Source organism: Diospyros lotus, chromosome 1 (genome assembly GCF_014633365.1).
Source record: "Diospyros lotus cultivar Yz01 chromosome 1, ASM1463336v1, whole genome shotgun sequence".
Taxonomy (NCBI): Eukaryota; Viridiplantae; Streptophyta; class Magnoliopsida; order Ericales; family Ebenaceae; genus Diospyros; species Diospyros lotus.
In genome coordinates this window covers 50,536,666-50,674,863 of record NC_068338.1, presented here as the reverse complement: position 1 = coordinate 50,674,863, position 138,198 = coordinate 50,536,666, and the positions used below count along the sequence as shown (strand labels likewise).

Below are 138,198 nucleotides of genomic sequence, written 5' to 3'. Positions count from 1 at the left end.
CAATTTCAAGCCGTAGGAAATCTATTCAACTCAATTACACGTATTTGCTGATTGCATCATGGGTACGCTTGTTTCTCTTTTAATATTTTTTGTGCCTCCTACGATTTTTATTTTTCAATTATTGTTTTATGTAAAAATAATTGAAAGAGAAGGCCGAAAGATTCATATATATATATGGATATATATATTCAATCACATAAAAGAAGCGTAATTCTGCCATTATTGTGGATCACACGCACATACATACATGATACACATTTACATTCATGTTATATATATATATATATGTTGGAGAAAAGCTCCTCATAGAAGCCTAGCAGAGTAAGTAAGAAAATAGGTGTTATATTATAATATTAAAGGGGAAGGCTTTCTGGAAAAAGGGTATATACCCAGAAGCCGCCATGGATGAGCCAGGAGATGGCCGCAGCAAGCAGCGATAATGACGGCGACGGAAGCTCCGTTAATGTTGCTTTGGTTAAAACTTATTTCTCTTATTTTATCATTCTAGTGTTTTAACTACTATCTATTGGAGAATTGCTAGTTATATAGGTAGAGGCAAAAGCTTTTAATTTGAATTGCTTGATATATATGCTCCAATGACTTGAATTTTAATTGATTCTGTTAAAATGTTCGGGATTAATAACGTTAACAGACAAAAGGCTTGCCTCGAACACCTGCGGATGTAGGCGTTATGCCGAACCGCAAAAATAAAATACTCTATTTAATTGCGGACGTAGGCATTACGCCGAACCGCGAAAACAAAATATTTGTTATTCTTTAATTGCGGATGTAGACGTTACGCCGAACCGCGAAAACAAAATATTTGTTATTCTTTAATTGCGGATGTAGGCGTTACGCCGAACCGCGAAGACAAAATATTATTATTCTTTAATTGCGGACGTAGGCATTTCACCGAACCGCGAAAATAAAATAAGGATATTATTTGAAATCCCGTCATCAACTATAATCCAAGCCATTATGTGCGCATGAAAACCGAAGGTCCGAAAGGCCTCGACAACGTAAGAGTAAAGGATCCGATATGATCCCCGGGGGGCCTCGAACCCCCGAACACTCAAAAGCAAAGGATCAGATGTGATCCTCGGGGGGCCCCGAACCCCCGAACACTAAAAAACAAAGGATCAGATGTGATCCTCGGGGGGCCCCGAACCCCCGAACACTAAAAAACAAAGGATCAGATATGATCCTCGGGGGGCCTCGAACCCCCAAACACTCATGATGAAAGGATTAAATATGATCCTCGCAGGGCCCCGAACCCCCAAACACACATTATCTCTGACTGCGGATGTAGGCATCAAGACCGAACCGCGGAGACAAAATATGAACATTATTTCTAATTGCGGACGTAGGCATTTCGCCGAACCGCGAAAATAAAATATGGATATTCTTTAAAATCTTGTCATCAACTACAAATCCAAGCCAGCATGTGCAAACGAAGACCAAAGGGGACCACCCCTACTAATTAAGGCACCAGTTCGGAGGCTACGAACCTCCGCCAAATGAAGACCAAAAGGCATCAGTTCGGAGGCTACGAACCTCCGTCAAATGAAGACCAAAGGGGACCACCCCTACTAATTAAGGCACCAGTTCGAAGATTACGAACCTCCGCCAAACGAAGACCAAAGGGGACCATAGCCTCGGCCAATGGCCCCGAAGGCAAGGCACGCGGCCTCGACCAACACAGCTTCGGCCAATGGCCCCGAAGGCAAGGCACGCAGCCTCGAACAACACAGCTTCGGCCAAACGGCCCCGAAGATAAGGCAAGCGGCCTCGGCCCCCACAGCCTTAGCCAGCGGCCCCCGAAGATGAGGAATGCGGCCTCGACTAGCATAGCCTCGGTCCTAGGCCAAAAATAACAATAAAAATATATATATGTACTAATTTAAGAGCTGGCCCCTTTTCTACTACAGGAAAATTCTCGAACGTCACTATCACCTCGAGCGACCTAATCACCCTTTGCATGGGAAGACTGAAAAGGCATCGGGAGACTTAAGAAGCGAATTCAACATCCAAGACTGCTAACCCAAATTTTTAGCAGAATTTTTTTACAGAGGCTCAGAAAAACAATGATGACTACTCCTTCAGCTACTCAAACTCCTCGCTCGATCAGCTCAAGGAGTGAGGGGCAAGTGATGAGGGAATATTTATAGGGGGACAATTTTACTGTGCTACCCCTAGAGGTTACTATTAACTTGGAGCCATGTGTGCTAGTAAAGGCCAATGGGCGATCGCCACGTGTCAAGACTTAGGAACTCCGCTTATCTTTATAATCCTTATTATGATTTTGAACTGGAAAGAGATAAAGAGGAAGATTAAGTCAACCAATGATATCTTTAAATATCTCAAGAATTATCTCTATTAGGGAAGATTATCTTTTCTCCCCATGGAAAGGGGATCGACATCTCTTTTTGAAATATATCTTATCTCCTAAGGGAAAGGCTAACGGACATCTATAAATAGAGGACAACCTCTACAGGTATGGGATCTGATCGGACTCCTAAGGGACTCTTTGATTATCCTTCATTACTGTTATTATACTCCTCAAAAACCCTATGAACTGACTTGAGCGTCGGAGGGATCACGGGGAGCAAGTCCCCACCCTTTTTGCAGGTACTTGGTTCAAGACAGAAGAAGGTGATCGGCTCCGCATCATCAAAATCAATACTATATATTGTCTATTAATTAATTTTGCAGCAAGGATTAGTAAGTATACAGCAATCTTAAATGTATGTAATCCCCATTGTAATGAAGTTAAGTGTATCAATCCATATATGTTCTCAACACTTCCATTTGCCACTCCATATTTACTCCCTTCTTTTCCATAACTCTCTCTCTCTATCCTTCTCTCGCTCCTAACACTCGTAAACCCCTCCCCTCCCTGTCTCTAGCGTTAATCTAACTACATTAACAACAACCACCGCTTATTACATGTATTTCCTATTATTGGAATTATCACTTTTGTGTGATACTCGTGTTTTTAATTTTAATAAAAAAATAAATTAATTACAAGTAGAGAATTTATCTTACTATACAGAGTAAAAAATTAAAATTAGGATTTATAAATACGAATGTTAACTTATTATGACTCAATCACTTGATTTATGCCATAAAAGAAGATATATTCTGTTCTTTCCGCTTATAAAAATCCATTATTGTTGGGTTTATTTTTAAACTTTAATTTGTAAATGAAATTAATTTTAAACTTTAATTTATAAATAAAATTTAAGTTTAATAAAATTAATTCTTCACACATCTTCTTTACTGTTAAATTTAATTTCCATTTCTGTATCCCAAAGATACCCGTTGTCGTTCCCTTGTCGATTGCTTCTTGCTTGCCTAATCTTGTGATTGTCGTTCTCTCTCATCGTTTTTCCCTCTCGTATCCGTCGTCAATTGCTTATTGTTACTCAATGCTCGTGTTGTCATTGATCAAGTCTCAATCTTGCAATTATTGTTCTCTTTTTCGATCGTTCCCTCTCGCACTCGCTATCAATTGCTTCTTATTGTTCGATGTTTGTGTCGCCGGTTACTTCTTGTTTCTTGTTTGTATTACATTTAAATTATTTTTTATATTAAAAATATTTTTTACAAAAAATCTCTTATATTTTTTTAATTTACATTTCATTCGGCATCTTCGTTTCTTTTTTTTTTTTTAAATAATACAATTTCCCTATTTTTGTTTCCATAACTGCTGCACATCTCCCTCTCTGTCTCGCTGCCACTGTCTACTGCACAGCCCCCCTCCGAGAAGCTTGTCGAGCTCGAGGCTAGAAGTTGGTTCGCTGAGGCTCGACTTAGCTCAGTTTGAATGCAACCCTCTAAGTTAGAGAATAATTTATTCAATGTTATACTTAGTTGTATTGGAGACAAAGAGGACCCCGGCCATCCCCATCCGCATCATTTTCACCGATTTTCGGGACCACGTGAATCTTAAACGTGTTTTCAAACAGACTTTTGTTTGTGAAGAGAAAAACCGACTTGTTTCAGCCAATGCTTTCTCATTTCTAATTTAATGAATGAATGAATACTGTTAAAATCTTAGCTTCGCATATATATTATATTATATATAGCATTATTATAAAAAGACATTGTGAAAGCAGGAAGATAAAATGGAAATGTGTGCTTTTGACCTTCACTTTTTCTCCAAAGGCCCAATTGCAACTTTGATCTTTTGCTCCCGCCTTATCTCAAGGGCTTCTTCCATAACAAATGGGTCCCATCATAGATTTTTTAATATTTAAATTATTAGTTATTATATTTGGAGAAAAAACGTAGTAATATTACCATAAATGTATAATAATAAATATTACATTTGAATGCTATGCCTTTATATAGTAGATGGAGAGATCAACACGAGGTACGATGAAGCAGTGTGAACGAACGGTTAGATTTGGTCCTCTGAATAAGTCAGCTATGAGCATCGGCTTGGGCTTGAGTCTGCCTTTGATGCTTGTTTGAATTATCTTGGGCTAGGCTTTTGGATAGACAGACCCTACCCTTCTCACCTCTTTTAATTTGAGCCTCAATTGGAGATTTGGATTGGTGTTTGGTGTGCTTAACGATGAAGGAACAAAATCATTCTGCCCGTTTAAAATATTGGTGGGAGGCCCGCCAAGCCTATTGGGCCAGCCCTGAATGGGATTTGTCCCAGCCCGGCCCATGCATTACGGAATGACCCAATTGATTACTCTAATCGAAGAACATTTCTTCTCCAGGGAAAAAGCTTAATTGAGTGAACAGAACACAACTAATGCTGGATTTGGAGGCAATTAATCGCCTATTTTCACACATGGCCATTCCATAATCGAGGTCTCCACCAGTGGCAGCTCTATAAAATAGGCAATGACAGATTAATTAATTAATGTATATGTCTGTATCCTAAACATGTTTTCTTTCTTTTCTCTCTTTGTCATTCATTTTCACACACACATATCATTCAGAAATTTTCCTTTCGAGCCTAGAAATATACGAATAATATTATACATTCAACGCAATTATTTTAGTTGTAAATTTATTTTTTAAAGTATAATAGTTTAATTATTTTTATTGGATTATATTAATCCATAACGAAATTGTTAAATGTAATAATCTTAATTGTTGCAATAGGATGATCCAACTTACACTTTTATTTTGTTAGTGAAAAATTTCCTTTTAAATTGAAAAAAATAAAAATAGCGACATCTCTATAAAAAAATATGAGTTTTAATAAGAATTTTGTGACATCATTTAAAGAATATTGTAATATATATATGTGGCACTAAATTCAAAGGAGAGAAAGGTTAGCATTTTATTGAAACTTTTGACTGGTCTTCGCAATTAGATAGGAATGCATTTTAATTTCTATACATGCCCTTTACCTAATCCACAGAACATATATAATTTAATAGGATTAGCTAGCTAGCTAGCTAGCTAGGATATAACAATAACATGTCCCCAAATTGATGCTAATTTGTTTGGTGCATTCCCAACTCACTCCCTCCATGTTGCCTTTTTGCCAAACTCTACACAAATTAACCATCGCATGAGCATTAAGCAAGCACGTTAATCCAAACCAATTAACTATCCAAAGGGCTCGTTATAAATTCACATTCGACTCTCGCTACCCAACAATCCCAATCATCTGATTACATCAAGATCATGGCACGTGCCAACTTTACGCTCCTAGCACTAATCCTCCCTCTCTTCTACACCGCCGGCGAGGCCGCCAACTCGGCTGCCTCCACGAGGTTCATCAAGGCCTCATGCAGCGCCACCAGGTACCCAACGCTGTGCGTGGAGTCCCTTTCCCCCTACGCCGCCACCATCAAGCAAAGCCCCCGCCAAATGGCTCAAACCGCCTTGTCGGTGACCCTAGCCCGGGCTGTTTCCGCCAAGACATTTGTGAAGAAGCTGAATAAGCTCAAGGGGTTGAAGCCTCGAGAGTACAGAGCTCTCAAGGACTGCTCCCAAGGGATGGCTGACGGCGCCGACCGGCTCAGCAAATCGGTCCTGGAACTCCGGCGGGTGGCCGGAAAGGACTCGTCTTGGCTCGTCAGCAATGTGCAGACTTGGGTCAGTGCCGCTTTAACCGATGCCAGTACTTGCTTGGATGGCTTCGCAGGCCGGCCGTTGCCTTCGGTTACTGCAGAGGTTACCAACGTTATGAAGCTTACTAGTAATGCACTGGCACTGGTTAACCAGTTTGCTGCTAAGCTTTAGTCGACGGTGCACCGGCCGGCAGCCGGTGATTGATTTGACAATCTGGGTTTCTGGTGTTTGATAAGCGCATCTCTTCTTCATTATAACGCTTCGGATGTTTGTTCACATCAATCGCTTGATGGTTTAGTTAAGTTCTGTAATTTTGTTCATGTTTCTTTATTCTCTTTTACACATAGCCAATTGTATGATTCATCATTAATGTTTCAATAAGACCGAAATATATGCAAAATTATATGCTTGAGTGACATTAGACCAAAATTATTTGTTTATTATTTATAAACATCACGACATTGAATAAATGTTTTGCTATAGGTCAATTGCACACCAATGTTGTTATTAGGGAGAGACCAAAACTAGCTAGCTGTATCTTGGATCAATGAAGTGCTTTATTAATTAATAAGTAATTTTTTTGATAATCAATTAGTAAATAATTGAATTAATATAAAGAAAAACAGGTGGACAGAAATGAATGAGATTTTAGTCAATTCAGGATATTAATCATTTTGGCACATATAGGGGAAAAGTCAAAGTTTGATCTAATTAATTATAGTGTATATTTAATTAAATAGTAAACTTTCCTTATATTCTTTTTAATTATACTATAAGGAAGCAATATTCTTAATTATAGATCATATTACCATGAAAAATATCATCATATATATGGTATATTACTTTTGAATTTTTGTGCTTCGTTAGGCGCATTTCTCAATTCTCAATGTGCTCATTTGCCGAACTAACACACACTTTCTGCATAGCACTAGATTCTCACGAGAATTATTTGATTAAAATTGAAATTTTGAATTAAATTAATTCAATTTGGTTAATTATTCAATTCTTTATTGAATTAGGTTTGGTACGTATATGTATGAAAAATATTAATATATTGTTATTTTCTGTTCTCTTTTAACACTAAAATTTAATTTTTAATTAACCTAATAAACCGAATTATCCAAATATATGATTATTTTTTTAAAAAAAAAATACGTTTAAAGTTTAGGACCAATTAATTTACAAAATTGTCTCTGTTAAAACTTAAATGATGATATCTTATGTAATAATTACAGTTAATAAAATGTGTTATGTTGTTACTAAACTTTAACATTGGCGCCCATTTTGATTAAAACTGCATTATTATTTTGATTAAAACTGCATTATTATTTTGATTAAAACTGCATTATTTGGAGGGAGGGGAACATATGTACGTAGATATGTGGAGCATTCTTAATAACTGAGCTGGTTGAGGAGAGACAAAGCATTACTTGCCACTCCGATGAACATGGAAATGCGGCGATTTATCTTCTTCTTCACATTGCCACTCACTTCGCTGTCAACAAATCCATCCGTACAAGTATCCTGGTCGGTTATGGCGGCGCTGATCCATGTCTTGATGTTCGCCATCTCAAACCGCTTATCTTCACTGCCGCCAATGCCTCTCATGGCGTTGGCCGATTGCTTGAGCTCTTCAATGCTGTCCTGGATGTTCTCTATGCAGTCCCAGATCACTGCAGCCTCTCTGGCCTTCAAACGCTTCTTCTTGGCTAGCTTCAATACCGTGGAGGACGATTTCTGGGCGGCCGTGACGGCGGCTGAGAGGGCGGCGTTGCAGAGACTCCAGGGGTCTAATTTGATGGTGGTGGCGTAGGGCGAGAGGGTCTTGTAGCAAAGGGCCGGGTAGGTTGTGACGTTGCAGGAGGTTCTTATGAAGGTTTTGTAGTGCTGAGACTGGGAGGCGGCGGAGACTGGCGGAGAGACCAATAGGAGAGCCGTGAAGATCAGGAATGCGAGCAGAAGATGGCAAGAAGAAATGTAACCTTCCATGTTTGATTCAAGCAGATTAATTGCGTTGGGGAGCTGGAGGCCAGCCTCCTTTTATAGGGCAACTTTCAGGTGTACGTAATCATGCATAATTAAGATCTTAATTAAGATCATAATTTTTTTTTCTAAATAATAATAATAATAAACGTATAATGTACCTTAATTCCCCATTAATTAATCTTTTATGTTGATATATATATATAGATATAGAAATGTGCACGCAGCCTCCTCCACATTAGGGATTAAGAAACAATTTTGGATTCTCATTGTCGCATTGCTTGGAAAACGTACACGTCCCTAAATTAAACTATTTGCCAAGAATAATAATTTAGAATGATAAGATAACAACATTAATTAATTATGTAAACTATAATCCACTTCCATACGAACTTCAACTTCAAGTGATCATATTTATATATATAAATAAATATTAGTATTAAAAAATAAAGCTCCGATTAAAAGAGTTGTATAACGTACGGGTCATGTTCCTCGCTGAGTCCGGCAACAAAATCGGAAACCCGCATAAGATAAAGAGTCAGAGATATGACCAATGAAGAAAAGTCAACGCATCCCATGTGGGTCATGATGCATGGATCCGCAAGCCTATTCGTGCAGGGACATCTAGATCTATACATATGGAGACGTTATTTTACCATACATGTATATGCGTATTTTGCATGTATATGTCGACTATGCATATTTATGAGTTAGCTTAAAGTATAAAAATGTCTACGGATATTTGGCCATATTATTAAGTCTAAATGTATATATACACATAATAAAAAATTTCGAATCAAACTCAACTTATCAATTAGTTAAACTAATTTATGAAAATTTTATAATTAGCATATATATATATATATATATATATGGCATATCAAGAACAGGCACATGCTACCACCTAATTGACAATAAAAAAGTTTCAAATATTCTCTGTAGAAGCGTCCACATTAAATTCAAATCTTTGTCAAATAAGCTGGGTTGTTCTTGGGCCGCCCGCCTGGCCCAGCCCGTGTACTGTAACAGTCTGGCACAAGGGATAGATAATTTCAGCATTAGTTAGTTCTTTTAGTTTGAATCAATTAATGTACGTAGTGGCCGGCGGTTGTTTTAAATCTCTTTCTGTACAAGTGGATTCAGGCGCTTTCAACCTTTATTTATGGCATTCTGGATATTAGGAAATTAAGGTAATAAAAATTAATAAACAAAACTTATTTAAGTGTTCATTACCCGTGACGTGAACTCTTCGTTAGCTAGTTTTCATAAGAAGTCAAACATTGTTACTTATTTTATATCCTAAATTTAGAAAAAAAAAAAAAAAAAAGACAACTCGATCTGTTTATGAAAATTTAATTAGTGGTTTACGTACTACGTACCACGGTGTGGTAGCCTAGTTATTGGGGAGGCACCCTTTGTTGGTAGTGGTTAATTAGATGATTGAATTTTAGAATTATCAAACGTGGACGTGCATTGAGGCAGTAGACTTGAACTTATACAGTGAGCGTAATAGCCCATAATGTATATATATTGAAGAGGGCTTTCATGGTTTATGTCCAGAAAGGGTTGTTATGCTAGTTGCCCTCGTTACCTTTCCCTCTTTATGAAACAAGAAGAGTATAAAAAGAAATTTTTTAGTAATTTATTTAACAAATTTTAAAATTTAGTAGCCACTTTGCCCTTTTCAAAATAATTTTTCCTTAAGCTAAATTGGCCGCTATAATTTTGGTTTACAGGCCAAATTGATTATTGAACTTTAAAATATATCAATAAGTCATTGAACTTTCATAATTAAGGCCATGTTAGCCAACTATATATCAATTATTGACAACATTATTATAGACTTAAACCACCATCTAATAGTGTTAAAATGAAAATTCGATGGTTAATTAAGGTGACTCCATTTATGGATGATTAATGGCTTATTTGAATTTTTCTCTAAAATATCGGTATAGAATGGTATTGGTATTGTTTTGGATATATTTAAAATAAATATTATAAAGAAATACATATATATATATAGTTATATTAAAATTTCTATATAACATGTAAAATGATTAATATTATTGAAAAATGTCACAAATAAATAATTTAACATATAAAAATACTCTAAACAAAAACATGCATAATATTACACAAATAGATAAATTATAAAATTGATGATAACAGAGAATAAATAATTAATGACATAATGTATATCAATAACACTAATAAGAAATTAATTTGTGCATAAAAATGCATAAGAAGACAAATTAAATTTCAAATAAATGCTCGAAGTTAAATAGCTATAATTATTTCTTGTTAAGTTTATGTATAGTCCATAGAATTTATTTATAGTTTTTGTAGTTGTGAAAAATTTATAATATATTATACAAATAAATTGTAATTAGGAAAAAATATATAAAATCATAAAAATAAAATTATGATAAATTTTTCTTGGCATTTGATAAAGCACACATTGGCATTAAAATGCGACATTATGTTGTATATAAATTTATCTTTCCCAACCCAAAAATTGTTTGAAAATTGGGCACATCTTAGGTGCCCATTTTTGGTTAATGTTCTTATAATGGGAGAACCTTGGCGGCCGGGGCCATGCCCTCGACTGGCGCTACCTAATAATTGGGGCTGTCAACTGCAAGGCATTATTGGTGATCGATTGCATATATAGACATGGCTGTCTTGTGGGGGCCGGCAGTACTTTTTGGAATATATGGGCCGGGGTATCAGGCGCAAGTTATTTGTCATTTCCTTTGTATTTTCAAATTGAATAAAACGTTGGGAATTTCATGTGAGTGAGTGTGTTTGTGTGTGTGTTTTATTTTATTTACCCATTAATGCTTGCTTTGTGAATTAACACACAAATTGGATTCGATTACATTAATTAATTAATTAAAAAGACCAAAGGTGTGAAACTATATATATATATATATATATTCGCCAAATGGAAGAGACACATCATTTACTTACACCTGTTCATTAATTATAAACAGTAGCCTGTAGGCGAATGCAAGCAGCTATATATAGTCACCCACTGAAGAGTACGTGACTTCTTTAAACTCAAAATTTCTAAATTATTAGTACAAACATCTACGTACCACTCGCCCGGTGGTATATATTTCGACCATATATAGCTATCAGCTCTCTAGCCGTGGAAGGTAGAAGCATAGCCGTTGATGAGGGCCAAGGCATTGCTCGTCAGCTGGGCAACCTTCACAATCCGACCCCTTACGGTGCTCTTCAGCTTCCCGGCCATGGCCGAGCCGGAAAACCCGTCTGTGCAGGTGTCGTCGTCGGTCAAGGCGGCGCTCACCCACGTCTGGATATCGCCCATCATCAGGTCGAAGTTGGTGCCATTGATTTGGGTCATCTCTGCCATGGAATTCCTGAGCTCGTCCACGGAGTCGGCGACCTCTTCGACGCAGTCGCGCATGGCGTCGGCCTCTCTGGGGCTGAGGCCGTGGGAATGGGAGAGCCGGGCCATCACGGCGGAGGTGAAACGGGTGTTGTTGAGGGCGACGGAGAGGGCGGCGTGGGCGAGCAGCTTGGGGCTGGTTTGGATGAAGTTGGCGTGGGTTGAGAGGGAGGTGTAGCAGAGTTTGGGGTAAGTGGTGGCGCTGCAAGATGTGCTGATGAACTCTTCGCTGTTGCTCTTTTGGGGCCTGCCGGCTCCGGTTCCGGAGGAGATGGAAGAGAGAAAAATCACGAGGGTTGTGAAAAAATAGATAGGATTTGGGCCATCCATCTCTCTCTCTCTCTCTGTCTCTCTTTCTTCTGTGTGTGAGTAGTGGTGAAGAAGAGATGGGAGGGAGAGTTTAGAATTTATGGGGTTATACAAAGGTACAGTTGGTGGAGAATTCATGTCCAAGTTGGATATTATTGACATAGAGAATTCGTATGCAAATTGCATCAAGTGACATGAAATAATTAATTGAGGCTGCTAATTAATGGCTCCACGAAATCCCTTAATTACAAGTTACAATCAACTCTAACTACAATATAACATGCACGGTTTGTTTCGTTTACTTTGAGGGTAACATTGACATTAATTAGCTCAAATTTATTTACCAAATTGTTTTATTTTAGCAAAGGTAGTAATTAACATGATCAAGTACTTTTTCCGCATGTGAGAAGTGGGCCAAATGACACTGCATCATCCATCTTCAATTGTTTTGTTGATACCGATGGCCGATCCTTTGGAATCTTTACGTACACTCCCTCTCGTTTGGCCCCATTACTAACAAAATCATTAACGGAGAAAGAAAGGAAGAATATAGTACTTTTTTTATCTTCTTAAATATATTAATCAAATTACATTTTAATGTGTTAATTAATATATATATATATATCAAAATTATTTATTTATATGAGATTAACATGTATAGTAATAGTACAAGGTACACATGGATCATCACTACCCCCCATCTATATAAAGAAAAAGTAGGTGGGGAAGCGATCATCAGTTTGCCCTGCTGATTTTAAGCAAGAAATCGTGGGAGGGACATCAATCAGCCCCACAAATCACATGCACACCGTAACTGCATGCCCGCCCGCGCATGCCCAATATATATAACCAATTTTATCATACTGCCCTTTGTACAATGATCATCGATCACAGGTACTGTTCCACTCCATTTCATTTCAGATTCAATGGCGGCTTATATCATTTCAGTTGCTTGCATGAATCTCTACGTACTAATTAATATGGCGAAAAGGATATTTTGTTCCTAAATTTTTGTAAAATATATTAAAATTTTCATAATTTTAAATGCGTTTTTGAACTTAGGTAAAAAGCATATTTGTACCCCTAATTTTTTTTTATTTTTTTTAAAATATTAAATTTTTCATAATTTCAAATGTGTTCTTGAAATATGTAAAATAATTTATTTAAACACTTGTCCAATAGGTGATACGCATGTGCATTAACGTAACAGTTTTTTAACGTCTTCTCAACTCTCTATTTCTCTCTCTAATATCTCCTCTCACTTTCGTGTTTCTTCAACTCTCTCTTTCTCTTTCTTTGCCTCTGACGTCTCTCATTCGACTACGTCTCTTGTGAGGAATGCTATTCCTGGCTCAAATTGACCTTATCTTCAATCTCCCCAACAATGGGGTGATTATTGACTCAAGTAGGACAGTGATGCGTCTAACCCAACCGGCCTAGCCCAATTGAAGGAAATGTAGGAGATGTTGGAGGGAGAGGAGAGGCAGCCCAAGAGAGAGAAGGGGGGAGGGAGTTGAGAAGACACAAAAAAAAAAAAAACTGTTATATCAGTGTGTGTGAACATCATTTGCTGGCTATATGTTTAAATGGATGATTTTGCATAATTTAAGGATATATATTTGAAACTATGAAAAGTTTAGAGGCAAAAATATACTTTTTGATCTAAGTTCAAGAATACAATTAAAACCATGCAAAAATTTATGGTTTCACAAGAAAAAAAAATGTAGAACTTTAAGGGCATAAATATGCTAGCTTTTGGCCCCTAATATATTGTGCACATGTCACCATCTATCCAGCAGATCAATTCATACTTTTGCTTCAAATTTTATAAGAAATTTAAGTTGGGCACGGTACTGCTGTATTAATTGGATGATTGTGGCCTCATTCTAGCTGCTTGCAAAAATATCATTGGTCAATGAGAAGAATAAAATGTCTGATTGATCCAAGTTTGCAATACCAATCCTCTGCTTAATTGCTAGATATTTGGACATGCATGATTGATTGCCTTATTTCGGGCCCATAACTTTCAAACCTGGACTTGAATTCCATAACACACTCACCTAAGCTCACCATTGTCAACATTTTAAGCCTTTGCTAGAAACAATCTCTTTAGCTATAATTGTCTTAAATTATTGTTAAAAGAAGAGTTAATTTATCTCTTTATTCTAGGTGCTTATCCATGTAACCATTTCATAGTTTCTTGCATGCCACCAAAGTCCATATATATCTTCCCACTAGAGATTTTTAATACCCATTTGACTGTGATTACTCCCCAATAGAGTGAATTGTTAACAGTAAGATATCACAAATTTATTGATGAGAGCTACATACAAAAGGGCTACAATATTTGATGCATTGAACCCTCGACACATTTTATTTTAAATGAGAAGCAATAGAAGAATGCCAATAAGGTATATTTCATCCTCTTATTCCTCCTAAAGTTTCATATGTTAATTTGTTGGTTTTGTGTTTCCTAATGAGGCTCAAAATTGTGACAATTTTTCGGGTGGATTTTATTTTCATAGGGTTCGACCCGGGATTAAAGAACCCAACTCGGTCACCACTTTTACGCAGTTCATTTTAGAAGTCAGGCCACAACCCCACTCTCCACTTTAGAGGAGAAATGAGCCTTAACCAATTTGCTCAAGTGGGGGGAAGCCCACTCTTTTGAGCCTAAAAGCTCATTATCTCTTAAGTCCTAAACCCACATATAAAAGGCCTATTTTGTGCGGCCCATTCCCAGTTGTTTCTTTCTTTCGGCCGAACCCTAGCCTCTCTTTCTCTCTCGTTTCCTTACTTGGTTGATTGCTTCCTTCGTGGTTTCCTTTTGCGGTTGATCTTCGATGGCTCTGTTTTTCATGTCGGTCCGATGCTTCTTTCCATGTTGAGAGACAGCATTTGTCCTTGTTGATCTTGGTCGATTTGTTGGTGTCGCATGCCCTATTTAGGGGGTTTCGATTATCCATTCTCGATAAGCATTTCTCTTTGGCTTTGTGCTTTCTACTCTCTGTCTTTGTGACCGATCTACCTTATGTGGTAACCTACTGTGTGTGGCTTTGATCGATTGTGTGAGAGAGGGCTTCGCTTATGTTCGATCGAGAGGTGTTGGGGCTTTCGAGGTTTTTTGATTTGAGGGCTGGTTTGAGGGTTTCATTGTGGCTTGTGGTTCCTATTCGTTGGTGTTACCGAAGTGGTGAATGGACTCACAGATCTGAGCCTTGAATCGATCTTATATAGGGACTTTTACTTCGTGTTCATCTTTTTGTTGTTGTTATCGATACTTTGTGTTTTGTTCTTTACATTCGATTAGATCTGGTTTGATGTTATTGTACTAATTCTACTGTTTTGAAGAGATTTTCCGCAACATAATTAATTAGAGCCAAAACCCTAAAAAATATAGATCAAACTTAATTAGGCTTCTGAATAAAAAATTAATTAGTTCATTCTTTTCACGCCAAATGATTCATAAAATTAAATGTAAATAAAGTAATGTTCCACACCCTCTTTTCGAATTCATTCATCTGCCTTAAAAATTATGTTCCAAGTTCTAATAGAAATGGAAATAATAATTAATAATAAACAGTTAATGTGAATGCTATGAAAGCTTTTGTTACAATTGCGTGTGAAGCATGCACGTGCTTCGATCTTTTTCATGTTTCATCATTATCCCTAGCTAGCCCAACAATCTCTCTAAGGCTTCGCCATCATATCATTAAGTAGGGCAATTAATGCATTACTTGTATGCTTTTGGCCTTTTCTTTGATTCAAAATATCATTGCTAATTAATTACATATGCATGCATAATAAAATGTATCATCGAAGTTTGCAATACCAATCCCTTGCTTAATTGCTAGATATTCTTGGACACACCTTCGTCCATTAAATTTGAAACCAAACAAACCATGTTATATTAGTTAGAGTTTGATTGTAACTTGTAATTAAGGGATTTCGTGGAGCCATTAATTAGCAGCCTTAATTTATTATTTCATGTCACTTGATGCAATTTGCATACGAATTCTATGTCAATAATATCCAACTTGGACATGAATTCCCTATCAACTGTACCTTTGTATACCCCATAAATTCTAAACTCTCCCTCCCATCTCTTCTTCACCACTACTCACACACACATACACAGAGAAGAAAGAGAGAGAGAGAGAGATGGAAGGCCCAAATCCTATCTATTTTTTCACAGCCCTCGTGATTCTTCTCTCTTCCATCTCCTCCGGCGCCGGCGCCGCCAGGCCCCAAAAGGGCAACAGCGAAGAGTTCATCAGAACATCTTGCAGCAACACCACTTACCCCAAACTCTGCTACACCTCCCTCTCAACCCACGCCAACTTCATCCAAACCAGCCCCAAGCTGCTCGCCCGCGCCGCCCTCTCCGTCGCCCTCAACAACACCCGTTTCACCTCCGCCGTGATGATCCGGCTCTCCCATTCCCACGGCCTCAGCCCCAGAGAGGCCGCCGCCATGCGCGACTGCGTCGAGGAGGTCGCCGACTCCGTGGACGAGCTCAGGAATTCCATGGCAGAGATGACCCAAATCAAGGGCACCAACTTCGACCTGATGATGGGCGATATCCAGACGTGGGTGAGCGCCGCCTTGACCGACGACGACACCTGCACAGACGGGTTTTCCGGCTCGGCCATGGCCGGGAAGCTGAAGAGCACCGTAAGGGGTCGGATTGTGAAGGTTGCCCAGCTGACGAGCAATGCCTTGGCCCTCATCAACGGCTATGCTTCTACCTTCCGCGGCTAGATAGCTATATATGGTCGAAATATATACCACCGCGCGAGTGGTACGTAGATGTTTGTACTAATAATTTAGAAAGTTTGACTTTAAAGTCACGTACTCTTCAGGGGGTGACTATAGCCGTTTGCTTTGCCTACAGGTTACAGTTTATATTTAATGAACAAGTGTAAGTAAATGTGTCTATTCCATTTGGCTAATATATATATATACATATATAGTTTCACACCTTTGGTCTTTTTAATTAATTAATGTAATCGAATCCAATTTCTGGGTTCACAAAGCAAGCATTAATGGGTAAATAAAATAAAACACACACACACAGACACAAGAAATTCCCAACTTTTTATTCAGTTTGAAAATACAAAGGAAATGACAAGTGACTTGCGCCTCATACCCCCATATATTCCAAAAAGTACTGCCCCCACAAGACAGCCATGTCTATATATCCGATCGATCACCAATAATGCCTTGCAGTTGACAGCCCCAGTTAATAGGTAACGCTAGTCAATTAAAGATTGTCTGCATCATGTGCACAACTTACAACGACTACCCATGCTTGGCGCGCAGAGAGAGACAAAAAATGACATTTATTATTAAGAGAGAGAGAGAGAGAGAGAGAGAGAGAGAGTTTACGTATATATATAAATAAAAAATGAGTTGTGGACCATCAAATTTGAATCTTCTTTTTACAAATTTATCACCCTTCGGCTCTTAAAACGTTTAATTTTTTCCTTCTTGATATCAAATATGGGAAGGCTTAAGGTCACTTTTACAAAAATTATAAATAAATTTTATATACAAAATCATTGAAAGTAGTCGAGGACCATGGCCGCTGCCGCGCGTCAGGGTTCTCCCATAAGGACATTAACAAAAAATGGGCAACTAATTAAGATGTGCCCAGTTTTCAAACAATTTTTGGGTTGCTAAAGAAAAATATATACGCAATATCGCATCTTAATGCCAATGCGTTCTTAAGTTAAAGTCACTAATTAATATATAAAATGTATATGTATTAACGGGTACATATATATATACAATTTTTGGGTTATGAAAAAAATATATATATACAAAAGGAAACAAGAGGACCCAAACATCAAGGGCGTTAAAACATTTAAATATGTTAGGTTCGAGTCGAATTACTAGCAGATCGTGAGATTCAATTGGGTTGGAATCTGATCTATTAAGACTCAACTCAACAATTTTTAGGTGACATTTGATAATAACCGTTAAAATTTTATTTTTTTATGATAGTTTTAAGTAAAATAAATTTTGATATAGTATAAAAATTACTTTAAAAATTAATTATATTTAGAGGTCAATCATGAGTTTAAATCTTATTAATATTGTTCATTTTTATTTTTAAGTAAAATAAATAAATGATGTTTTAAAAAATATTTTATTAATTTAATTTTATAATACTAAAATTTGATATTGATTTATATAACTATATATATATATATATCGATAGATATAGCACCATTGATGCTAAGGTACTTGCCATTAGTCGATTGTCCAGCTGCTGGTCTGCTTTAACTATATTTTAGTTAAAAGGGTAGGGGAAAATAATCAGAAGTTGATGAAATTAATTAATTAATTGTAATATCATATAAATGTGTATATATTAGAGTGGTGACTCATGCATATACATATAAAATATAATTTTTTTAAATAAATAGTCATTTGTGGTGCTTGCAATTACATTTTATTTTTTAATTTATTTAGATAAAATCTAAATGCAAATAAGTTTTGGTATAGTGATAAAAGTGATTCTATATTTATTTTAATTATAAAAGTCATAAATTCAAATAAAAGAAATAATTTTTTTTTTAAATTTAACTAGACTGCAATTTTATTTTTAATGCCTTATGAAATTTCTATTTTAGGAATTTTAAATAATTAATTATAACATTTTTAATAGTACCCCTACCTTGTATTTTGTGTTTATTAATATGAATATATATAATATATCGATGCATGAATATTATTAAAAATGTCACAACTGAACGTTAAAATAGCATTTTGGTAAATGAAGCATTTTTTTTTTTAATTTTGAAAAAACACTATAAAACATTTTTTTTAAACTTTTGATCGGCAAAAGAGACTTGTGTAGCTTTCATCGATAATACTTAATCAAATTAAAGGTGTTGAATGTTAAAAGACAATGCATGCATGCACGCATATATAACTGATACACTAGTTAGTTTAAGAGTGGGGTGAATTAAGATTTATTACTTTTTAAAAAATTAAACTTAAATAAAAACAATCAATGTAATAGAGTTAGAAAAGAAATAAAAAAAATAGAACACAATATATATAGTGGTTCAACCTCTGCTTAGTCCATTATCTTGATCTACGATCAAGAATTTTGCAATCACACCCAATACTGTATTATATTACTTTGTAATTTTGGCAAGCTCAACTATTAACCTTTACACTTGATTTTTTTAGATGGGATCAAGCACAAACATGACATTTTCTCGGGATAAGGTATAACCTTTACTATTTGACTTTCTAAGTAGGCTAAGCCACAACCACATTATCTTTTAAAGGCTAAGACACAACCTTCTTTGTTCACAAAAGATTGTGAAAAGATATCTCAAGAGAATGATGAATAAAATATAAGCATAAATGTTTTTCTCTTAACAGAGAAAGTTATAAGATTTTTGAATGAAACACACTTTAAGAATTCTCACTAAAAGATTTTAAATAAAAGCACGTGAGAAGCAAGCATAGAACGTAATAATATTTTTGAAGCTCTTAAAAATTGGTATGAATTGTGCGCGTAGTTCGATAACCTTTTTCAAACTGTTTTCACTCCTATTTATAGATTTCCTACATTGAATATTAACTCGCATGGTAGAATTTGAATTGAAAAGTATAAATTGCCACTTTTTGTCTCTAACAGTATTAAATAATTTGAAAAGTATAAACTGTCAAACATTGAATGCGCTTAACGACTATAATTTTAAAAAATAGATGACAGTTACTTGACTAAGTTAAAGAGATACTTGACTAATACAAAACTCCAATCGATTGGATAATTCAGATAATCGATTATATATAGAGCTTACTCATGTATGATCAAGCATTACTCGATTAACTCATAAGTCACAGACTATGCATTAAGCACTCGACTACCAGACCAGATTTACTCAACTAACAAAAATATATACTCGAAAACAAACAATTGATACTCGATTAACTTTGAAGTTTAGAAACTTACACTACAAGAAATATTAGTTTTTGCTACAAAAATTTTCATAGCCAAAAGTTCAAGAAACATCACTAGAAACGTAACAAAAGCCCCATCGCAAAAAGTCATTAGCAACGTTTATCGTAAAACGGCGCCTTACATAATCTTTTCGCTACGATTTTGAAAACATAGCTATAACTTTTAGTTACGATTTTGGAAATGTAGCTATAACTTTTAGCTATGATTTTGAAAACGTAGCTATAACTTTTAGGAAACATAGCTAGAACTTTTAGTTACGATTTTTTGAAACGTAGATAGAACTTTTAGTTACGATTTTTTGAAACGTAGCTAGAACTTTTAGTTACGAATTTTTGAAACGTAGCTAGAACTTTTAGCTACGATTTTGGAAACGTAGCTGGAACTTTTAGCTACAATTTTTCGGAATGTAGCAAAAAGTTTAGCTACGTTTTCAGAATTGTCACGAACTTTTAGCTACGTTTTTTAAATGTCACAAAAAATGTAGCAAAAACCCAGTCGCATTACATTAATATTTAGCTACTTTTTTTTTTTTTTTTTTCCGTTTGTCCATAGCTAGAGAAAATTGCAGCCAAAATTGGCTAAAACTTTTAGTTACGTTTTCAAAATCGTCATGAAAAATATGTTTACCTACCTTCTAGTAAAAAACATAGCAAATGTCGCTAATAAATTTTTTTGCTACATTTCCCCTTTTTGTGGCATGAAAGACCTTTTAATTAGTTATGTTCTAATTGAATGAAAGACCTGTTTTGCAACGATTCTATATTTTCGTCATTATATTTAGCCTGTAATAATATAAACATGAATTTCATTGAAATTTAAACAAAATGCACAAAATAAGAAAAATATAAACACATTAATATTTACAAATGTTCAAGTCATTAAAAGACACCAATGACCATTTTAACGTCTCAATGTTCAAGTCGTCAACAAAGATAACAACGTCAACACAAATACATAACATCATTTGCCAAAAGTATACCCACTTGATACACGAATTCCATTCAACTCTTATGAAATACTTGCATCTTAATCAACCCTATGCAAAAAAAGAAAAAAAAAATTGTTCGAAATAAGTGACTTTAAATTTCTAAATGGGAAAACACAACACAAACTTTAAGAATCTTACCCTTCATCCTCATTGAAGTCATCATACTTGTCTCCAAGTAGTTTTCTAAACAATAAATCATGTTTTGCCAATTGTGCACGCGTTTTTTCACTTTTGGCAATTTCTACTTCTAATACAGTCTTTAAATTGTTATTCTCCTCTTGCAATCTTCTAATAACTGTTTGATTTGTGGATGTAGATGCACTTGGCTTGGGACCATAGCCTAGTCCATTAACATAACCTAATCGAGTGCCAGGGACTTGATCACATATCTCATCCGCACTAAGCTCTTTACCTTCTTCTTTTGATTTCTCCATTATCGCTTGCATATTATTCTTGTACAATTGTAAGCACAAATAACAAATGAATTTAACTAGCACAAATCTCAAAATATAAGAAAATAAGTAAGACTTCTCAACTTACATAATTTTCTTCTGCTTTTTGAGAAGACCATCCTTTACCCACCTTAAAATGAGTGATTTTATATAGCATGATCCTATCATACTGTTCCCCATTTAATTCCTTTTGACACTGTTGATTAAAAATTTTTTGAAGTTATAATGAAAAGGTAATATGGTTCAATATTAATAAAATTGAGAAAACACTATAATAAATCTTACATATTTATTTCGAACGACAACAAATGATTTTGAACCTTAGAAATGCAGTGTTTTCATATGTGATCTACTTTGTTTTACCATTTCACACCGTTCCTAAATTAAGAAAGAAAGAAAGAAAATTGGTTAGTTGAATACTTGTTAATAACACTTGTTTATTCATATAACTTTAAGCATTTAATCTCAAAATATTCAAACTTGCACTTCTGGTTTAGACCAATAATCATACAAACTTTTCCAATTATCATCAGTCAATGTTGAAGGCTTGTGTTTTCTTGCTTCCTCATCAGAAGGAAAAGATTTGTAGTACTTGTGCAACTTGTAACGTCGATCTCTTGTCCTCATTTTAAATAATGAAGTAACATGTTTTGTAACTTGTGAGTCAACTTTGAGATCCACAATATTGAGTTTCATCTATAATAAAGAAAATATATTGACTTATGCACAACTAATTGAAAAGAAAAAGAAAATAATTCTTAAGGATAATAAAACTTACATCAAATTTATCAAATCCAGAATCCAATTCATTATCTTTCTCTTGAATTCCTTTACATGGATAGGACATGGAAAATCATTTCGAACAATAATTCCTAATTCACTTGATAACTTTGTAGATTAGACTTTGTCTAATGGAGGCCTTGATCCGGATCAATATGTATATCTAACTTTCAATTCATTGCTGCATTCATTCTTTGTAAATCATGACCTCATGTCTTACCTCTACTTCATTTGTTAGTAACATTAGATGCTTGATTTAAAAAAAAAAGAGACATATATTAGATGAAAGATAAAAAATAATAATACTTCTTTATAGGTTAAAAAAAAAGAACTATTGATTAGGAAAAACTTAAATAAAAGGCAAAAATTACTAACCTTTACTGCTTGCTTCAATGGATTGTTCTTACTACAACTATGTTGATGTCCCCACATGTCTAGTTGGTTCAGTATTTTCAAGTTGCAGATTGTTTGGTTGTGTAACCTCAGCTTGAGCCTTACTCATACTAGTTCGTCTTGGAGCCATTAAATTTCATGTACCTATTACAATAAATCAAGAATAGATTAGTACATGGATATATTGTAAAATAACTTATATGTGATTGCAAATGAAGTGTATTACAATTAGAAATTATCTCATAAAAAAAATTTCATTGACAAAAAATATAAGTACAAAAGACTATTAAAAACCTTTAAATTATGTAGTCCTTTAAACATTTAATCATCATCATCAACGTCAATATAGTTGTCCTCTTCATCACTACAATTTTCAACTAATGTTTTGTCTTCTTCAATAAATTCATCTTCAAAATAGTCTTCCTCTCATTTATCTTTCTCAATGTTGCATTGCACTTCATTTTCTTCCACTATGTCAGGAATAATATCATGTCTATGCAATGATGATATATCTTCAATCTCCATGGATACTTCATTTCCATTTGATTCATTCTCTTGATATACTACATTATTGACATTTGACCATTCATCAACATTTGTTATATCATTTTCATCATCTTGGATGTCAAATAGGTGCTGATGCTGAAACTTTTGCACCATTTGCCAATTTTTTTCGAAAGTGGTTTCATTGAGATAAAATACTTGTTTTGCTTGATTTGGTATCACGAAAGGGTCATTTTCATACCAAGTGCCACTAACATTAATACTTGTGATCTTTCCATCAACCTTTATACCCGTCCATTTTTCACCAAAATTAAACCATTTACACTTAAATAGAACACGCTTCCTTTGCTTAATGTAATCTAACTCAATAATTTTAGAAACTACACCATAAAAGTCAATAAAGTCATCCTTATGGTTTCCTTCAACAATGACCCCACTATTTTGACTTCTAAGGTGGTTGTCTCTGTCTTTTGTATGAAATCTAACTTCATTAACAATGCATCATGTATACTTTTTTCCAGAAATGTGAGGCCCACGTGCTAAGGAATACAATGCTTCAGTTGCTTCAGGGGATTTACGATTATACAATTGAACTATCTGCAACATAAAAAATGCAAAAAAAAAAAAAGAAAAAAGAAGAAAAAAAACCAATCAACCATGAACTTCAGACATTCTTATAACATTGAGAATGTGAGTCACTTACTCGTCTTCTAAACCATAGAGGAAAAGTTTCCTTATGCCTTTGTTCCAAGTTTGTTACACCTTTTCTTTTAAGTTCCTCTTTGTGCTCACTAAATAAGAAAAACATGATTATTGTTGACTATTAGTTGGAGGCTAAAGCAAACTAGAACATATGGATATACACTTACTCAACATATGGGTCTACTTCCTTGCAATTGTTCAAAATGTACCAATGCCCCATCTCACGCTTCTCATGAATTAACTCCATATATGCAAAAGAGTTTGCAAATTTCTGCAATAAGGCTAGATAAGCTTACAGATCACCAACCTGTTGTTGGAGGGTAAGAATATGGGATACACAGCCATAAACAGGATCTTGAAGCTGAGCTTGAACTTCAATAGTGAGTGTAACGGCAACCCCAAGCCAGTCATTTACGGAAAGATGGGCCACGAGGATAGAGGCATTTCTGGCACAAAAAATGCTGTGGATGGCAGCAAAATAAGTAGATACTTCCTCATGATTGAAGTAAGGAACAAAAATGCACAGTGGGGTATATTGTCTTCTCAAAACTCTGCAAGCACCGCATGGAGACCGATTTCTTGTCATGATGGATCTGTAGAAAATGAGTTTTAGCTTGTGCTAATTTTATGTAGGTGATTTTTTTTTTTTTTTTTTTGGGGGGGGGGGGTGGGGCACATAGGAAATAATAAGAAATGTCCACACTAAGAGGTGTGGAAAGGTTTTTCCATGACCTCGTGCTTTCCATGAGGGGTGGATCATCACATGAGCCACCATTGGGGACACCTAGGTGATTTTTTGTTAGTTGCTATACTAGCATTCATACTAAATCCAACAACTTGATGGTCTCTTTAAAAGATAAGTACTTTATGAATCACTAGATTTAGTGTTTTTCACAATAGGCATAAATGTGTCTTTCAAAATGTGAATGTAGGCTTTTAAACCAATTATTGGTGTTGCAACTTCTCACAATAATTAAAAATTACTTATAGAAAGCCATCTTCTTTTGTTTCAACAAGTTTGTTCCTTAATTTAAATACCAAAAGCATTGTTTTCCACATCATCTTTATTATGATCATGCATGTGTTGTGATCTTTTTCTCACGTGAATGAGGCTTCCAGCGCCTAACCTTCTCACTTTTCAAAGTAATAATTATAATCTACAATCACTCGTTAGATGATAAGCAAGCATTAATATGATAGAAAAAAAGCTCCAATCTAGATAATTCCATCTCTGCCTAAACTGTAAGAAGAATTAAACACAAGTATCAATCAAAGTAATAATTATTTTTGGCAATTCACATTGTTGTAAATATAGAAACATCTTGGATAGACTGAGAGTATTTACAAGACAGGAAAAAGAAAATGATTTTGGATCTTTCTTAGCAATTTGGACTTTTGACAAAAATACTTTCGAGAACATGAACACCTGTCAAAAAAACATGCTGATACAATTAATTAAGCTATTATCTTAATAGTTTCTTAAAAAAGTATCAAATCTTAGTATATAAATTATACATGTTGGTTTATTACAAATTGCTTTAAAACCATTTGGGCAAAAAACAGATCAAATGATGCTATCTTTTTAGCCTTGTGAAAAGCAAGGACAATAGATTTCAATGAATCCATTATAGGATTTGCTAAGACAAGTCTGAGTAATGGACTAATTTTTTTTAATTGTTCCTTAATTTCACAATAGCCTTAATACACAAGCATACGTCAGTGAGTATAGTTAATACCTACCATGAGATTCTAAGTGAAAGAAGTTCAAGTGAAAGTAGCTTAGTAGACTATCAAGCACCTAGCAATGCTCCTTTAAGACCTCTTATTTAGTATTCCTTAGCTCAAATTGCTCAAGCTTCTCCAATAGGCATGCCCAAGCCACCACTAAGTGAACCATCATATTTTTAAAGTTGAGATGATAAATGTGACGTCATAATCTCAAAGTTCTAAATTTGATCTCCTATAATTTCCTATGGATAACTAGACTCCTTTGCAAACCCAGTGACGAAGTGACTTGATAGGTGTAGGTATCTCTTCCATTATATTCCCATAATTATAAATTTGATCACTTATGATTCCATATGCTTTCAAGGTTGTATGACAAAGTGACTTGATATATGCAGGTATCTCCTTCTTGCATGCCACATGACATTAGCTTTCTAATCAAGGTACAAATATTTTCATTCACATGTGAACCCTATTGGCTGCACTCTCACCCTGCAATTAAAACATAATAAAAACAAATCATAATAAAACTTTTATATTTTTTTTATTTTAGTGAGAGGTTTATACTCGCCAGTGTACGAGTGCAGTTGTAGTCCAAATTTATATTTATATTTTCTGGATGAATCCAGGTCGTCCACTGAGAGATTTATTTATGGCAAAAGAAAAAGAATATCACACACACGCACACGCATTTGGACAAATTGACAACAAGATTTTTTATGGTTTTGTTTTTAGACAACAGATACTAGAAAATAAAGTAAGGCAAAAATTGAAATAAACATTAAACGTAAAAATATGAATTTGGATAGTGCTTGAGTTAAGACAATTTTAGTACCAACCCGTTGATTCCCAAATTTTAGCATAAAAGATTAGCAACATTAATTTAATTTCAGATATGAGGATTTGTTATTAAATGCAATTAGAGATGATGATAGTTCTAGGTTAAGCAATCCCCATACATGATATGCGGGATTCTAATTTAAGCAACTACCATAAATTCAATTACAATTAATATACAAAACAACTAAATTAATCATCCAGATTTGGGTATGATAGCGTTTCCAGTTCTAGTAACTCTCATACATGGCATGAAAGCTCTAAGTTAGGCTTACGCTTGACTGCACTCTCACCCTGCAATTAAAACACAAAACAAAACACAATAAAAAATTTATATTTTATTTATTTATTTAGGCGAGAGGTTTATACTCGTCAGTGTACGAGTGCAGTTGTAGTTCAAATTTAAATTTATACTTTCTGGATAAGTCCAGGTCGTCCACTGAGAGATTTATTTATGGCAAAAGAAAAAAAGAATGTCACACACACGCACACGCATTTAGATGGATTGATAACATGATTTTTTTATGATTTTTTTAGATAACAAATACTAGAAAATAAAGCAAGACAGAAGTTGAAATAAATACTAAACGTGAGAATATGAAATTGGAAAGTACTTGAGTTAAGACAATTTCAGTGCCAACCCGTTGATTCCCAAATATTAGCATAAAAGATTAGCAACATTAATTTAATTTCAGATATGAGGATTTGTTATTAAATGCAATTAAAGATAATGATAGCTCTAGTTTAAGCAATCCCCATACATGATATGCGGGATTCTAATTTAAGAAACTACCATAAATTCAATTACAATTAATATACAAAACAACTAAATTAATCATCCGGGTTTGGGTATGATAGCGTTTCCAGTTCTAGTAACTCTCATGCGTGACATGAAAGCTCTTAGGCTTACGCTCCAATCCAAACCTAGTGATTTTTTCAATAATCAAAACACACTCATATTGAAGTTTAAACCAATGTTACTCATTTAAAGCGTAGCTTTCTTTGGGAATCATTGGCGTTAGACACTGTCCTTGCCTTAACCCAAGATTAGATTTAGCTACTCATCTCTATTAAATTAATTGACAACAATTTAAATGACATAATTTAAATAACAGAATTTAAATGACAGGAATTAAAATAGAAGAAACTAACCGGCCATTTAGGCGGTAGATAATTAAAATACAAGAATTAAAATTGCAAGAATTTAAAGGCAAGAAACTAACCGTCCATTTAGGCGGTGAACAATTAAAATACAAGAATTAAAATTGCAAGAATTTAAAGGCATAAACTAACCGTCCATTTAGGCGGTGAATAATAAAGTAATAATAAATGACATAAGAATTTAAAAGAAGAAAGGAAGAAAGGAAGAAAGGAAGAAAGGAAGATCACAAGAGAAAATACTAAAGAAAATGAGAGAGAACAAAAGCAATTCTCAAAGAGAGAATTCTAAGGAAATAACTAAACTTTGATTCAAGAATAATAATCACACTTACAAATGCAATCAAGTGATCTATTTATAGGCCACAAGATGCAATACAAACCACACAATTTCAATTATTCAACTAGACATAATTATATCTAATGGGCACTCACACACTTAAAGTTAAATGGATTTTAGCTATAATACACACCTAATATTAAATGGATTTTAGCTAAAATACATACCTAATAAAGCATTCATAAAGTTAAATGGATTTTAGCTATAATATCCACCTAATAGTTAAGTGGATTTTAGCTAAAAACACACACCTAATAAAGCTCTCACATAAAAAATAAAAATAGATTTCTATAAATTGATTTTTAATCTTCATTAGGATTAAAAATAATCCTTGGGCCTTCTCCAAATAATATCTTCCATGGGTTGCTCAAATTGGGCCTTAATTCTTCATGGGCTTAAATTCTTCATGGACTTTAATTTTTCATGTGCTTGATTTCTTCATGGACTTGAATTCTTCATGGGCTTGATTTCTCCATGGGTTTGATTTCTTCATGGACTTTAAGTCTTCATGGGCTTTAATTCTTCATGCCTAAAAAAATAAAAATAATTTAATATTATTAATAAATTATATATTATATATATGTATTAGACATGGCACATATATATATATTATATTATATTATATATATTACATGAATGCATATAATGATGTATATGTATTATATATAATTTTATATATTATTATTATTATTATTAAATTTTACTTTAAAATTTCATTTCATTCATTTTTCAATTTAAACTTGCATATAACCATAAAATATATATTAATATCTAATTTAAACTATTTTTAAGATCAAAAGAAGGGTATAATTATAACAAAATTTTTATAAAATTAACCACTAATCAACGCTCCAATCCAAACCTAGTGATTTTTTAATAATTAATACACACTCATACTGAAATTTAAATTAATGTTACTTATTTAAAGCGCAGCTTTCTTTGGGAATCATTAGCGTTGGACACTGTCCTTGCCTTAACCCAAGATTAGATTTAACTACTCATTTTTATTTGAAAGTTAATTGACATAAATTTAAATGACGTAATTTAAATAACAGAATTTAAATGACAAGAAATTTAAAGGCATAAACTAACCGGCCATTTAGGTGGTGAATAATTAAATAACAAGAATTAAAATGACAAGAAATTTAAAGGCATAAACTAACCGACCATTTAGGCGGTGAATAATTAAATGACAAGAATTAAAATTGCAGAAATTTAAAGGCACAAATTAACCGGCCATTTAGGCGGTGAATAATAAAGTAATAATAAATGACATAAGAATTTAAAAGAAGAAAGAAAAAAAAGTAAGATTATAAGAGAAAGTACTAAAGAAAATGAGAAAGAACAAGAACAATTCTCAAAGAGAGAATTATAAGGAAACAACTAAACTTTTATTCAAGAATAATAATCACACTTACAAATGCAATCAAGTGAGCTATTTATAGGCCACAAGATGCAATACAAACCACACAATTTCAATTATTCAATTAGACATAATTATATCTAATGGGCACTCACACACTTAAAGTTAAATGGATTTTAGCTATAATACACACCTAATATTAAATGGATTTTAGCTAAAATACATACCTAATAAAGCATTCATAAAGTTAAATGGATTTTAGCTATAATATCCACCTAATAGTTAAATGGATTTTAGCTAAAAAACACACCTAATAAAGCTCTCACATAAAAAATAAAAATAGATTTCTATAAATTGGTTTTTAATCTTCATTAGGATTAAAAATAATCCTTGGGCCTTCTCCAAATAATATCTTCCATGGGTTGCTCAAATTGGGCCTTAATTCTTCATGGGCTTGAATTCTTCATGGACTTTAATTTTTCATGGGTTTGATTTCTTCATGGACTTGATTTCTCCATGGCTTTGATTTCTTCATGGACTTGAATTCTTCATGGACTTTAAGTCTTCATGGGCTTTAAGTCTTCATGGGCTTGAATTCTTCATGCCTAAAAAAAATAAAAATAATTTAATGTTATTAATAAATTATATATTATATATATGTATTACACATGGCATATATATATATTAGATTATATTATATATATATTACATGCATGCATATAATGATATATATGTATTATATATAATTTTATATATTATTATTATTTACTTTAGAACTTCATTTCATTCATCTTTCAATTTAAATTTACATATAACCATAAAATATATATTAATATCTAATTTAAACCATATTTAAGATCGAAAGAAGGGTATAATTATAACAAAATTTTTACAAAATTAACCACTAATCACCTATAAGAAGGGATACGCATCCGTTGACAATCTGAGATAACATAATGATCGGGGCTGTCGAACACCGATAGATTAGATGAATGATGATTCGGATTTGCAATAAGGGTGCAACCCAAAGTCGTCTCCCAACGAACCTCAAACGGAACTGTCAAAACAAGGCTAAACAGGGGGGAAAGTTTTTGATGAAAAACAGAAAACAAAATAAGCAAGAACATAATAAATCGAGATGCAATCAGTTGCAAACCAACCTTCTATCCCAGTTTTCATCGCCTTCTCAATAAACAATTTGTTTAGTTTTAATCCTCAAATCGAAAATCAGAAAAATCCTTCAACAACCGCCAAAGATTGGAAAGAAAACCAATAAACAGATTTTAGAAACCTCTTAGTTCAATCTATCAGTTTTGATTCCCCTTATTACACAGATTCGAGACTGATTGAAATACCATCCAAACAGGTTGTTCTTGCTTCTAGTTAAAGCCTCAACCGAGCACAAAAACCTTGGATTCTCAAACAAAGACAATGCATGCATTCATCCAACCGGTATCAACACATACACAGATTTAAGAGAGAACAGAAACAAGAGAACAATAAAGTTAAAACTAAAAAATAGATTTCCATTAAAACCAAAGACTCAAACCGGGAACAAGGATGGTATTGCAACTGATTACAGAATCCTTAGCCTTCCATCTTGACAAGAACAATGGAGAGAAGGAAAGTTGGCTACTGTTCACGCCCTTCAAAAGAATGCTCTTTTTTTAATGGCCTCTTAAGGTGCTTAAGTAGAGCTTAAGGAGGAAACCCTAGGTTACTGCAACTTCACATCCGATTTCGGATAGGTTAACGTGCGTTCTGGGCTTCGGCCTCTTCATAAGAATTGTAGATCAGGAAGATTAGATGAATTTGGGCTTTTGAATCACTTGATTTGGATATCGGACACCCAAGATATGGCCTTTTAAAGAATCAGCATCTGTGCAGCTTTCCTAATTTGACCCAACTTCATAGCCCCGACTTTGAAGTGCTGTTTGAAGGCCCAAACGAACTTGGATTTGGACAAACCATACTATTCCAGAAATCCCAAGAAGTCCTCTACAGTATCTCTGAAGACATCATCTTCATTCTGGAATTTTATCTTGGCCAAAATACTGAAGGAATTGCAGGAGGTTAAATATGCTAAAATTGCCCTTACTTCTCTATCTCCAATTTCCAAGATATCTCATTGCCATCAAGACGTCTCATGCCCCATCTCATGCTCCCATAGCCCTAAACCTGGAAAAATAAAGTAAAATAGTGTGAAGCCCAATTCCTATAAAATAAAATGAAATAAAATCAAGATGAATAAAATGACACAACTAATGTGTAAAAAGACTAAATATGAGGGCTAAATAATATGAAAATATGTGCACTATCACATAACACACTAATATTGTCTTGTATATAACTATGATTTCAGTGAGTGTGATGTAGCTTTAGCCACATATTTTAGTTTCAATTTATATATTCTCATTTATGAACTATCATATCTGAAGTCATGATGGCCAAATCTGTTATCATGACTCCGGACGAAGAAGATGACTACCATCATTATACTGTTATGGTAGATTCCAACAGTAGCCTTAGAACTTAGACCACACTGGCTTAAGCAGACTAATTGTCATTCTGGACAAGTTAAGTTCCCTTTCAATTTGGAGAATTTGGGTATTGATTTGGGAGGATCTATAGACAGAGAGTTTGGGGGATCTAGGCGATGGGTTTGAGGGATTTGGGCGCTAATTTGGGCCGATCTAGAGACATAGAGTTTGGGGGATCTGGCCAAATCCCACACAAAGATTCCCATTGACATGTGAACCTTATAAGAAGGGATACGCATCCGTTGACAATCTGAGATAACATAACAAACTAATATTGTCTTGTATATAATTGTGATTTGAGTGAGTGTGATGTAGCTTTAGCCATATCTTTTAGTTTCAGCTCATATATTCTCATTGTGGACTATCATATCTAAAGTCACGATGACCAAATCCGTCATCATGAATCCGGACAAAGAAAGTGACTCCCATTATTATACTGTCATGGTAGATTCCAACAGTAGTCTTAGAATTTAGACCACATTGATTTAAGCAGACTAATTATCACTATGGACAAGTTAAGTTCCCTTTCAGTTTGGGGGATTTGGGCGCTAATCTGGGCGGATCTTAAGACAGAGAGTTTGGGGGATTTGGGCGATGCATTTGAGGGATTTAGGCGATGCGTTTGAGGGATTTGGGCGCTGATTTAGGCGGATATAGAGACAAAGAGTTTGGGGGATCTAAGCAATGGGTTTGGGGAATTTGGGTGGATCTAGAGACAGAGAGTTTGGAGGATCTAGGCGATGGGTTTGGGGGATTAGGCGCTGATTTGGGCGGATTTAGAGACAGAGAGTTTAGGGAATATAGGCGATGGGTTTGGGGGATTTGGGCTCTAATTTGGGCGGATCTAGAGAGAGAGTTTGGGGGCACTGATATAGACGGATCTAGAGAGAGAGTTTGGGGGCACTGATATAGGCGGATCTAGAGATAGAGAGTTTGGGGGATCTAGGCGATGGGTTTGAAGGATTTTGACATGAATATGGGTGGATCGAGAGATAAATAGTTTGGGGGATCTAGGCAATGAGTTTGAGAGATTTGGGCGTTGATTTGGGCATATCTACAGACAAAGAGTTTGGGGGATCTAGGTGATAGGTTTGGGGGATTTGGACGCTAATCTTGGCGGATCTAGAGACAGAGAGTTTGGGGGATCTGGGCGAAACCTACACAAAGATTGTCATTAACATGTGAACCTTATAAGAAGGGATACACATCCATTGACATTCTAAGATAACATAACACACTAATATTGTCTTGACACCTTTAGCTACATCTTTTAGTTTCAGCTCATATATCCCCATTGTGGACTATCATATCTGAAGTCATGATGACCAAATCCTTCATCATGAATCTGGACAAAGAAGGTGACTCCTATCATTATATTGTCATGGAAGATTCCAATAGTAACCTTAGAATTTAGATCACATCGGCTTAAACAGACTAATTGTCACTATGGACAAGTTAAGTTCCCTTTCAGTTTGGGGGATCTAGGTGATGGGTTTGGGGTGTTGATCTGGATGGATTTAGAAACAGAGTGTTTGGGGTATCTAGGTGATGGGTTTGGGGGATTTGGACGGATTTAGAGGCAAAGAATTTGGGGGATCTAGGCGATGGGTTTAGGGGATTTGGGCACTAATCTGGGCGAATCTAGAGACAAAGAGTTTGGGGGATCTAGGAGATGGGTTTGGGGGATTTGAGCACTAATCTGGGCGGATCTAGAGAAAAAGAGTTTTGGGGATCTAGGCGATGGGTGTAGTGACCCGTAAGAGGGCATAAGAAATTTTGAGTGAATTAAATATTTTGAGGGCTTGGAAATGTTGAGAATTTAAATTTTTAGCAAATTAATATGATTTTAGCCAAGGGAAATATTTATGGGTATTTTAAATTTTTAAAGAAAGCATGAATATCATTATTTGGAATTTTAGGATTTTAGTAGAATAAAGATTTTATTTTATTTAGGGAGAGATTGGAATAAATAAGTGAGGGTAATTTTGGAAGAATTTAATTGGAGTTAATTAAGTGAATTAAGGTATTTAAATTAAAGAGAAATTAAAGTTGTTGTTAAAGAGGGATTTGAAGGACGTAGGGTTTAAAGCCTTTAAATAGTCATAATAGAGCATGAAGCTTTGGGGATGCTTCTTGTGCCGTCGAGGAAGTTTTGGGAAATCAGAGAAGGGGGGATCAAAGTGATTAAGAAAATCAGAGGCTAGTGCGTCATAGCAATCTCAAGAGGCAAGCATCCTAACCCTATTGATTTATGCAAGATCTTCTCCCTGTTTTTGTATGCAATAGTCTTTTTCTGGTTATATGCAAACTGATATCTCTTGTCCGTTGCAAACCATAAGCCTTCTTTTTACAAGTTTAAATCCCTCTTGTTCCAATGCAAGTTCTAATTTCTTATTCTTTGTGCAAAATAATTCCTCTTGGCTAGTCTTGAGTGAGGGGATCATCTTCTTCTTCATGTAATAGTCTAACTATATATATATATACATATACAAAGAAAAGTTATTAGCAGTTCTTGATATTTTCTTCAACCGTTCATTGAATCCTTTAAGAAGTTGCTTCTCTTCCATTGGGTATTGATCTACCCAAATCTCTTTTTCGGAATGGTGTAGCGTTTAGAGTTTGATTGGCATTGATATATATTTATATATGTTGGGATAGAATTGCTGCAACGTAAGTATACATATATGTATATATATATATATCATTCAATGGTTGCAGAGATCTTGGAGCTTGAGATTATATATGTATATCTTTTTCAATTGAGTTTTATCATTATTCCAATTATTCTTCCATTGAGCAACCACTTTAGTAGATATTATAAAATTATATACATATATATAGGCATATGGTGTAGTTGCAGAGAGTTGCGGATGATATTTTGATTAAAGTGGCAAGATTTTTTTTATCCAATCAACCCTTGTTTGATCTTCTAAATCATCATTTTAATTGAGTTTTAATCATCCCCAAGTGTTATTTTAATTTGTGTGGCTAATTTTTGGGATTAAAGTTGTATATACTCATGCTTGCATACACTCTGTTTTGCTGTTTCACGTAGCAAAATCTGGAAGATGACACTGTAGCAACTGCATAGCAGCGGGTTACTGTAGCAATCCGGGTTACTGTAGCACCGAGAGAAGAAAATTCATTTTCATCCTAATTTGATTTTAATGCAAGTAAAAATCTCTGTAATTAAGTTCTAAATTAAATTTAAATTATTATAAATAAAGATTAATAAGATTTAAAGAAATCTTATGCCTTAAAAATAATATTAAGCAAGTCTTATTCATCTAACATATCCTTGAATTCATGAGACTTGAGATCTAATATGTAACTTTTTGATTGAAGTTTAATTAAGATACATGCATTGTAGGAGATTGTGATGAGATTTATTATGAAATATGAGCATTCATGTTGTGTGAGCATTGAGCATTTTTGTTTATTGTGAAGCACTACATAATGTGTGCTAGCATATTATTTGTGCATTGTTGCATTGAGGCGGCCTAGTCCGCGATGGGACCCCTTGAGCTCATTTTGAGATCTTTGATTACCGGTAATTAGGGGCATCGTACGGCCCTAGCGAGATAATTATTTACGCTCCTTATTATGGAGTAGGGGTTTTAAACCCTAGTGAGTATATGTGCTTATTTCTTTTGGTTGCAGGTTCAACCACAGGCAGGTATGAGTTTATATTTACGCCTTTGTGCCTTGAGTTGCATTTAAGGTGCATTGAGATTTATGTGGGCCGTCAGGCCAGTATGTGCATACCTGCATGAGATATATTCATTCTGAGCATCATCATATGAGAACCTGTGCAACCATAACAGTTTATTCAAATATATCAAACTTTCATTAAAGAGTTCGATTATAAGAAGAGTTGAGATATCCCTCAGTTAGGAGATTAGTTTTCCCTCAGTTTATATCGAGTTACCTGGTGGTATTGAGATGAGTTATTTATGATGAGTTCGAGATTTCTTTGACTCAGCCTAATATTTCTTTCATACTTATTGCTTGCTGAGTCTTGTGACTCACCTTGTATTCTTCACCATTCCAGGTAGCGGCGAGAGAGTTCCTGAGGTGGGTTCTAGCAGTGGGATGCATTAGATTGTGTACGTGGAGGCCACTCAAACCTGAAGGATGTCTGGATCATTTGTTTGTTTTTGGTCATTTGACATTTAGTTATTTATTTCCGCAATTGTCTTTTATTTTATGAGGGATATTTATATTTGACGTTGTCCAGTTGGGGACTAGTACGTTGAGTACAGTTTGAGTTTGCGTTTAGCATGTTGAGATTTATATTTTTAGTATCTATGAGAGTATTATTATTTGTTTATCATTCGTTTATTCTTTATTTCATGTAGCACCTCCCTTGGTCTGAAAATGGGTGTCTACAATGGGTTTGGGGTATTTGGGCACTAATCTGGGCGGATGTAGAGACAGAGAGTTTGGGGATCTAAGCGATGGGTTTGGGAGATTTGGGTGTTGATCTGTGCGAATCTAGAGATAGAGAGTTTGGGAGATCTAGGCAATGGGTTTGGGAGATTTGGGCGCTGATCTGGGCGGATCTAGAGATAGAGAGTTTGGGTGATCTGGGCGAAGCCCACACAAAAATTGTCATTCACATGTGAACCTTTTAAGTAGGGATACACATCCGTTGACAATCTGAGCTAACATAACACACTAATATTTTCTTGAATATAACTGTGATTTGAGTGAGTGTGATGTAGCTTTAGCCACATCTTTTAGTTTCAGCGCATATATTCTCACTGTGGACTATCATATTTGAAATCATAATGACCAAATCTGTCATCATGAATCCAGACAAAGAAGGTGACTCCCATCATTATAGTGTCATGGTAGATTCCAACAGTAGCCTTAGAACTTAGACCACACTGGCTTAAGCAGACTAATTGTCACTTTGGAAGAGTTAAGTTCTCTTTCAGTTTGGGGGATTTGGGGGCTAATCTGGGTGGATCTAGAGACAGAGAGTTTAGAGGATCTAGGTGATGGATTTGGAAGATTTGGGCATTGATCTAGGCGGATCTACAAACAGAGAGTTTAGATGATCTAGGCGATGGGTTTGGGGGATTTGGGCGCTGATTTTAGCAGATCTAGAGACAGAGAGTTTGGGGGATCTGGGCCAAGCCCACACAAAGATTACCATTCACATGTGAACCTTATAAGAAGGGATACGCGTCTGTTGACATTATGAGATAACATAACACACTAATATTGTCTTGTATATAACTGTGATTTGAGTGAGTGTGATGTACCTTTAGCCACATCTTTTAGTTTCAGCTCATATATTCTTATTGTGGATGATCATATCTGAAGTCATGATGACCAAATCTACCATCATGAATGTGGACAAAGAAGGTGACTCATATCATTATATTGTCATGGAAGATTCCAACAGTAGCCTTAGAATTTAGACCACACCGGCTTAAACAGACTAATTGTCATTATGGATAAGTTAAGTTCACTTTCAGTTTGGGGGATTTGGGCGCTAATTTGGGTGGATCTAGAGACAGAGAATTTCGGGAATTTGGGCGATGGGTTTGGGGGATTTGGCGCTGATTTGTGCAAATCTAGAGATAGAGAGTTTGGGGGATCTAGGTGATGGATTTGGGCGGATCTAGAGACAAAGAGTTTGGGGGATCTAAGCGATGGGTTTAGGGGATTTGGGCACTAATCTAGGCGGATCTAGAGATAGAGAGTTTGGGGGTTCTAGGCAATGTGTTTAGGAGATTTAGGCGTTGATTTGTGCAGATCTAGAGACAAAGAGTTTGGGGGATCTAGGCGATGGGTTTGGGAGATTTGGGCTCTGATCTGGGCGGATCTAGAGACATAAATTTTGGGTGATCTAGGCGAATTTAGAGACAAAGAGTTTGGGGGATCTGGGCAAAGCCCACACAATGATTGCCTTTCAGATGTGAACCTTATAAGTAGGGATACGCATCCGTTGACAATCTAAGATAACATAACACACTAATAATTTCTTGTATATAACTGTGATTTGAGTGAGTGTGATGTAGCTTTAGCCACATCTTTTAGTTTCAACTCATATATTCTCATTGTGGATTATCATATCTGAAGTCATGATGACCAAATTCGTCATCATGAATCCGGACAAAGAAGGTGACTACAATCATTATATTGGCATGGTAGATTCCAACAGTAGCCTTAGAACTTAGACCACACTTGCTTAAGCAGACTAATTGTCACTCTAGAAAATTTGAGTTCCTTTTCAGTTTGGGGGATTTGAGCACTGATCTGGGAAAATCTGGAGACAGAGAGTTTGGGGGATGTAGGCGATAAGTTTTGGGGATTTGCGCGCTGATCTAGGCGGATCTAGAGACAAAGAGTTTGGGGGATCTAGGCGATAGGTTTGGGGGATTTGGGCGTTGATCTGGTCGGATCTAGAGACAGAGAGTTTGGGGGATCTAGGCGAAGCCCACACAAAGATTACCATTCACATGTGAACCTCTTAAGTAGGGATACACATCCGTTGACAATCTGAGCTAACATAACACACTAATATTGTCTTGTATAAAACTGTGATTTGAGTGAGTGTGATGTGGCTTTAGACATATCTTTTAGTTTCAGCTTATATATTCTCATTGTGGACTATCATATCTGAAGTCATGATGACCAAATCCGTCATCATGATACAGGACAAAAAAGGTGACTCCTATCATTATACTGTTATGGTAGATTCCAATAGTAGTCTTAGAATTTAGACCATATCGGCTTAAAGAGACTAATTGTCATTATGGACAAATTACGTTCCCTTTCAGTTTGGGGGATTTGGTCGCTGATCTGGGCGGATCTAGAGACAGAGAGTTTGGGGGATCTAGACGATGGGTTTAGGGGATTTAGGCGGATGTAAAGACAAAAAGTTTGGGGGATCTTGGCGATGGATTTTGGGGATTTGGGCACTGATCTGGACGGATCTAGAGAGACAAAGTGTTTGGGGGATCTAGGCGATTGGTTTGGAGGATTTGGGTACTATTCTGGGCTGATTTAGAGATAAAGAGTTTAGGGTATCTAGGCGATGGGTTTGGGAGATTTGGGCGTTGATTTGAGCGGATCTACAGATAGAGAGTTTGGGGGATTTGGGCGAAGCCCACACAAAGATTGCCATTCACATGTGAACCTTATAAGTAGGGATACGTATCCGTTGATAATCTGAGATAACATAACACACTAATATTGTCTTGTATATGATTGTGATTTGAGTGAGTGTGATGTAGCTTTAGCCACATCTTTTAGTTTCAACTCATACATTCTCATTGTGGACTATCATATCTGAAGTCATAGTGACCAAATTCGTTAACATGAATCCGAACAAAGAAGTTGACTACCATCATTATACTGTCATGGTAGATTCCAACAGTAGCCTTAGAAGTTAGACCACACTGGCTTAAGCAGACTAATTATCACTATGGATAAGTTAAGTTCCCTTTTAATTTGGGGGATTTGGGCCCTGATCTGAGCGGATTTAGAGACAGAGAGTTTGGGGGATTTAGGCGATGGGTTTGGGAGATTTGGGCAAATCTACAGACAGAGAGTTTGGGTGATTTAGGCGATGGGTTTGGGGGATTTGGGCGGATCTAGAGACAGAGAATTTTGGGGATCGACTACGAAAGAAATGACCTTTAGCGACAAAAATATCCATCGCTAAAATATCAAAATCCGTAGTTAAAAAATTTAGTGACGGGCATCTTGCCGTCACTAAAAATGGTGTCGCTAAATTTTAGTGACGAATTTTGTGACGACATAAAGTAGCGACGAAAATTTTCGTTGTTGATTAAAAAAAATAATAATAAAAAATAAAAAATTATCTTAGTGACGGAAAATTTCGTCTTTATTCTGCAACGGAAAGTTTCCGTCACTAATACATAATAAAAAAATTAAACATTAAAAAAATTAAAATAAATTTGAATTAGCGACGAAAAAAGTTTCGTCGCCGACTTTTATTTTTTTAAAAAATAAATAATTAATTCGATTGGCGGACACGTGCGCGCGCCTTTACGCGACAAGCAGCACACCCTTAAGCGGCCACGTGTACGCTGGAATTAATCCCTCAGCGTAACCTCTTTTCCTGCCTCCTTAGTTTTGATCGCAGGTCCCTTGCATGAGTGAGCTAGCGCGCGTGACCGTCCGAGGTGCAAGTCTTCTTTTTACATATACTGCACATATTAATTATATACTAAATTTATCCACCAACCACAATAACCTCCATCTCTAAAAAATAAAAATAAAATTCAATGACGGGGCCACACCCGTCGCTAAAAATAAAAAAATAATTTTTTTAATTATTTAGCGATGGAATATTTCGTCGTTAAATTTAAAATTTTAATAAAAAATATTAAAAATATTTAGTGTCAGAATATTTCGTCGCTAATTCCGTCGTTAATTTTTTTTAAAAATAAAAAATTTGGTTACAGAATATTCCATTGCTTAAATTTAGTGACGGAATAACTGTCATTGAGACGTCTCTAATTAGCAATGAAAGATTTTCGTCTCTAAATCCGTCACTAAATTATGAATTTTTTGTAGTGATCTAGGCGATGAGTTTGGGGGATTTAAGCGCTGATTTGGGCAGATATAGAGATAGAGAGTTTTGGGGATTTAGGCGATGAGTTTGGGGGTGCTGATCTGAGCGGATCTAGAGACAGAGAGTTTATGGGGGATCTAGGCGATGGGTTCGAGGGATTTGGGCATTAATCTGGGCAGATCTAGAGGTAGAGATTTTGGGGGATGTAGGCGATGGGTTTGGGGGATTTGGGTGTTGATTTGGGTAGATTTAGAGACAGAGTTTGGGGGATCTGGGCGGATCTAGAGATAGAGAATAGGAATGGGAAATTTGGGAGCTGATCTAGGCGAATCTAGAGACAGAAAGTTTGGGGGATTTGGGCGAAACCCACACAAAATACATATATATATATATATAGTTTTTTGTTCATAAACTTACCAACAGAGGTGGCGATGAGGTGGTGAAGGCGATTCAATAAAGGTGGCGAGGAAGCGGCAATCGAGCACAGCAAGGATACGGCGGAGGATGCAACACATGTGGTAATGAGGCTGCAATCGAGCTAATATGGGAGGCAGCAGATGAGATTCAACTGAGGGAAAGAGGAAGATGAAGGAAATATGGCAAGGGAAAGAGGAAAAGAGGCAGGGCATCTACCACTTCTTTAATTATTTTTTAATTAATTAATAATATTTTTAAATATTATTTTCTATTAAAAATATATTTTTTAAATTAATTTATTAAATATTTTTAATAGTGTATTTATTTTTAATAGTATTATTTTTCATTAAAATAATTTAAATAATTTTCTACAAATCTATATTGAAGGTGATCGGTATTTGGTCTTATGGGCATAAAATTCGTATATGGTGTCCGTTTTCAGCCCATAATATATGCTTTTAGTGTAGCTCGATGAGCCGAATTGAACTAGCATTTTGTCGCTACTATTATCGTGTTTTAGCCATTTGAAATTGTCTTTTATGTGTTTTTACTATTTCTCGATTTCTTTATTTTACGTTTGGGTTATGCTTTTATTTTGGGCCTATTCTGTAAGGCCCAGCCTATTTAGAGTCTGTAACCTATTAGTGTATCATATTTAAACACTTTTTCATTCATTGTTTACCCCTAACATTGATGATTATGTTATTTCTTTGTTATCTCTTTGTTAGAAAGATGATAGCTGAATGTTGTTGATAAAATGTATGATGAATTTGTCATTTCTTTCTTATGTTATTTATTTTTATAGATAGGTACTATTTTCCTTCACTATATATAGTGCTCTTGGTTCTCTTCATTGGAAATTTTTACTTTTAATTACCTACGATTTTTTAAATGTTACCTTATCATTTAGGTATTGTCGACATTTTAAAATGTAGATAGTAAAAACTTTTCATCACATAAAGTTGTCTCTAATATTTAAAAGATTTAGCTACGTTAACTTAAAAACGTAACAAAATCTGAACTATTAGTTATGAAAGTATAAATTATGTTTCAAGAATTGCATCTAATAGTAATATTAATAATTTTTATCTATGTTTTAAAAAACGTAGCTAACATTTTAATTTCAACTATCTCGCCCATCTTCTCTAAAAAAAAAAAAAGAAAAAATAATAGAACTATTCGCTACATTATGCAAAAAAACGTAGCTACATGTAGACTGTTAGCCACGTTCTAAAAAATATATAGCTAAAAAAAGGAGCGAAGTTTGCATCTATTTTCAATACCCCTATCCATCTTTTCTCTAAAAAAAAAAAAAATTGATTATTAGCTACGTTTTCGAAAACGTAGAAAAAAAAAAGAAAGAAAACCAATCGACGTGACTATAGCTACGTTTTCTAAAATGTAGCTAAAAGAAAAATCAAACCGCAAATAATTCATATGAAAGTATAGGTTACGTTTCAAAAATCCTAGCTAATACTAATGATAGAATTAGCTACGTTTTTTGTTGGTTGTTTTAGAATTACCTACGATTTTCCAAACGTAGCCAATAAATTTTTTTTATCACATAAAGTTTTGCATCCAATATTTAAAAAAATTAGTTACGTTAACTTAAAAACATAGCAAAATGTGAACTATTAATTACGTTTTCATAAATGTAGCAAAAAAAAAACGTAGCCAAATGTCATATTTCTTGTAGTGAATTAGATAGAGACAGTTCAAACTATTGGTTCCTTAGGGTATGGCCACTCAAGAAGGGGGTGAATTGAGTGATTAAAATTTTTCTCAATTTTAATAAATATTCTTGATTAATGATTTTATTGAAAAATATATATTTGATAAATATAATAAATTATATTTAAGATTAATAATAAATGTAAGCAACAAGATATAACAAAAATAAATATAATAAGGCACAAGATAATTTATAGTGGTTTGATGTCTTCACATACACCTAATCCATTCTCCCAAGGTCTAACCACCCTTGGGGTTCCAGTAAATCAAAATCACCAAGATTTTCACACTAATTCACCTTGAAAACTAGATACACACCTAGATTACAATGGGTTCTAGGCAACCACTATATACACCAAGGTTTTCTCCCTAGTTTATCTTGGAAACTAGATTCACCTAGATTTTAATAGATCTAAAAAACCTATACAATACTCAATAATAATTTAAATGTTACAAATAATTTGTTCACGCTTGGACACAAATAAACAATTAAGAACAAATTATACAAGGTAATAATATTTAAATAAATAAATAAATTTGTAATCTCAAATAGAAAAGTTCGGATTTATTGTAGAAGACTTGAAGAACTTTTCTCCTTTTACCTTATGGTTCTTCGGTGGATAAATAATGAATCTTTGAGAGCCTTGAAATGCTTGGAAATTAGCTTGAGAGCTTTGGATGTACAATAGATATTAAAAAAATGAGTTTGAGGGTATTTATAAGCATTTTATGTTGGTTCTTAATGATGGAAAATATATCCCAAGAGAGGGGGTGAATTGGGATTTGTATAGATTTTTGATAATTTAAAACTTTGATTGTTGGTAGAATACTAGGTTTTGAAATATAGGCTATATGTTTCGAAATAAACCTTTCTGTTAAGTAGGTTTTGAAACCTATTATATATATTTCGAAATATAGCTCACTGTTTTACAAGTTTCGAAATATGAAATGTATATTTTGAAATCTACTTCACTGTTTTGCTTGATTCGAAATCCTTTACCTTGTATTTCAAAATAATGATTTTTGGAAAAGATGATTTATATATTTAAGAGTATACCAAAGATGTTTGTATATCAAAGATATGTTTTCTATGTATATGTATAAACTTATGCTTATGAAAACCTTGTTTTACACTTTGATAACAAAGCATATGAAAGCATATGCAATAGGCAATAATGATACATGAAAGCTAAAGAACACTTTGCACACAAGATATACAGTGGTTCGGCACCTGCCTACTCCACTATCTTCAAGATTACCCACTTGAAGGATTTTGCAATCCCAATCACTTTTACTAGTGATCACCACAACAAGGGTTTTACCACAGTTCACCTCAAAACCTTACAAAGTGAGTTTTTATGGGCTCAACTCAAACCTAACACTAAGTGAGTTTTAAGACTAAACTCGAACCTTTGACATAATGTGTTTTAGGCTCAACTCAAATCTTTACACCAGAATGAGTTTTAGGCTAAATTCAAACCTTACAACAATCAAGATAAATAAACTTTATTGTAACACCCCGTCTCGCCAAGCGTGTCACTATAAGGGTATTCCCAGGATTTCTTTTTTTTTTCTTTCTTCAAGTTCAACACGCACGGTATATCAAGAACAATCTTCACATGCAGATACAAAACCCCGCGAACCCCAGCCTTGCCCGTTTAACTATCAAGATCAATAATCTTAAACTAAACGAGTCTTAATACAACGCAGCGGATACATTAATACCAAAACACCATAGTTCTTACATTGTATTTCCATAGCAAAATACGTAATACAGATCAAATGATAAAATTGCTATTATACAACTGTTCATTTACAACCTGAAATGCATATTAAATCCTCCAAACGTTACAACGACTTAACAAACTAAGCACCATTGGCCCTCAAACCGGCCACATCCTTGCCCTCGCAGCAGTTCCTGGCTGGAACATTAAACGTTCCAGGGGCATAGCCTAGGTTAGATGATAAAACATCTAAGTGACGGTATGGAATAGTTAATACAATGCATGAGACACACACGAGCATGGCATACTCAGACAAACGAAAATATGCAAGACACGTCTAACTTGAGAAATCCCCTTGACATACTTAATCCCCGGGTGCCCTACCGTGTCACTCGGTTACCAGTCCCGGATGCCCTACCGTGTCACCCGATCACCAGTACCGGCCCCGGATGCCCTACTGTGTCACCCGATCGCCAGGACTAATCGTGTCCCATTCTCAAGTAGACCCCATCCCGTCCCACACAGAAATCAACATTGACACGAATATCAATACCCCGATAATATAAAAATCACACGCCATGCACCGATTCTTTTATAAGTAAAAATAGTTGATGCAATACATCACATGATCAATATGCAAATGATGTCATATATACATAAATAAAACGTATAAGCATAGCATCCCGAGTCCTGGTGAGACCGCTCACCTGAACTAAAGGTAAAAACTAGAGACAAACCACTCACCTCGAACGTAATCAGATCGCCTTGTTCCTTGTGCAACACCTCAATTTGCGTGCCAAACCCCAAATACTTGAGCTTATACTCAACCCCGAGCCACAACACTTTTTAAACACCATATTTAATTAAGAAAGCATTAAAATCCATCTTCCTCAATTTTTTCATAATTTTCTCTATTTTCTCCCATTTTTCACTTCAATAATTCCAAAATAATTATTTCCTCAAACATTTTCCAAAATGTTTCAACATGATAAATCCTCAAATAAATTAACAAAAATACTGGCAGAGGAAATACCCAAAATGCCCATTTCACGCGCCCTTACGCACCTGGCGCGTGGGTGCGTGTGGAGACTGGCGCGTGACTGCACGCGCCACCTTCTTCCTCGTTGAACCAGTCTCCGGCGGTTGCTCCGATGGCCGAAATAAGGGCACCCCCTTGAAGCCCTTTGCAAGTCGATCCCAACAGCACCAATTTCAGGCCGAAAGGCCACCGGAAAATGCCCCTAACGGGCAGTTGTAGGCGGCGGAAGGTGGTCCGCCACCCATTCTCGGCCAAGCTTCGTTTGGCCTCTAAACTGATCCAAAATGCTTCAAAACACTCCCATTTTCTTCTCCTTGACATAAGGATCAGAAACCCCTTAATCACTTTCCCAAAATCATTCAAAAACAAGGTTGATTTCACGCCCCAAAATCTGAAACCCTCGGCCCCTTTTATACCCAAAAACCGATCGAATTCCGGCCAATCAACGGCCTTAACTTGGACCCCAAGCATCCCATCGCCGTATACGACCTCCCCCGAACCTCCCTCGACCGGCCAATCTCCAGATTTGGCCTCCATGTGCGTGGATTTGCGGCGGCCACCTTCCTTCGCGTTCACACCATCATTTTCCATTTATTACACTTTAGCCCCCAATTTTCTTTAAACGACACTTCTGCCCTTTTCACAACACCCCTGATAAATCCAAATGTACCACTAAGTCCCTCAAGCTTAGCACATCTCGTTTGACCCTCGAAATTCCTAAAAAATTACCGTTTTGACCTCCCTCTGGCAGATTTAGAAAATTGCACTTAAGCTCGACTAGTCGTTTTGATCTTAAATCCATTTGATTTAACCCGAAATTACTTAAGGGTTGTTTTACACGTTAAATACTAGTCATTGACACGCTCTGTTGACCTTCTAGATGTTTCCTACGTCGATTCAGTTTTCTCAGCCCGGTCGACAACTGTACCAAAAACTATTCCCGATCCCACTTCTTTCATCACTAAAAATCATACTTCGAATCACTTGTTGATACTGTACAATTATCTTTAGCTATCTAAGGTCCGGGTTACTCCCTCCGACTGATTTGATCGTCTAAAACTGCGTTAATGTGTCATATAGCCTTATTCTTTCGATAATTCCAGTTATACCCTTCATTAAATATCATTTATACTCTAATAATTTCCTGGGTATTACATTTATCTTTACAGCCCAACAAATGTATAGCAATAGAATGCCTTATCAAATGGCTGTACAAACCTCTTAACTTGAGGTGAGGAGGGCTGGAAGGATGATACTTTGGATTTTAGCTTGCTTCTCCTTTTCACACCACAATGCATATCTAGGAATGGATGAATGGATCTTCTTTGAAAGTTTTGTCAAGAAGGATTTAGATCACTTGTGCTTGTGTGTGTGTTCTCTTTTTCTTACTTATTGTCTCTCAATTAATCTCATCTTGTCTTCAAATACCTACTATTTATAGCAAGAGATAAAAATCTGCCCGTTTATAGCCGTTAGAGACAAGACAAAAAAGTAGGTTTCAAAACATACTTAATAGATTTCGAAACATCACATTTTTACACATAGGTTTCGAAACATATTTCTCATGTTTCAAAACATACAGCCTTTATAGCTAAATATACACTAAGAGACAACAATAAGTGGGAGACACAATCTATTCCCCACTAACACATAATAATAATCTCCACGTCAAATTTGAATTTGAATTTTGCAAGCCATGGAGAATGCATTAAAAAATGTTTTGAGAAGCTTTTAGATAAATATTAAAAATGCAAAGCAAAAAGCATCTCGGATCTCTGCTGACAAAGACATAGGTTTTGAAACATACTATCATAGGTTTCGAAACATACCTCTCTGGAAATGAGATTTCGAAATATACCATCATAGGTTTCGAAACATAGTTCAAAACCTGAAACAAATGCTAATACATAGATGTTTCGAAATAGCATATGCACTTGAAAACATTAAAAACCTTTTCAAAGGGGTTTCGAAACATGCATAGAAACATGACAGATATTCAGAATGATTTGCTTGAAAGCACAATCCATAGTATATATACATCACAACTTATTTACATTTCTTTAGTTGAAGTAAATGTTCTCATTTTATTTTATTTATATTTTACCTCCATTTACTTTAATGCATAAATGTAAATAACAAAGTACCCCCTATTTGGATTCAATAAAAATATCTAGAAAATCAAAATGCAAAACAATAAGAAAGTAGATTTTGGGTTTTAGTATAAACTTACGATTTTGCGATTTAACCACCTCCAAAATATATACTTTCTATTTAATAAAAAAATTATTAAAAATCGTTTTAGCACTAATGAATGTTAGATATCAAATTACTGGGAGATAGTTTTCTAAAAAGAAAACATTTTCATATATGTCTCCTTATAAGGTGCTAACCTTCCAGACTTAATCAAAAATAGGGTTTTCATTTTTACAAAGTAATACTTGATATTGAAATTGATATATGTTGAAAACCACACACTTGACACATAACTTAGCGATTAAACTAATTAATAGATGTTTTTCATCATTAAAATTAATGTACAAAAAGTATTATCAATCAATAAAAAAAATATGTCTCACATTTAATTCAAAGTAAATTTACTTTTTGCATAAGAAATCAAGATTTAAAAATTTAAATATAAGCTTTTGAGATATAAATGATTAAAACAAGAAAACATGTCTAAAAACAATCTCATTTAATTCAAAATAAATTTACTTTTTGCATGAGTAAGAGAAAACATGTCTAAAACTAATTTTCTTTAATTCAAAATAAATTTACTTTTTGTATGAGAAAGAGAAAACATATCTAGAAGTAATTCTCTTTTAATTCAAAATAAATATACTTTTTGCATAAGTAATAAAAATATTTATTAATAAATAAAAATTCAAATATAAACATGTCTAAAGATAATTCCCCTTTAATTCAAAATAGATTTACTCTTTGTACACACTTTTAGTTCAAAATAAATTTATTTTTTATATGAGAAAGAAATACATTTATATTATAAAAATATTTTTGTTAATCATCAAAACTTAATTAATATGAGCAATTTGGTTCAACACAAACCTTACTCGACTAATTCAAAAAAATACTCAACTTTTAGAAACACATATAGTTGATTGACAACAAATTTTGTTCAATTAATTTTTGAGAAACAAAAAACATGCATAAGTTACTTAACTAAGAGAACTTTAATGGTCAAATGAAAGAATTTGCTAAAAGCACATAATTGACTAACTTGCAAGGCATACAAAATATTACTCGATTGATATTTTCAAATGAAAAATAGGAGATGTGTAACGGACTCGACTAACAGATATAGATACTTGATTAATTCAAGTAAATTAGTTGATTGAAATATAGGATTTACTTGATTCAATATATGCTCAGATTTTAATGTTATAGAGATACTCAATTAATCTCCAAAACATACTTGAGTGTAGATTTAAAAGATATAGGTTTTGAATAACATATACTCAAGTAGGTACTTATAATAATTGATTAAATAACATCAATACTCGATTAACATGAAAGCAATGTTGAGCAAAAAAACTCGATTAATTTTGTAAAGGAGTTTTTATACTTAGTCGATTTTTAAAAATATTTTCTCAAAAACTTAAGATCATGCTTGATTGATACAAAACTATATTTGACTCTTTTAAAGGATATATATTTTTATATATATATATATGCATATAAGCATGAGGGGCTAAAAAAAATGTTTTGAAAATCATCCATAAATCAAATTTATCAAAAGAGATTTTTTAAATTATTTTTTTATAAATTAAAATACAAATTTCTCAACAATAATTAATTCATAGCATTATAAACAAAAGTGATTTTTATTGTATTTATTAAATTTATTTGATAATCCTTGAAAAAAAGTCACTTAACTTTTTATTTGAAATTGTCTAGATAAATTTATCTGATTTATCTCTCTCCCTTTAAATAAATTTATCTTGAACCTTACATATAAAAAAAAAATGATCTATATATCCTTTAATGCATTCTAAAAATTTTAACAAACAGTTTGATAAAAATCTTGCAATATTTTTTATCATTATCTAAATAGTTATATATTTTGGTACGGAAAACATTCTAATTTTATTTTAATACAATCTTATATTACTTATTTTAACAACGCTACCTAAATTTATTAATTATATATATGTACTTATTTTATTAACATGTAAAATAATTAAACCTTATGCTTATATATTTCGTGCTAACAGGGTACTTGATAATCTAGGCTACTTATAAATTCAGGGTTATAATGAGAATATATATATCAAAGACATTGAATAAAACAAAAAAGAAATGGCATGGCAAGATTTAAATTGATGCTTGCACATGTAGGCACGTGGCAAATTAAGCATCCGGTGGGTGAAATGCAGACGAGTGCTGGTCAACACTCCTTGTTGGTGGCGAGAAAGAAGAGCTACAAATTTCATTATTAAGGTTATTAATTTATGGATAATGCTATTGGTACATCTTTGTGTACACTTTGGGCTACATAAAGATGTATCAATGACAAAAAAACCCCTTATGAGGCGCATAGAAGCGCATGAGGCGCATGTGAGGCGCAGGGTATTTTAGTCTTTATACCCCTTGATGTAGCTCAAGATGTACAAATTTGTTGTACATCTAGCATGATCCTTAATTTATATATAATCAAGCATATATTATATCACCATTCCCAATGCCAGTTTCAGATAAAAATTATATTTGGTAAAAGGCATTAAATGCTAAATTCTGACGATTAAATTAATTAATGGTTGGTTTAGCTAGGGTTGTGATGCGTAACGTTAAATCGTGAAGGGACAGAAGCTGAAAATCTCTCTAGCTAACGATGTTATTCTGAAACCCCATGTTACCTCCAGCTCTATTTAGCTATTACCAATTAATGTGGCTTTGAATCTGGCCAACTTAATTAATTACAGCTTCATTAATTATTGTTTCTTCAGACTTTGGATGATTTTCAATATCCACTCGCTTAATACGACTTCATCTCTGTCTAGATCTCTCATCTCTCAGCCAATCTGGGAATTATGATTCCCCTTTCACTATAATTAATTACCTATTAAACCCTAACTCATGCACAGAGATTGAGGACGACTCCATGGCAAGAAAGCTGCTGCAGCTACTACTACTAGCACTTTTCTTGTCCTGCACCGCCATTCTGATCACCCCAGCTCTCTCAGATGATGGCACCGCCGACGACGACATTCACCGCTGGTGCCACCGAACCCCATTTCCAGAACCCTGCAAGTACTACATAACCAACAGTCCCGCCCACTCTGTTCCCAGAAACAGCACAGAGTTTGAAAGATTAATGGTGGAAATCTCGCTGGCGCAGGCTGTCGATGCATGGACGGAAGCGAGGAAGATGAAGCCTAGCTGCCGGAGCGAGCAAGAGATGGCGGCGGTGGGCGATTGCTTGAGGCTTTACGATCACATTGTTCTCCAGCTTAACCAAACCCTTAAGCCTGAAACTGAGTGTACTCAGTTCGACGCTCAGACTTGGCTAAGCACCGCGCTCACAGATCTCGAAACTTGCCGCGCTAGCGCGGTGGAGCAAGGCGTCTTGGATTTCTTGTCGCCGTTGATGTCGAAGAACGTCTCCGAGTTGATCAGCGACGCTTTGGCCGTTAATTACGAGGGGAAGCCGGAGCCTAAAAGGTGGTGATAACAATCCAAATTCATTGGAATTTATTATTTTAAGTTACCTTAAATGATTTAAAATTGAATCAATTCTAAGTTTTTTCTATTTAATTTGGATTTAAGAAGGGTTGTTAGCGTTGACAATTTCTACATAAAAATTCAGAGAATATTTTTTAATTTAATTTCTTATACTTTGTTCCTACACAGAAAGTACGCTGATGGGTTTCCGAGTTGGGTTTCCGGCCACGATAGGGAGTTGTTGCAGACATTGGCGTCGCCGAAGCGAGCCAATCTTGTGGTGGCGCAAGACGGGAGTGGCCATTTTCGGACCATTCGACAGGCTGTTGCTGCGGCGGCGAGAAGGAGCGGCGGCCGGAGGTTTGTTGTTTACGTGAAAAGTGGGATTTACGGGGAGAATATTGAGATTGGAGCGGAGATGAGTAACATAATGTTGGTCGGAGATGGGATTAGGAAGACGATTATCACCGGCAGCCGGAGTGTAGGCGCCGGCACTACTTCTTTCAATTCAGCAACCGTTGGTGAGTTAAATAAGCTCATGCATATATGCTTCAAAATCAATAATTAAGTTGAAATTTGTTTCTGCTTTGCTTTTCTCATTTTTTATTTTATTATTGGTAAAAAAACACACACAAAAGAGAGTATATATTTTGCAAAAAGTACTAATAAGATAATTATAATGCAGTGATTTTTTAAGTATGCTCTCAAATCATATATATAAATAATTTCTAGGGATTATGGGCAACGGATTCATAGCCCGGGACATCACATTCCGAAACACCGCCGGCCCAAATAAATACCAAGCGGTGGCGCTCCGGTCCGGCTCCGACCAATCCGTCTTCTACCGCTGCGGCATCATGGGCTACCAAGACACCCTCTTCGTCCACTCACAGCGCCAATTCTACAAGCAATGCTACATCTACGGCACCATCGACATCATCTTTGGCAACGCCGCCGTTGTCTTCCAAAACTGCATGATCTACGTAAGGCGGCCGATGCCCGGCCAGGTCAACGTGATCACAGCTCAAGGCCGGAGCGATCCAAACCAAAATACCGGCATTTCAATACACAACTCGCGGGTCATGGCGGCACGGGACCTGAAACCGGTGCTCCCCTCATTCAGAACTTACTTGGGTCGACCGTGGCGGCAGTATTCGAGAACCGTGTATATCAAGACTTTTCTTGATAGTTTGGTGCATCCCGCGGGATGGTTGGAGTGGGAAAACACGAATTTTGCGATTGGGACAGTGTATTATGGCGAGTATGGAAACTTTGGTCCTGGATCGTCGGCTCGTTGGAGGGTGAAATGGCCCGGTTATCACCGGATAGCAAATCCGAGAGAGGCGGCAAGGTTTACCGTCGGGAATTTTATTGCCGGCCGGACGTGGCTGCCGGCCACCGGCGTGCCTTTCACTGTTGGCCTATGATGACGTACGGTGCAATTATAAGTATTGTTCTTGATGCCTTGGTTTTGTTAACGTAATTAGTATTTCATCATAAGCTTTTAATTTTCCTCTTTTATATATTGTTGTATATATATTCTGTTGTTTTATTACTAAACCCTAATTTAGTGTGTGGCTCATTGTAGCCTTGTTCTTCTTTCTCCTTATCCTTCTTCTTCTTCTTCTTCTTCTTCATTTTGTCCTTCTTCTCTTTGTTTGAGTTATACATTAAACTTGATTTTGTTTAGATTATTCACAGGTTTGATTTGTAAATGATGGCTGGCAATTTTTGGGACCAAAAATTTACAAGGAATAATGGATCGGAATGTGCTCGATCGGGACAAACAGAACAAAAAAACAATGCAAATTTGTACGAGGAAGTACTTATTGTATTTCCCATGATTTATCATAATTTAATTATTCCAATATGACAATGTCATTTAAATTTTTTAAATGAGCAATACTAATTATTGTCGATTAAAAATAGTATTAATGCAATTATTAATACTTAAGATCAGGTGTACCGTATACTTATTTTATCTTAACTATTAACTTGCTTTTTTAATAATCATATTATCTAAATAATATTTTCTTTGAGCATTTCAAGAATCATTAAACAACAACTATATATGCCCTCTGCTGACCCAGAATCAGCATTCTTGGGCCCAGTTTTGGGCACCCTAAAGCAAGTCATTAATTAATTAGAAAGTAAATTCAACTTGGCAAGAGCCCATAGGGCTCAGCAAAACCTGATCAATCAATGATCCTATTTGTATCGGTTCCATAAAATGATGTTGTTCTTGCCAAAATTCAATAATAATAATAAGATTTAATACATTTTTTAGTTCTTGAACTAATCAAAAAAATGACTTTAAAAATATCAATTAAATTGTAATTACTATTTATCATTGAACAAAATACTTTTATACACTTTTAGTCTCTATGTTAACGACTGTTAAAAGAAATATTAAATTTGCCTCATCAGCACGCCACGTAAGTCAGATTTACTAGGCAATATTACTTTCAATCTTCTCCATTAATTAATTAGTCATTATTAATCAGTCCCACAAATTAGAACACTAAGCTTGTTGGGTGAGGTGTGAGTGATTAAATTAATAACACCTAAGCTTGAATGCTAAGTATGTGATTGGCCAACAAAATTACCTCTACTAAATATAATATATTAATATTAATATTACTTAATAAAACCTAGACGCCTCGGCCACCATCTTCGACGGCACCATGTACAGTAGTAGCGCCACCAACAAGCACAGCCCCACAAATATGGCGATCGCCCTCGAGTCCCTCCAGGTCACTAGCGCTTGCACATTCTCTCCCTCCGTTGCAATGTCCCCAACACCATCTGCAGACGCCCCCCGATGTTCCTCAGCTTGTCGTACCTCGCTTTCATAACTTCGTTCTCGCTCCCGCTCGACATCTTATTGAACTCGTCCTTCAGATTGTCCCTATCAATGGCCTCCGCCATCAACAGCTTCGGATTGAACTAGGTCGGTAGCTTCCTCTCCCAAAACCTGTAATTCCACGCTCCCACCACGAACACCTAGAATGCCAGGGCGGGGATGATCAAGTCCAGCCGGGTACCACACCAGCATCACCACCAAGGCGTGCACTAGCACCATGTGTCGTTCACCCACTTCACCATGTCATCTACCCCAGCCACCACTTCCGCATGCTGAACCCATGCGAGTCCGCGTCCAGCATATAGCTCACCGTCTCTTGACGAAGCAGCGGCTTGGACCGGGTCAAGTGGGCTGCCGCGATTTTCACGGCGACACTCCTTAGCATCTCCAATTGAGCCAGGTCGAGTGGGCGAATATGCCCCCCTCTCTCTCTTATTGCCATAGCTGTCGATGGTGGCCATGGCTAGGTGTGTATGTATATATATATATATATGTGTGTGTGTGTGTGGTGATGTGACAGTGTTGACGAGGTGAATTTAACGCCTCTTTTAACGATCGTTAAGGTAGGAACTAAAAGTGTATAAAATTATTTTATTTAGAGATAAATAGTGAACACAATTTAGTTGATATCCTTAAAGTCATTTATTTGATTAGTCCAGGGACTAAAAATTGTATTAAACCTAATAATAATTATACTTGAGAATAGTTTTCAGTCCTTCAAGTGTTTATAAGACAAAAGATAGTTAAAAGGACCTAATGTGTCTTTTATATGAACACTTCAATACTTAAATTAGTTTAGTTTGTAAATGAAAAAGTTTTATAGAGTTTTTGACATACCTAGAGGTATGGCCATCTTTCATTTATAATTTATAAAAGTAAAAGTTGACAAATAACAGAACCCTCATTTCTTTCAAGATTGAGATTACCATCATTTATTTTGACATTTAAGATGAAGAATTCTAAGGTAACTTGACGTGTTTCTAGCGAAACATAATTTGGAGGAGTCTCCGAAAGACTCAAAAGTCTCTTTCGAAGAGTCCTCTGTTTTTAGCTCTAAAAGCAAACATATCAAAGGGTCTCTTGAGGATCTCTTGCCCAAGCCTTTTTTGGGCTTCTTCCCTTTAGACTTTTGTACAACTTTTTAGACCTTTAAAGTTTAAACTTGTCTTGGGTTGGGGCTCGTTCAGGGGCGGATGTAGGGGGGGCTGGCACGGGCTTCAGCCCGTGCCAGCCCCAGGTAAATAATATATATATTTATTATATATAGATATATGTAAAGGCCCATAACCCCAACTAATATTAATATAGCCCAGCCTGAGTCGTCCATCTACATCCGCCCCTGGGCTCGTTTGAACCCATTTTGTTCTGTTTGGCACATCACGTATACAAATGTCTTGCAAGATATTGCAGCCCTAGGTATGGCCTGGGGCCTTGGGCCGAGGGTCCGAAAGGCAGGGACCCTGGATTTGATTAATAAGAATATATAAATAAATTTTCTGAATTTATAGTTATGAATTATTGTAACTTTTTGTTGGTTAAAATTTTAAAATATATAAATAATAATAAATATGTACTCTTGATAAATTATGTACAAATGACTGCTTGGGTTCCTTAGGTGGTTGACATCTCTAACTAATAGAATTTGGCTTGATGTACAACGCATTATTCGTTCCACAACAATATGATCCAATTTTTACTTATAGATATGGTACGAATTTCAATAAATTAAAGGGCTCATTAATTATCAAACTCAAAGTTGATGATATATGATTGAGTAATTTCTGAGACCTTTCGAGCTTGATTCAAGCACAATCTAAGTGCTCGATCCATCCATCCATCGATCTTGAATGTTTTGCAGTTGGCATTACGCGTATATATGTATATATATATTGACAGCATGGGTTTGCTTCATCAACAAACCAGCAAGTAAGCACATGCACTATCCAGGAATAATGGCTGTTTCATCAGGCACAATCTTGCCTTTTACTTCATCGTATATATATATAAAGTCAGAATATAGGCCACATCTTACGTACGGAAACTCGAATATGTTGCCCCTGTAAACTGTTAGTTAATTCTGATATAATATTCAACTCATAGCGGCCTGTTCTTTTCCTTAAGAAGATCAACTTCTAGTAATCCAAAAGTTATTGTATATAGTTGAACTACTAGCGTTAAATTCGTGCACAAATGTCATAGTTTAATTGATTAATTAATTTAAGCTTCACGCCAATTTGTTTCAAGAACTAACACCGGCTTGGAAAGGTAAGGTCGTGTATTTAACCCATAAAGTATAAACAATTGGTTGAATAGCTACGTACGCACGCTTAGTTATCTTTAATTTCAATTGTTTGATTGATCTGTTTCATCTTCATTTTTCAAACAAGCCAACTGTCGGCCGGGATACTTGAAAAAGTCCATCTTCATCATTGTATAAAAGGAAGAACATTCACAAGAACAGATCCCCAAGGCCTCGAAGGTTCATAACAAGAAAGAAATTGAAAGAGTACAATCAATCATCACAATGAAGGTAGGGTTAGGGTTAACATTCTCTATCATTTTCTCTTCCTTGTATTTCTCTCAGACCCTAGCGGATGACAATCCATACGATTTCAACTACTGGTGCAGCACCACGCCTCACCCAGAGCCATGCAAGATCTTAATGGGCAGCCACCGCCGGGCTGCTCCAAAACAGCGGGCCGAGTTCCGAACCATGGCGGTGCAGGTGGCCTTGGAGCGGGCCCTTCACGCTGTGGCTCACGGCAGGAAAATAGGGCAAAGCTGCCGGAGCAAGCACCAGAAGGCGGCGTGGACAGACTGCCAAAAACTTCTCTACAACACGATTTTTCAGCTCAACCAAACCATAGACGGCCTGAAGAAGAAGAACGGCATTGGTTGTACCGATTTCGATGCGCAAACATGGCTCAGCGCCGCGTTGACGAATCTGCAAGTCTGCCAATCAGGTTCGGTTCAGCTAAATGTTTCCAAGTTCATAGCTCCGATTCTGTCGAACAATGTGTCGGAGCTGATCAGCAATAGCCTGGCGATCAATGCGGTTTTGCTCGACCGGACGGAGGAGAAGGAAGAATTAGGGTTTCCGAGGTGGTTGCCGGAGGGTGAAAGAAAGTTGTTGCAGTCTTCGTCTTTGGCTTCGAGGGCGAACGTTGTTGTGGCGAAAGATGGGTCGGGGAATTTCCGGTCCATCCAGGCGGCGATAAACTATGCGGTGGCGAGGAGGAGAGGGAGCGGGAGGATAACAGTGTACGTGAAAAGGGGGATTTATGGGGAGAATATTGAGATCAGTAAGGACATGAATCAGATCACGCTGGTCGGCGATGGGTTGAGGTACACCATTATCACCGGCAGCCGAAGCTCGACCGCCGGCTTCACCACCTACGGCTCTGCCACGGTTGGTGAGCTCTCTCTCTCTCTCTCTCTCTGCTGGCTCCTTTGCTTCTCTTTGACTCTTTAACATTCATTAAAGAAGACAAAAGGCAGTTTTTGAACTTTGGCCAAAAGGCAAAAGAATAAAGAAGTTCAAAACTAACACAATTTTGTGTTTTTGGTTTCGTTGATAGATAACCCCATCTTTATGTTAATACCAAAATATTTTAGAAACTGGGTACGATAATTTTGTATGTGTATCATTAAGTTAGATAACCCCATCATTATACATCATTATATATATATACATACTCTTGGGGAGCTAAACGTTTCTCTAAGCAATTTCAACAATAAAGCATGAGGGAAAGGACATTTCTGAAGCAACAAGACACATTGTGGTTGTGGGTCCTCCTCCATTCTGAAGTTATCGCATATACCAATTAATGCCTTGTATAAATTTATTATATTATTTTCACAACCTTAACCTTCCTTAATTATTACAATATCTAACGTATACATCTTCTCAGTTGCTTAACCTACAAAAATAATTGTTAATTACCTCCTCCACTCCTTACTCTCTGACGAGGACTTCTTTTGTAATGTTAATAAATTAAAATTGCCAAGTAATAGTTATGAATATTTACTAGAATTATGTGTCTTTTAATGATGCTTTAGAATTTGTAAAAAAAAAATGGCAAATTAATTATCTAGAAACATGTCTTCAGGAGTTGACGGCGTTGGATTCTATGCCCGTGGGATCACATTCCGAAACACCGCCGGCCCTCAGAATGGCCAGGCGGTGGCTCTCCGATCAGCCTCCGACCTCTCCGTCTTCTACGCCTGTGGCTTCGAAGGCTACCAAGACACCCTCTTCGTCCACGCCCAGCGCCAGTTCTTCAAAACTTGTTACATCTTCGGCACCATCGACTTCATCTTCGGCAACGCAGCCGTTGTTTTCCAGAACTGCATGATCTACGTTCGCAAACCCTTGCTTGGCCAAGCCAACACCATAACGGCCCAAGGCCGCGGCGACCCTTTCCAGAACACCGGCATATCGATCCAAAACTCACGTGTCATGGCCACGCCGGAGCTCAACCGGGTGGTCCGATCGTTTAAAACATTCTTGGGCCGGCCTTGGCAGCAATATTCCCGGACGGTTTTCATGAAAACCTACCTCGGAAGCGTGATCAGTCCAGAAGGGTGGTCGCCATGGCTAAATACGAATTTTGCTCAAGATACTTTGTACTATGGAGAGTACGGGAACTGCGGGCCCTCATCCTCAACGAGGAACAGGGTGAATTGGAAAGGTTATCATGTTATAAGAAGCGCAACCGTTGCATCACAGTTCACTGTCACGAACTTGATTGCTGGCAGGACGTGGTTGCCGGCCACCGGCGTGCCGTTCACGGCTGGTCTGTGATTATTCAAGTCATGTGTTTGAAAGTATTATATATCCATAGGCGAATTTAATTTATTGAACATATTGTTTTGATTGTTACAATTTAATTACCAGGGATTCTTTTTCCTCTGTCCAGTCAAAGGATAACTTATTTAGATCGATTCAATAAAAATCAATTGAAACACATCTACTTGATCTTTCTATATATCGTACTAAAAGATTACACACTGGGAATTAAAAAAGATTTGCATAAAATTAGTGCAGCATGCACACATGATGATGAAATAAATTTTTATTTATGGAGATTCTGATTAAATAAAGAAACTGAATGTAATACTGTGAAATGTTTTTTTTTTTTTCTTTTTGGATGAAAATAGTATAGATTTTTCACCTAGCTTAAATGCATTGCAAAACTCTGGGTGATGACGAACGTGAAACCGTGCCTCATAAATTTTAGATTGCTCTCTCTTGTTGGGTATTTGCTCTACCCGTATATTTATAAGGTTATGAATTGAAAGACACCAAGTGCCAAGAAAACTGATGAAACTAGTAAAATTGAAAACATTTATGGCTAGATGGGAAGGGTTACAAAAGTTTACAAAGGTATTAATAGATTAATTATGGATGTGTTTCATCAAAACAAAACTCACAGTGTTAATTTAATTAATTAATTAATTTGAGAGATTACTGTTTAATTAGGCACATCCATTGAAGAGTCCCTTGGTAACGAAAACGAAACAAATTAAGAACGCATATTTACTGCATAATTACACTGCTTGTGTTAATTTATGAACCGGGATCAGTAGGCCACTGCTTATAAATCACTACCCATATTGTAGTGTAATATTAATTAACCAAGACAAACGCAGACAGAGGTGGATTCTTCAGCGACGATGAAGCTTTTGTTACTAATTCTTCCGTTGGTAATAAGCTTCAATTTGCCAGGCCCATTCTTCGAACCCGAGAATCGAGAATCGGGCCCGAGACGGCGGCGGCTTCAGGCGGAAGCGGCCGAGCCGCCGGGCGAACCGGACGTGGTGGTGGCGCAAGACGGGTCTGGAAACTTTGAAACCATAAAAGAGGCTCTGGAAGCGTCGGTAAAAAGGGAAAATGACGATGAAAAGTTTGTGATTTACATAAAAGCAGGGATTTATGAGGAGTATCTTGTCGTTAGTGACGATATGAAGAATGTGATGTTGCTGGGAGACGGCATAGGAAACACCATTATCACTGGTAGCCACTGCACCATGGAAGGAATATACAGGACATGGAACGCTTCCACTGTTGGTATGGCCTCTCTTTTCTACCTTTCTCACCAACACGAACTCAAACTCAAACTCGCTTGTGACAAAAATCTATTCAAGATTTGTCGAAATATTCAATTCATGACTTCCTTACATAAATTTATTCAAACTCTTCTGATCAAGTCCATACCTATTTGAGGTTCAAATGTTCATGATAAAGGAAAAGTATTCTAAGAACAAACTCGCTCACTTTTGCTTCATTAATTCAGCCAAAAAAAAAACATAGAATTGTTTAGAAGGAAAAAATGGGGTTAGGAAAATCTGCAAAAACAAAATGCAAGTCTTAAATGCGTTTTAGAAGGCTGTTAGCAAAATTTAATAGTGAGATTATAATGTAAATCTGTATCTTAAGTAGATCTTTATTAAATTAAACACCAATTAAGAATGTATGTAAGTTTACATAATTAATTATCTTTCTTTTTAGAATTAGAAAGGTACGTAAATGGGGCTTATTTAACTTATTTACAAATTAGTTATGATAAATTTTTAAATGATACTTATAATTATACCTTATTTTTATACTTACTTTCATTTTAAATAATTAAGATTAATTTGGACCCATTAAAAATACTCAATTACATAGAATTAATTCCTCCATTAGTAACATGTTTTGTATATAAGTTTGGATCATAGGAATTTGAACTCCTATTCCTGTTATTCAAGAAAATCAATGTATTGAAATTTCATGTTTATATATAATCTATATATAATATATGCACACATAAAATATCTCATTCTTTTCCTTTTGTTAATTGAGATATAATATGCATAATAATAATGTATTATTCCTAATTAATTCAAGGATTTTCAGTGGTATAATTTTCTAATTTCTTGTTGAATTTACAGTGGTGGTCGCCGATGGATTCGTAGGACGCGACATTACATTCCAGAACACCGCTGGCCCGTCAAGAGGGCAGGCTCCGGCTATCACGGTAAACTCCGACCAAGCCGCCTTCTACCGCTGCAGCTTCGAGGGATACCAAGACACCCTCTACGCCAAGCAGGGCGACCAATTCTATCGGGATTGCGATATCTACGGCACAGTCGACTTTGTCTTCGGCAACGCCACCGCCATCTTCCAACGCTGCAACATATACGTGCGAAAACCGCCGGGAAACGAAGCCGTCATCGCCGCTTCGTCACGGGACTCGGCCGAGGCCACGACCGGTCTCGTCTTCCAGAGCTGCCACGTGATGGCGGCGCCGGAGCTGCAGTCGGTGGTGGACTCGTACAAGATCTACTTGGGCCGTCCGTGGAAGCCGTACGCTCGGACAGTGTACATTAAGAACGATCTGGATATTCCGATTGATCCGAGCGGGTGGCTGGAATGGGAAAATCGTTCTGATGCGAGAACGGTTGATTACAGAGAGTTTAACAACAGAGGGATTGGTTCGGCGACTGGTGGGAGAGTGGGATGGCCGGGGTATAGAGTGATGAAAGGCTCTAGGGAAGCGGAGGAGTTCACCGTCAGAAAATTCCTGAAAGGCGATGAGTGGTTGCCGGCCACCGGGGTGATGTTCCACTCTGGGTTGTAGAATAAATTAACCGGTCTACGTAGGTAGGAAGCCATTGTTACTTAACTTCATGAACCAATAAACATATGATCGATGATAGAGAGAGATTGTGGGTACGATTAGCCCATAGTTTTGAGTTGTAAGGGTAAATGACATTTTCACCCAGGTGGAATACACTAATATATTCTTAATTTAAATTAATTTTAAATAAAGATATTCTAAATTTAGAGTCAATTCTTAATTTTATTCAATTTTGATTTTTGTTTTAATTTGATTATCAAATTTTCAGTTATGTTTCAATTGTATCCTTAATCTAGCAAATGTGTACCCCACTTTATTTGGCGACTAATGTGGTGTGTTAACGTGTCCAATGACGCCGTCTAACTAGCCATGGCTAAAGTTGTGGCCAGCAATCGTTTACATCACCGCCATTCATGTCGTCGACGAGCGTGGGTTGGCGTTAGCATTGTTGATTTTGTTAGAAATTGGCCAAGCTTGTGTACTTTGTTATCTTCTCCGTCATGGGTCAAAGTCATGGTTTTTGTGACTTGACCAGCTAGTAGTGGGACTCGCACACTGTAGATGAGGCCACCTTCTCCTCGTGGGTTTGCCATGGAGATGATGAAGACCAAAGGAAATCAATGAAGACAGTGTCGCTGACAAACATGAGGCAACATGGAAATCGTGGATCTGGCCATGGCAATGTTTCGATGATCGTGGCCATTGCATTGTCGTGACCGTGGTTGTTGCGTCATCAGCCATAGTGTAATCTTCTCGACTGGTTGAATCGTTCGACCTCCAATCTTCTTTATTTCTTTTTCTTGTTCCGATCAGCAATCTCTGTGGTTGCCGCTAATGGGAGCAAATCGATGATTAAAGCTGTCGGTGATGATCGTGAGGAAGATGGAGTGGCCAGTAACGATTAGATGAAGAGAAAGGTAGAAGAGGCAACTGACGATGATGAATAAGGAAGATGGCAGTAATGGTGCATTGATGAAGCAAACCTTAGGTGATTTTAGGTAAGAATGTGGATTGACCCATTAAGTTGTTGGGTCTACTCATTAGGTCGGATCTGAACTGGTTTGACCCGATTCATTTATAGATCTATGAGTGAATTTAGATTAGCAGATTCATTATAGGATCTAGAAACAACTTCATTTTACTAACATGTCTAATAATTATATCAACTGTCACGTAAATTGAGACACACGCTTATTGAATTGAAAAAAAAATTAAAATTAACCCCTAAATTCAAGATATATTAATATATTCTCTCTATAGAAAAATACAATCTAATAAGCCTTTCATAAAAGGCGTCAAATTTTACGTGTAGATGCCTAAATAACTTTGAAAAACCCACCCACAAAAATACTTTACATATAAAAGAGTCGCGTATAGTTCTTAGGGTGGGCTAAATTTAACATGGCCGAACCCAAATTGAATTGGACCAATGTTCTCACATCGTGTGAATCGGCCCATTAGATACAGGACCATGCATATCGACAAGGGAAGAACTGAGCTTGCCTTGTATATATATATTAACCACCTTGACATTGATTTAACCATTATTAACATTCCACCACTCTCAATTGGTACAATAATTTTACCTTTTTATTATGTGCTTACCAATTCTTTTTCTCAAAGATTACGTTATGTAGTCTCTATTTAAGTGTAAAAGTCATTTAATGTTTTAATAAATTATTTAAATGAATATAAAAAAAATAAAACTAAAATTTATATATGTAGTCAACTTTACAGATCAAACTATCACTTGTGACACGACGACCATAGAGTTAACTCAGTTGAAAAATTTACAATAAAGGCTTGATTAATTAACCGTCACCAATATCACATAACATAATAACATATATATAGCTAACACAGAGAAAGATGATTTCAATTGCAAATGGTGTCCTAATCATTTAATTTTCCATTGTTTTTCCCATTATTTGTTCTCATTTCCCATTCATATATAGTATATCATAGCCATAATTGTTACCATTATTCTGAATGGGACTTGTAAACCAAAATGCAATCATATAATTTCCACTGCTTAGCACAATAATTTGATTTTAGGTGTGACTTGTTGTTTTTATTTTATTTTATTTTATTTTATTTTTTGCCCTCAAAAGGTGAAAACTGCAACGAACACACTATAACCAAAATTATTGCAAATGCTTAATTAGAAGTAATCTTAAGTAGGGTCATTAGTCTCTTCTTGTCTTTGATAGAATTCTAGATGCACATACGTGTGCTCACAAAAGACCTCAATGATTCATTCTGTTGACAAGCTTTAATTGGGAAAAAGGGTGTTTTTAGCTGTACGTAATTGACGACCATCTCTATAATTCTCAATTTTCTTTATTAATTCACCATGGCAACTTCGTATAATGTTTTAGAATATGAAAAGAATATTATTATATCTAGTGACCAATGTAATTTATCTTGACCAATTGATAATTAATTAGCTCGAAACTAGGCCATGTTTAATATTATCTGAATTTAAGAGACATACCATTTGAATTTGATGGTGAAATGCACTTAGATTAGGCCTTTAGAAGTGACCAATATTTATGAAGACCAATTTTTGGGTAACAAATCACAAATGGGAAATCATATATAAATATATATAATTTCTATACAATTTTTTTTTTTTATAAAGATATGACAAGCTTTATTATACGTTAAAAAGATTTAAAATTAAATGACCCAAAAAATATAAGAGTTATGATTATAAAAATATTATCGTCAGGTCATCTTAAAAGCACTTTATCAATTAAATTTTTTATTAAAATATCATTTAACTTGCATGTTTAAATATGACAAGAGGATATGATGTCAAAAATTTTGAGTAAGCCTAACCAGCCCAAGAGTAACTCGAGAAGAGGAGAGTTAAGTGAAGCATGCATGGTTAATTACAAATTAGTGGCGCTTCATTAATTAAGGGTCATGATGATTAAAGTTAAAAAGCAATTATATATGTTGGGGGCGGGAAGAGGCAGGCAGGGGAATTGGGCGTTGAAAAATGATCGTCAAACTGAGCAACTAATCATGCTTTTGTTCGAAGTACATTAATCCCAACAGCATAAGGATCACATGCAATGCAAATATTCCTGCTTCGAAAGTAACATATTAATTAATTTGCCAACTCAAAAGGTAATTAACGTATTTTTTTTATGTACTATCTAATTAAGTTGGCAACACAACCAAAATACTGCTAATTAATTAAATTGGCATTTTAATTTTATTCAAGCTAATTAAGGTGATGCCTTCCATAAAATGATTTTATATTCTCTGGCTTGGCTTAGTACATTGGTCGTTTCTCGTAGTTCCTTAATTATAAGAGTAGGACAGACTATCATATATAGTCTGTCCTACTCTTTTCTTTTTCTTTTTTCTTTTTTTTTTTAACTTTTTTGTGCTAATACAAGGATACAGAATGATTGAGCTATGCACAAAATATCTCCATTCTCTCTCTCGCTCTCTCTCTCTCTCTCTATATATAGATGGCCTACACTTATTCATACCTTTGCCTTGAGTACTAAATACTCTTCACTGCTACATACATACATTCTACAGTCCTTGATATTTCTGTACTTTCTCTTCCCCAACTACCCCTTCTCATATATATAATATTTATATATATACTTATGTATGTATACGTATATATGTTTACCAAAAATTCTCATTTTTATAATAAAAAATATAATAATATCATTTTATCTTTGCCCAGCTAATTAAATATTCAGATAGCAACTATTCCCTTCTCAAAACCAACATGACCCAAGATGATGACTTAGTTATAATAATATTCTCTTCTACTAGAATTAAAATTTTTTTATAAACAAATTTACATATATATATATATACACACTTATTTGATATACTTGATTTATGGATAATTATTATACCTAATATATTTAGGTTAAGAAATTCTCCAAATACAGTAGAGGGTAGGGTGCAGGGCAATCGAGAAGTAATGATGCGGCGGAAACATCGTGGGGGAATGAAATGTATTGTGGGGCCCCGAGTGTATTAGACGAGCCGCACGCCCATTTGTCGAGTCGAGGCAGAAATCAAATCAACCACTCATATGCCGATACATCACAACCTTCCGGTGCTCCGGCGCGCACCGGAAACTTTCCCGCGGAGACGATGATGCGCCCTTCGCTATCGTCATCATTGGCAAAAGTTGGGCCCACGCGATTTTGATCTCGACCCCACATCCCACATCGCATTTTGGCTTCTATTTTTCAATTGTTCTTTCGCTTTGGCCTTTTAAAATTGTTTTCTTTTTTTTGTTTTGGTAAATTCTTTGCTTTCAAGTATTACTACTTGTACGTAGGCGGGATTTATGCACCAATAGGGACGCCCCACACCAGATTCTCTTTCTGATTCTCTACGCGGCGGGCGCGTACGGTGGATATCACATCCGTTGTTGCCAGATGTAGCGATGATGAAAATATAGAGAAAAAGATTAAATATATTACTGAATAAATATTGATATAAAGAAAAGAATGCAAAGACTAAGAAAGAAGGTTACCAAAATATCATCTCAAGAGTAAAATTTAAGTGGAAGGTAAATAATATGTTAGGATTAATATCAATATCTTATGAATTTAATATTTAATTTAAATAAAGGGCAAAGACTCATCTAGCATTTATCTTCTTTACTAAAATTGAAGGCACGAACGACAAGAAATCGTACAAGAATATTAATTTTAAAAATATAAAAATACCTAATCGATACGTCATTCCTACAAACTTGTTATTTAAATACATCATACAAACTTGTTATTTAAATACATCATTATTCCTCCTGTGCATAAATAAATCAAAATTATATGATTAATTAGTAATTAGTGTGTAAATGTAATTATGAATGGGCCCCATAGGGTGTTTTCAGTTAAATTAAGCGCTCAGGTGTTTTCAACAACAACAATAGGTAATCAAAGTGACAGTGACGGTAATGATGATTAGTGAGCCTGCCTTGATTAACCTCAGCATGAATTGTACCATCACATTTACCGTGGAAGTGTCCGCAGGCAATCACTGGCAAATAGGGTGGTCAATGAGCACGCTCACGGTTGTTAATAGCACGTGCTCTTGAGCTTCATTGGCACTGAACCGGCCAAGCCAGGCCCAGATGGGACCCCCAAACACAACAACTCAGCCAAGTTGGGAGCCCAATCATGGTGGCTAGCCCACGCCGGACCGCCAGAGCCGCCAGATCCAGAGCCCAGGTCATCATTCCTTTCTTCCCCCGACTGGGCCCCACTCTCCACTCGGCTCCCCCAAGCCGCCACCCTCCCCGGCTTACGCGGCTCCTCTCCCATTTGGCGAGGTGTCTCACTCGGGTCTTGCTTGCGGGACCCGTGGTCGAAAATTCAGTTATATTCCAAAACCAACCAGTGAAAGCCACCTGTGCGGTCGATGGACGTAACGGGATTAAATTTACGATAACACCCTTGCTTTATGGAACGGAAGGCATTTGGAGCTGGAACTGGAACTGGAGCCCCGTTAGAACCGAGTTGAATTTGTATAACAATACGGGGAGAACTGTAGAATATGTTTGCACCATCATGACAGTCGGTGGTGGCGAGGAAACGTATCCGTCACGAGCAAAACTTACCGGTCCGTTCAATGATGTCATCCTTATTAATATACAATAATAGATTAGGCAAAATAAAAAAGGTATTTGTGCTTGACAACTACAATTAATTAAGATGAAACAATTAATTTGTAAAGTAAACAAATACAAGCAAATTCAAGTGCTAATTAAGCCACTAACTAGTCTAATTAATTGACATTTATTAGAGTTAAAAGTGTTGGAAAAAAATTCTTCTCGCTAATGTATTAATAATAAATATTATCATTAAATTTCAATTTTATTAATTACGTAAATAAAAGCAAAATCCAAATTGACCCCCCATTAAACTTTAACATAATTGGTGGCCGGAGACTCAACGTACTGTTCATATTGAAAATTTATTATCCTTTAATTTTTATAAAAAAAATATAAAATAAAAAATACAAACAAGTAAAATGGGATAATTTGGTACACATGTTGTTGCCGGACCACTGTTGGCCCGCAACATCCGAGCGATGGATCACCAAAGTCAAAGCATATATAATATATAAAATAAAAAATATATATATGAATGAATTGAATGGTCCCGAAATTGATTACAGTAATGAGCAAGAAATGGTAGGGACTGGCTTGCTGGGCCTGTTCGGGCCCACATTGCCCCATTTGGAGAAGCCACTGTTCCATTACGTCACAACCAAAATTGCCCCTTTTTTAAGTTTAATAGATATTTTTTTAAGGAAAAAAAAATCCTATTAAGATGATCAATAATGATTGAATGATGTTATGAGGTTATTTTTTATTTTATTTTATTTTATTTTTTTGGTGTAAAATAGAGACCATTAGTATATGCATAACTTTATTAATGTAAAATAATGTTATATTTTTTATCTCATGCGAGAATGATTCTAATTATTAATATTGATATGTTTATAAGTAAAAGATTTTCACTATAATGACTTATAATTATATAAATATTATTAGACATGCCATTAATTATTTTATGCGAAAAGGGTAATGTCAAACATTACCTTTATTAATGCAATAGTTAAATAGTAATTATAGATGTTTCTTATTTTCAGATAATGTGAATTTATTATATTTTATTTTTAACTAACAATTAATTTTTTTTTTAGTTGATGATAAATACATGCATCGTGTTTTAAATCATTTAAATCAACCAATAAAACTATTTAATTATTAAAAATAAGATATAATAAATACATATATATTATCTAAGCATGCATTTGTTAATATTTAATAGCATCGATCAATCATTTTATCACTTAAAAGAGTATCACAACTATAATTGGTGGTTCTTGAAATTTTTTATAAATAATTTCATTTGGTTGTGGGGGAACATTCAAAGCTTTCTGATTGGTCTGAGCCGTTAGTTCATCGGACGTCCGACGTTTACCCCCTCTTCTTCTCCCTCTCTCTCTCTCTCTCTCTCTCTCATGTGAAATGGACTTACACTGACATGAGAAAGGAAAGAAAATAAAAGATTGGAACATTCTCTGTGTAAAAGAGGGTCTCCATCAGTGGCTGGTGGTAAAGAGTTAGCAGTTGCCCCCACGCTGCAGCTTCTCTCTCTCTCTCTGCCAATTTTATCGCCACCTTTTATCCCGCCCGGAAAATTAAATACTTTCCCAGCAATTTAGCCCACTCCAATAATGAGAGACAGTGAAAGCACATATATATGTATATATATGTGATCAAGATATCTAATCTTAGCTCCTCCCTCCTGCCAGCACTACACACCGCTATAATTAATAATCTCTCATCATTACCCTCTTCCCTCTCTCTCTCTCTCTCTCTCTCTCTCTCTCTCTCCCCCCATTTGGTGTTTATATAACCCCGTCTCTTCTCCATTCTTCCATTCCTCAGCCTTTCCTTTTTTATTTGCGCCTTAAATTCTCGGGATCCGATCCGACAACTCGACAAAAGACTTTGAGACGACCGATCATCGTTTTTGGAGAGGTTCAATTCCCGAGGAAAATATTGTTCTTTGTTCTTTTCCCCTTTTGCTTCCTTCTTTTGTCTGATTTAGCAGCCACACAAACCCTACCTTCCTTCCTTCCATTGCCCAAAAAAGGTTCTCCTCTTTGAAAGAGCATTTTGACTCTACCCAGATCCGTCTGTTCGCTTATCCCAATTTAAACCACAAGTATTAGTTCCTTGCTCGATCCATCTACTGCACTAGCTAGTGAGCTCTCTCTCTCTCTTCTTGATTAGATGGTGGGATGGAGTACTGCAATTAGTTTGATTTTGCTTATATGATCTGAAGAGTTTTAATTTTGTGTTTAGCAAATTACACAAGCTTTTCTCTCTTTTGTGTTGTTGGGCTTGCTTCACAAACATTTTGTTATTGCCTTTTACATTTTGTTTCCTTCCTTTTTTATCATTCATTCACTCCTTCTACTTTGCTTTGACACAAATCCTACTTAAATCTTATCATTGGTAAAGTTAATATGATGATCTCTCTCTGTAAATAGCCATTGTTAGTTCTACTTATTTCTAGTTTTGATTGTATATATATGCTACTAATATCTACCATGATTTCCATTATTATTATTATTATTATTATTATTATTATTATTATTATTAGTCGATTTATTTTAAGAGCCACAAGTTTTGGGCCATTTAAATTTTCATGATTACATTCATTCAATTACTCATTATCATGTCGAGGGCTAAGATGTTTGTGTGTGGATAAATATCTATTTATTTGATTAAGATCTGTTAAAATTACTTTACGAATCCTAGTGGAGATACAGAACAATTAAGACTTTTGTTTGCCCTCTAATATTCCTTCATAAATCGTACATAGGCATCCAATAATATTGGGGGAATTCATTAATTCAATGGCATCAGTGATTATGGTTTATTTAACTGTTTTTCTTTCTTTCTTTCTTTCTTTCTTTCTTTTGTTTGAGCTGATTGATTATATGAGAGAGAGAGAGAGAGAGAGAGAGAGAGAGACTTTTTTTTGCTTGTCTACATGTAGATGTTGTTCACTGCATAAACACATCGATCATTTTGTGAACCCTAGCTACCTGCCTACAACGCTACGTATTATCAAATAAGCAAACAAAAACGACAGATAAATTTTTAGTTATTACTTAGCCACTATTGCAATTTGTTGACAATTAATTAATCTCACGTGTTACTGCTATTCAAGTAAATATTTCCCTTTTCCTTGCTTTTTAGAATTATGATGACTTTGAGGTGCAAGTGTGTACCTTCCTCTTAATCTTATGCTACTTCAAGACTTGAGATTTAAAATGCTTGATAATTTCTTCTTGTTGTTTACGCCATATCATAATCATCTTTCTCGGGGCATTATTCCAGCTAAATTATAAGACACTTCTTAAATTTTACATGAAAAAAGTAGTGCACATCTTCATTTTCTTTGAATGGTATTGGAACGGGAGGGGATTAATGTCTGTAAACCAGTTCATACAGAGTTAACTTCCTCGGTATCAGCCCCCCCCAAAAAAAAAATCCTGGAAAAAAATAGTTCATTCAGTGCAACAACTAAACTCTTTGCCTTGAATCAACTCATTTGTTTCATTACAATCACATTTCACATTAATTTGACTCATTTACATTTTCCCTTAATTCATCAGACTATTAATCTGTTATTTTTCTTTGTTGCAAGGATATGATTGGAGACAAATTAGAGAAGAAAGCATGTTTCTCGCTCATATGGAGAAAAACATTTACCAGAGTACAATCATTAAGAAAATATAGAATTTCAGCACAAAAAAAAAAAAAGAAATTATAGTTGAGCATGGGGATATGGTTCTTATATATGGTATCCATGTCTATTTTTTAGTTTCAGTTTCTATTAAACCGAATGAAGACGCTGCATGACAGGGTCTTGATTGCAAAGATTTGTATCTCTGAAGGAAGAAAGAAAGAAAGAAAAATCTCAAGTTCAGAGATTTGATAGGTTTAATTCAAGGCTGAGGAATAATAAATGGTCAGATATGCATTTCCATTACTCTTGGGAAGTGAAAGGAAGGCTTTTTCATTTTTTATTTTGTCTGTTTCGACTTAATAATCCTTCTTTTGGTGAATCAAACTCTAGACTGTATGAACTAGAAAGGAAGAAGAAGAATAAGAATAAGAAGACGATGAATAAAAATTTTCTAGGGCATGCAATAGCTCTCCCCAAAGATGTCTGACATTCCATTCATGAAATTATATAAAGCTATTTAATTTCCAGTAATTCATAATTGTTTCAGCTTGTTCTCCTTTTGAACCTGCATCATATTCTTTTTAGGTTTTCCCTTCTTTACTGACATTTACTTAGGCTAATGAATTTCTAACCTAACCATCAAAGAGACGAAGTTGTTTCATATTTTTCTCTTTTTACAATTTTCAGTAGCTACTTTTCAGTTGATGACATCAAATTAAAAGATCAATTCATGCTCTAACTTAACTAACAAATCCCTATCATGAATTGCAGGTTTTGGTTTGTGGGTGGTAGTACTACAATATGAATACATTTTCACATGTTCCTCCTGGTTTTCGATTCCATCCCACCGATGAAGAACTTGTTGACTACTACCTTAGGAGAAAGGTGACTTGCAGAAGGATCGACCTAGATGTTATTAAAGATATCGATCTCTACAAGATTGAGCCATGGGATCTCCAAGGTATCTATACTAAACACATTCGATCAGTATCACCTTAATTTGCATGTTCTTTACTTGGAACTGCATTATGGTTTTCTGAAGTGAGTAATTAATTTTGGGTGATTTTGAACAGAATTATGCAGAATAGGGACAGAAGAGCAGAATGAATGGTACTTCTTTAGCCATAAAGACAAGAAGTATCCAACTGGTACTCGCACAAATAGAGCCACAGCTGCAGGGTTTTGGAAGGCCACGGGAAGAGACAAGGCGATTTATTCTAAGCATGATCTGATAGGCATGCGAAAAACCCTAGTATTTTATAAGGGTCGAGCCCCCAATGGACAAAAGTCAGACTGGATCATGCACGAGTATCGACTTGAGACAGATGAAAATGGAACTCCTCAGGCAAGTATTATTGTTTATTGTTGAATATCACTTAGCAACTTAGTTTTAATTTAATGCCCCTCACAATATAGAATGTGGGGAGCTAATGGAAGAAATAAATTAAGCAAGCAAATAGGAGACCTCAGACCAGTTTATAATTCTTTTTTCACTGAGTTATAATTAAAATCCTCTTAGCTAGAAGATCCTAATTATCATATTAATTAGCAGCCTGTTTAGTTCAGTTTTTTTACCTGTAGGAAACTTATTCTCTAGTAATTAACTTTTCACAGAGAGAGAGAGAGAGAGAGAGAATAGGTTAGCTGTTCAGCACCCTAATCGTTTATTAATTTTCTATGCTTTACTGTGAACTGTTGCAATTAGTTATCTTTCAAAATTTCTTGTGGTTTAAAATTTTCTTCTCATAACTCTGAATTTTTCGTGCGACAGTGGTAAAATGGCTTCTATATGGATTTGTATTGTTAACAGGAATTTTGGAAGTTATTTGACATTATCAATGTCGTGTTACTAATTCTAACTTAGTTATGATAACATGCACTTGATGATGACGGTCAATACTGTAAAACAACTCGATCGGTTGTTTTGCAGGAAGAAGGCTGGGTCGTATGCCGAGTGTTCAAGAAGCGCCTAACCACCATGCGCAAAGTGAGCGAGCACGATTCGCCAATTTGGTACGATGATCAAGCCTCATTCATGGCAGATCTAGACTCTCCAAGACAAACTCCTCAGCCCAATCTGAATAACAACAATTACCAGCATTCCTATCCCTGCAAGAGAGAGCTCGATTTGCACTACTCAATCCCCCATGGCCACTTCCTCCAGCTCCCTCTCTTAGAAAGCCCAAAGCTGCTCCAAACTGCACCTGCCATGAGCTGCAACTCCATGGCTGCTTATGGGCTTTCATCACTCACACAAGAGGAGAACATTCAACAGATCCATGAACAGAACTTGAACTCGATCTTTGGAAGCAACAGCGGTGAACAGGCAGTGGACCAGGTGACCGATTGGCGGGTTCTCGACAAGTTTGTTGCTTCTCAGCTCAGCCAAGAAGATGGATCCAAGGAAACTGAGTACCCAAATGCAGGAAACATGTTTGTCCAGCAGCTGAACAAGCAAGAGATGACCATGGAAAACGCCTCGACTTCGAACTCCAGTTGCCAGATGGATCTGTGGAAGTGAAGCCATACAGGTTAAAGCAAAGATAATGGTACATACTGATCTAGGAAGGGTTCATATATTAAGAGGAAGGGGAATATTTGGTGGTCCAAAATTCTTGTACATAATAAAAGTAAAGCAACGTAACCTTAACTATTGAGCCTCTGGATATATATATATATATACATATATATATATATACCTTAAGTTAATATATACAAGAAAACTATATTTGTTATTGGGATTCTAGGGTTGATTATTGTGAGTGGGAAGGACTTTGATTCCCAGAATTATCTCCGTATGTAACGGCTGTTATTTGTAGCCTATAATCTGACAGCCACATGTGCTGTTTATATATGGAGTCAGCCTGTGGACAATCGCATATGTGTATGCATGTAATTGTTCCCCTAATAGTATTACTGTTTTGTAATTGTTTTTGTCTTTAAAGTGTTGCATCTTGTGATGTTTCCCATTTCCAACTTCTTGTGAACATTGAAAACAGAAAATTGACAGAAAAAATTTCGAATTTTGAATTCTGAATTAGAAATCTATGCTATCTCCTGTAAGAGGGCTCTCAGTTTGCTGTCTCTGATTAATTTGTTTGTAATCAACCAAATAAACCACTTATTTTTATTTTAAGAATTTATTTATCCATTTATTTTTTTAGCTGATTTTGATCGTGTGTAAGCATGACAAAATTTATTTCTTTGTTTTATTCCACAGCTAGCCAATGGTACCAATCTGGTACCTAAAAGATATTAATGCATAGAGCATAATCATTCTATCATTCCAAATTATCTAATTTAGATGCAAGCATCTAAGCAAAGTATCACAAGGTGATGAAAAGATACAGTACTTGTGCTATATAGATATATATTGCTTAGTGCATACATATTATTTGATGAAGAAATTATCTTTATTGGGTTGCTTGTCTTGTTGGATTTTTTTTGTTTTTTTTCTGGGGTTGTTGGACTTAAATTCAGCTTGTAGAAGGCAGATACTCAAAAGAATTTGGTAGCTTTCCAATCAGATAGGTCTGTATGAGTTCAGGCTTTATCCTAATTTTCGTTCTTTTGTTAGGTTTTATCCTAAGTTTTAAATATATCAAAGGAAAATGACTTCTCTGTGATCTCTGTTAGTCGATGATACCTTGCTTAACATTAATTAGTCGATGATAATTGGTATTAAGTGTAAATTAGATAAACTACTGAACATGTAATAGTCCACAAATATGCGCATATTAGATAAGCATATAAAAATTTGTTTATAAGATCACGATCAAAGAACTTAAAATTCCTTAATAATGAAAGAAATTATTATAACCTTTTACCAGACGGGGTGTTCTTTGAAAGTACCTATGAATAAACTACAGTTGAGAAAATTCATCACCACATTTTATCCATAATTGTTATCCATATCGTACTGAAGAATTAAGGTGCAGAAATGCATGACGATGAAGTAAAATGAAGTGGCAACCTCAGGGAAATGATTCAGTCTGCCATTGTTTGCATCATCCCTCATTCTGAAGACGCAATCTTAGTGTGCAAATTGCAAATGAACAGTTGCCCAGCTCCATTATATGTGTGTGTGTGTGTATATATATATATATGATGTCTTCTTGTCTAAGCAAACCACAGAGAAACAACCTTACTTTGAAGCAATGGCAATGGCATTGCATATATACATAAGAAATAATATGGTGGTGCCATTAAAGCTCCCCGCAGTTTTCTTCTTCTTGACATTTAAGTCTACTGAAAAATTGAACTTCTACTTAGCCAAAATAAATAAAGAAATTCGACTTGTGAAAAGTTGCAGTTAATCGATTGAAATGAAGAAGATGACAGGTTTTATAAGTTGGCCATAAGAATTAAGCAAAGGGTATGTTCAAAAGGGTAAGCTGGCAGCAATAGGTTTGCCGCTCAACGTAAAAGAATCGCGATAAAATCATTTAAAATTTAAAAATATCACTGTTATATCATTTTGGTTGAAGATTTGGCCAAAAAACCTGAAAGAATAGCATGCTTCTATATATCAAGCTGGATACAAAAAAAGCTGCTGTTACAATAAGAAGACATACAGTTACAAAGAAGAAAACCAGAATAAAATCAAAATTTTAATATCATAATTAAGATTGTGTAACCAAACCATAACCTAAATGTAACGTAGACAGTACTTGTTTTATTGGAAAATTAACCATTGCTAACAGCTGATCAAATGCATACTGCAAAAAAAGAAGATTAAAAGAGAGGGTAGATAATTAAAGAAGATTACTCCAAAGAAGAAACAACCCCAAAATTATAATTGGCTAGTACGTACCAAAACTACAAGTTGCCATTAATTTACCATATAATGGAAATGGCTGGAAGAAGGCGCCGTTAAGTTTAACCTGCTTGCCAGTCCAGAAACATGACCCAGAAAGTGTGGGAAAATAGGAATATTTCTGAGACTGGTACACCTAGAAAAGAGACCCAATTGGTTAATTTGGTTTGGTACAAGAAGTGAGAAATCCCCTCCCCTTGATGAGTTCAAAATATTAGCAACATTTATATATATATATATATAGAGAGAGAGAGAGAGAGAGACACACACACACACACACACACACGCTAGTGGTGGAAGTCAAAACAATGAATTCTTGCAAGGAGACATACTCAATGGGCGTGTCTTCTGGAATCATCCTTGAGCTTTGGACACAGACACAAACAGAGATGCAATCCATTCATAGAATGGAATCCTAGGACAGCAAAGTCTTTCAAAATCAATTCTTATATATACTGTCAACCGTCTTTATAAATTCTTATTTGTAATCAGTTTTAAGTGCAAATAAAAGATAACTAATAAGGGGTATTCTAGATATTCAATAATTAATTGTTGAATCAAACAACACGAATTTTAGATAAAATTATAATAAGAAGATTATGTAAAAAAACATAATTGATAAATTATAATTCATATAATCCACTTCGATTAATCAGATAAAATCTTAATATATTGTCATATATACTGTGTGCATGTGTGTGTGTGTGTGTGAGAGAGAGAGAGAGAGAGATGAGTATGTAAATGGTGCAAAGTCAAAAGGGTGAGAGCACGGCATGAAAGGAAGGCACATGGAGAAGGCGAAGACTGAATGATTAGGGTTTTATAAAAGGTGTTGTGTGTTGGTGAAGTAAACATCATTCACCACCTTGCAACATCTCCATGTGACTGCTAATCATATATTGAATGTTCTTCTTCTTCTCCCACAACCCATTCATTCTATATTTCTATCTCTATCCATTCATTTCATGATTCTTCCCAGTTTTCTTTGTCTGTTTCTTAATCCCCTACCTAATTAATTGCAGAAATATTCATCTTCAGATTCATTAATTTTGCTACAAAAATATCATCTTTTTTTTTTTTTACCTTCACTTAAAAATGGGCCCATTTGCCAGTATATGTATGTGCATATATATACATATATATTGACTGTCTGGGAGACATTATCTGTGCCCAGTAGACGATTGCACATATGATTTTTGTCAAATGTAAAAGCATGAAGAATCATTACATCGGATAACGAAAGCAAGCAGGTTTTTTTTTTTTTTTAAGAAAAAACAAAAGAGAAGTTGGAATACAAGTATGAATGAACCAGGAACCGGGACAGTGGAAACAGCGGCCTAAGCCCTGCTTTATAAAATATATCATATTATATGATACACCTATGTTCTATTCAATTGTCCATAAGGTTGAACTTCATCATATATATATATATATATAATGGCTCGTATTTATATAATAATATATCGATCTCACATTAGTAAATATAAAAATTTTGCAAGAATGTGGAATAGAGAAACCAATTAACCTGCAGGACAAGGATCAAAGGCTTGATTGAACATGGCACCAAATTGAAACAGTAATATTATAACTACTATCTCATCAGTCGGTCAAGGATGGGCTTGTACCACCATTTCATCTCACCTCCCACTCATTGGCTCTTTTGTCACTTGTTGGGAAGAATATATATATATATATATATTCTTATTCTCTATTTTGCTTCACTCATTTCATTCAACGGAAATTTTTAATCTCCCTTGTGCTCTTCGAATATAGAGAAAACATTCAATATAACAATAATATCATGTTTTTTTAATATTACAATTACATTAATACCTTTCTCAAAAAATAAGGTTAGATCTTTACCAATGACTCGAGCTTGGCTCCTCATTGCTGTCTTGCATCACTTTTCGATATAATAAATCTTTACTTCGTATCTTCTCAAGTCCTTGTGTCAAAAGGCCTACAGTTTGAATCTGATCCGTATTGTATATTGATTACGAATCTCAACGGCAAAATGGTGTCGTGGTGTAGTTGGTTATCACGTCAGTCTAACACACTGAAGGTCTCCGGTTCGAGTCCGGGCGACGCCACTCTATAGACTTTTTTGTGTTTTTATTTTTACTACCCATAAAAGAAATACTTTGGCACAATAAACGACCCTTGAACTTGTATCTGAAGTCCACTTTAAAATGGTGAACTTCTGGACCTTTAGAAGGAAGGTAAATTCTATCTAATTCTCTCGTGTTATTTAAATTTAGTATTTAAAATTTTTATGATCTATGATGGCGTGAAGGTATGATCCCAATGCACCAGAACAAAAATTATGTCCTCACAGTGCCCATTTAACATTTCCTGGAAAACCAAACAATCATAATCATTTACATCAAGCTGCAATTGCACTCTTCTGAACAGAAACGCAAGTTTGAGAATAAAGCAACTGCTATTGAAAATGGGTTAATCATCACTGATCTGAAATATTTGTTGCTGGACAAATGATGGATCCCAAATTACATATCATGACGATTAAAAACACAAAATTTTGCTGACAAGACCCTTTGCTAACCTACACACTATTAACCAAACAACCGTAACCCAGCACAGCACAGCTACTTCACACAATCGGTAGATCTTTTTAAGATTTACCAAGAAAACTTAGCATCAAATTGAGAGGACAGCATAAACTATTATAGCAAGCAGCATGAGATACAGCTTTGACTCTGCGACAACTGATGCTGAAGATGTGGTTTTTTGAGGCCTGAAAGGCAAACAGAAGGAAATGTAATGGTCAGTTACTTCAGAGGGAAAGGGGTTTTCATTTGTGAGAGAGAGAGAGAGATCATACTTCTGCATGTGGCCAAGATCACCGCAGTAGAGAACATTATCAGGCGCAGCTAATTCAGTTTTGTTAGATTCTTCAGGATTTATAATCCTCATGTATGTTTCTTGACCCAGATACCATCTATCTAGATTTTCTACTCTAAGATTCCATACTCCAACATTGTCCAGAGAAACTAAAACTGCAGTCCATCCCCCAGGGAAAACCTACAAATATAAGCAATGAGAAAAAATGTATAAGATAAACACCTTTAAAGCTCGCACTAGCTAGTACTCCTAGCATATTAGAGACTTCATGAAAAAAAAGGTGTCCCTAGTGCAAGAGGCTCCCCATTTTACAAGGGTTGGCGGAAAGTCGAAATTGTACAAAGCCTTCCCCTTGTCTTTTTGTAAAAAGGCCATTTCCACAATACTAGAGACTTTATAGGAAAAAATCAAAACAAAATCAAGAGAACAAACCTGTGTTGTGCACCGAGATATTGCATCCCACTTGTTATATGAATTCCTGTTGTTTTCTGTCCATTCCCCATATGCCATCCTACATACAGCGGTTGTAATCAAGTTATTATCTTAATGCATTAAAGTTTTCAAGTATTACACATGATAGCCTTAAGAACAGTGTTATACCCAACAACAAAAAACGAATAACCGTCCATGTGAAAGCTCTGGACTACTGTATCATTGTTTTGCAATATGACTTCAATGAAACCTTTATATGTAGCATTAAGGAGAGATCTATCCCTCCGGGGTGGCCCAGTCAATGGTCTGCTTGGGAAATCCAACTTGTAGGCACCTCTAACATTAAACTGGTCGGCCAGCCTAATTGGTGTTTCAGGATTGACGAATGAAATTCCATTAAATGTGGCTTGGAGTTTCCCATCAATCACCACTGGTGGCATGCTTCTTAAAATATACACATCCGTCACATTGATCGATCCATAATGAAATGAACCTTGTGGGTTCGGGCGAGCTCCACTAGCAGATACATTTTGCCTGCCAAATTAAGGAAAAAGTTGCAAGGATACGTTATATAATAATTCAGTACAGCAAAGAGACCAAGAAAAGCTAAAAAGGGAACCAAAGCAGCAAGTAGAAGGAGGTTTATATTGATAACTAAATCTGATAGAAATAAAACACTACTTTGGAGTTTGAATTATATGAACTTTCTTTTTATACATTGTTAAGCTAGGGGCAAATGGATCTCGGATTGCCTTTAAATTTCATGGACAAAATATTTTAGACTCTAAATACAAAATATGCCTGGACTTTTATTTACTTGATCTCGAATGTGTAAGAATTGACTTCTTCACCCATGAACTATTTTTGGTTTCCAACATTATCTAATGGCAAAGGTTAAAGAATGATTTGTCTTCGTGTTGGCCATTGTTTCAATTGCTATTTCACTCTAAATGCCCAAGGAACAAGGTCCAATTAACAAGCCCCCATAATCTCTGTCCCCCTCTAGCGCACGTGCACATGGTGTCTCATCTCAGTCTACGTCCTTTTTTATAATGTCTTCTCTGCCGAGTGCATCTCTATCCTTTCCCTAGTAAATTAAACAATTGTTTTAACTGAAGAAAAAAAGATATGAACCCCCCAAAATTGATTAGATTGTGACAGTATTCATAAAATACAATTGGCAACCCTTTTAGAAAATTCTATTTAAAGAAAGGCTCATTTTCTCATGATACCACTCTGAGGCAATCCAATGCTTAAATATTAGGCAACAGAACAACAATAATTTTATATGATGGCTGCAAGTTTCTGATCTAACATGAGCTTTGAAATTAGGAAGAGTATCAAAAGAACCAAGAGAAGAAAACCTGATGGACAATGCCTGGTTCACTGCAAAGGATGTATCATAAAAATCATTGGGTGGATCAGGTAGAGGACCAGCTGCTTTTCCTTGAGAATTTGAGTAGTGCAAGATAGCAACACCAGTAACTCTTTGCCAAAGAGACTGATTCACAAACCTAGCACTTGCCACTATATAGTAATCGCTACTAGCGTTCTGATCCATGGTAACAAGAAAAGAATAAGATTGCCCAACATGGATATCTAAACTAGTATAGTTTTGTTGGGTTGTGTAATGACCCTCCGTTTCTGCTAGAAGCAGATTATGGTTCTGGATCCGAAAGTTCAAACAAGTAGAGACTCCCACATTGTGCACACGAATTCTGTAAGTCTTCCCTGCAGTAGATTATAGAATAAAGTAAGTTCCAGATGGCAAAAGCAGGAAGGTAAGAACAACATGAAAATAATTAGTGCTAATACACGAAGAGGGAGGGAGGGGGAGAAAAGGCCCAAATTTTATATTATAAAAGTGCAAACTGGCCCTGATTATCCAATCTGAGATATGATCCTAATCACCCAATCAGAGGCATGACCCAGCCAGTGCACATCTTAAATATTTCAGAAAACTTAATTATCAAAGTAGTTCCTCCTTCCAATTAAGCTGGCCGTAACTTAATGAATCCTAATTCCAAACTATATTGATGTCAGATACGAAGGAAAAAATAAAGAAATAAAAGAGACAGAAAAGAAAAAACTGGCTGTAAATATTAATGAAGTTATAATCTGTAAATTGCTTATGAGAAAACAGGTTCACTAGTTAGAAGTTTCCCATTGGCCTTAATTTATTGAACCAATAGCCCTCTGGAAGTACTAAATGCTTACCTGGGTCAACATTAATGGTTTCATAATCAATGCCATCAGGGACCAGCGTAGCATTATACTGGTACGGTCCCTTCCCATTAATGAGAACTCCGTCTGGCATCCCAAGGTCCTCTCCAGCACCAAGGGTTGCTCTCAGTGCCTAAGATTCAAATGGGAACCCACCATGAGATTGTACAAGGTAAAATGCTTCAAAAAAAAAAAAAGACGTGATAATAAATACGAACCGAATGGTTCTGAGTGTACCAATCACCAATCATAATGACAATATCCCCATCCGGAGTATTAAAAGGCAGCGGAATGATTTCCCTATTAGTGATAATAAAAGAACCAAAGCCACCAGCTGCTCTCTGAAGATGGAGAGACGGGAAATAGAAGAAGCTACCAATCTGATCCTTAACCTGAAACTGATAGGTCCAGTTCCACTTTGGAGGAATGGGGCAATTCGTGCCCAGAACTCCATCTTGCCAAGAAGCACGACGCATTTGTACCCCAGGCCTGTGACAAACATCAATACGAAATTACTTACAAATACTCCAGACATTCAATCCCACCAAAACGAAAGCAAGCAGATTGTAAAAGGTAAACGTAATATATGATATGTTGAAATTGGTAACCTACCAAGTAATTAGCAGATCTTCATCTAATTTGTTTTTCACATTTACCACGACATTGTAGTTAGTAGTAACATTAAGAGTTGGGCCAGGGAACTTTCCATTAACTGCAATGACCTGCAACAAAAAGACAAAGACAACATCAAATAAGAAACTACTTCCTCATCTACCATTCCAGTTATCCAATTTTACTCCATCAAACCCATTAATAAAAGTCACCCCGTAGGAAATGAATAGTAGAAAGGAAACTACATCTGTGACATTCATCAAACTAGAGTTCTGATGCTAACCTAAATTAGTGATGCAGTACCACACAAAAAAAAAAAAAAACCATGGAAAAAGAGTAAAAAGAAAATAATAATAAAAAGTTTTAAGTGCTTAATTAGAAAAATATCACCCATCATTAAGTTCATGGTCCCCAAGTCCACTTCACCACTTACTAAATCAACTGTGTCTGCCCAGAGCCAGAAATTACTGCACCATCAGAGGAAAAGAAAATTCCATTTGGGATATGAAATATAGTGACATGTATGGTCCACAATTTAGATTTTCAGGCCCCAACCGCGTTGTCTATTTTCTACCCCGTTTTTCCGTTTATTGCGGATTCCAGACGAAAATGGTGGATACCGGACCAACTCCCCCCCTGTACAATTTGCTCTTTGATTTTATGATTGTTAAAAAGTTGAGACGTCTACCATGTTCAATCAGACTCTGAAGTACATCTAATCCAATGAATTTTCCCTCCCAAAACATGATTCGTCCATCCACGGTTGTCTGCAACGTGTACAAAGAGCCATATACCAATTAAGGGAATTAGCAAGTATGATTCCATCTAGACTTAATCTGCATCCCACATTATCAAACCTCAGAATTCACAGTCTAACTACCAAGCAAACAAACCAAACTAAGTGATATTCGAACACACAGAACAGCGTGTCGCTTGATCCAGGACTGAAAAACAAGGCCAAAATCGGAGGCCAGAAATTCAATGGACAAAATAAACAGAGAGATTTACCACCATTTTCATGGACTTGTCGGAAAAAAAAAAAAAAACAAACCTAGATGACAACAAGACTGAGAGAGAGAGAGAGAGGAACCTGTTGAGGGACGGCCAAAGGGGAAAGGGTGAGGTAAGAAAGCTCCAATTCAAAATTGGCGAACGGGTCGGCGGCCAAGCAGAGGCCAAGCAGGACGGCAATGTGGATGAAACGCAGCAAATGTGATTGCGACTCCATGAGCAAAAAACAGCGTCCTCCAAGTCCAAGTAGAATAAAGAAGCCTTTCCAATCAGCCGATTTGGGCGGTTTTATGAGATGTTCACATCACCAGAGGGCCAGAGGCAGAGGCGCAGAGAGAGAGAGAGAGAGAGAGTCGACTGTAAATTGTGGGGGGCTTTAGTTGGAAAGTAAATTTAGGGCGAAGGCGCTCATTCACTCACTCGTTCGCTCGCTCACTGCGGCATCCCCATCTGTTATCACCGGCAACGGCCTACCCCCGGTTAACCCTATTTCCCTTTTTTATTTTCTTTTTTTTTTTCCTTCTAATTTGCCTGCTCAAGTTTGATTTTCTCCTAACTATATAACCAGAATTCTTATAATTTAATTACAAAACAATTTAGACGCATTATGTAATATTATTATTTTCCCCTTTAAATTTGGATATTTTTTGTTGAATCATTCAAGAGTTAGTCAAAAATTAAATTTATTTAATATGTCGCAATTTAGGTGCTCTAACTATTTAATAATTATTTTTTTCTTTTCTGTTTCATTTTTGATAATTGATGGCGCTAATAACCTTTTCTTTACCTAATTTTAATAACTTCCTAATTTATTTAGTTTTGCATTCATCATTCACACATAAATAGCAAAAAATAATTCACAATAACACGATAAATAATATTCTTTTATAAAATAATTTTTGTTAAAATATCACAATAAAATTTTTAAGATTAATAATATTTCAAAACATACCTTCTTGAAGGACAATTCAAATTAATGAAGAGAAGTTTGATATTTTTGCTATTCTAATTATGATTTGAATATGACTTTTAGTTAAACATATTATTTTTTTAATATAATTATGATTAATTTTATAATTTTTTATATGAACAGATTTATCATTAATTTTAAATAAAAATATTATAAATTTATTATTTATTTTATTTATAAAGGTTAATTTATAAAGATTATTTTGGACAACTGTTTACAGAATGCTGTTACCCTCCGGCGGGTCCCGCGCATTCAAGTCTAGAATTCTCTCGAACCGGCTACAGCCGGTAATAGAAGAAACGAAACGTGACATTGACGGCGAATCGCCAGTCAAAAACGAGTTGCCCGTTAGAAAATAGAAATCGGCGCCTCCGGCCACCTTAATCGGCGAGTCCGGCTCTCTCTCTCTCTCTCTCTCTCTCTCTATAACGTTCAGGTTTTCTGAAAGCGTCACATGGCAATGCAAAGCCCCCACGCACTTTGAGTGGGTCCCACAAGAACAAACTTATCCAAATTAGCGGTCACTTTCCATATTTTAATTTAGAAAATATTATTTAAATATCCAATTGTAATATTAGAGTGATATTATATAATTTAAATTAATATATGATATACAATATTTTAATTTTAAAATTTGGTTTTTATGCTATTTTTCTGAGTCCAATTTCCGATTAGAATAATAATGGATTTGCGTCAATCGCTGCTGATTAGAGTTTGCTTGGCTGTGCTGGGAGTCGTGTCGTTGCTCGCCTGTCCAATCCTCCAGGTTTGCTTCCATAAATGGGGCCATAGTTTGTCTGCTTTTGATGACGTCATTCTTCTTCATATATTTTACCTAAAAATATTATTACAATATTAATTCACAATCTAATATCATTTTTATAAGTTATATTATCTCATATAAAAATATGTAAAACATCATTACCCATTTTAAACTTCTCATCCTTGAAATCGAAAATTTTGTAAGTAACATAAAATTTGTTTAATGTGAGTAAATTAAGAGAGAGCGTGACCTCATAAAAGAGTGAGACTTGCACGTTCATTCCTATAAATCGTCGTGTTGGCCTCATAAAAGGGTAAGACTCACATGCGTATTTCTATAAATTGTCGTGTTATTCAATACAGATAACATAATAGCTATATTCTTGAAATATCATGTTAAAGATATAGATTTGCATCCATGACAAAGATTATTTTTCTTCGATGGATGACTTAGTCAAGGCTAATGATAATTAATAATTAAAAAAACATATAAATAAATAGGTGATAAATCCCTTATGAGATTTCAATTCATATGTGTAATGAATTTTTAGTTGTATATTTAAAAAGAATAATATTAAGTGTCATTATTAAGGGTATAAATAGTATTTTTGTATCTATAATACATAGCTAATTGTTATATATATTATGTTTTAGAAGTTCCTTGGCTATCAAATTCTTTGATGAATCATTTCAAAATTTGAGTGTGTTTATATTTTTTTAAATATTTATGATAATCTCAAGAGACGAGTTAAGTCAAATAAATTACATCTAATGCGTATATTTCCAAAATTGCATTGCGTGATCTATATTATATTATATTATATACTTTGATAGGTAAATGGGAAGGTGTAGACAATTATGTGTCTAAATTGTAACGTCATCATATTATGCGATAATACATAGACATTCACATATTAGATTAAAAGTATGGTTATAGGCAATATACTTAAATTTTATTTACATAAAGGATAATACAAAAATAAAATGTACGCGTATATTTCATACAAAATAGCAGAACTTTTTATTTATTGGTAGTTAAATTGAAAACTTTTTATAATGGATTGGTATTTACAAAAATATTGTAATTATACTTTTTTTATTATTATTTTGAAATGCATCAGAGTGACTCTTAGTTAATTAAATTTTGTGAGATTAACTTGGTGTAGTTTCAATCAAATTAAATTGTTAGGAGGATGTTACCAAGATCGGTACAATTTGGTTAATTGTGAAGGTATAACTCCATGCTGCTGCTTAGAACCCTATCCCTATTATCCCTATCCCCATCAGAAAATGAACGTTATATCTACAGAGCAAGCATGAATTGTATTGTACAAAAAACAATTAGCCAAACTTGGCCTGTTGGGCCAGTGGGTGGAGACTGTTGGACATGGAATAATGTGGCCATCAAGTAGGCCCAATTAGAATGTCCATTTATATTTCGTCGACAAATAATGATATTGGGCAGGAATTTTGTCTTCAATCGCAAAATTCGACCCACCCGTATCGTTCTTTATTTGTCAACAGATATGGTGAAATGGAAGACGATAAATTCCCAAAGGCCCAGATCGTTGAGAAACTTGGTAATCTTGAATGAAGATGAAATGAAGTGATGGGCCAAATTATTGACCATCGTTTTGCAATGGATCTCATGGGCGTGGGTGTATCTGCTGCTCGGGTTTACTTTAAACTTGGATAAATTCCAGGCAGGGTTAAATAAATGAGCATTAACATAGATTGATTGGGTCCTGAGAAGGCTTTAACGATCAATGTACAACCTTGTTACAAAATCATTTACCAGATTGGTGTTAGAATATGATTCGCGTGATACTTTGTATATATCGGATTTTTTTTCAACATAATACTATTTTTACTAAGAATTATTAAAATAATCAATAGATGAAGCTTTTTACCAAACTAGCATTTGCCCAAAGGCAGAACCTTCCACACGTAATAGGCACCAGCAGCAGCAATTCAAAGTCTTTAACACTCGGAGAATTGGCTGAATGGAATTAAAACTACCATCACTCGTGTTTGGGCGGCCAGTAGCACCGCTGCGCTGGTGGTATTTAACGGTTTTTAAGTGAAAAAAGAAAGAAAAGTCACACACGCACGCAATACTTGCTCACGTGGCACGTGACGTGGGTAACTGAGTGTTGTAAGTATAATTTTCATATTTATAATGAAATAATATAAAAGGACTGAACATATCTGACAATGGAGCGGGGCAGCCCACCAGAAAATGGAGATACAGTACTGTTGGGTTGCTCCGTGTATCCATCTTTGCCTTGCAATAACCAATTTCTTTCCAGAGTGATCATTTTCCAGGCAACCTAACGGAAAAAGAATGAACTAGGGAAACTCGATCTAACAGGATCATTACATGGGTTTAGATCATCAAATGGAGGCAACTACATCTTGAACTAACGGGAAATCATGAATGTTTGCAGAATCCATCTTCCAGAGCTTCACTGAAGCTGTGACGCTCACGCCAGTCGCGTTGTTGAAGAGGAACGCTCTTGCCGCCCCGTAGATCGCCCTTGTTGGGTACACTCTTGACGTGACCACTGTTCTTCCTCCTTGCGCAAAGCTCTCCACAATTGAATGATCGACCTGCAGAACACAGAAATTATATTTTCATAATCTCATTCGATACGGACGATGGGAGAAAATACTTGAGAGCGCAATTTGAAGCAAATCGGGAGAATCGCGCACCAGTATTCTCATCGATAACTTTTCGCCATCAAGCACAGGGACCATGCCGCCATAAACCTTCTTGTTGACATCAGAAGCCCTAGACGACCTGCAAAATATATATCAAATCCATCTCGGATTAATCATGAGGATTAGAGTGCTTTAGCTGTTCCGCATTTAGATTGATCGAAAAGTTGCAGAATCAATTCAGAGAAGCAAGTCGATCGACCGACCTCATTTCATCGGAGCAGAGGAAGGTCGCGTAACCGCCATCGATGTCCTTGGCGATGTAGAAATAGACTGGCGTGAACTCGGAGAGAGAAGCATCGGCGATGACCAGAAGGCCAAACGGCCCCAAGGCGCCTCTCGAGATGGCTCCGCTGGTGCTGCAGTTGTAGCCGACGTCCGCTTCCAGATTCGCCTCCAAAGCCGCCTGGTCCACTTCGAAGGTCGCAATTATGTCCAGCTGTAGTAACGATTAACGCCGACCAATCAAATCAATATTAATCTCTACTTCATATCTGAATAGGCGCTGTTCGACAATTAGGTGTAAAATGAGAAAGGAGGGGGAAAGAAACCTGGTTAGCCGAAGTAACGTTGAGTGGAACCACAGATCCAGGGGCAAGCTTCACTCCACGGAACTCGGTGCTGCTCAATCTCAAGCTCTCCACTTCCTCCACCGGCCATTGCAGAATATTGCTTCCAGTCCTCTTGTCAAACACTACTGACCTTGGAATTGTCTGTAATTCACCATATATAATTAATCACACGTACGCCACGTTAGGAATCTTCTCGGGGCTTTTTTGTCGGAGCAAATTCTTAAGAGTCCGAATATCAATTTGAGACCCGAATCAAGTCGCGTGTCTAAAATAAATAAAAATAAAAGCCGACGGAAAGGAGACCCGTGATTTTCTCGGGTTTTATGAAGAAGAGAAAATTTACCTGAACTGATGCCCAGCCCTTCAAGATATCATCAAATTCACTGTCAGTCTCTCCAATCCAACCCCACAAGACCCTTCTCTTCTTGTGTTGATCGTAGAACGACTTCGAAGCATAGTACTTGCCGTAGTCCACTCGCAACCCGACACCCACATCCAATTCCGGGTTATCGGGGGTCCACGTGTCAGTCTTCGGATCGTACGTTCCAATCGCGTAGAAATCCTTCTTCTCGTCGTCCAAACTCGCCTTCAGCACGTGCTTAATACCCGGCCCGTCGAACGAAGTGTCCAACCCGTTCATACCGGTCGTGGAAATCGGGTAAAAGTCCACGCACTCCCACATGCCCGTACCGGGAACCGCATGCATAACCCCGTCCAAGAGCTCGAAGCTGGTGAAGTTCGTGGTCTGGTAGACAAGGGTGATACCCGTGTTGGCCGTCTTCGACCCGATTGCGATCCGCCATTTCCCGTCGTTGACCAACCAGGCGGTGGTCGGGTCACGGAAATCCTTGAAGGCGATTCCCGCCGGCGGGAAAAGGACCGGGTTTTTGTTGTACTTGACCCAGTCTAAGAGGAGGGGATCGGATAGGTTGGCTGGGTTGGCCAGGTTCTGGACCTGCACGTAGTTATCGGTGTAGCCGGTGTAGAGCATGACGATCTGACCGTCGGAGAGGAGGGTGGCGGAGCCCGTCCAGACGCCGTTCCAGTCGAACCAGCGATCGGGAACCATGGCAATTGGGAGGTAGAGCCAATGGATCAAGTCCCTTGACACGGCGTGGCCCCACGTGATGTTGCCCCAAACAGCTGAGTCCGGGTTGTACTGGTAGAAGAGGTGGTACCACCCCATGTGGTACAATGGACCTGCACATCATCACAGCGGAAGAGTTAACTCTTGCCCACCACTTGATTTTTGATTTTTTTTTTTTCCTAAAACACATAATTCATATTATACTTATATATATAAAAATATGTTTCCAGCATAATGGCATGTCATATAATTTTCAAATCATTTAGTTTAAAAAAGTAAAAACTAGTATTAAATATGAATGTAATGGTGATTCACGTCACGTCATGTCATGTCATGTCATGTCAGTCAATCAAAGAAACTTTCCACGTGTCGTTGTACTGACGTCACGTGGTAGGCATTACAATTTCGACTACCATTCCAACGTCCAAACCCCCCCCACCACCAAAGTTTGGTTTTGTCATAATTCTTAAATAAATAAATCCTAAATACGTAATCATATATGATTAATCCTAGGACAAGTAATCGCAACAATAATAGTTCCCTGTAACCTCACCAATAATTCAGTTCTTAATTGGACAACGCCACGTGCACTTTCGATGTCTTTTCCAAATTGTCATAGTTTAATTTTATATGCCTAATCATTTTTAGGAATATTAGGTTCATCTTCTCTTCCTCAAAAAGATTAGGTGAGCTGGCATGTTTATACGCCAGGTCAGAGTCATATGCACAACTAATCAGCTCATAGACCGGTGGATCAAATCAAGGCCACGTGGTTATCTAACCAAACCAACCCACCCTGCAGCAGCAAGACAAATTCTATTTTCGACACGTCATTTTCTTATTATCAAGACAAGATTTATTTCTCTTGTCAAATTATGCGTAATTATATTTGTTTTCCAGTCATTAATATTAATAGCATTCAATATTATTTCACTGTTCAGAAAAGACACGTGGGCCCATCAGACGGTCCAGAAGTGCGGTGACTCATCGGACAGCCCTCGCTTGATAGGTCCAAATTTTTATCTTTGAAAAGCTATTTTACCCTTTTAGCACTTTTCCACGTCAGCCACGGACTCTCCCCCTCCCTGACCACCCATCAATCATAATGAATTAAGAAAGCTCGGTTCTCGGAAGGCCAAAAAATAAAAGGGCTTTGCTAAATGACTAAAATCTATTTAAATTGAAAGTTATTTAATATTTATTTTATATTATTTTAATAATATTTAATAAAATAAAAAATAATTTTAATCTTATAAAAAATTTAAAAATTGTGATTGAAAAGGGTATTATTGATAAATAAAATGATAAATGACATAATTATCCTAATATCAATAATTGAAATGGTAAAAAAAAAAGATAATTCTATCCAAATAAATTTATTAAAAATAAAAATTAAAAATAAGGAAGCCACGTAGGATTCAGCTGATATAAGGTGAAGCGTGCATAATGGAATGGAATCATTTAAAACATGGATAGCAAGTGGTAGGAGAAGAATTTAATAAACATGGACAAGGCAAGAAAATTCAAAGGAATGAAAAGTAAAATGATAAAGAAGAGAAAAATTCAAAGAGAAATACTATGCAGAGGTAAGTTGCAAAATTTTCATTTTATCTTTGAGCGTTACGGGTTGAAGATTCAGACAGATTATTATATATGACCTTTTCTTATATATGACCTCATCATATATATATTAAAGAATAATGCGGCCGGGTTGATAAATGGAAACAAAAAAAAAAAAAAAGAGAGAGAAAGAAAGAAAATGCAACAGCCAGACAGACCACATGGAAGCACCGAATATCGGAAACTGAAGATCAAAGGAACAGTAGAGAATATCGGAAAGAACATACCATTGGGATCTGAAGCAGGAATCAACCGTCGATTCGCCCAAGGAATCCAGTAAAAATACGTTAGAAATCGGAAGAAAAATTGAAAAGATTTGAGATATAAAAGAGGGCTGAAATTTGAGTATTAATTGTAATTAATAATTACCATTCATCCAGTTCTTCTGGGGTTGAAAATGGAAAGCCGTTCGTTGCCAGGACAGCATAGCATTCGTCCAGGGGTAGTCGGGGATGGTGCCGGAGCCCTTCTCCGACACGCCCTGGGCCACCCCTCTCGACGGCGGCACTCGGATCTCCGGCAGGACCGAGGCGGATGGAACGGATTCCGAGAGATCAAAATTAAGTACTCCAGCAGGAGCCGGCGGCCCGGTGGTGAGAATCACGGCAACCAAAGACGCTACAAGGATCATGGACAGGAGGATTCCGGTCACACCCTTGAAGAGTCGGCTGTGATCCGCCGGAGATTCGCCGGAATCATGTTCTTCCGGCAGCCGGATGTACGAAGCTGCATGTTCTAGGTCGCCGTGCGGCGGAAAGGAAGTGTTGGTGCTCATTTTGGGACGGCGCCGGAGATACTGCCGAAGTTAAAGGACCGGCGCTTTATACAGACTACAAAGAGAGAGAGATCGAGAGAGAGAGGAGGGGAGGGGGTGTTAATGAGTTAGGGCTGTGTCAGATCAGAAAGTGCAAGTGAAATGTAGGTTTGCCAAAGGGATCTGCACGTATATATAGACAGGGTAAACTAAAACAGCAGAGACAGAGAGACAGAAAGAGAGATACAGAGAGAGAGAGAGAGAGGAGAGAGAGACATATAACGGTGAAGAAGGGATAGACTCGACACAGAGATGACTCAAAACAACAACAATAACATGAGAATTAGATGATGACTCAACCAACAATAACTTTTTCCCTAAATTTCAGCCGACTTTTGGAAATACAATATTATTCGTGTAAAACCCGTGTACAAAAATTTCATCAAAAAGCACGAAAAATAATAATAAAGATTATTATGTCGCTAAAGCATAAAAATAAAAATAATTAAGATTCACGAGACTCTTTTTTATTTTTTATATTATAATGCTACAATTGCAGGAATTACAATCCATATATTTATAAAAATATTATTTTTCTCATATTGCAGTTATATATATAATTACTCAACTAATTAAAAATGGAATGAGAGACAAGGGGGGAATGGCCTAGCTAGGAATCGGGTGGGGAAGCAACAAAATGCGGCTTGTCTTGAATCCGGAAGACGCAGATCGAATCTCATCCCCGTCGAGCTAGCCCCTGGCCCTGGGCATTATTTTTATGTTTTTGGATTGTTGAGTCAGAGGGCCATGCATGATGAATATTCTAGAGTAGTCCCAGCCAGCCATGTGCCCTTTTTCCGGTTTCCCATTAAACAATGGCAAATTACTCTCTGGACAGAAGACGTAGACATGACCTGCAGATGGCAGTTATTGTTCATCCAATATATATATATATATATCTGTTAATTAGTTTCTGTTGGGGAATCACTGCAATAGAAACTCTGATGAGATGAATCAATAATTTTGCAGCTTACGGGATTGGATTGGTTCAAATGATTAATGATATTTGGCTAGCTAGGGACAGCAATTCAGCAGCGATCCAGATCAGAATGCCCCCACGCACCACATGCCAACTGGACAAATCATGTGTGAGTCTCCTCTAATTTCTTTGCGGGTCTCAGTTATCATAGTGGACAGATCATTCAGGTCATGGGACTCCCCCGTCGTGTTTTTTGTCTTTTTTTAATTATGATTAGAATGATATATACGAGTTACTATTACAAAAACAAACTCTTAAAAAAGAAGTTCTAAGTTCTAATATGACTGCCAACCCTTGCTATAAGTCGGAAACTTCATGTAACGAGGACACCTAGCTCTTCCTTTTTTTGGGGGGGGGGGCTATCTTAAATATCGAGCAAATCCAGTTTGAAGGGGGTGGCCTATCTTAAATGTTGAGCAAATCCAGTTTGATCCATTGAACAAATAATATTCCCTTTCACATCTCAATCTACGCTGAGTTTGTGGGGGCATTTTGGTTCTCAATTAATTTGGATACAAGCGCATTATTTGGGTTGAGACGAATCGGAATAGGAAAGCGATCATTTTTTACAAACTCTTTTATATTTAAATTTAGTCTAATCGTATATATTGTGGCACTAATTATAAAGAAAAGAAAACACAGTAGAATTTAACCTTTGTTATATATATATATATAAACAGATTTAGATCATTTGTAGTCTTCTGATTTATTCAAATAATTATTATCTAAATAATAGAGAGAGAGAGAGAGAAAAAAGGACTATTTTGTGTGTTAGTTTAATTAATTATGTGGGCCCAATACAAAATGTGAAAATAATTAGTAAAAAATAGAGAATTTGACCAAGAAAAGAAGAGTAAGTGCGTGGATTATGGATATATATATATATATATATATTTGATCTTTTGCTTGTTTTGAATGAAAACCTTTTCATCTAATTACGGGTCACACCTTTTCCCTATTTTTTTTTAATATATAAGATTTTTCAACCCATTATTTTTATATTTCATATATATTTTCCAAATTCAAATTCCTAACTCTTATGTATAATTGACAAAGTCAAAACACTTCAACATAGAAAATCCTTGATGATACATAATCATATATGTAACTTATTACTAAGTCATGGAGCCTTCGTGTTTGACTTTAGAGTCAATTTTGGAACTATTAAATTTAATATAAATTGAGTGTGTGGTAAATACTAATAACTTTTTTTTTTATTAAAAAAAAAATTCAACTTATTTGAAGTGAGTTTAAATTTTACTTTTTGCTTTTATATATTTTTTAACTCATTGATGCAAATTTAAAGTTCATTTAATATTTTAATTAAACTCAACTTCAACTCAATTCGTTCAGCAAATTTATCAAATAAACTGTTTCCCAGGAGATCGAGGGGATGGGCTAATCACGACAAAGCGTGTGTGAGCGGGAAGTAAATTGAGAAGGATATGGTTGGCCCACTCCCCATCAGAAATACGTGGCAGTTTGATCATCACAGCACAGGAGGCGGGTTGGTTGCCCCTTGTAATTTTGTACTAATTTCGCTGGCAATCATTCATTAAGAAAACAAAAAAAAGAAAAGAAATTAAAACCATTAATGGTCTAGAAACAACGTCCCAAGGTCTTGGACTGGGAATCACCAATCACCCTTAAAAACATTATTATTATTTGAACTCATTGATGCTGACACACCCCTTACTGCCTCTTTTGCATAATTCTTATGACGGCCTTTTTTTAAATAATATAACAAAATCAACTCCCATTTAATTTAATAAAATTATTAAGATTTATGATTAAATAAATTGTACCCAAATTCTTCATTATTTGGTCATTTATATATATATATATATACAAATTTCATGTAATCTAAAAGTACTTTTAGGGCTCCCCTCCCTTATTGCTAAATTGCCACAACAATCAATAATTGCACCAAATTGGTCTTAAAACAAAATCATACATGATTTTAGATTAAAAAATATGTGAGTTGGGATATGCTTTGTCACTTGAAAAGTGTGGCCGTGAATGATTGATATTATATCCATTATTATTAGATTTTGCAAGAGGTAACACAATGATGAAATCTAATGAATTTGTGATTCTCTTTGTAGATTGATCAATAATTTAAATGGACAGGTGTAACCAATAAAATTTTATTATTTCTTATATTATTTTCAATAGAGAATCATCCAAAATTATTTCCAGTAAGACGCAACCATTAAATGTGAGTGCCCAAACTATAAAATCACCATACCACATGTTAAAATTCTATTGATAACCACATCACAATTGTTGCTTTTTTATTTTTAAACTTAAAAATTGAATAATGCAAAGAACGTACTGTTGGACACAAAATAATCTAATGAGTCATAATGAGTTAAAAGGTCTATTATTGAGTCCTTGTCATCAACACAAGCAAGGATCGTGCCAGATGGGAGGGCCCCCCCCCCCCCCCCCCCCCCCCCCATCAGCTCAATAGTTTGGTTGGCCTTTGTGAGGTGGTCACAAGTGGACAAACCGAATCATGTGGCCCTAAAGTTCTTGCCCTTTTTTCCAATATCTAATTGACCCTTTTAGGCTTTTTTTATCATAAATTACAAGAGCTTTCGCGCGCCCACTTTCTCCTTTCTTCAGACCTTCCCCGTCCTTTAGCGGGAGTTATTACACCCAGACAAGGGCTTCCCGACCTAATTATGGTAATTGCCACTGCAATCTCTCAATTTTGGGTGCCCTAGACAAGGGCTTCTCGACCTATATATTATGCTAATTGCTCGCTGCAATCTCTCCTCTCCATTATAAGTTGATGATTTTCAGTCTCTTTATATTTTCTCCAATAAAAAAAAAATAATATCCTTGATGAAAAATTAGGTACCTTCTTGTTATTAATAAAACTAAAATTTGACGCAATTTGACTGATATCCTTATTTTAATTAATACGTGACAGACCATCACATTTGAGCTCCCCAAACACAAATTAAACCAAGGCAGCTACTCAAAGCAAAGGCCATCTACCCTCTAATTATTAACCAATACAAAATTCAAGAATTAAAATAAGTTTACTACAACATCATCTTAAGCAATCATGGACAAATGTATAATTATTTGGCCCATCAGCTCAATAGTTACTACGCCAAGTCAATTCATTGTGAATTATTCTTATTCTTTCAGGGTACCATCAATTTTATTATTTTTGTTTTATGTCTCTAAAATGTAAAATCTTTCAAATCTGTAATTATAATAAATCTCCAATTTTTCTTGCTGGAACTTACCTCTCTCTCCTAGCTGCTGGGTGCCCATCACGAGCATCCCACCATCATCCGCCCTTCCAACCCACCAGCCAACACTTGGTTTGCCAGAATCCATTCTTTTTTTATTACCTCAAATATATAACAGGTATATATACTTGCAATTAGATATATAAAAAAAAAATATAGAGCATTATTAGATTTGAATAATGGGGTTGCATGTTGATAAGGGAAAATACCCTCAGATCCAAAATTACTTTAATGCCCTGAAAATACGGCCATTGACAGCCATGTCACATGCTCGTCAAGGAGCCACTCCCCAAACATTATCCTATGTGAGCTCGGAGACAACACGTGGCAGATGCATATCGCCACACCAACTAGCCTGTTACCAGCCCGATGAGGGTTTTTCGGATTCCTCAAGATCAACCATCCTGCACGAGGATCATGGAGATGAGAGCTAACCCGAACTCCTCGAAAGCGATTATGGAATTCATATCAGTAAGACTCCAGCTCCGCGAAGAACAGGATAGAAATCCCAGTGATTTGAAAAGAATGCTTACCTTAGCAAGGGTATAAAAGAGGAAGAACTAATGACGGGTAAGGATGATCAAACTCTTTCTTTCTCTAAAGTTCAAAATTACACTTCTTAAGCTTGTTTTTCTTATCTGGTAATCTGACTTGAGCGTTGGAATGAAATTGGGGGAGCAAATCCCCGGTTCCGTTGCAGGTGTTCTATCTAAGACAGAAGAGAGTGATCGGTCACCGTATCATCACATGTAGAATTACAATAACATTATTATTATTATTATTATTAAGACAATAATTAATATTATCAATGTTTATATATTAGTTGCTAATTGTAGTTATGATATAATTAAGAAGATTACATGTAATCATAGATAAAGAGTAACGTTAAAGAGTTATGACTAATAATAGTGTTATTAATTATGTATCAAATTTTAATTGAAAAAGTATTAGGTAAAAGAGATAATGATACATAATCTCTTTAAATTTTTTAACAAAAAAAGTCACATAACTGATAATATCATCATTTATCATGACTCTTAATATTATTCAAAGACAAAAGGACGTCACTTGAAATAATGAAAAAACAATTAATTAGTAAAGGACAAATCATTAAACAAAACAAACTAAGAAAAGGGTATTTTAAACGTGGACAAACCAAGAGATGGCATATTTTTTCCCATCTCTTGGTTCACACTTGAAAATTATTTTCTTTTTTTTTTTCTTTTCTTTTGCCTCGTGGGGGTTACAAACGGTGCGTGCTCCATGGTGTAAAGATGAAGGCAGCTTACAATTACATTGCTCAAATATATATATATATATATAGTTGATTAATATATAATTAATAATTAAATGAATTAAAAAGATGATTGATTGGCTAAACCAGAGTCAAATTAATTAGCTGAAGACGAAAGTGTAAATTAAATAAGAAAGAGAATATCCCAAAACGATAGATACCAAATCCAAAAAATTGTGACAAAGGCATAAATGAAGACACATCCGTCCACTACTCCACCCTTTGAAGATTTGTTTGCATGATTGATATGAGTGGCCCATAAAACCCTATTTTTCTTCTTGAAAAAGATTGAACACAAGAACATTTCCACCCCCCCAAACTCCAGATGACTCTCAAAGTGTGTGGCTCATCCTCACTCCACCTAGGCATCTACTCATCAGTTGAAAATATTCAATTATCCATGCAATCATGCATGCACCACCCAACCCTTCTCATTATAATGCCCCCCAACAACAATAGTAATAATAATACATACATACATACATAATTATGAAATTTTTCGTATTAATATATAATAAAAAAAATTATGACTTTTCTTATAAATGTTAATTTATTATAATTAGTATTGAGTTTAGATAAATTAAAGAAGAAGATTGTATTCCTAACCCCACCCCAAAACAAAAAAGTATATATTAAGTAACTAAAAGTCAAAGCAAACGTAGAACCCGTGATGTATTAATTTGAAATTATTTTGGTGGGTTCAATAGGGTTATTATTGGAGCATTTTTCCAACTCGGTTCAACAAAAGAAATCAAGGCTGATTGGAAAGAGGAGAAGAAGAGTGTAGAAATGAAGCAGTTGAATCCCCCAACATTCACGTAGTGTACCTAATGGCAATACCAATAATGGCAATGGCAATGGCAATGGCAAGCCCATGCATGCATCCACCTAATTATTTAATGCACATACAAAAGATCAGTCAACCCTTTTATTTTCCTATATCTTATATTCACTCTCACCTAACCCACAATCCAACCCCCATTAAGAGCTCCTGATGATGTCTGTCTGGTCATTTGATTCCTAATTAATCTTCACTACTTGTTTCGCTAATAAATAAAACTCCAATTGCCTCTTCATTAAAGATAGGGTATAAAATGTCAGTATGCTGCTTTTACATATATATCTGTCTATACAAAAATTAAGAGCTGCGGCGCTAATTAAAAATATAAAATAAATAGTGAATGGGAAGTTAAAATGGTGCTTTAAAATTTGATTAATTTGGTTTTTAGAAAAATCCCCCTACCGTATCTATTCTATTCCCACTCTTGAGGAGAGGAGAGGAGAGGAGAGGAGCAATTAAATTAAAAGTGGATTCGATCAGTGTATATGCCAAGCAATCCCATCACTCACAGTAGCAGACAGTTCGCTGTGTTGGTGAAGTCATTTGCTGCTAAGGGAAACTGCAGCTTGCTTGTGTCAATTCTTTTATTAATTTAATTTTTTTTCTTTTTAAATAACACGACACGATACATATTGAGTAAAGTGATGGGTAGGGTATGATAGGATAGGATAGGATAGGAGGGGACCCCTCCCCCGGCCTAACATTACACACATATTTATTACTCAGCCTCATAATAATAAAAACGAAAATTAATTATGCTATGTTTGGAATGAATGGATTTAAATTTTAAAATTCATTTTTTTTGTGTTTAGTGTAACACAAGCTAAAATTTGAAATTCAATTGAATTTTACAAATTTGTGTTTGAAATAAATTCAGAATTGGAAGTTATTATTTTATCTTATTTCTTAAAATATTTTTAATATAATAAGCTTATTAAAATTAAAATTAAAAATAAAACACACTATAAACTTGGTGAAATATGTAACATGTGGCTCAAATTTAATCACACTTGTGACTATGTCACTTGTCCTCTTAATGACCATATGTTTGGTCATTGGTTTCTATAAATACCCCCCATCTCCTAGAGTTCAAGACACATCAAAAATTTCTTCTTCTCTAGTTTTTAAATTAGAAATGTTATGGGAGAGATCCAAATGAGAGTGTATCTTGGTGTAATAGGATTTTGGGTGTTAACTAGTACTTTGAGTGAGCTTGTAAAGATTCTTCAGTCTCATATATAGTGAAAAATTTTCTTGTTGCTCTTCAATCGTGGACTTGGGCAAAATTGTCGAACCACGTTATATCTTAGCGTCTTTTATTTTCTTCACTATATTATTTTCTCCACATCAATATTCTTATTCCAACAAATTGATACCAGAGCTCTTGGTTGCAAAAGTGCCAATTTTTTTAAGAAATTCCTAACATGTTCTGTGGTTGCAACATTGTTTGATTTTCCACATTAGAAAAGAATTATTCTTGGTCTTCTAGCTAGAAGTATCTTTCTCGTATGTTCGATTGTACTATGTATGTTAGAATTGTGGTAGTGTGGAGGTGTATGTCTAGAAAGGTTCTGGTTGAGGAAAGATTTAGTATTTTAGTGTGTTCGTTGGTGACCCACTTTTCTTTCCTAAGAACTTATCTACTGTACTATTCATGAGCTACGACACTATTCTAATATACGATACTAGTCATTCGTACTATTGAAAGTTATGGCTACTACTAAGTTTGATGTGGAGAAATTTAATGGAGAAAATGATTTCGAATTGTGGCGAGTCAAGATGCGGGTCTTACTTGTTCACCAAGGTTTGGCTAAAGCAATAAGCTGTCAGCAACTCTGTCAAATAGCAAAAAGGATGAGATTGTGGAAAAAGCATACAACGCCATCTTATTGTGCTTGGGTGACGAGGTTTTGCGAGAAGTTCCAGAAGATAAGACAATTATCGAACTATGGTTAAAGTTGGAAAGCTTGTATATGACGAAGTCACTCACCAACCGGGTGTACTTGAAGAAGAGGCTATATATTCTTTAGATGCAAGAAGGCAAGCCCATTAAAGAGCACTTGGACGAATTTAATAGAATTATTCTTGATTTAAAAAATATTGATGTTAAACTTGGGGAAGAAGATCAAGCAATAATTCTATTGTGTTCCTTACCAAATTTCTACAAGTACTTTATCGATATTATGATGTACGACTGCGATACTTGTACCATGTAGGAGGTCAAGGTGACGTTAAACTCGAAAAAGTTGAAGAAAAAGGTATCAGAAAGTAAAACTAAAGGCTTAGCAGAAAGTCTCTTTATCAGGGGAAGAATAGATAGAAGAAATCAAGAGAGCAAAAGAGGTAGATCTAGGTCAAAATCCAAAACCAGGCCTAGAAAATACAAATGTTTCCATTGTCACAAGGAATGGCATATTAGAAAAGATTGTTTAGAGCATAAAAGCAAGGAGAAGATTTCTGAATCTAAAAATGCAATTGTAGCAAATGGCTACAATAGTGCAGATGTTCTTAGTCTCAGAACATGACTTAAAAGATGAGTAGATTCTTGATTCTGGATGCTTATATCACATGTGCCCCAATAAAGATTGATTTACTACTTACCAAGCCTTAGATGGGGCAAGGTCTTTCTGGGAAATAATGCACCCTGCAAGGTTGTTGCATTAGAACGATCAGAATCAAGATGTTTGACGGGAACGTGAGAATATTGACAAATGTTAGGCATGTTCCAGAAATGAAGAAAAATATGATTTCCTTAGGCACACTAGATTCAAAAGGTTATAGCTACAAGGGTGAAGGTAGAGCTATAAGAATCTCTAAAGGTGCTTTTATTGTGATGAAAGGAAAGAAAGAAAATAGTCTCTACACGCTACAAGGAAGCACAGTTACAGGTATTATCGCTATCTCCTCAACTATTGATCCTGATGTCACCAATTTATAGTATTTGAGAATGGGACATGTTAGTGAGAAGGGTCTAGTAGAGTTGAGCAAGCAAAAATTACTCTATGGCCAACAAGTTAGGAAATTAGACTTATGGGAGTACTGTGTATTCAAAAAACAGTATTAGATAAAATTTAACACTGTAGTTTATCGAACAAAGGGCACGTTGGATTATATACATTCCAATTTGTGAGGTCCTTCCCAAGTATTTTTTCAATGTGGTGGCAGATATATGCTAACATTCATTGATGATTATTCAAGGGCGGCATGGATTTTCATTTTGAAATATAAAAATAAAGTATTTGTCAAGTTCAAACAGTAGAAAGCCTTGATCTAAAAGCAAACTGGAAGACATATCAAGCGATTGAGAACTAACAACGATTTGGAGTTCTGTAGTGAATTCAAAAAGTTCTACAGGGACCATGGTAAGTAACTAAAAAAAATTATGACTTTTCTTATAAATGTTAATTTATTATAATTAGTATTGAGTTTAGATAAATTAAAGAAGAAGATTGTATTCCTAACCCCACCCCAAAACAAAAAAGTATATATTATAAGTAACTAAAAGTCAAAGCAAACGTAGAACTCGTGATGTATTAATTTGAAATTATTTTGGTGGGTTCAATAGGGTTAACATTGGAGCATTTTTCCAACTCAGTTCAACAAAAGAAAGGTTGATTGGAAAGAGGAGAAGAAGAGTGTAGAAATTAAGCAGTTGAATCCCCCAAGATTCACGTGCGTGTACCTAATGGCAATACCAATGGCAATGGGAATGGCAATGGCAAGCCCATGCATGCATCCACCTAATTATTTAATGCACATACAAAAGATCAGTCAACCCTTTTATTTTCCTATATCTTATATTCACTCTCACCTAACCCACAATCCAACCCCCATTAAGAGCTCCTGATGATGTCTGTCTGGTCATTTGATTCCTAATTAATCTTCACTACTTGTTTCGCTAATAAACCTCGCTGCTTTTACATATATATATCTGTCTATACAAAAATTAAGAGCTGCGGCGCTAATTAAAAATATAAAATAAACAGTGAATGGGAAGTTAGAAAGGTGCTTTAAAATTTGATTAATTTGGTTTTTAGAAAAATCCCCCTACCGCATCTATTCTATTCCCACTCTTGAGGAGAGGAGAGGAGAGGAGAGGAGCAATTAAATTAAAAGTGGATTCGATCAGTGTATATGCAAAGCAATCCCATCACTCACAATGGCAGACAGTTCGCTGTGTTGGTGAAGTCATTTGCTGGTAAGGCAAACTGCAGCTTGCTTGTGTCAATTTTTTTATTAATTTAATTTTTTTCATAATAATAAAAACGAAAATTAATGCTATGTTTGGAATGAATGGATTTAAATTTTAAAATTCATTTTGTTTTTTTTTTTTTGTGTGTGTGTGTGTGTTTAGTGTAACACAAGCTAAAATTTGAAATTCAATTGAATTTTACAAATTTTTGTTTGAAATAAATTCAGAATTGGAAGTTATTATTTTATCTTATTTCTTAAAATATATTTAATATAATAAGCTTATTAAAATTAAAATTAAAAATAAAAACACACTATAAACTTGGTGAAATACCCAGAATTAGAATTAGACGTACACAGAGTGTGAGCGAGCGTAGGACCTTGGTTATCAAAAATCGCACTCAGCAGAGAGCAGAAGCAAAATGTGAGGACAGTGTGTTTTAAACGCACTTTTATTCTGTCCTTCAAATTTACTTGCTGAGCTGAATTCTATGAAATTAAATTACACATATACAAACAAATTAGATTTGAATATAAATTTTACAAATTTAATGCATGAGATATAAGAAGATCAAAAACTAAATAAATTATCTGACGGAGTAGAAAATAGAAGATTAAAAAAAAAAAAAAAGGATGTATAGTATAGTATATAGATAGTAGATACGGGACAAAGGGGCGTCTCCAGTGTTCATCGCCATTCCAATTAAAATTTGACCTCTCATGCGAAGAGGGACCACAATTGCTGATAACTCAGCCCCATAAATGTGTGCTATCATACGTCACCGTCTACTCTTTTAGCATTAACTTCTGAGAATGATGAACCAAAGAAGATGGTTGGTTGGCTTGGCCAGACCGATCAAAACTTCTTTTTATTCTTTTTACCATTTTATTGTTGCATCATCAAGTAAGCACTGTGGTAGATGATGTAAGGGTAAAGTGGTAAAATTGACCCATCAAACAATCTCACATAATGTGAGAAAACAAAATTAACGTCATTACTTGTCAATAATATCATCATATGTCTTAAAATTCCAGCGGTATTAGAAAATCCTAAACCTTCAATTATTTCTAGGTATGATATGATTCTTATGTAAGATTATATTATTACAGTAAATAGCAGCAAGAGAGCTTTCCACACAACAGGAAATTAATATATAAACTATGATGATAAATATAAATATTTAAGTTTCCATTTTAATAGAAAAAGGTAACAAATGAATACATTTCTGTATATGCAACCAAAGCTAGGGAGGGATAAGAGGGTAGATGAAGAAACAAACAAATGAATACTATACTATGGTGTGTCTAGAGTAGAAGAAGAAGTTGACCTGATATGCTGGGAAAGAGTAGGAAAAGGATTTACACAAGTTAAAGAAAAGAAAGAAAGATGGTAAAAAACCAAAATGAATACTCTTTTTCTGGACCTGCATTTACAGACCCGTGTGATCTGTAAAACTCGCGAACATTCCTACAACTGTCTGTTTCGGTATTTTCCCAAGTCGCAGTATACACTTCTTGTAATATATATATTATATGTATGTATATATTTATAGTGAGCTTGTCTTCTTCCATATTACCATGGACTTGAGGAACTCCAGGACCTGCATAAATATAACAAAACAGGAAGATAAATGATCAGGACCCAAGCAAACTATACTTGAAAGCACATAGGCACACTTCCGTCTCTCAATTTTTAACAAGAATAAACTTCTCAAAAAAAAAGGGGGGGGGGGGGGGGGGGCTGGTAGATGAGATTGAAATATGAACCAATATTGGTTCTATTATCTGGAAGTTTATTAGTTTTTTTTTAGAATATCATCAATTCAATATTCTCAAGTCCAAAATGGTAATGATTAGTCTTCCGAACAATATATGGCAATTGCTGCCGCAACCAAAGCCTACTTCCAGTTAGAAACTAGTACCTCTGATGGGTCCCTCAGAGAGTAAAACGCATTGCTTTCCTTGGGCACAGAAGATACCAAGATGCCAAAACCTCTGCTGATGGGTCCCTCCCTCAAAACCTGTAACAAGTCAATAACCTTGCTCTGTTACATTGTCTAGACTGAAAAGCATATGAAATCACCAGACAACAAACTGAAATAATACGTAGGGGCAAGTCCGGCATTACCTTAAATGCATCTTCATCGGTCCGGTCATCGCCAACATATATTGGTAGCACATCATCACAAGAATTTAGCCCTGCATCATTTAAGTTTTTACAATGGTTATAGAGGGAAACAACATTTTTTTTCTTTCCCTTAACCCCCCAACCAATTGAATTGTTTAACCCCTATAAAAGGCACAATTTACCCACCCAATGATTCAAGTAAGAACTCAACCGCTTTGCCCTTGTCCCAGTCAAGCACGGGCCTGACCTCAAGAACCTGAAAATTTATTAAAGAGAACAAAAATTAGAGTGACTGGAAAAACAAAATGAGCCAAGAGTCTAATAGACTTTTGAACTGAATCAGCTACTAAGTTTGTCTTTGAGAGAAACCTTCCGTCCATGCGTCAATCGTAGACGGCGGTAGTCTTTTAGTGTTTCATCAACACGTTGCGCAACTGCTTTCCACAACTGAAATAACGAAAGAAAGCACATTACAGAAGATCCACAGTCGCTAAACTAAGGTGCTACATAAATAGCTTATTCTGTTTTTGCTACCTGGTATAACCCTCTTACCTTCTCATCCACATTACGGTAGTGTACGGATACACAGAACTTGTTATTCTCCACTATTGCTCCTTTAATTTCCTTTGTATTCTTAACAAGGGATCTATAAACCTAATCAAGCATGGGAGAATCAGAAAGCTTTTCTATTATAAAAGGAAATATTAAAACTTTATGCTACCACAAATATCATATACATTAGTTCAACAAGTCATTTACTCACCTCATTTATCATAGGTAAAAATTCACTAGCAGGCTGGAACAGGTTAACTCCCTTACCCTACAGGCACAAGAAACAAAACCATAATAAATACTCAAGCACACACAAAAAGCATCTCAAAGGAGCAAAGATAAGGAGGTGAATATAGGTGAGCCAGAAAGGTCTGCGTTTGGGCCTATTACCTGCTTGTCAGTTGATCTAACACAGTTTGTTTGGTCATTAGACACCGGCGGCACAGGGCCCATAATGTCCATCCCATGACTGCCAGCATAATAGAGTTCTGCCAGCCCTACAAACTCGTACACCTGAATAATTAGGGGCAGGTGTAAATGGAACAAGTTACAAACCAAAGCAAAGGTAATCAGAAAGTAGAGCTGAATATATAATCAAAAATGACCCAGAGAAGCGGTTATAATGACGACAAGGCTTTAGTGTAAAATAACTATACCTTGTCACGGCTTCTCCCGCTGATGATTGCTGTTGGGAAATATTTTGCCACATTCCTCACAGCAGCACGCATCTGCGTATGTTATGAAGCATCACTAAGAATTTCAGAGAGGAAGCTTTTATAGTAATGTGCATTTTTATAAGTCAAAAGTTACAAAGAGCAAATACTCACAGCAGTAGACATGAAAGCAGAGTCTGGATTGTCTACAATGGGCGAAAGAGTTCCATCATAATCCAAAAACAATGCTATTCGCTTTCCCTTTGCATAATTTGTTATTTGCACAAAAGATTCAAGTGCTGAGGGGTACTTGAGCTGCGGCACCAAAAGTCAAGGATCAAATAAATTCTAGTACTGGATGAAGTAGGCAGCTGAATCTCAACCAAATGAAGGTGGCAAATTACCGTCCAATTACTATAAGGAACATCAGTATCAGAAGATACCAGTTCAGCACCAGAATCCTTGCACTTCCTCTTATGGGTTGGAGATGAGGACTTCATCACATCCAGCCAAGAGCTGGAACGAACATCATCAAGCACAACAGGCTTCTTCCCTGGGATTGTTAAAAAGCGTCCAGGAGGAAAAACTACACCTTGGGGTGAACAAAGACTAGAATAAATGCTTCTTGATTTGTTCATGGGTGCAGGATCAGTGAGAACAGGAGCATTATGATTTGATTTCAGGTCCATCTGTATGAATTTGTCTAGCAAAGTATAGCTGAGAATACCAGGGGCTTATTTTGCAAATGCAAATCAGTTGATTTCCAGAACCCAATATTACAAGTATTTTAGCCAACCCTCTTGTCTTAAAAAGCACTTCTTCAAGTTTTTCTAGTCACTTTTGGTTGGAGAAAAGTCCATCAACTGTGAGATCCCTGAAAACTAGTGATATAAAAAAATGTCAAAATGAAGCATCATTGAAGATTACAGAGTAGCAAAATCTGTCAAGCAGAGCTATAGTTCGGTCTTACATGTTAATCCTCATCAGACCATCAAATGCGGCAAAAACCAGACAACAGAAGACATCTGCAAAAAGCGCATGTGTGTTAAACAGGTAAGCCGTTGGACAGCTTCAGGATTCAAACAAAAAATTTACTTGCTTCCTCAAGGCTTGGAACTAAATAGGTATGTAAAGTGCACAAAGTTAAGATTGTTATTAGAAGTTGAATCATACTGCTTGGTATCATAAACAAGCAGTATACCTAACAACGAAAGCATAAGTCATAAAGGAGGGACAGTAAAGCTGCCGAGAAACAAGAAACTGATCTCACATATAGAATCATTTCTGAGAAAAACTGCAAGCAAATGACTAATACTCAAGATAGTTGAAGGAACCAAAATATGTACAAACCTATAAGCTAAAAAACAATTGGATCTGACCTACTCATTAGAAAATATAGATGTCTTATTACCAAATAATGTCCCAATAGGCACAAAATTTTAAATATTTTTCCAATGTGGAAGGGCGAAAGAAAACGATGTGTCCACTTTTGAGAACCCCTTCCACACCTTACTTTGATGTGTAGTCTTCTTCATATCACATATATTCATGGGAAAAGAGGGTTTACTAAAAACTACAACCATATTCTTCAAGCTAGTTGCAGTAATTAATGTATCTGAAAAAAAAAGAAAATGTATCTTGAATGTGGAGTTGAAATACATTGGATAGCTTCATCTGGCAATCTGTTTTTTAACTGGAAATACAATCACATAAACTTTCTCCAGTCAATCCACATGTTTTCTTTTTTTTTTTCTACAATTGAGCACAATGAACACAAACCTGTCAGAAGAGGAAACTAGTTATGAATGGAAAAGTAGCAGTACCCAACCAGGAATAGAGGTGTTAAGTATAGTGAAGCACCAACTCAAAAACGCTGCTGTTTTGAACCAGGGATGGAAGGTCAGGTGGCAACCACACACTAGCTGCTCCAAAACGCTGTCATTTTGGAGCCCGTGTGCTTGGATGGCCCAAAACGGCAACCTCGCTCATCATTTCAGTTTGTGGCTCGTTTCATCCTCCCGTAGCATTTTGTCAGTTTGCCTGCTGCTATGGAAGTTGTTGATCTAATCCCCAGCGTCTATCTCACCATTGGTTTGCCTCATACCCTACCTATTTATATCCCTCTATTTCTCGAGATTTGTGCAAGGAAGAAAGCAAGAAAAGTAGTCGAGTTGTTTAGGGTTTCCTCTCATTTTGTGTGTTCATGTTCTTCATTTCCTCTGGTTCTGTAGCTATGCCTTCTGATTTGTTTGTAATTTTTGGGCATTTTTATTTGAGAATCAGTGAGTGTATAGTGAGGGTAAAAATTTGTACAGTGAGGGTGTAAACATTTTTTGGCTAGTGCAGTGCGCTCTTCTCGGCAGATCAACATGGATGTAACCCTATTATTGAGGGTGAACTACGATAAAATCTTCTTGTGTTCTTTTTCACTTTCTTTACTGTTTTATGTATGCGTATATTTGTGCTTCCGACCTTCAAATATTGGTTTTAGATTTGTTTGAGTTTAAGTGTTAGAGGTGGCCGAGCCTATTGCTTGTCCCAACAAGAGGTCTAGATTCAATCAAGGACCCAAACAAAACATGGTTTATATACCAATACCATGTAAATGCAAAGGTTAAATGAGTTCAAAATTTATTGCCAGGAACTGTGAATAATTTGAATCAAGAAGAAAGCTTCATGAAAGGCTACAAGGTCTAGGTGGTATTTGTGGTACTCATTATTATTGAATAATGCTAAGTGTCATGACACTTAGCTTAGCTGGCAGCACACCATTGGGTGTGCTTCCTCTCATGAGGCAGCACACACCCAATGGTGTGCTGCCAGCTAGGCGTCATGACTGTCATCAGTCATGCCGCCTAGCATTACTCATTATTATTACCATCAGACAATTACTTAACTGATTGTCCCACATAACCAAGTTGAAAGAAATCAACTAATCTAAATATATCAGTGATGAATTAAAGAATGGTGGCAGAAAAAAGTATGACATGGGAATTCCAATCGTTCTGGCATTATTTTGCACCTGTCTAGTTGTGATGGGTAGACGGGTGTGCCGATGAGTAACGCGAGGAACAGTGTTTGGCAATGGAAACTGGCCCACACAACTTGATATTTTTATTAAAAGTTTTTTATCTCACATGGTTGAGTCCCAACAGAAGCATATGCAACCACATAGCATGGGGCAACAGATGACTGGAATTATTAATATATGGACCCAACATGGCAATAATCAGTATTAAAGTTATAGCAATAATAGAAAAATGAAATTTTGAAGTTTTACTGGACTATTGTACTGTTGCAAGCATATAACAACTACAAGGATTAATACAAGTTATCCTTCGAATCGAGTAACATGAGGAGAAAAAAAAAAGAAAAATAAAGATTAAAAAAGAGAAATTCTAATTACGGAATAACTCGCAAGAACTGATGCAGAATATCTCTGCATCATAACAAGCCTAAAAATATTGTGAGTGGCCCCATATGTGAATGAAACATCTTTTCCAAGTTGAAACACCAAATTACGAAATCTTTAACCTTTTCTATTGTTTATTCTCTGGTAAAAACAGTGAGAGGGGTTAAGACGTGGTATGTGGACAACCATTTCTCATTCATAACACAATGGAATACAGTGGCTGACAGATCATGTAATTTATAAAAGAAAAAGACATATACAAATTGAAGATGAAAACAACGACTATATCACCATCAACTGATCCAAACACAGCTCTATGGTATGCAAAGCAAAATCAAGTCAACAATATCTGTCTTGCGGTTGGGGAAAAACCGTAAAATTGAACCAATTGGGTATGGAACTAGCACCAGAAATTTGGTATGATACCCCACATGAAGCTCATTAATTAGAGAAAAAGAAAAAGGATGCACAACACCTGCTAATAGCTGCTTGTTTGAAAGAAAATATTCTTTCCCAGATTCCTCCGGACATGGCTAAGAGATGAGGAGAGGGGGAGAGAGATATGTTCCCTTTGTGTAAAATGTTCCAGATTAATTAGACATTACAAATCCATTGCACCAAAAGTTTCAATAGCCCAAAAGGTAAGGCATTGAAATTGAATAAAACAAAACAAGATAAAAATTTAGTCTCAAGAAATAGAATCCAGAGAACCAAGAAAAACACGCACCTAAAAGAGGAAGGAAAAAAAAAAGAAAAAGAACTCCCTAATTTTTATATCAACATTACGTCCAAAGCTACCAGATACGAGTGACGGCGTACCTATTTTGATCTCCAATGCGAAATCGCAAAAACCTCAGTCAAGAACCCAAACCTGCGAAAGAAATGTAGGTTTATCAGATCCAAAACCTTTCAACAACAGCCAAACAAAAAAACTACACAACAAAACGAAAAACAAATGGAACCTCCAAACGCACAAGGGAATAGCAATGGCGAGACGACGATGATATGTCGATGACGTCACCTTTCGAACGAGGAGAAGCTGCCGAAGAGAAAAGAGACCAAAACCCTAGAAGTTTGCAGAAGAGGAAGAGAGAGGGGCTTATATATATATATGTGTATGTATGTATGTATCGAAGTATTTGAGGTTGTGATATCTAATGCGAGAAAACAGAAAGAGAGAAAGAATGGAAGAGAGATATGAGAGGGAGAGAGGGGGTTATATATAAGAGTTCCGGAAGTGCTAAAAAGGAAAGGCCAATTAGAAAACACGGTGGGTTAGTTGAATCCCCCGTAACTAGAATCTGAAATTTCTCAACCAATAATCTCTCTCGCCCGCACTTCCACGCGGGTGCACAACACCCCTTTTTCTTTTTCCAGGCTAGTCAAGTTTATTAGAGGTGCCATTCTTAGTGGCTTAATTGATTAGAATATTTTTATTTTAAAAATTATTATTCACACTTAATTAAGTATAAGAGTCGGACCTTATTCTTACATGATAAAAGTTAATAGGATAGAAGTTCTGCCCTTTTTTAGACGATTAAGATAAATTTCTTATTTTACTTTCACTCCAAAGGCATTGTCTCATACCCATATGATATAAAATATATTAAAAAAAAAAAAAGTAACATATAATTTATTTTATTTTTCAATTTGGTAACAAAGTGCAAGCGACTCTCGAGGCGCGTGCTGGAACTTGTTATTTTGGACGAATTCTTTAAGCCAACTGGTAAGCCCACGGATTTAAAAATTCAGTTTCCTATTTTTTAACAATGCTAATTGACATATACAAATGTGTGTGTATATTTGCCAGCTGAATATTATTTTAGTAATAAAAACCGCCAACTGACTGGGGGCGATCCTGGAAGGAGACGCTGCCACGTGTAAATTGACCAGTGGCCCCGCGTTGAGCGTGAGGACGCCTGCGTTCGTGTCAGGGCTGACGTGGCCACGTTTCCCTGCGGGTCCCGCCACGTAGTCTACTCGCCATCTGTCGTTGTCACGTCGCTTTCGCTCACAGCTGGCAGGTCGTCGGTTCACGGTCGCTGAGGCCCCCCTCGGCCTCCCTGATTGGGCCACGTGGACCAATAAGGGGCTTGATCGTGGGCCCCGTATCCTGGCCTGGAGAAATAGTAGCCACGTAAATTACACGTAGCGGGGACAGCGGGGCCCGGAGATCGCGAGTGGTGAGGGTTTCATCGACTGCGACGAGCGCGTAGCGTATAAGCGTGTGCAGAGGTGGGAGCTGTGGGGCCCGCATGTCCGAGGTGACTGTGAAACGACGCAGCGAAGAGGAAGAAAAATGCTGGAAGGTGAGATTTTGGCCTTTTTGGACGCTTCCCCTCTGGGTACGTAAGGGCTGTTCGGTTGCTTTTTTACTAAATTCAGATACCATTTCGGTAAACCTCTTTTAAGTTTATAAATTTAATAACATGACAAACACGTGTGTATTTTTGTTTTATTTAATAATTATTAAAAATTATGTGGGTTTAGGAAAAATTATAATCACTTTTCTAAACAAATATTATTAATTTTATTAGAGTGTACAAGTCTCTTTCCTTACCTTCCCTTGAACACCACTGTTGCCTGTTGGGTATTAGCCAAATGGCCATTCCTAAAAACATATGATAAATGCATCAAAGTGGTAGGTCAGGTTTGGAGGAGTTGTATGCATCATAGGATACTCCATAGACCATTCCCATTTTGAATCCAAAAATAAGACTCTGTCAAATTCAACCCATTCATAGATTGAGACATTTATAGCTACAAAACTGAAGGCTAATTATCCAGAAATTGAAAACAGAAAATTAAAAAGGGAATTGAATGCAAATTATCAAAAATATTATTTAGACATTTAAATTTAATATTTGTGATGATCTTCTATATTAAGTTATTTTGTATTTTAGGTTTGAGATTAGTTTGGTTATTATATTTATAATAATGACTAAATAAGTTAATGTATTTTTAAATTTGAGATTATTTTGTTTATAATATTTAAAAAAGTGTTACATAGGCTATTATTATTCTTTTAAATTTAAAGTCATATTAATAATTATGATTACTATCTCTTTAAAGTCATGTGAAAAAATATTATTAATTTTTATAAGAGTGTACAAGTCCCTTACCTTCCCTTCCCTCGAGAACCACTGTTGCCTGTTGGGTATTAGCCAAATGACCATTTTTAAAAGAATTATGCTATTTGTACATAAGAAGTTTTATAGATTAGTAGTTTTATAGATTAGTTTATAGATGTGATATATGGTGAGAAATTAACAATATTTGAAATATAAATTAGAGCAATTTATTGTGATAAATTATCGATAACTTAAATTTAAATGAAAAGAGAGAAACAAAGAGACGAGACATTATTCATCGGCTAAACCCTTCTTTCTCAACCGACAAAAATGCTATTCTCCATTGCCAACCATCGAGGCATGAAAGATCAGTGGAGAATTTGAGATTTGTAAGGTTTAAAGCAAACAGACTACATGAACTCAACCAACTGAAAACCAAAAGGGTTTAACTATTAGGCATCAAATAAAGTTCTCAGTATTAGAACTTTGTTGAAATGCTAAACCCACATCACTCATCTTCGTTTATCAATTTGACCACAGCCATCCCATTCCTCCATAAGAGTGTGTGTGGGCATGTGTATCCAATGTCACAATTTATATAATAAAACTATTAATTTGGATAACAAAATAGAAATAAATATTACTGTGTAGTGGGCAGACCAATGGGAGTAATGGCAGCCCAGAAAGGGTGGTTGAATGAACAGAATGGCCAGCTGCCAGCTGAACACTTTCCAGAAGGTCAAAACTAGAAATGTTCTAGAAAGGGTTTCCCTCTACCCTTTCTTGTTTGGTTGGTCAGAAAAGGGACAGGACCCTGGAAAATCAAATGTCGGTTCTTACTTTTTCTTATAGGGCAAGTCTTGGAACGGTGAGTCAGTCAGACTGCTTGAATCACTGAAGCAAGTTAATTATTTTAGATCTCTGGGACTGGTGGGATATTCAAATCATTCATTTATGCCCCCCCCGGCCATCCCTTTTCCAAAGGCACTTTTCTTTATAATTCATAAGTGTCACCTTAGGAAGGAACAAACCCACGTAGACATGGTTGAAACTTGAAAGGTATTCATCTTTAGGATTTTCCTATTATTAAATCGCGGATTACAGATGGTGCTGTAGAAAATGATGAAATGACAAAAATATAACTAACTTAATTGTAAAATTATCCTTCAAGCCGCTTACTCTCTCTCCATTCTTTCTCTTTCCCTCAGTCACCTCTAGCAATCGTCACTACATCTTCTCTCCCCCTAAGAACAAAATCAACTTGATTACCATTTGTGAGCCTTTCGATACCCTTATCAAAAGAAAGTCAAACCAAACTAAATATATAAAAATATATACTATAAGAATAACAATATAAATCTATTAGTGAACCAAAATAATGGGCAGAGGTGTTCAATCACTTTGGACCAACTCTAAATTGGATCACATTGAAATTAAAAAATTTAAATCAAAGTTCAAACCAAATAAGGGTAAGAGGAAATCAGTTAAATTAATCCGATTTATATGTTACATATAATTAGGGTTGCAAATGAGTTGATTCATTTGCGAGTGGCGTGTTTGCGACAAAATGAATGAGGACGGCTATGACGACAAACGACAACGACTGATTTAGAAGTTGGGGGTGACAATCGATCTAAGTTTACTCCTATACACTGCGACGACGACTAATTTGGAAGCTAGACTAACCATTGATTTGGGTTTCTTCTTGCTCAAGGCCTTCTCAAAGAAAGCAATCGACAACCTTCTGTTCTTACTAGCTGATGACGTCTTTTGCTAGCTATCTTTTCTTTATTGTTGGTCGCTTAAGCTGGCTCCATCAATGTCAACAATCGGCCATCAAGCTTCCAAATTCAACCTTCTTCTAGATCGGCCTTCATTTCCACCTCCAACTTCTAGATCACTCACTACCTCCAACCCAACATTGTCCCCGTCACCGTCCCCGTCCTCTGCCTGGCTTTCTTTGTAAATATATCTATAACACACACACATGTATATAACATATATGTAACATTATTTTAATTTTTTTTTTACACATATGCATGTGAAACCCGCTTAAAATATTTTAAAATGTCAGGTGACATCAGCGAGTCTTGGACGCCGACTAAGCAAATCCGAGTCGTGATTAAAATTGTAACCAATTAATTAAATTGGGATATTATTGTTAAAATTAAAACTTTTGGATAAAATCCCAAAAACGCAAAAAGATTTAAATTTTTCGTGCTAATAACCTTTAAATAAAATAACAAGTTTTGACAAATCTAAGCTCGACTTGTCAACCTTTTGTCAAGCCAAATCCAAGCTGAGCTCGAGTTTAAGCTCAAGCTTACAAATTGTTTCGTGGGCTCGTTTTTTATACAAAATAGAGTTAGATAAAAAAAGGACTAAAAATTGATTTTTTTAAATTCTTCAAACTGAAGATAAAACCAAACTTATTCTTAGTCCGATCCAATTCAATTTTTGGATTCAAATCAAAATTTAAATACCCTTGAATAAGAAAGAATAGACAATGAACGAAAATCAACTCAAAACTATTTTATCTTTTTCAATTTCTCTCTTCCCAATCCATTACTTCCATTTGCGGTGTTGGCTTAGTTTTCACATACCCTTTTTGATGCATAGGCCATCCTAAATAGTCTCTTATTTAGGTTTTTTTTTAGAAATTATAGTGACGATAACACGAAATTGTGGAGTCCCCCATGACTAATCCAACTCAATGTCTCGATGACTTTGACCGTAAACATCATCATTATATATAACTTTAATGTTGCATAAATATAATTTAATTTTCATATTTCAAAAATTGACATGATCTCCAAAATAATGTATTAAATGTAACATTGGGTGGGCAGGCGAATCTTCATTATATTTTTAGTCGGTTAGGTAAATCTTCATTTTCTATTAATTAGCCATATGCTTTGACTACCATTTGAGAGTAATTAAATCATTTCTTTGGATAGCATGAAACACCCCCAACACAAACACAATAACAACAGTTTAAAAAATTAAGAAGAACAACAACAACAACAATAACAACAACAAAAGTTTTAAAAGTGTATTTCACTTTGCATGAAGATTTCATAATTTATATATTTTTAAATTGGCTAAAAACATATTTATACTGTTGAATTTGGTGGCGTTTAATCAATTTTGCCTTTGAACTTGAAGAGAGGGGACCTATTGTGCCCTTTAAGTTTTAAATTGGGATCTATTACACACTTAAAATCTTAAATACATGCTCGTGACATATACGTGTTTGGACAAAATTTTATATTAATATAATATATATATTGATGTTTATGTTAAATATAGTGGTTGTTATATATTAATACAATATATATATATATATTATATATACACACAACAATAAAGGTAGGCACTGACCATGGAGGAAGGGATGGAAGAGGCAACGGACATAGAGAAGGCAAGGATGGAGGTTGGAGGCAACGACTGCTGTGGATGGATCTGGAGGCAATGGCTCTTGGGGATGGGGCTGGAGGTGACAGTTGGCGATTGCCATGGAGGAGATGGAGGCACCAATGACAAATGAAGGCAGTGGTGGAGGAGAATTACAATTGAATGAGAATTGGAGTTGGAAGAGAGCTAGGGATTGCATGCACTTATATATAATAATAATAATAATAATAATATTATTATTATTATTATTATTATGAAGGGATTAAATGAGAGAAGAAAAAATGGAGAAGGCGAAATCAAAGAAAAAGCCGAGCCGTCGCAATTAAAGATGTAAGGACACCATCAACAAACAAAGACAGTGATCAAAGATGAACGAATGGAATAACAAACAAGCGAAAAAGGTGGTGGCGGCGACAACGATGGGTCTTGGTAGAAAAAAGTAATAAAAGAAAATGAGACTAGAGGATAATGACAAAAAGAAAGGAAAGAGAAAAAAAGAGAAAGACCCATTTTATCATTCACTCTTTTTAACTGCGTGTGATTTCATGTGTAGCATTGATTGGATATTGAGGTACGTGATAAGTTGAAAATTCTAATTTAAAATGTGTAATAAGTTCAATTATAGAACTTGAAGTACATGATAAGTTCTCCAACAAGTTCACAAACACAATTAGGGTGTGTCTGATAGCATGAAAAATGTTCCATCTAAGGAATTGAATTTCATTTTGGATATTTGACACACTATATTTTTCATGAAATTGAATTCTATTGTACAACCATTAAAGTTTGTTTTTAGCTCTTTTCCGTGAAAAATTCTATTTAGGGGGAGATGATTTTTATTTTCAATATAAGTTGAAAAGCACTTTTCTTTTCACCAAAATACTATCAAACACACCCTTAATTTAGCGTCCCAAGTTGGTTTGTGCCTTAAGCCTTTTTAAATTCTAGAGCATTGTCAATTGCCATAAATAGAATTAACAGTTGCTGTATTTGGCTGGGCATAGAATAAACTTACCATCAATCTACAATAATCCTATGAATAAGCCGCCATTTTGAGATTGATGTAGATATTTATTTATTTTTATTTTGGTAAACATTCATAAGATTAACTCTAACTTAAGTCTATTAGTTGCTTGATAAAGGAAAATCACCCTATTGAAGTGACTGAGAATTTTTTTCATGTCAAAGATATTTTACCGGTTCATGCCAAGCAAAGTCATTCATCGGCTGTGGCCGATAGTGTCTGACGATTAGGGTGATCGTGTTCAGAAGGGAGAGACGGGTAGGGGCGATCAGGGGCAGATCCAGCTAGGTGGAATGGGCTGGGTTGGGCTAGACAAAATTAAAGATAAGCTGAACTAAATTAAGGGTAGGTTACTTCTAAAAAATTAACAAATTTACATTATAAAAACAAAAATTACTGTTAGCTGCCCTGGGCTGACCCAGGACAGCTCACTAATAAATCCGCCTCCGAGAGTGATGGTGTTTGCGAGAGAGAAAGAATTGATCGTGTGAAACAGATAGAGAGAGATGGTTCTGGGTCATTTATTACGAAGGCAATTTAGTCATTCAATTGCTCTTATAAATCAATTTATAAAAAAATTTCTGTATAAATAGTACTATTCTTTCTAAAAATATATGATAAAGGCATCAAAATTGTATGTCAAGTTCAGAGGAGTTGCATGCATCATAGGATACTCCTTAGACCATTTCCATTTTGAACCCAAAAACAAGACTTTGTCAAATTCAACCCATTCATAGATTAAGACTTTTATAACTACAAAACTAAATGCTGGTTATCTAGAAATTGAAAACTGAAAATTAAAAAGGGAATTGAATGCAAATTATCAAAAATGTTATTTAGATGTTTAAATTTAATATTTATGATGATCTTCTATATTAAGTTATTTTGCATTTTGGGTTTGAGATTAGTTTGGTTATTATATTTATAATAATAATGACTAAATATGTTAATGTATTCTTAAATTTGAGATTATTTTGTTTTTTATATTTTAAAAAGTGTTACACAAGCTATTATTATACTTTTAAATTTAAAGTCATATTAATAATTATGGTTAATATCTATTTAACGTTATTTAATAATATTTTTAACGCCAATTCTATTTTTAATTAAAATAATTTCAGTATGTTGCAAAGCTAATTTGCCCCCCAAAGTCAAAGTCACATTTGAAATAAATAATAATATATTAAAACCACTAAAACTAATACAACAATATATTATTAAACATTTTATATAATAAAACTATTAATTTGGATAACAAAATAGAAATAAATATTAATTATTGTGTAGTGGACATACCAATGGGAGTAATGGCAGCCCAGAAAGGGTCGTTGAATGTACAGAATGGCCAGTGGCCAGCTGAACACTTTCCAGAAGGTCAAAACTAGAAATGTTCTTCCCTCTACCCTTTCTTGTTTGGTTGGTAAGAAAAGGGACAGGACCCTGGAAAATCAAATGTCGGTTCTTACTTTTTCTCGTAGAGAAAGTCTTGGAACAGTGAGTCAGTCAGACTAGTTGACTGACTGAAGCAGGTAAATTTTAGATCTCTGGGATTGGTGGGATACTCAAATCATTCATTTATGCGCCCCCACAGGTGTGCATTCGATTATAATAATCGAATCAAACTGACTAAAAAATATTAACTGGACCAAATCGATCCGCATACGATAACCAAACTGAATTGACCCGCATGCGATAATCGAACCGATCCGACCGACTAATCTTAGCTAACCGAACTAACCAAAATCTAAATTGAGTTAACCGAACCGATAACCAAAACTGAAAATTAATTGTGCAAAATCAGAAATTGATACATAAATTGACATAGAAACAAATTGATTTACAGCAATAGAGGAACAACGTTTGTGCAACTCATTTGTGCAAACGAAGGAATACACACAAGAAAGAATACATATCCATTTATAGTGAAGAAGAACAAAAAAATACAAACCCATTTACAATGCAGAGCAGCAGAAGAACAGAGGAAATACACAAGAGATAATACAAATCCGTTTGTGGAAATACAAACGAACAACCCGTAGAAGAAAACATCAAGAAATTAACCCAACTGAAAGTCCAAAAAATTAAAAAAATCTTAGAAACCCTAACCTAACTGTCGATACTAACCTGAGTGCTCGACAGTTGGTGGTTGTTGGTGTGGATCGATCGTCCAAGCACAAGGAAGGAAAGGAAGAACGGTGATAAAATGGCGTTGGTGTGGGTCTGACGAAGGAGACGAAAGGGACGGCCGAACCGCGAAGCGAAAGACGGGCGTGACCGACTGCCAACGGCGAAGGCGTCGAAGGTGGAGGTGACCTTCATCGATGGCGACGCACCGACGGACACAAAATCGATCGATTTGTGCGATCTACTGGAGGCTCTCTCTCTCTCTCTCTCTCTCTCTCTCATTCAGTTGGTCTTGGTCTCCAGATCTAGGTGAGTGGCTGTCTTGCCGGGGGGGGGGGTGGGGTGTCACGGACTTATAGGAGAGTAATATCTTCGGTTCGAGCATGGGGAAGGGCGGGGGGCGCGGTCACAGGTAATTCGGTTATTCGGTTATTTTTGTATAAATAACCGAACCGAACCGAATAGCCGATTTTTAAGAAAAAATATAATTGAACCGACCGAACTTGTCGGTTTAGTTCGGTTAATTCGGTTTACCCGAATTTCTGCTCACCCCTACACCCCCCCCCCCCCAAATCCTTTTTCTAAAGGCACTTTTCTTTTTATTATTACTTTAATTCATAAGTATGATCCAAAAATATATAATCGATTATAATCGAATTGAATCGCTCAAAAATTACTAATCAAACCAAATCGAACTATCCCTAATAATTGAACCAAATCGATCGATAATCCTAGTATAACTAAACTAACTGAAACTAAAATAACTGGACAATAAAATGCAATAATTGAACCGAACTGACAATAATCAGAGAGTTTTCAATCCCCAATCAGAACCGATAATCCTAGTATAACTGAATATGAAAACAAAATGATTTTTCAGTCCCCAATCATAATTTTCAAAACAAATGAACAAGAATCGAAAATAGCCAGAGTTTCCCAATCGGAATTTTCCAAAACAAGTGAACAAGAATAATTGAATCAAAAATATGTGTACCTTTGAATCTTTGACGCAAGACTTGAGGTCGCCAGGGATCTTGTAGTGCTCAGGAAGAAAAAGGGCCTGGTCGACTAGCTTCGAAGCGCACATCGTCATTGCCGTCGTCGATTGCCCCTCCGCCACTTTGCCAGCTGCCACTGCTAGCGCAGCTGCCATGGCCCAGATCTTGGAATAGCCTTCGTCGATCGTCCAAGCACAAGGAAAAGAATAAACGAAGGCGATGGATGGTGGGGTGAGGGTTAGGGTTCGATTCAGTCGGGTGTGGGTTCTGTATTTTGGGGCCACTAGAATCGATCTCGTAGTCTCACCTGTGAGAGAGAAAGATAGAGAGAAGATGGGTGCAGTTATGCCTCAGCACACGAACTCGCATGCGATGGTGGGGGGATAGAGAGAGAGAGAAGGGGGAGTGTGAGTGTCTATGTCGATCATGTAGGTTCTGTGTTTTTTTTTTGGGGGAGGGGAGGATTATGCTAAACTCACACGGTTAGTTTGATTAACCGAATAACTGAAAATTTGAAGTATTGCAAATCAAATCGAACCGAATTAAATTATTTTATCAAAAAAATTGAACCGAACCGACCAATTTAGTCGGTTCGACTTGATTATTTCGATCTAATCTAATCGCTGCTTACCCCTATAAGTATCACCTTAGGAAGGAATCCACCCACGTAGGCATGGTTGAAACTTGAAAGGTATTCATCTTTAGGAGTTTCCTATAATTACATCGCGGATTACAGATGATGCTGTAGAAAATGATGCAATTTCTACAATGATGCAATGTCAAAAATATCACTCATTTAATTGTAAAATTATAATTTCTTTACTTTGTCAATCTCTTTTTTCCATTCTCTCCCATTCCCTCGGTCGCCCCCAACAATCATCTTTTGTGTTTTGATCGTCGTTATATCTTCTCTTTTTATTAATTTTATAATTTAATAAAGATATTTTTATCATTTAAATTATTTTTTGTAAGTTAAGACATAGTCTCAGATGTATTAATAACATTTTCTTTTATCTTAATTAGGTGATTTTTATAGAGAAGTTGATTGAACCCTATTTCGAGTGAATTGCACCTCCCGCACGTCTGCTGATTTAGTTCCATTTTGAGTGCCCCACCCCCCAAAAAACCTGATAGAACTAAATCAACTTGAATGCCATTAGTGAGGCTTTGGATACCCTTATCAAAAGAAAGTCAAACAAAACTAAATACATAAAAATTTAGACAATAAGGATAACAATATAAATCTATTAGTGAACCAAAATAATGGGCTGAGGTTTTCAATCACTTTCGACCAACTCTAAATTGGATCAAATTGAAATTAAAAAATTTAAATCAAAAGTTAAACCAAATAAGAGTGAGTAGATCGGATTAAATTAATTTGATTTACATGCTACATACAATTAGGGTCACAAATGAATCGATTCATTCGTGAGTGGTTCAGTATTCGATTCGATAAAAACTCATTTGATTTCATTCATTAAGATAAACAAATTGAACTTGAACCTAATTTTAAATTTCAATTTGTAAATGATTTCAGATTAAATTCAACTCAATAAAACTTATCTTGTTAAAGTTTACGAATATATTTAATTAAAGACTTGTAAATATGCTCAATTAAAAGTTCATAAATAATTCGTGAACAAATTTATTTATAAAGACATTAATATATTTATTTATAATTTTATAAATATATTATTTTATAGAAACTACCAAACTTTGAATTATTATAATAATATAATTAATTTGAATATGTTTAACAATTATATATATTAATTTAATTATTTAACATAATATAATATATGTATATATAATAAAGTGAAAGAACAAATTATGATTAAATAAAATAACAAGTTTTGATAAATTTAAACTCAATTTGTCAATCTTTTAACGAGTCAAACCTAAGTTAAGCTGGAGTTTGAGCTTAAGCCTACAAATTGTGAGCTCAATTTTTTATCCAAAATAGAAGTAGATTGAAAAAGGCTAGAAATTGATTTTTTAAATTCTTCAAATTGAAGACAAAACCAAACTTATTTTCCCTCTAGCTAATTCAATTTTTCGATTCCAATCCAAATTTAAACACCCTTAAATAAGAAAAAAAAATAGACAATAAGCGTAAAATCAACCCAAAAACACATTTGATATGCCCTGCAAAGAGTTGCAAGACATGGACATGAAACCCAAAGGCCCAGCGGGTTGTAGGAGATCAAGGAAACAAGCCGATGGAGCAAGAGGTCGAGCCGAGACCAAGTGGGGAGGACCCACTCGATTATGCCAAGTGGGTACGATACTGTTTTGGTTTTTCGAACATAACTTTCTCATATGAGCTTCGATTGAGGTGATTCAAAGTCCTATGGAAAGATAAGAGAATTATATACAACTTTTGTGTTTTGAGTTTTAAGAGATTTGAGCTGAATCAAGGTGTAAATCGGGCATAAAGTTGATGCATCTGTACTATTAAGACTCAGAGTCAAGTATTGAATGAAGATGGACTCGAACCAAGACAAAAGCGAAAAAGAAGGCATGAACGAGTGGCCCCCCACTCAGTCATGGGGAGACCAAATTTCCACAACTTTTCATGACCTTACTCGGTTATGCCGAGTGGGCACGATATTATTTTGGTTTTTTTGCCATAACTTTCTCATATGAACTCATATTGAGCTGATTCAAAGTCCTATAGAAAGATAAGATAATTATCTATAACTTTTATATTTTGAGTTTTAAGAGATTCAAGCTCAATCAATATGAAAATCGAGCATGAAGTTGAGGTACGGGAACCACTCAAAACCGAGCCAAGGAAAAGGGCAAAAGAAGATATGATCGGGTGGCCCTCCACTCGGTCATGGTCGAGTGGGCTTAGGCCAAACTCTCATCTTTTCCTTCTCGGATAGGTCGCAAAATCATCGAAATAGGCCGTGAGATTCTCGGCTTGATTCTCGCACGTCTGCTCTCTCTCATCCGCTATAAATATGAGACCATGCCTTCATCACAAGGTACGCAATTTTGAGTAATTGAAGTATAATTTTCTCATTTTCTCTCGAAATCTAACTCAAGCATCAGAGGGTTTACGCGGGGACCCCCACCCGTGTCCTAATGGTGTTCCGTTTTGTAGGCCACTAGGTCAACAAGGCCACTCATCGCTCTCAGGTCACTCGGTCAGCAAGGCCACTCGCCGCCCTCAGGTCACTCGGTCAGCAAGACCACTCGTCGCCCTCAGGTCACTCGGTCACCTTGGCCACTCGTCACCCTCAGGTCACTCGGTCAACAAGGCCACTCGTCGCCCTCAGGTCACTCGGTCACCTTGGTCACTCGTCACCCTCAGGTCACTCGGTCAACAAGGCCACTCGTCGCCCTCAGGTCACTCGGTCACCTTGGCCACTCGGTCAGCAAGGCCACTCGTCGCCTTCAGGTCACTCGGTCACCTTGGCCACTCGTCACCCTCAGGTCACTCGGTCACCTTGGCCACTCGTCACCCTCAGGTCACTCGGTCATTTTGGGCCACTAGATCATCAGCCTTATCAGACCATCAGCTCTATCGGATTACCAGATCTGGACTTCTACCAGATCCAATTGCTCGTTAAGATTCTCATCAGTGAAGGCACGACTCCCAAGACTCTTACATCTGTCCGCAATTAAAAATAAATTATTATATTTTGACAACAACAACACTAGTTTCAAATATTTTGGCCCCAACCTACGATGATCAACAAACTCGTTTAAATATAGAACTTAAATAGAGATAAGGCGCCTGTGCCTATTTTCTCTTTTTCAATTTCTCTCTTCCCAATCCATTACTTCCATTTGTGGGTGTTGGCTTAGTTTTCACATACCCTTCTTGATGTATATGTCATCATAAATAGTCTCTTATTCAAGTTTTTCTAGAATTTATAGTGACGATAACACGAAATTGTGGAGTCCCCCATGACTAATCCAACTCAATGTCTTGATGACTTCTACCGTAAACATCATCATTAGTGTTGTATATATAACTTTAATATTGTATAAATATAATTTAATTTTCATATTTCAAAGATTGGCATGATCTCCAAAATAATGTATTAAATGTAACACTGGGTGGGCAGGCGAATCTTCATTTTAGTTTTAGTCGGTTAGGTAAATCTTCACTTTCTATTAATTAGCCATATGCTTTGACTACTATATGAGAGTAATTAAATCATTTCTTTGGGTAACATGTAGCACCCCAACATGAATACGATAATAATAATAATTTAAAAAATTAAGAAAAAGAAGAAGTAGAAAAACAACAACGACGAAAGTTTTAAATAAATGTATTTCACTTTACATGAAAATATTATAATTTATATATTTTTTAAATAGGCTAAAACACATTCATGCCGTTGACTTTGGTTTAACCAATTTTGTCTGTGAACTTGAAAAGGGGGACCTATTGTGCCCCTTAAATTTTAAATTGGGATCCATTATACACCTAAAATTTTAAATGCGCATGTGACATATACGTTTTTGGACAAAATTTTATATTCATACAATATATATGTTGATGTTTATGTTAAATATAGTGATTGTTATATATTAATATAATAAATATATGTTATATATACACATAGCGATAAGGGTAGACGCTGACCATGGAGGAGAGGATGAAGGAGGCAACAGATATAGAGAATGCAAGGATGGAGGTTGGAGGCAGAGACTACTGAGCTGATGGGGATAAGGCTGGAGGCAACTGTTGGTGGCTACCATGAAAGAGATGGAGGCACCATTAACAAATGGAGCTAGTGGTGGAGGAGAATTGCAATTGAATGAAAAGTGGAGGAGAACTAGGGTTTGCGTGCACTTATAATAATAATAATAATAATAATAATAATAATAATAATAATATGAAAAGAAGAATGAAGAAGGGATTGAATGGGAGAAGAACAGATGCAGGAGACGGAATTAAAGAATAAGCCAAATCATCGCAATTGAAGATGCAAGGACACTAGCAACAAACAGGGGCGGTGATCAAATGTGAACAAATGGAACAATGAACAATTGAAAAAGCTAGCGGAACAATGAACAATTGAAAAAGCTAGCGACGACTGCAGCGACGACAATGGGTCTTGGTGGAAAAGAGTAATAAAAGAAAAAGAGACCAAAAGATGACGACATAAAAGAATGAGGGAGAGAAAAAAAGAGAAAGACTTATTTCATCATTCACTCTTTTCAAGTACGTGTGATGTATAGATTAAAAATTTGATTTAAAATGTGTAATAAATTCAAATATAAAACTTGAAGGACACTATAAATTCTCCTTCAAGTCCACAAACACAATTAGTTAAGCGCACCAAGTTGAGGGCACGTTTGTGCCTTAAGCCTTTTTAAATTCTAAGGCATTGTCAACTGCCATAAATAGAATTAAGAGTTGCTGTATTTGGATGGGCATGGAATAAACTTACCATCAATCTATAGTAATCCTATGAATAAACCGCCATTTCGAGATTGATATAGTTATTTATTCATTTTTATTTTAATATACATTAATAAGATTAACTCTTAACTTAAGTTTATTTGCTGCTTGATAAAGGAAAATCACCCTATTGAAGTGACTGGCAAAATTCTTTTCATGTCAAAGATATTTTACGAGTTCATGCCAAGCAAAGTCATTTGTCAACTGCGGCCGACAGTGTCCGATAGTTGGGACGCCGATGTTCAAAGAGGGAGAGACAGGTGAGGCTGACGTGTCATGAAAGAAGGTGGTGGATGGAGGGGATGGTATCTGCAAGAGGGAGAGAGAGATGGTTTTGGATTATTTATTATAAGGGTAATTTGGTCATTCAATTATCCCTATAAACCAATCTATAAAATTTTTTCTAAACAAATAGCATAACCCTTCCTAAAAACATATGATAATGACATCAAAGTTGTAGGTCAGATTTGGAGGAGTTGTATGCATCATAGGATACTCCTTAGACCATTCATAGATTGAGACTTTTATAGCTACAATAATGAATGCTAGTTATCTAAAAATTAAAAATTGAAAATTAAAAAAGGAATTGAATGCAAATTATCAAAAATATTATTTAGATATTTAAATTTAATATTTATGATGACAATGACAGATGCAGTAGTGAGCTGCGGTGGGCTGAAGCCCAGGACAACTCACAACAAAATTTATTTTTCTAATATAATTTTTTTAATTTTTTAGTAGTAGTCTAGTCTTAATTTAGTCCAGTCCATCTCTAATTTTGTCTAGCCCAACCCATCCCACTTACTTGCATCCGCCCATGTGATGACCTTCTATATTAAGTTATTTTGTATTTTAGGTTTGAGATTAGTTTGGTTATTATATTTATAATAATGACCAAATAAGTTAATGTATTTTTAAATTTGAGATTATTTTGTTTATTATATTTAAAAATGCGTTACATAGGCTATTATACTTTTAAATTTAAAGTCATATTAATAATTATGGTTAGTATTTATTTAACGTTATTTAATAATATTTTTAACGCCAATTCTATTTTTAATTAAAATAATTTCAGTATGTTGCAAAGCTAATTTGCCCCCCAAAGTCAAAGTCACATTTGAAATAAATAATAATATATTAAAACCACTAACTAAAACTAATACAACAATATATTATTAAAAATTTGGATAACAAAATAGAAATAAATATTATTGTGCAGTGGGCATATACCAATGGGAGTAATGGCAGCCCAGAAAGGGTGGTTGAATGAACAGAATGGGCAGCTGCCAGCTGAACACTTTCCAGAAGGTCAAAACTAGAAATGTTCTAGAAAGAGATTCCCTCTACCCTTTCTTGTTTGGTGGGTCAGAAAAGGGACAGGACCCTGGAAAATCAAATGTCGGTTCTTACTTTTTTTCTTATAGGGCAAGGTCTTGGAACAGTGAGTCAGTCAGACTGCTTGAATCACTGAAGCAAGTTAATTATTTTAGATCTCTGGGACTGGTGGGATATTCAAATCATTCATTTATGCAACCCCCCACCGGGCGCCCGCGCCGCCGCTGCGGGGCAACTGATAGAACTAAATCAACTTGATTGCCATTAGTAAGGCTTTGGATACCCTTATCAAAAGGAAAGTCAAACCAAACTAAATACATACAAATTTAGACTATGAGAATAACAATATAAATCTATTAGTGAACCAAAATAAAGGGCAGAGGTGTTCAATCACTTTCAACCAACTCTAAATTGGATCAAATTGAAATTAAAAAATTTAAATCAAAGGTCAAAGCAAATAAGGGTAAGAGGAAATTATATTAAATTAATCTGATTTACATATTACGTACAATTAGGGTTGTAAATGAGCCGATTTATTCATGAACAGTTCAGTATTCAGCTTGACAAAAACTCATTCGATTTTGTTCGTCAGGATAAACGAATTGAACTTGAACCTAATTTTGAATTTCAATTTGTAAATGATCCGAGATTAAATTAAACTTAATAAAACTTATCTCGTTAAAGTTCACGAACGTATTCAATTAGAGATTCGTAAATATTAATAGACTTGTAAATATGATCAATTAAAAGTTCATAAATAACTCGTAAACAAGTTCATTTATAAATACATTAATACATTTATTTATAATTTTATAAATATATTATTTTATATAAATTATCAAACTTTGAATTATTATAATAATATAATTAATTTGAATATGTTTAACAATTATATATATTCATTTAATTATTTAACATAATATAATATATGTATATATAATAAAACAAAATAACAAATTATGTTTAAATAAAGTCCTATTAACACCAAAAGTTTTAATTTTAGCAATAAGGTTCCGATTTGATCAATTAATTGTAATTTTATTCACGACTTGGATCCGATTCGTCAATGTCCAAGATCCGCTAATGTGGCATGCCACTTGACATTTTAAAATATTTTGAGTGAGCCCCACATGCACATGTATAAAAAAATAAGCCTATTAGCACGAAAAATTCAAACATTTTCGAGTTTTTGCTATTTTATTCAAAATTTTTAATTTTACCAATAAGGTCTCGATTTTATCAATTGATTGCAATTTTATCCACGACCCGTTGACATGGCATGTCATGTGTCATTTTAAAACATTTTCAGTAGGTTCCAATGCATATATGTAAAAAAATAAAAAATAAAATGATATTAAATATATATATGCACAAAGAGAAGGAATCAATCAGAGAACGGTGATGAAGGAAAACGGGCGATGGCGACGACAAACGACCCTATGCTCTTGTTGGCCGATGACGTTCTTTGTTTGCTTCCTGGCCCTCATCATCGGTGGTTTAAGCCAGCTCCATCAACATCAACGATTGGCCATCAAGCTTTCAGATTCGACATTTTTCTAGATTAGTCGTCGCTTGTCATCGTCCTCCATCGTCGCTATCCCCATATTCTACCTACCTTCCTTTGTAAATATATTTATAACAAACACAAAATATAGTGCGAGTGTGCACGCGCACACACATATATATATATATATATTTAACATTATTTTAGTTTGTTTTTTTTTTACACATGTGGATGTAAGGCTCACTCAAAATATTTTAAAATGTTAGGTGGCATGCCACGCCAACGAGTTTTAGACGCTGATGAATTGGATCTGGATCGTGGATGAAATTGCAACCAATTAATCAAATCAAAACATTATTGTCAAAATTGAAACTTTTGAATTATATCACAAAAACACAAAAGGATTTAAATTTTTTGTGCTAATAGCCCTTAAATAAAATAACAAGTTTTAACAAGTCTAAGCTCAACTTGTCAACCTTTTGTCGAGCCAAACCTAAGCCGAGCTCGAGTTTGAGCTCAGACCTACAAATTGATTCATGGGCTTGGTTTTTGATCCAAAATAGAAATAGATCGAAAAGGACTAAAAATTTATAATTTTTTAAATTCTTCAAACTAAAGACAAAACCAAACTTATTGTCAGTCTGATTCAATTCAATTTTTTTGTTCAAATCAAAATTTAAACACCCTTAAATAAGAAAGAATAGACAATGAGTGTAAAATCAACCCTAAAACACACTAGTTTCAAATATTTTGGCCCCAGCCTGCAATGATCAACAAGCTCGTTTAAATATAGAACTTAAATAATCAAAGATAAGGTGCATGTGCGTGCCTATTTTATCTTTTTCAATTTCTCCCTTCCCAATACAGCGCTTCCATTTGCGGGTGTTGGCTTAATTTTCACATACCCTTTTTGATGCCTAAATAGTCTCTTATTCAAGTTTTTCTAGAATCTATAGTGACGGTAACACGAAATTGTGGAGGGAGTCCCCCATCCAACTCAATGCCTCGATGACTTTGACCGTAAACATCATCATTAGTTATATATATATACATAACATTAATATTGCATAAATATAATTTAATTTTCATATTTCAAAGATTGACATGATCTCCAAAATAATTTATTAAATGTAACATTGGGTGGGCAGGCGAATCTTCATTTTATTTTTAGTCGGTTAGGTAAATCTTCATTTTCTATTAATTAGCCATATGCTTTGACTACTATCTGAGAGTAATTAAATCATTTCTTTGGGTAGCATGTAACGCCTCCAACATCAACACGATAACAACAGTTTAAAAAATTAAGAAAAAAAAAAAAAGAACGAAAGTTCTAGAAAAATGTATTTAACTTTGCATGAAGATACCATAATTTATATATTTTTAAAATTGACTAAAGACACATTTATGCCATTGAATTTGGGGCATTTAACCAATTGTGCCTTTGAATACGAGGGAGGGGAGGGATCTATTGAGGTCCTAAAGTTTTAAATTGGAATATACTACACATCTGAAATCTCAAATGTGCGTGTGATATATACGTACTTGAATAAAATTTTATGTTAATATAATATATATGTATTATATATACACACAACGATGAGAGTAGACGTTGACCATGGAAAAGGGGATGGAGAATGTGGCGAACATGGAGAAGGCAAGGATGAAGGTTGGAGGCTAGAGGCAACGCCTATTGTGGATGGATCTAAAGGTGATGGCCAATGGGGATGGGGATGGTCGTCATGGAAGAGATAGAGGCACCAACAACAACTGAAAACAATGGTGGAGGAGAATTGCAATTGAATGAGAATTGGAGTTGGAAGGGGACTAGGGTTTGCGTGCACTTATATATAAATAATATGAAGGGAATAATAGAAAAAATAAGAATGGAGAAAGGATTGAATGGGAGAAGAATAGATGGAGGAATCGAAATCAAAGAAAAAATCAAGTCGTCACAATTGAAGATGTAGGGACACTAATAGCAAATAGGAGTGGTGATCGAAAGTAAACAAATGGAATAACGAAGGAGCGAAAAGATGGCGGTGGTGGTAGTAGGTCTTGGTGGGAAAGAGGGATAGAAAAGAAGGAGATCAAAGCCGCCATTTTTGAGATTGATATAGTTATTTATTTATTTTTATTTTGATATACATTAATAAAATTAAAGATCATTTTCATTTAATATAGCTATTTTTGCAAGTATTTTACAATTAAGAACCACCCATTTCGTGTACAAATTGCGTACTAATTATTATGTTTATACGAGTGATACGAAAATTTCTCTTTTACTTATCACCATCCGGATGAACAAACCAAATCTCTTAGTTTCAATGTAATATTCAATAAATATTATATATATACACTAATAATACAATTTATAGTTTGGTTTTAGTTCTTTTGTAGCACAAGTGAAAATCAAATGCAAGTGATATTTTTTAAAATTTACATATCAAGTCATTTTTAAAAAAGAGTTATATTAAATAAAACAAAATTAAATTAACTGATTTAATGTAATTCAACAATTTGTAACAAACTATACAAGTCCTAAATTCTCATAACATTGTGTGGGTACTAAAGGCTAGTAGGGATGTAAATGGGTTTATCTTAATTAATCTCGTTTAAAGTGAAAATAAATATAAAAATTAGGTATAAGTAGTAGATTCGTATCAAAATTTATTAAAATAAATATGCAAATAAAATTAATTAAGACTCGTTTAAATTCATAGATCAGAAGAGAAGATGGTTGCTATTATGTCAGCCAGCCTCCCAAGTGAAACGATTGTTGGTAAGATTGTGTTATATTTATAATTTTAAATTAAGGAAAATGAAATCAAAAGTAGAAAAATGAAGCCGAGTTCTATTGTTCTTTATTTGGTTGGATTACGAAAAATAAAAAGAGTGTAAGCATTTTAGCATAATAATAATAATGCTGAGATTTTCCTCCTCAACATTTTCCATTCGGCCATCACTCCTTGGGCCGAACCCTCGGGCCCAACTTACTGAGGGCCTCATTCTGCATCAAGCAATTGTCGTCAAACACATCGGATGGGCTTATTGGCAACGCCGGGCAAAGGCCAAGCCCAGTTGGCCCAATCCCCCTGCCAACCCCTTCTCCCTACTTCTGATTGCAGTATTTTTTAAAGATATTGTGGCTTATTATTTAATTTGAGCATTCTATTTAAAAATATTTTTAAAATAATAAAATATATGCAGTAAAAAAAAAAAAAAATCATGAAGACCTCTAATAGAGAATCTTCACACAATTGACTAAATCACATAAAATTTGATTTGGGTGCAATGGTGGAGGTATGCTACTTTTTTCCATTATGAATTAAAAAGCCTGTGGGCCTGGCTGGTCTGAAGCCTTTAAAGGCGTGCTGCTGGGTCGACCTCTCCCACTTTCACAACACAACAATGCGACACAAAGCCTACCAGCCCCGGAAAAACCTGCTTCTATGACTGCTGGGTTGCAGACGTGTGGTTAATTATTGACAGGAATGAATAGCATAATAAGCACCACCCTACTTTTTAAGATTAGCAATACATGGGAAAGAGTATTATATGTACAAAAAATATTATTTTAATATTTATATTCGATATTTTATATTGTGTCATACTGATGTAAAATATAATAAAATAATCGGTTTATAAATGAAAAAATTGTGCCCACGTGACGTTTCTTCAGGGATGCAAAATAAATTTTCATTGACATTAACTAAGGTTAATTATATCATATTTAATGTTTATTATATAAATAAGGTACTACTCGACACTAAGTAACCAAAAACTAAAATGCCTCTCCATATATATAGCTATATTTTCATAATGAAAGAGATATAAGGAGGGATTTATACACCAGAAGGGTTAAATTATAAAACACGCACTCTATTTTATCCCATTGCTGTGAGAAAACTTAATTCCCAGGTTACCTTTTTATCCCATACATGGCAATCCCAATTTTAATGGCATTTTACCATGTTTAAGGAACCAAACGTGGTTGTCAGATATAACTGAAAACAAATTTCTATCTGCTTATTTAGTGAACATAATTTTATGAATGGTTATTGCAAGTTATTTACTCACCAGACACTCAATAAAGTATTAGCTACAGGTTGGCAGCTATAAAAAAAAGAAAAGAAAAAGAAATACATGTTTTTCCTAGCTACCCAGTTGGGTGCCAATTCCCACACTTTCTTCTAAGCAAATTTCAGGAGCAGCGAAGGCTCTTTAATCAAATCAACAAAAAATCCTAAACGAAGTGGCTGAACCATAATAGCATATAAGTGAGGCCTGATTTAGACGAGCAAATGAACCAAGGCCATTAGTTATTAGGCATAATTATCAAAAGCTTTAACCTTACAGGCAATCTAGGTACCACAAACCATTGTTCAAATGGTTCAGTTTAACTTCATGCAAATACAAAATTCTACCTCAGAGAAGAGAAGAAAGCAACAATTAAGCCCTAGTGGATGAACTAATGGTGCGTCTTCCCACTCCTAGATAAGAAAGTACAAGCAGAACCTCAAGGTTGATTTGTCACATTACCTTACAAGCATGCCTCGAAAGTGCCATTTTCTTGTTCGAGCATTTGAACCACCTCAGAAACACCTGCGGCGATCTTCCCCTGAATAATGCCATCAGGCATGTCAAATGTCCTCCTCCTCATGGAAAAAGATTTGCCTGCCGGTTGGGGGTCTACGACGTCAAGCATTGCTTCCAGCTCATCAACCATAGATCTTTTTGCAGCTCGAACCATAGGATCAGCACCCTAACAAAGTACAAAGCAGACAATTAGGAACTCGTTTAACCAAATGGCTCATACTTTGACCTGACCGCATATAGCCATATGACATCGAAACTTGAACAGAATTTTCTAAGTGATAAATTAATAGATATGGGCCACTATGCCAATCTACGATTAAGTTCAGCTACTAGCAGCAAGGATATCTGTCATGGTTTATTCACAATTTTCGGCGATCAAGGACATCAGGTTGTTTCATGGTTGCAGAAATGAGTAAACTTCTGTCATGCTACTAGCAGCAAATGACAAATCAGACAAAACTGATTCCTTAACTCATTTGCCAACATAGAGGTAAATCGCTTAGCGACCCTAGCATGATTCTCAAACGAAGCGACACTGACACTCCTCATTGCCAAGACAAATAACTTGTGTTACATACCAGGGGCCATTAGTGAAGTGAAGCAGCTCATACCATGCCTGATTTTATCTTCCACAGAAACAATACAGAACCTTAAAATAAACTTCAGCAAAGTAGAAATCATCAACCCATTGGCTAAGACCTTGGAACTAAAGAAGTTTACCATTGTTGAAGATACAATATACTGGGTTAAGTTATTTCATTAGGCATATGAAATTGTAGTCCTGCACTCTGCACACATGACCTTGCCGTGTGTTCTAACACTGCTTGATTTCACCTAAATTCTTGATTCTATGGTTGAGGGTGAAGAGGGCAAGCCACGGTACTAACAATAAAGTCACGGGTTCAAGTTGAGTTGTGAAATATAGGGGCGACTCTTTGTGACTGAAAAGGTCACAAGTTCAAGATGTTAAAGCAGCATTTTTGCAAAACAAGGACAAAGTAGCATACAAAGACGACTCTTTGTGACTGAAAAGGTCACAAGTTCAAGATGTTAAAGCAGCATTTTTGCAAAACAAGGACAAAGTAGCATACAAAGACAATCCTCCCCTAAGTCTCGAAAGGCGGGAAGTCCCGTGAATGGAAATGCCACATGGTTGGCAAAGGGGAGTAGATCAAAAGAATGTGTAACTCATTAAAGGTTGAAAAGACTAGTAAAGATCCATGCCAGTGCCAGGTTCCAAGCCTAAATAAATTCATGGGTAAGTTCACACAAGTTTGGATTTGGGTTACAGGCAATCATCCACGAATTGATCATTGGACACATGGGGAGAGCATACCAAACGGACACAAATCGGCGCGAACAGTGACCATACGAACATACAACATAATTAGAATATCCACATTGCATAGAAGGTGAAGTAGGACTACTCATCACTCAGCAGTTACAAAGACCGAAAAACATGAATGCCAATAAACCAACAGCAAGATCAAGCACCTGAGATACTACAAAATTAGGTGACTGAACTATGAAATGATCAGATCACAATGAAAGCACACCATTAACACTGTCAACAAACGAATTGAACAATGCGAGAGAGAGAGAGAGAGAGAGAGAGAGATCAACTACCTCAATGGCGTCTACAGTGAGAAGCAGGACAATGATCTTCTCAGAGAACCTCTGCCTCTCCTCTGCGTCACGGGCCACGCGACGGCGGTAGGTGAAGTTGTTGAATAGCGCCCTAACCTCCTTCAGCTTGGTCTTTGCAACCGCCAGCTCTCTGAGAGCACGAAGCGCCTGTGACCTCCTGATCAGGTAAGCTCTGAAGGTCATCTGTATCATTATCGCCGCGTCCTGTGGCGACAACTCCTTCCTCTTCCCCTTCGACTTCTCCACAGTCCTCAAGAAAGCCTACCAGCAAAAATACATCAGACATTTCTTTCATTCCCAAACGAGTAGCAATTACGATTGGTTATGGAGATTGAAACAGACCTGCCTTAAGACGACAGCGCCATGATTGAAAGGCTCTTCAATCTCGACAAGACGAGTGGACGGCTCTGCTTTGTCGCTCTTCTTCTTATTCTTATCTTTCTTCTTCTCTTTCTTCTCCGACTCACTGCTTTCGCCTCCAGCGCCGGTTGACGCTTTGAACGTGTAGGTCCGGGTAACCGGAGGGTCCTTCCTTTCGTCCTTGATCTCAGCCGTCCACTTGTAGTTCTTTTCCTTGCTCTTACCGCCCTTGATATCCGCCGTCCACTTGTACTTCTTCTCAATCCCGGGCTTCTCAGGGGCTTTGATCTCCGCCGTCCACGTGTACTTCCGTTCTCCGCCGGCGATAGCCTTAGCACTGACCAGCCGGTCGAAGCTAACCTCCAGAGCGGAGACTCGGTCACAGAGTCTCTGCAAATACGACGACTCGGCGGCGAACCGGTCGACTCGGCGCTGAACCGTCCGTGTCGAGGTGTAGAATGGAGTTCTCTTGATCTGAATCAGATCGGTGACGGCGTCGAAGTCAGAGAATGGCGAAGGGAAATCGAAAGCAGCCCCTGCAAGTGCAGGATTCAGAAGATCGAGAGTGAGGTCGAGCTCATCCTCTTCAACTGCGAACGAGGGAAGGCAGCGGGATAGGGCCACGGTTTTGGGAGAAAAAACGGAGCCGATCGCCTCCCGGAGGAGGAGAGACGGCGATGGCTCGACGATTTCGATTTGCCTGTAGCACCTCATCGTGGATATGAATCAGGCGGCTTGGACAGTGACTGGCACAGATGAAAAGATGAACCAGTTGTAGATAAAGGGAGAGAGAGGGAGAGGTACAAGTGAGGGAGGGAGCGGGGCGGCGTGGGGTTTAGCAGAGATGGAAAGGGCGAGTCTGAGTCATAATAATAATCCATAAAGGTTTCAGGCTGAGTCAAAAACTTGGAGCCAGGCTGGAAGGGGTATGGTTGGAAATTCACAGTTGAACCAGACGTGGAATTATCCGAACTGACATTCAAGTTGTTGTCACTGCATTCTCACTAGAGTCTTACTACATACAGACGCGATTATCCAGCACAAAAAAGGTACAAAGAGATAAAATTATTCTCTTAAATTTTGTAAATTTATAAAGTAATGTCCTTGTTCTTTGCTCACTCTTCTCTCATGGTTGCATCTCCACTCGCTTCTTTTTACCCCCTTTATGAAAGATTTTCGATAATTCTCAACTTTATATTATTAAAGAAAGAATTTCATTCAACCCACAAATTACATAATAATTCAAAACCCCCTATGGAAATAATCAAATCAAGTGTCAATACGACGGAATGAGAGTCCGCGGAATTATTGGGTTGGAATGCGGTCTGGATCGCCGCGTAAGGGAGAAATTTTTGGACAGAAATGACCCTGGTGATGAGGGGGTAATATCATCGATGGCGCGGCAGGCTTATTGATATAGAATATGAAATGTATATAACATGGATATTCTCCTTAATAATACGAATGATATTAGTGAGTTTACAGAAAAGAAGTTTAAGAACCCAGTTTTCGAATTTTATTGAGATTTATTTAAATTAATCATGAATGTCCATATATATCAATAAATAAATCCGTGATATTACCAGGGGGGGACAGGGAATCTATGAGATTGAGATTGAGATTGATGGGTGGGTGCAGAGTGGGGCACGTGGGACAGCAGGCTTTTCCTTTTCTTATCACCCAAACCACAGTCTCGTGAAAAACTGTGAAGTGGTTTGGCGCCATCTGACGGCAAAGCAAGGCAAGATCATGGAGCGGCTTAAATTAAGGCTTGATTTTATGATGATTTTGCTGATTAATGTCGTTTGATCGGTCGAATCCTATGAAATTGATCGGTAGAAAAATGAAAAAGATTGCGACATAACTCAAAAGATATAAAGTATCCTTTAAAAGGAAAAGTTGGCCCTCTAGTAATCAATAATTTTGGTGAAAAATGGCCTCACTCTCTCTTTTTATATATATATATATATATATATTAACGTATATCCATCTTTAACGACACGATATATATAATATTAAAATTAAAATATAATTATAATTTATACATATTATATTAAAATTTATAATAATTTTACTTGTATTAAATGCTCTACAAAATTTAAATAAAAAATAAACATATAAAATTTATAATGTTCACTAATATTACAAATTATAATATAAGAGCAAGTAAAAAAAATATAAACACTAAACAAAAAATAAAAATAAAAATTATTGTCTATTTGTTAACATTTTATAATAAAAAAATTACTAAATTTATATAATAAAACACATCAATAAGTATTTTACAATTTGAATAAATTAAATTAAAAATTAAATATCAAACAATACATACGAACCTGTATTCTACAATTTCAAACAAATTAAATATAAAAAAAATTAAATATCAAATAATGTACAATAATCAGTACTCTGTAATATAAAAAAATTAAAATTAAAATACACACCAATTAGTGCTACTGACATCAAATTGTAACTACATAAAAAAAATAAATATTATATTATCATAGACTAAAAGAGTGGGTTAAAATTTTACAAAAAGTGAATTAAAACTTTCCAAAATATGTATATTTGAAAAAAGATATGTCAATAACATATACGTATACATATATATACACACAAACACACATGGTCGCGACCATCAACGGGAGGGAATTGACTGCACTCTCACCCTGCAATTAAAACATAATAAGAACAAATCATAATAAAACTTTTATATTTTTTTTATTTTAGTGAGAGGTTTATACTCGCGCAGTGTACGAGTGCAGTTGTAGTCCAAATTTAAATTTATATTTTCTGGATGAATTCAGGTCGTCCACTGAGAGATTTATTTATGACAAAAGAAAAAGAATGTCACACACACGCACACGCATTTGGACAAATTGACAACAGATACTAGAAAATAAAGTAAGGTAGAAATTGAAATAAACATTAAACGTAAAAATATGAATTTGGATAGTGCTTGAGTTAAGACAATTTCAGTACCAACCCGTTGATTCCCAAATTTTAGCATAAAAAATTAGCAACATTAATTTAATTTCAGATATGAGGGTTTGTTATTAAATGCAATTAGAGATGATGATAGTTCTAGGTTAAGCAATCCCCATACATGATATGCGAGATTCTAATTTAAGCAACCACCATAAATTCAATTGCAATTAATACACAAAACAACTAAATTAATCATCTGGGTTTAGGTATGATAGCGTTTCCAGTTCTAGTAACTCTCATACATGGCATGAAAGCTCTAAGTTAGGCTTACGCTCTAATCCAAACCTAGTGATTTTTTAATAATTAATACACACTCATACTGAAATTTAAATTAATGTTACTTATTTAAAGCGCAGCTTTCTTTGGGAATCATTGGCGTTGGACACTGTCCTTGCCTTAACCCAAGATTAGATTTAACTACTCATTTTTATTTGAAAGTTAATTGACATAAATTTAAATGACGTAATTTAAATAACAGAATTTAAATGACAAGAAATTTAAAGGCATAAACTAACCGGCCATTTAGGCGGTGGATAATTAAATGACAAGAATTAAAATTGCAGAAATTTAAAGGCATAAACTAACCGGCCATTTAGGCGGTGAATAATTAAATGATAAGAATTAAAATTGCAGAAATTTAAAGGCACAAATTAACTGGCCATTTAGGCGGTGAATAATAAAGTAATAATAAATGACATAAGAATTTAAAAGAAGAAAGAAAAAAGTAAGATTATAAGAGAAAGTACTAAAGAAAATGAGAAAGAACAAGAACAATTCTCAAAGAGAGAATTATAAAAAAACAACTAAACTTTTATTCAAGAATAATAATCACCTTTACAAATGCAATCAATTGACCTATTTATAGGCCACAAGATGCAATACAAACCACACAATTTCAATTATTCAACTAGACATAATTATATCTAATGGGCACTCACATACTTAAAGTTAAATGAATTTTAGCTATAATACACACCTAATATTAAATGAATTTTAGCTAAAATACATACCTAATAAAGCACTCATAAAGTTAAATGGATTTTAGCTAAAAAACACACCTAATAAAGCTCTCACATAAAAAATAAAAATAAATTTCTATAAATTGATTTTTAATCTTCATTAGGATTAAAAATAATCCTTGGGCCTTCTCCAAATAATATCTTCCATGGGTTGCTCAAATTGGGCCTTAATTCTTCATGGGCTTGAATTCTTCATAGACTTTAATTTTTCATGGGCTTGATTTCTTCATGGGTTTGATTTCTTCATGGACTTGAATTCTTCATGGACTTTAAGTCTTCATGGGCTTGAATTCTTCATGCCTAAAAAATAAAATAAAAATAATTTAATGTTATTAATAAATTATATATTATATATATGTATTACACATGGCACATATATATATTAGATTATATTATATATATATATATATTACATGCATGCATATAATGATGTATATGTATTATATATAATTTTAT

General features: G+C 35.6%; 12 protein-coding genes and 1 non-coding gene across 20 annotated transcripts; 7 read left to right on the top strand and 6 right to left on the bottom strand.

Moving 5' to 3' along the window:
• Positions 1–5,063: 5,063 nt before the first annotated feature.
• On the top strand, positions 5,064–6,894 carry LOC127791152 (21 kDa protein-like). Its single transcript, XM_052320966.1, has one exon. The coding sequence runs from the start codon at positions 5,656–5,658 to the stop codon at positions 6,214–6,216; it is 561 nt and encodes a 186-aa protein (XP_052176926.1). The 5' UTR covers positions 5,064–5,655; the 3' UTR covers positions 6,217–6,894.
• A 451-nt stretch (positions 6,895–7,345) lies between these two features.
• LOC127791141 (21 kDa protein-like) lies at positions 7,346–8,040 on the bottom strand. Its single transcript, XM_052320940.1, has one exon. It carries the CDS (start codon positions 8,032–8,034, stop codon positions 7,438–7,440), a length of 597 nt encoding a protein of 198 aa, XP_052176900.1. The 5' UTR covers positions 8,035–8,040; the 3' UTR covers positions 7,346–7,437.
• A 2,896-nt stretch (positions 8,041–10,936) lies between these two features.
• Positions 10,937–11,870, bottom strand: LOC127791114 (21 kDa protein-like). Its single transcript, XM_052320897.1, has one exon. It carries the CDS (start codon positions 11,771–11,773, stop codon positions 11,174–11,176), a length of 600 nt encoding a protein of 199 aa, XP_052176857.1. The 5' UTR covers positions 11,774–11,870; the 3' UTR covers positions 10,937–11,173.
• Positions 11,871–15,836: 3,966 nt separating this feature from the next.
• On the top strand, positions 15,837–16,732 carry LOC127791133 (21 kDa protein-like). Its single transcript, XM_052320927.1, has one exon. It carries the CDS (start codon positions 15,914–15,916, stop codon positions 16,511–16,513), a length of 600 nt encoding a protein of 199 aa, XP_052176887.1. The 5' UTR covers positions 15,837–15,913; the 3' UTR covers positions 16,514–16,732.
• Positions 16,733–50,105: 33,373 nt separating this feature from the next.
• LOC127794350 (pectinesterase 2-like) lies at positions 50,106–52,225 on the top strand. Its single transcript, XM_052325377.1, has 3 exons — positions 50,106–50,665; positions 50,855–51,186; positions 51,398–52,225. Exons 1-3 carry the CDS (start codon positions 50,106–50,108, stop codon positions 52,090–52,092), a joined length of 1,587 nt encoding a protein of 528 aa, XP_052181337.1. The 3' UTR covers positions 52,093–52,225.
• Positions 52,226–55,943: 3,718 nt separating this feature from the next.
• Positions 55,944–58,487, top strand: LOC127798402 (probable pectinesterase/pectinesterase inhibitor 33). 2 transcript variants are annotated; one of them, XM_052331951.1, is made up of 3 exons: positions 56,012–56,058; positions 56,157–56,941; positions 57,638–58,487. In XM_052331951.1, the coding sequence occupies exons 2-3, from the start codon at positions 56,191–56,193 to the stop codon at positions 58,330–58,332; spliced, it is 1,446 nt and encodes a 481-aa protein (XP_052187911.1). In that variant the 5' UTR covers positions 56,012–56,058; positions 56,157–56,190; the 3' UTR covers positions 58,333–58,487. The 2 variants fall into 2 exon arrangements, with proteins under 2 accessions (XP_052187900.1, XP_052187911.1); XM_052331940.1 differs by having other exon boundaries at positions 55,944–56,941.
• Positions 58,488–59,204: 717 nt separating this feature from the next.
• Positions 59,205–61,150, top strand: LOC127794344 (pectinesterase-like). Its single transcript, XM_052325367.1, has 2 exons — positions 59,205–59,598; positions 60,462–61,150. The coding sequence occupies exons 1-2, from the start codon at positions 59,205–59,207 to the stop codon at positions 61,148–61,150; spliced, it is 1,083 nt and encodes a 360-aa protein (XP_052181327.1).
• A 7,322-nt stretch (positions 61,151–68,472) lies between these two features.
• Positions 68,473–73,346, top strand: LOC127796479 (NAC domain-containing protein 7-like). Its single transcript, XM_052328639.1, has 4 exons — positions 68,473–68,922; positions 71,191–71,380; positions 71,493–71,764; positions 72,350–73,346. Exons 2-4 carry the CDS (start codon positions 71,221–71,223, stop codon positions 72,938–72,940), a joined length of 1,023 nt encoding a protein of 340 aa, XP_052184599.1. The 5' UTR covers positions 68,473–68,922; positions 71,191–71,220; the 3' UTR covers positions 72,941–73,346.
• Positions 73,347–77,251: 3,905 nt separating this feature from the next.
• On the top strand, positions 77,252–77,325 carry TRNAV-AAC (transfer RNA valine (anticodon AAC)). Its single transcript has one exon. It is a non-coding gene; the product is annotated as a tRNA-Val (tRNA).
• A 339-nt stretch (positions 77,326–77,664) lies between these two features.
• Positions 77,665–82,810, bottom strand: LOC127796727 (monocopper oxidase-like protein SKU5). Its single transcript, XM_052329070.1, has 9 exons — positions 82,455–82,810; positions 81,365–81,474; positions 80,971–81,241; positions 80,747–80,885; positions 79,894–80,260; positions 78,698–79,063; positions 78,530–78,608; positions 78,078–78,277; positions 77,665–77,990 (listed from the first exon to the last, which is right to left on the bottom strand). Exons 1-9 carry the CDS (start codon positions 82,590–82,592, stop codon positions 77,894–77,896), a joined length of 1,767 nt encoding a protein of 588 aa, XP_052185030.1. The 5' UTR covers positions 82,593–82,810; the 3' UTR covers positions 77,665–77,893.
• A 3,448-nt stretch (positions 82,811–86,258) lies between these two features.
• Positions 86,259–91,136, bottom strand: LOC127787640 (beta-fructofuranosidase, soluble isoenzyme I-like). 3 transcript variants are annotated; one of them, XM_052315702.1, is made up of 7 exons: positions 90,474–91,136; positions 90,263–90,340; positions 87,741–88,597; positions 87,377–87,538; positions 87,032–87,264; positions 86,820–86,907; positions 86,259–86,717 (listed from the first exon to the last, which is right to left on the bottom strand). In XM_052315702.1, exons 1-7 carry the CDS (start codon positions 90,877–90,879, stop codon positions 86,502–86,504), a joined length of 2,040 nt encoding a protein of 679 aa, XP_052171662.1. In that variant the 5' UTR covers positions 90,880–91,136; the 3' UTR covers positions 86,259–86,501. The 3 variants fall into 3 exon arrangements, with proteins under 3 accessions (XP_052171662.1, XP_052171666.1, XP_052171673.1); XM_052315706.1 differs by having other exon boundaries at positions 90,332–90,340; positions 90,474–91,135; XM_052315713.1 differs by lacking the exon at positions 90,263–90,340 and having other exon boundaries at positions 90,474–91,134.
• An 11,524-nt stretch (positions 91,137–102,660) lies between these two features.
• LOC127792877 (probable trehalose-phosphate phosphatase F) lies at positions 102,661–109,460 on the bottom strand. Of its 5 annotated transcripts, none has more exons than XM_052323519.1 (14): positions 109,200–109,460; positions 109,057–109,108; positions 105,796–105,850; positions 105,230–105,706; positions 105,000–105,140; positions 104,829–104,900; positions 104,563–104,685; positions 104,384–104,440; positions 104,173–104,274; positions 103,990–104,067; positions 103,807–103,876; positions 103,621–103,691; positions 103,415–103,513; positions 102,661–103,093 (listed from the first exon to the last, which is right to left on the bottom strand). In XM_052323519.1, exons 4-14 carry the CDS (start codon positions 105,512–105,514, stop codon positions 103,040–103,042), a joined length of 1,152 nt encoding a protein of 383 aa, XP_052179479.1. In that variant the 5' UTR covers positions 105,515–105,706; positions 105,796–105,850; positions 109,057–109,108; positions 109,200–109,460; the 3' UTR covers positions 102,661–103,039. The 5 variants fall into 5 exon arrangements, with proteins under 5 accessions (XP_052179479.1, XP_052179505.1, XP_052179472.1 ...); XM_052323545.1 differs by having other exon boundaries at positions 105,230–105,699; XM_052323512.1 differs by having other exon boundaries at positions 109,212–109,460.
• A 21,974-nt stretch (positions 109,461–131,434) lies between these two features.
• Positions 131,435–134,596, bottom strand: LOC127791620 (BAG family molecular chaperone regulator 7). The gene is made up of 3 exons (XM_052321605.1): positions 133,718–134,596; positions 133,355–133,636; positions 131,435–131,894 (listed from the first exon to the last, which is right to left on the bottom strand). Exons 1-3 carry the CDS (start codon positions 134,447–134,449, stop codon positions 131,673–131,675), a joined length of 1,236 nt encoding a protein of 411 aa, XP_052177565.1. The 5' UTR covers positions 134,450–134,596; the 3' UTR covers positions 131,435–131,672.
• Between the last annotated feature and the right edge of the window lie 3,602 nt (positions 134,597–138,198).

Bases quoted from the DNA above. Each gene is read 5' to 3' on its own strand.
- LOC127794344 (XM_052325367.1), top strand. From the start codon at position 59,205: ATGAAGCTTTTGTTACTAATTCTTCCGTTGGTAATAAGCTTCAATTTG. The intron at 59,599-60,461 runs GTATGGCCTCTC...TTGAATTTACAG, and splicing joins ATGGAACGCTTCCACTGTTG to TGGTGGTCGCCGATGGATTC.
- LOC127796727 (XM_052329070.1), bottom strand. From the start codon at position 82,592: ATGGAGTCGCAATCACATTTGCTGCGTTTCATCCACATTGCCGTCCTG. The intron at 81,242-81,364 runs GTAGGTTACCAA...TGTTTGTCACAG, and splicing joins GAAGATCTGCTAATTACTTG to GCCTGGGGTACAAATGCGTC. The intron at 79,064-79,893 runs GTTTTCTTCTCT...TTAATTTGGCAG, and splicing joins AACCAGGCATTGTCCATCAG to GCAAAATGTATCTGCTAGTG.
- LOC127796479 (XM_052328639.1), top strand. From the start codon at position 71,221: ATGAATACATTTTCACATGTTCCTCCTGGTTTTCGATTCCATCCCACC. The intron at 71,381-71,492 runs GTATCTATACTA...GATTTTGAACAG, and splicing joins TGAGCCATGGGATCTCCAAG to AATTATGCAGAATAGGGACA. The intron at 71,765-72,349 runs GCAAGTATTATT...GTTGTTTTGCAG, and splicing joins ATGAAAATGGAACTCCTCAG to GAAGAAGGCTGGGTCGTATG.
- LOC127791141 (XM_052320940.1), bottom strand. From the start codon at position 8,034: ATGGAAGGTTACATTTCTTCTTGCCATCTTCTGCTCGCATTCCTGATC.
- LOC127787640 (XM_052315702.1), bottom strand. From the start codon at position 90,879: ATGAGCACCAACACTTCCTTTCCGCCGCACGGCGACCTAGAACATGCA. The intron at 90,341-90,473 runs GTAATTATTAAT...TTCCTGCTTCAG, and splicing joins CCAGAAGAACTGGATGAATG to ATCCCAATGGTATGTTCTTT. The intron at 87,265-87,376 runs GTTTCTTTCCCC...TCGTTACTACAG, and splicing joins ACGTTACTTCGGCTAACCAG to CTGGACATAATTGCGACCTT.
- LOC127791620 (XM_052321605.1), bottom strand. From the start codon at position 134,449: ATGAGGTGCTACAGGCAAATCGAAATCGTCGAGCCATCGCCGTCTCTC. The intron at 133,637-133,717 runs GTCTGTTTCAAT...TTTTGCTGGTAG, and splicing joins GCGCTGTCGTCTTAAGGCAG to GCTTTCTTGAGGACTGTGGA. The intron at 131,895-133,354 runs GTAGTTGATCTC...GTACTTTGTTAG, and splicing joins TCACTGTAGACGCCATTGAG to GGTGCTGATCCTATGGTTCG.
- LOC127792877 (XM_052323519.1), bottom strand. From the start codon at position 105,514: ATGGACCTGAAATCAAATCATAATGCTCCTGTTCTCACTGATCCTGCA. The intron at 105,141-105,229 runs GTAATTTGCCAC...TTGGTGCCGCAG, and splicing joins TTCCTTATAGTAATTGGACG to CTCAAGTACCCCTCAGCACT. The intron at 103,877-103,989 runs GTTTCTCTCAAA...ATAAATTTTCAG, and splicing joins GATTGACGCATGGACGGAAG to GTTCTTGAGGTCAGGCCCGT.
- LOC127798402 (XM_052331940.1), top strand. From the start codon at position 56,053: ATGAAGGTAGGGTTAGGGTTAACATTCTCTATCATTTTCTCTTCCTTG. The intron at 56,942-57,637 runs GTGAGCTCTCTC...ACATGTCTTCAG, and splicing joins CTACGGCTCTGCCACGGTTG to GAGTTGACGGCGTTGGATTC.
- LOC127791152 (XM_052320966.1), top strand. From the start codon at position 5,656: ATGGCACGTGCCAACTTTACGCTCCTAGCACTAATCCTCCCTCTCTTC.
- LOC127794350 (XM_052325377.1), top strand. From the start codon at position 50,106: ATGGCAAGAAAGCTGCTGCAGCTACTACTACTAGCACTTTTCTTGTCC. The intron at 50,666-50,854 runs GTGGTGATAACA...GTTCCTACACAG, and splicing joins GGGAAGCCGGAGCCTAAAAG to AAAGTACGCTGATGGGTTTC. The intron at 51,187-51,397 runs GTGAGTTAAATA...AATAATTTCTAG, and splicing joins TTTCAATTCAGCAACCGTTG to GGATTATGGGCAACGGATTC.
- LOC127791133 (XM_052320927.1), top strand. From the start codon at position 15,914: ATGGAAGGCCCAAATCCTATCTATTTTTTCACAGCCCTCGTGATTCTT.
- LOC127791114 (XM_052320897.1), bottom strand. From the start codon at position 11,773: ATGGATGGCCCAAATCCTATCTATTTTTTCACAACCCTCGTGATTTTT.